This window comes from Conger conger, chromosome 16 (genome assembly GCF_963514075.1).
Source record: "Conger conger chromosome 16, fConCon1.1, whole genome shotgun sequence".
In the NCBI taxonomy this organism is placed as follows: Eukaryota; Metazoa; Chordata; class Actinopteri; order Anguilliformes; family Congridae; genus Conger; species Conger conger.
In genome coordinates this window covers 38,231,095-38,375,273 of record NC_083775.1, presented here as the reverse complement: position 1 = coordinate 38,375,273, position 144,179 = coordinate 38,231,095, and the positions used below count along the sequence as shown (strand labels likewise).

The following is a 144,179-nucleotide window of genomic DNA, read 5'->3' as shown; positions in this document are numbered from 1 at the left end:
TCTATTATAATAATTACCTAGCATATTGTGTTATTGGTCATATTCAAGTGCTGCTGGGCTGCGCACTGCATCTCGGTATGCTCCGTTTGCCTCGTGTTTTGTGCTTCGTTTAAATGTTGCTTAAATGTTGTCTAACTTGTTGCGTATGTAAGAAATGTCTTGTGTATTGTGTGAGATGAGTGTCCTGAAAACTGTGCTTCTGATTCTGTGGATTACTGGCCTTCTTCTAACACACCTGAGCAGCAAAATGGACAGGTGTGGTGAGGCGTCATGGCTCACACGCTCATACAGCCGAGAGCACCTGCTGCCGCTGCAACCAAAGCTGACTCGGGAGTTGACTTCAAGCCCCTTTCACCGTTCAGTGCTGGATAACATCCCTCAGGAGCTGATCAGAACTAACAGGAGAAAGAAACAAGGAAGGAGAGGGGCCATTCAAAATCGCATACGGAGGAGATTCAATCGGCCACCCCTTCCATCAATTTGTAATTATTTCCATGAGGCATCTTTCTGATGCTTCACAAAAAGTTAGCTACAACCTACAAAGCCTGACTCTCTCTTTGAAATCCCTGGATTCACCCTGGATGTATGAGCGGACAGGGATGGAAACCCGAGAAAAATACCCAGATGCACCGGCAATTGTGCTCGGGGACTTGAACCAGGGTCGCCTGGATTCGAACAGTATGTCAAGAACCAGACAAGAAAAGATAATATTCTGGACAAGTGTTTTGTAAATGTTAAATGAGTGTATGTATCTAAGTGTAGGCCACCCATACTAAATTCTGATCATAATGTTGTGCACATGATCCCAGTGTATAAGACCAAATGATTACATTAATTTTGTGTACAGTTGGTTGGTCCCACAAAGGAGATTATCCATCCTAATAATAAATCATATGTGACTAGGGATATTAAAAAGGTTATAAATACAAGGAAAGTGGCTTTCAAAGATAAAGATTTTGGAGCACTTTAATGCTGAAAATTAGATTTCAGCAAAATTGGCACACAGACAGCGTCTGGAAGATGCATTTAAAGCCAATAATCATAAAAAGGTATGGGATACTATGAAAACTATGACAGGAATGTCATCTCCAACTCCTATTGTGACAAACAATGAACTTTGTTTTGTCTACGACCTAAACACTTTCTTTGCCAGATTTGAATCACTAGACAAAGTGCACCAAAATGCTCAATACTGTCATACCTCATACCAGACAGAATTATCATCACTGGCGAAGATGTTAGTATTAGTACGCTGAAATATTTTCCTAAGAAAGCTGCTGGGCCGTATGAGTGTACCACTTTTCTTTTGAAGAACTTTGCAACTGAGCTGACTCCAGTGTGGCAACCAGTCTTCCAGGCTTCTGTAGATAAACATACTGTTCCTCTGTCATGGAAACTTCACCTGTAGATAAACATCCTGCTCCTCTGTCATGGAAAACGTCACACATAAAACCAGTACCCAAGATTCCATGTCCAAAAGGTCTAAAAGTATTTTAGACCTATAACTCTGATAATGAACTCTCTAGAAAAAATTCTGCTCCAACATCTTGTCAGTACAACAAAAGACAAACTCAATCCATGCCAATTTGCTTATAAGCAGGGTTGTGGTACAGAAGATGCTGTTGTCACTTTGATTCATATAATTTCTAAACATTTACACAATCCCAACACAGGTTGGGATATCAAACTGGGATTTTATCAAATTGGGATTATGTAAGAGCCTTATTTCAGGATTTGTCAGCCTTCAACACAATACAATCAGATTTTGGTGTCCAAAATGGTCCATGTCCAACTTGATTCATTGGTATATTTCTTTTCTCACTAACAGAGTGCAGATTGTAAAGGTGAACAAAACCTTTTCATCTGCCATCACAACCAATGTTGGTTCTCCCCAGGGTTGTGGGAGTTCAGCTATGCTTTAAACTCTTTATACCGATGATTGCCATACAGACAAATCCATACATTCCAAAGAATTCTGATGATACAGCTTTGATATCTCTGTTAAGTAGCTCAGACAGCCCTGGACTGCAGCAACATGGCGTGAACAAAGTGATCAAGGGGAGTGACAATAATACTCTTGTGATTAACACAAAGAGATTGTATTTGGTATTTGGTCTATAAATTTCCTATTGTTGTTCATAATGAAAAAATCAAGCAGGTATTTTAATACAAATAGTTGTACATGTAATGATAGACCATCTGTTATCCTGGAAAGACCACATTGAATTTGTCTGCAAAAGAAAATAAAAACAAAGAATCTATTTTCTCTGCCACCTCAGGTCCTTTGGGGCAAGTAGACAGATTCTTCTTTGGTTTTGTACCTCTGTGATCTTGAGTGTTTTATAGTATTGTAATACTACTTGGTACAAATGTCTGTCCACTACTTTAAACTTTTCGGGCATGCTTTTCTCCAGATATTTCTTATATAAACACGTGGTCGTATTCCAAACTATTGCTACTTAATCTCTGCCAGATTAAATGGTGCTTCTGTGAAGACAGTTAAGTCATGGACCACAATTATCGGGTCCATTCGAGAGCTGCTAGTGTAACAGTGTATTTATGTTTTGTGTGTGCAGACTACGATTTTGATTACATTTTGCCTGTGTATATTATGTATGTACATATGAATACATGTATCTTGAGCTATGTTCCCATTCCTGATGTCCTTTTAATTTTGTACTGTTTGGCAATAAAACATTGTTCACAAAAAAAAGACCTTTCTGAGCACAATAAACAAAATTGAACGTTTTGGTCATACACCCCATCAATGTGTTTGGTGGCAATGAAGAGGAACACATAGACGAGCCACATACTCAAACATGGAGGTGGGTCATTGATTTTTTGCTGCCAGCAGTGCAGGGGAACTATTTAAGTTAACTTAACTATTTATCAATGGTATAATGAATTCAACAAAGTACCAAGAAATCTTTGTAGAAAGTCTGGTTGTCTCTGATAGGAAGTTAAGACTTGGTCATAGGTAGATTGTCCAGAAGAACAATGACTCCAAACATACTGCACATTAAAAAAAACCTAATCACAAATTACAATACAAATGAATTATATTGAATAAAGCACACTACAGTACTTTACTCATGTTGGAAAATACAATTTATATTATTTTGGCTCTGTACTCCAGCACTTTCAGTGTATTGTAACAAGTCTGCGCCCTTGTTATGTGTGATTGTGCCTCAACCCCCCTGCGCTTCCTGGGGAAGCGTGGCTCCAAATTACAGATGGGTGACCCATTGTTAGAGTTAACATCAAAGGCCAGATTTTGGCCTCCCGTGCACTCTGTGCACGTAATTTCTACGTATAGGGTGTCTGTAGCCAGACTCCCGTATGTAGCTTTTATTACCAGGTATGACTTTTAAGACTCCGTAATTTGGTTTGCATTGTAATGTTTTTTATTTGGAACTAGTATGCAATTACGTCTATGTAACCTGCCTGGTAAAATAAAATTGTTAAAACTTGATCTGTTTGGTTTTCCTTACTGACACTTAATGTTACACAGGGAATGCGTGGTTTACCCCCTCGAACTGGTCTAGGGAGGATGATTATTTCCACTTACTGTATCACGGCGTATAGCACCCGTAGACCTATGTTGGTAAATCCCTCGCCTCCGCATGGTAGTTCATTCATGTCGAGCACAGCCGTAGCTATGTTGGTCTGCTTGGGTCCCTAGGCTGTAAACAGATATACCCGAGAGTAGCTATTCCTGCGACCTCTGTAATGACTACAGATAGCTAGTCAGTTTGTGAGACGTGCACATAACGCGCAATGTGACATGCGGTGGTACCAGCAGAGGATTGTTCAGCGAGTTCTTCTCAGTACAGGATTCCTATAGCGATCAAGTCAAAATTATAAATACGACATCCACTAATGTGGACAACTAATCTAAATTATTATTCTAAAATGGAGTCAGATAAACGATGGTGAATATATTGGCCCTATTGTGGAGATTCTGGGTCAGCCCGGACCAGTAAAGAGCGGAAGGCTGAGTGGTACTACTGCCTTTGTATCCGATTAATACACTTACTATCTGTCTAACTAACTAACAATCACTTTTATTGGGTAGTTTAGAAATATTCACGTAACTAATTCACTAACGCAATCTCTTAGTTTTTCTGCACTGTTCTATAACTCCGCCTCCCTATGCTATCCCTAATTACTTGCTTAGTTTCAGCGAAGTGTTCGCACCTGTCTCTGACTATCACTACGTCTTTAATGTCTACGCCCTAATCCGGAGCCGTATGTTTTACATGTTTGGTTACGTGCACCCAGTCCGCGTTTTCGTCTCCCTCCCGTTATTATGTTATTACCCTATTATGTTTCCCCACCTGTTGTCTATTTGTTTAGCCCACCTTTTTCCCAGCCCTGCCTAGATTGTCACCTTCCCTCATGCATTTAAACCTCAGTCTCTGTTTGAACCAGTGTCAGAACGTTGATCAGTCATAGTGCCAAATTCCCTGTAAGCCTATTTCTTGAGATTCCAAAAGACACCCCTTCGCCTTTGATTTCCGAGCTTGCCCTACCCTCTTGTTTTGTTTGCCCTTCTGATTTTCTGGTTTTTGATATTCTGCTTTGTTTTAGTGACTTCGGTTTTTGCCTTTGTCCTTTTGTACTTTGGCCTATTGATTTTCTGAATTTTCTACCTTTTTTGCCTGTTTTCTTGACCATTCTTTCGCCTTCTGTTTTTGTCTTTGTACTGGATCTCCTGGCTACGAAATCGGACTAATAAACTACGTCTGGGTCTTCAGTGCCGTACATAACAGTACGTTCTGACCACCATGGACCCAGCAGACCAGTCCCAGCTGCAATTCGTGTTGGGGAGCTGCATTGGGACGCCAGCAGCAGCAGTTGGACACGTTCTCCCAACAGTTGCAATCCATTACCACCTGCCTGGCTAACCTGACCATGACCCTTCAATCCGCGAACCCCAACCCCGGCACTCCACCACCCAGCGCTCCACCACCCAGCACTCCACCACCCCGGCGCTCCACCACCCAGCGCTCCACCACCCAGCGCTCCACCACCCAGCGCTCCACCACCCAGCCCTCCACCACCCAGCGCTCCACCACCCAGCCCTCCACCACCCAGCCCTCCACCACCCCGGCGCTCCACCACCCAGCGCTCCACCACCCCGGCGCTCCACCACCCAGCGCTCCACCACCCAGCGCTCCACCACCCCGGCGCTCCACCACCCAGCGCTCCACCACCCAGCCCTCCACCACCCGGCGCTCCACCACCCAGCACTCCACCACCCAGCGCTCCACCACCCAGCGCTCCACCACCCAGCCCTCCACCACCCCGGCGCTCCACCACCCAGCGCTCCACCACCCAGCACTCCACCACCCCGGCGCTCCACCACCCAGCGCTCCACCACCCAGCACTCCACCACCCCGGCGCTCCACCACCCAGCACTCCACCACCCCGGCGCTCCACCACCCAGCGCTCCACCACCCAGCGCTCCACCACCCAGCACTCCACCACCCAGCACTCCACCACCCAGCCCTCCACCACCCAGCACTCCACCACCCCGGCGCTCCACCACCCAGCGCTCCACCACCCCGGCGCTCCACCACCCAGCGCTCCACCACCCAGCGCTCCACCACCCAGCACTCCACCACCCAGCACTCCACCACCCAGCCCTCCACCACCCCGGCGCTCCACCACCCAGCGCTCCACCACCCCGGCGCTCCACCACCCAGCACTCCACCACCCCGGCGCTCCACCACCCCGGCGCTCCACCACCCAGCACTCCACCACCCAGCACTCCACCACCCAGCGCTCCACCACCCCGGCGCTCCACCACCCCGGCGCTCCACCACCCAGCACTCCACCACCCAGCGCTCCACCACCCAGCCCTCCACCACCCAGCGCTCCACCACCCCGGCGCTCCACCACCCAGCACTCCACCACCCAGCACTCCGGCTGCTCCCACGGCAGTGCTCAGTGCTGTACATAAGTTATTCACTAAAGAATAAATGGGCCAACTGATTTCAGAGGAAGTGAAACTAAGAATGGGTCCTTCCTGTTAGAGCTACAAGGGCTCTACAGTATCTACAGTCGCAGTGACCAGAATCTCTCACAGGAAATGCCTGTTTAAAAGTGACATTGACCATGATTGTTCGCGCCAGATGGGAGAAACTGCTGATCTCCTGGGATTTGTAAACAGTCTCTTTACAGAGCAGACAACTAAAATAATCCAGTGAGCAGCAGTTCTGTGGGTGAAACTGTAGACTGTACAGTCTTGTTAATGCTACAGCTCAGAGGAGAATGTTGAGAGTGGTTCTAGCTGACAGGAAGGTGACAGATACTGTCTACACCACATGATAACCACAGGTTACAACAGTGGAAGAGCATGTGAACACACAACACATCAAAACTCTAAGTGGATGGCCTGCAGTAGCAGAAGACCAATAAGTCTAAAAACAAGTGTAATGAATCCCTAATAAAGAATCAGAATCAGAATCACTTTATTCGCCAGGTAGTTTTTATGTACAAGGAATTTGCTGTGGTATGTGGGTGCATGCAGACAACATAAAGAATAATACCAAAAATAAAAACATAGATATAAAATGAGGTGGAATGTTTTGTAGAATATAAATAAAAATATTTTTAAAAATATATATATTTACAATACAACATGATGCTGAAGCGGGGTATGTGAAGTGGCCATTAAGGGTATAAATATTATAGATATATATATTGTCATTTAACAATTTCATATTTGAAAATTAAAAAGGGGGAATATTTACATAACCTCTGAATGGACATGTTTCTGTTTCCGTCTTCTTCTGTGTTATATTCTCCCATTTTGAGTCTAATATTAACGTACATTTCGTATATACAGTACAGTAAGCATGTGACTTGCCGTTATGAATGGATAATTTGTTTTAAATACATTTTGGACAATCAGGATATGTGCATTTTAATGGTTGTGTTCACTCACTTTAATTTGATTTTAACTATTAACCCAAACCATTACAATTTATCAGTTCAGGAATGTCAACACTAGAAAGACAATTGCATCATTATTCATAGCATCTTCTCTCCAGGCTTTCTCTTTAACTCAATCATAAAATATGATTTTAAATAAAACTTAATTTGTGTTTAAAATTCTTTTTTCAAAATTTCCAGTGCTTGGGGCAAACAGATCACATGATTCCAACCCAGAATACAGTTATATAGCGTTTTCCTCGGCTTTGCGATTTTCCTCTTGGAAAAATGAAACGAAGGAAAAAAGACTCCTACAGTTCGCTGGCTTGCTTATAGCGGCTCTTCTTTTCCTACCAAACGTGGGTCTCTGGTCCTTGTACCGAGATTGAGTGTTTGAGAACTCGGCAGAGATAGTCGAAGGACCCGGTGGTATCCCCCAGATACAGGGCTTGAATGTGAGGCCCAGAAAGGATGATGGCGTGAGGAGGAAAGATTGTCACGACTACGAAGCCATCAAACGAGATGCAGCACATTCAGGTAACGGGGAGCAGGAGAAGCTGTTTCCTCTGACAGACGCAGACCGCGTGGACCAGGCATACCGGGAGAACGGGTTTAACATTTACGTGAGTGTCCGGATCTCCCTCAACCGCTCGGTCGCCGACATCCGCCACCCGAACTGCCAGCAGAGGCTGTATGCAGAGAAGCTGCCCAACACCAGCATCATCATCCCCTTCCACAACGAGGGCTGGTCTTCCCTGCTGCGCACCGTGCACAGCGTGGTCAACCGCTCCCCGCCTCAGCTCATCGCCGAGGTCATCCTGGTGGACGACTTCAGCGATAAAGAGCACCTGAAGGCATCTCTAGAGTTCCTGGTGCGCATTCCCAAGGTCCGCATCCTGCGCACCAAGAAGAGGGAGGGGCTAATCAGAACGAGGGTCGCCCATCCGGGTGGAGACGTGTGTAAAGGGCCGGGGCGAGATGGGCTGGACTCGATCCCATGCACACAAAGAAGGTCTGCTTCGATGCCATGTCCTACAACAGCCCTGTTACCCTCTATGACTGCCACGGCATGAGGGGCAACCAGCTCTGGAAGTACAGACAGGATAAGACCATCTATCACCCCATCAGTAACAGCTGCATGGACAGCAGTGTCTCTGAGAAGAAAGTGTTCATGAGCACGTGTAGCCCCAGGGCCCCAAGTCAGCAGTGGACGTTCGAGAAGACCAACGCCACCATTCTGGAGCAGTTCAGCCACAACAACAACTGAAGCACAGTGGAGCTCCTCCACCCCGGGGGGCCGGGGGGGGGGGGGGGGTTAGGGTCCTGGCGAGAGTGTCACCCGGCAGACCAGTCTAAAAAAAAATATATAAAAAAAACACACTTTGGCGGATGAGATGACTTCAGAGGTGGTGTGGCTTCAGCAAGATGGGATGTGTCACACTCTCTGACCCTCTTTCTCCCTCTCCTCACCACCTGCCATACTTGCCAGCACACAGATGTCACTGCCCACGTGTCGGTCTCGATTGCACATGTGTGCGATGCAGTTCCTACCGACCCCCGAGAGACCCTGTGCCCCCCCCCCCCCCAAATCTCCTGTCTATAAAATTGTGTAAAAGTTTGAGGAATAGCTTGAATCCCTTTGGGTTGCAGCACTGTGGGTTGCAGCACTGTGCACTGCGATTGGGAATTAGTGTGAGCTTATAAAGTTTCTAGTAAAATGCATCTGATTATTGTTTTACACAACGTGTGTCGGAACATGAATGCTAACGGGATGAGCAGCCAGCTGTGGGAGTGGCAGTAATGCCGTCTACCATTAGCTGCTCCAGGTGAGGACTGATGAGTATGTAAAAAAAAAAAAATGGGCGGCATGACTAGGACCCGCAAGGTCAGTGGTTCAATCCCCGGTGTAGCCACAATAAAAGATCCGCACAGCCATTGGGCCCTTGAGCAAGGCCCTTGAGCAAGGCCCTTAACCCTGCATTGCTCCAGGGGAGGATTGTCTCCTGCTTAGTCTAATCAACTGTACGTCTGTCATGGTGAGGTAATACCTATGGTGTCCACCAGAGGGCTGATGCTCATTGGCTTCACCTGGTTGTCATTATTGGCAAAGGATTTTTCCCCCTCCTAAAGAGTATTTAAGGCCAGTGCTGGCAGTCTACCAATGCTTTTGTGTTAACTGTGCGCTCTGACACAAAGCCGGTAATGCACATGGTAGACTCGGTGAGAGTTAAGAGTCCGGTACTGTGCTGGTGTGTGTTTCGCTGTCAAGAAACAAAAAAGATTAAAAGGTAAGGAAGGCGTTCAGCTGGTGTTGTGTTCGCTGGCGCCTTCCTCAAAGGTTTTGGTTCTCTTTTTTCTTTCTTTGGACTCGTGTGAGTCAGTGGTTGGGGGACGTTGTCCCCTGGTATGTATTTTGGTTTGCGTTTTGGTCCCGAGCTGCGTCTCGAGGTTTTATTTTCGTGCCTAGCCTTTTTTCCCGGTTAGGTTGTATTTTATTTAGGTCCACAGTCATTTGGGGCACCTAAGTCAGCGATGCAGTTCGCCCTGTTTTAAAAGGGTTGATTTGTTTTCTTACAGCCGTTTTTTGGCTTTTCTCTTTTCCTTCTAATGTTCAGTTTAATGTTCGCGTGTTCGTTTTAGAGGGTTTTATCTTCGGTCGCATCTGGCTCTCCGCCCAGCCCCAACCTAACAACGTCGCTCTGGATAAGAGTGTCTGCCAAATGCCATTAATGTAATGTAATGTAATGTAATTCTAAGGGGAAGGAAGATGTATTGCTTTGCTTAATCAGAGATGTCTGTCTGTCATTTCTAGACGCCAGAAATAGACTCAATAAATCCAAATGAAACATCCTTCTATGGAAAAAACTATGCAAGCATCACAGAGAAACACCTAGATCATGTGACAAAGATACATATCCATGGGAACAATGACTGCAGTCTGAAGAAGTGAGTGGCACGGGTCTTTTGTTGTATCTTCTGGGGTGTCCTGAAAAAAAAAGAGAACCTCCATTTCGCTTTCACACTTTAATCAGAAAGCTTATGGTACAGTTGTCATGGTAATCAGCTTGAGATGGTTTTCATTCAGCTCCCTGACCAGGATAAGAGATGTCATATGATGCTCCAGTCTTTTTGAACAACCTGATCGCCCAGCTCTGGCTAGGCAGTGGTCTCAAACACAGTGACACGGAGAGCCCTGTTTGTGCTGGTTTTCCAGCCTCAGATCTTGATTATATCATTAGTTAAATTATTTGCTGAATTAGGGTAGGTTACATAGTGCGTACCAAGTGAAATGTGACAGGCTTCAGAACACAGGAACCAGTAGTGAAGTATTTCCAATAAAGGTCTTTATTAGCAAACAGACAGGTCAAACAGGCAAAGATCAGAAACAGGCAAACAGGAATGTAGAGGGTAACACAGTTCATAGTCAATAGTCCAGGCAGGGGTTTGTTAATGGGGCCAACAGGCACAGCAAAGGAAATCCAAATTGTAGTTGCGGTCACAGGCAAAAGTTTGATAATGGGAAGGCAGTCCAAGCAGGCAGAAAAACAAAAACCAGAATCACAAACCAGTAATCCAAACAAAGTCCAAGCACAGAGGGACAAACACAAACAGAAGGAGAATCCAAAAGGCGGTGGTAGAGGTATATGAAACCAGCCAGACCAGGTAAGGTAAGGTAGGTAGGTAGGTAGGTAAATCAGGTAAATCAGCCAGCGACACCGCTGGAGAGAATGGCAGGAGCACATTACAATCTGGCCCTGAACAAACACAACAGACAGGTTTAAACAGACAGATAACGAGAGGAAAAGATAATCAGGTGTGCATGATAGTCAGGAAATGAGAAACAGGTGAAATTAATTAATTAAATGAATGAACAGAGAACAGAACTATGGAAAGCAAAGTGGGAAACAAAAGGCGAAATCCAGTAGCCCCAAATCAGATCACTTTGCAATGCTCTGAGAAAAGGTGGGTGTAGCGTGACTTGTGTGTGTTCTACGCCCAGGGTTCCATTCCAGGGCCGCTCCAGTGATAGGCTGACACTGCACATTCCGGGCGGGAACCAGGGCAGAATGACGGTTTGCATGGAGCTGCCTGACAGGAGGTGTTACGGTCACCTACAGGTCTTCACCGTCACCCAGCACCAGCTGGGCCAGGTCAGACGCGTCTCCCTAAGTTCAGGCGTACAACTAACTACTCAAAAAACAACTCAAACTAGGTTTTGAAACAGCAGGGTGGCTGGTTGACCAGTTCATACCAGCTCCACAGTCATCGTGGTTTGACCAGCTCAAGCTAGGTTTTGAAACAGCTGGTAGCTGGTAATTTCAAGCTGGTCATAGCTGGATTTTACACCAGGGCTGGTTTAATTTTATTCTTCAGCTTTCTGGCCACCATGTATTGGCCAAATGATCCAGGCAGTGGTTGGATCTGTCACTGTTTCAAATCTGTTGGTCAGGAACTCCCAAGGACAAGACATAGCTCCGCAGGCTTAGTGTGCACCAGCCCATGTTTTCATGTTGTTTCATTCAGTACTGTTTGCAGAACAGTGTAAGAGCTGTCAGTGCATCTGTTTCCTCTCAACACATACTTACCTCAGTCCAAGTCAAGTGCTATAGCCACTAGGCCAGGGGAGCACAACTCCAGTACGTGTACGTGTACTGGTTTTTGTTCTAACCAATTATCTTCTGTACTAGAGCAGAGCAGGATACTGGCTGTTACTGGTGCTTATACAAATGTCAGATCAATATATGACTGAGCTAATTTAATAATTAAGAGTAGAATTTTTTGTTGGCACAAAATCCAGAAACAGATCAGCCCTTGTTGTGCACCCCTGCTCTTTAGTCTACAGGCTGCCCAAGATCCCAGTCCACCACCATAGCCTGTAGGGCGTCGCTCAACGGAATCCATTTACGTCTGCAGCCAGAAAAGACAAAGGCATGCGCAAAAGAGTAGATAACATTTCTTGATTCCCATCATGTGATTGGTTGTTTTTGTTTTTGCTCATGTTAGTGGGGACAGAGCGATCTAATATCATCGTCACCCTGAAACATTCACACCTCATCTCATACATACACCCTTCCGCTTATTACTTTCACCACTCTTTCACCACTCTTTCACACACTCCTTTCATCAGTTATTCAGAACCATTGCCCCATCAAGCTTCATTATCACCCTTCTCATTCACATAACTTATCAGATATCAATAGTTAGCATTGTTCATCATCGAGTTGCATGAATGTCAACTTTATGTATGTGCACATGTCCATAGTTTTGGATCTCGTGGTGATTCATTTCACTGCATTTACCATTTGCAGTGATAATATATTAATCTCGTCTAGCATGAGCAGAGATTTGGTTTCTATCTGTATTTCCATAACATTTTTATAGTTCTCCACATTCTGCATTTAAAAAAAAAAGAAGCTTTTCTGAGCTTGTATATTGGAACCCGTGAAATACAAGTGCACCTTGTGGTCCTCTTGTTTGGCTCAATTGATTCAGACAAGATCAGTCGAATACAGAAAAGTATTTGAATCCAAAAGAATTGTGTATTTGACCCAGGTCTGGCTATGATTACCTGTTCGTAATTCTGAGCATTGTTTGCTGGTGTGTGAAATGTCATTTCAGAATCTGAGTTTATCAGGTTCACCACATCGCCATCTGGAGACAACTTTCACATTGAGGTAAAACACCATTCACTCAGTGTGAAGTTTTAACCTTAAATGAAAACACCAACATTTTGGGAAATATACCTTTTTTCCAACTTACCCTGACTTAAGACGAGATGTTTGTTTTCATAAAAATTTTTGTGCATTCACTGGCACTCGTTTTTACCATCTTTTTCCCCGCACGTGTATTTCAAATACATGACACCTTGTGTAAATAATACATTACATTACATTACATTACATTTGGCAGACGCTCTTATCCAGACCGACGTACAACAAAGTGCATACCCATAACCAGGGATAAGTGCGCTGAAAGACCCTTTTTTTTTAAACAACAAATAAACAAACAAACAACAAAGCAAAAGTAACCAAACTTAACTATCCAAGTACTGCTTACCTAGCCAACTAAAAATACTGAAACACAAAGTAAATCACAAAGACCACAATTAAGGTTCAAAGGGAGGTAGGGAGGGATGGGGAGAGGTGGTGCTTGAAGAGGTGCATCTTCAGTTTGCGCTTGAAGGTGGGGAGAGATTCTACAGTTCTGACCTCAACGGGGAGTTCGTTCCACCACCGTGGAGCCAGAACAGACAGTAGTCGTGAGCGTGAGGTGGAGGTTCGGAGAGGGGGAGGTGCCAAGCGGCCTGTGGAGGCTGAACGAAGAGGTCTGGCAGGGGTGTAGGGTCTGATGATTTTTTGTAGGTAAGCTGGGGAAGACCCCTTAACTGCTTGGAAGGCTAGTACCAATGTTTGAAATTTGATGCGAGCCATGACAGGCAGCCAGTGGAGGGAAGTAAGCAGGGGGGTGAAGTGTGAGTATTTGGGAAGGTTGAAGACCAGACGAGCTGCTGCATTCTGGATAAGTTGGAGGGGTCTGATGGCGGATGCTGGGAGGCCAGCCAAGAGGGAATTGCAGTAGTCCAGGCGGGACAGAACCATCGCTTGGACCAGGAGCTGGGTCGATTAGGGGGTGAGAAAGGGGTGGATTCTCCGTATGTTGTATAGGAAGAACCCGCATGACCGGGTCACCGCCGCAATGTTCTCGGAAAGGGACAGTCTGCTGTCCATCACCACGCCGAGGTTCCTTGCACTGGGTGATGGCGTGAGTGTGGTATCCCCGAGGGAAATGGAGAGATCCAGATGGGGAGAGGTATTAGCAGGGATGAATATCATTTCAGTCTTACCTGGGTTGAGCTTTAGAATGTCAGGTGTGATAGTCTGGAGAAGAGAAGAGGGGATAGGGTCAAGGGCACAGGTTGTAGGGTGGTGGGAGAGCAGGAGTTGAGAAACATCAGAGTCTGTAAGGGGGGAGAAAGTGGAAAAGGAAGGGATGGGCCTAGAGGGGGGGAAGGACACAGTAAGGGGGGCGGTGGTTGTAAAGGATCTGCGGATGACTGTGACCTTCTCATCAAAAAAATCAGCAAAGTCATCAGCAGCGAAGGAGGACTGAGGTGGAGGAGGCAGTGAGTTGAGGAGAGAGGAGAAAATGGAGAACAGTTTCCGGGGGTTAGAAGCGGAGTTCTGAATTTGTGTCTGATAGTATTTTGCTTTGGCGGCAGTGACAGCGGAAGAGAATACCGCCAGGAGAGACTGGTAAATTGTGAGGTCTTAAGGGTCTCTGGATTTCCCCCACTTCCTCTCCGCTGCGCGGAGGCTGGTCCTGGAGGTACGGAGGGTGTCAGATATCCAAGGACTGGGAGGGGATATGAGAGGTGGCTTTGAGACAGGGGGACAGACGGAGTCAAAGGCGGAGGAGAGAGATGAAAGGAGGGTGGCAGATGCAGAGTCAGTGGGGAGTTTGGAGAAGGATTTGAGAGGGGGGAGTGAGGCGGTGACAGTGGTGGCAAAGGAAGAGGGTGAGAGGGAGTAGAGGTTACGGCGGGCTGAGGAAGTGTGGGTGGGAGGAGGATGGGGAGGAAGAGGGAGGGAGAATGAGATGAAGTGTTGCAGATGTATGCAGAGGGGTAACCATGAAATCGGAGCATGAGCAGTTCCTCACAAAGACAAGGTCTAGGACATTGCCCGCCTTGTGGGTTGGAGGAGAGTGTTGCAGGGAGAGGCCGAAGGAGTGGATTAGCAGTAGGAAGGCACCAGCCTGGGAGGCTTCATGGTGGATGTTGAAGTCTCCAAGGAGAATCAGTGGGGTGCCATCCTCAGGGAAGGAGCTGAGAAGGGTGTCTAGCTCTTCAAGAAAGTTTCCCAGGGGCCCTGGAGGACGATAGATAACTGCAATGAAAAGGTTAGTAGGGTAGGATACTGCAACAGAATGGAATTCAAAAGTGGATATGGACAGGTCAGAGAGGGGGAAATTAAAAGGGGCGGCACGGATGGTGCAGTGGGTAGCACTGCCGCCTCACAGCAAGGAGCTCCTGGGTTCCCCCATCGGCCGGGGCCTCTCTGTGTGGAGTTTGCATGTTCTCCCCGTGTCTGCGTGGGTTTCTTCCGGGTACTCCGGTTTCCTCCCACAGTCCAAAGACATGCACGTTAGGCTGATTGGAGAGCATAAATTGCCCGTAGGTATGAGTGTGTGAGTGAATTGTGTGTGTGCCCTGCGATAGACTGGCGACCTGTCCAGGGTGTATTCCTGCCTTTCGCCCAATGTATGCTGGGATAGGCTCCAGCCCCCCTGCGACCCTGATCAGGATAAGCGGGTTCAGATAATGGATGGATGGATGGGAAATTAAAAGACCAGTACCACCGCCACGGCCGGAAGGCCGGGGAGTGTGAGAGAAGGAGAAGGAGGATGAGAGGGCAGCAGGAGAGGCGGTGTTGTCAGGTTGTCAGGTGTGATCGAGTGTGAGACAGCTTCGGATTTACTGGAAGGTGTACATCTTCACTTTGAAGGAGATAGGCTTGAAGTATTTGTGCTACATAAAAATTGAGCCAGTGAATGCACAATGAAAATGAAATCTAACATGTCTGGGTAAGTCGAAAAAAAAGGCATATTTCCCAAATTGTTGGTGTTTTCTTTTAACAATTAAAAATGAGAATTCGTTCACAAACAAGTTTGGCAAATTCAGTGATCGCTAAAACCTCCCAGACTGTGTCTGTCCCATTCATTTTAATACAAAATTTATTTGCAAAGTGTTAAAATGCACATAAAAATGATGGCGGCAGGTTTGTGTATGATACATCTTAACCCCCAATTTTCTTTTAAGCCAGAAGCTTAAAAGCTTACTGTCTCCTAATGACGTTTTTCTTTTCATGAGTATGACTCTCTCTCCCATTCTTATTTTCGAGAAAAAAGTGGACAAACTGAGCATATCAGAGGAGGAAATTAATATATTTGCCCTGGAGGGTGATGCAGAATACAAATGTGAGAAGCAGAAAATTGAGCCCAGTCAATTGTTCGGGGTGGATACCATTGACTGTCAAATACTCCAAAAATGTAATGCCAAGATAGAGTTAGTGAAGGTGAGTAACTTTTTCTGAAAGAATTTTTAAAAACTTACATGGTTTTTAAATATATTTAACCTTGTCACTTATATTTTTTACGATTCGTTTATAATCTTTCACTTACAGTAAACTGCCACTGAGTTAGCAATGAAATGTTGGACCATTTATATCCATTGTGTCTCTTTCAGATACATATAGGAAATTATATATTTGAAGTAACCGGGCCACGTAATATGTCGTACTGGATTATATTGATCTTCATCATCATACCTGCGATTATCGTTGGTGAGTATTGTGAATATGCAGTAGTGATGTGCTTTCTATTAAATAAAACATGACTCAACCATTTTCACGGCTGATTTACATCTGGCTGTTCTGGACCGTAGTATTAAAAATCTAAATGAAACATATCTGTATGAGCCTATGAGGTTGGGTCTCATATTAACCTGTAACAATTGTTATATCTCTAACTAGCCACACCAAAAGCACAAAATACATAAATAAGGTGTATTTTTGGTTTGGATTCAAAATAATTTAATTACTTTGGCCGTGTGTATGTAAATGAAATGGTCAAACATCAGTTCTTTGTGTAATTCAATACATTGTATTTTATTTGTGGTAAATAATATTTTGTTTACAAATTATTTCCAAACTGCTGCATGTATGCAGTATCCCTGTTGTGCACAACATCCAATAAATTAAACAAAAATAATAAAGTTCAAAATGGATCCGTTGGGGCCCTTAATTAGAGTAGTCTTACTTGTTGCAACACCATTCGACTCTTGCACGGAACTAATAAGAATTTATTACGCCATCCACCAGAGGGCGACGACGTCACCTCCCAGGCCAGGGGAACTCCGGATTAGCGCTTTCCTTAGCTATCGTAAAAAAAAAGAAAAAAAAGAAAGTGGAATAAATACCTAATAAAGTGCTGTATATCAAGTTTTTACAAATAAGATCTGCACCCTCGTGTGTGGGTTGGATGCCATCACTTTTAATAAATCCAGGCCTTCGCAAAAAAGTATGCCAATTGTCTATAAAGCCCACGTTATTAGAGGGTCACCACGTAAATCTGTTATATATCCCGTCACCTCACCGCATGGGAATGGGACCGGAGAAATTTTTATTGCCGACATAGTTATTTCCGACTGTCTGATACGGACATCGTATTTGTCAGTCAGTCAGAAGGGTAGCCAAGAGGTTTTAAAGCCCCAGGCACACAGTCAGGTAGGTTCTCATATAGTAGTTTGTCTAGGTATACATTTTTCATAGAAGTATTGATTTAAATTTCAGAGAACAGAGACTAAGGTGGATGAAAACACTTGACAATTAGTATGTACCAAATGAACATTTAAAATGTAAAATTAACAATTAAAATGATCACAGACACTGGAGACTCTGGAGATGAGGGACCTTCAGCAAAACAACCAGGGAGATCTCAAGCTCCTCTTGACGCACCAGATTTACTGCTACGCAGCCAGCGGCTTATACGTATTTTGTAATAAGCTAAAGTTACAATTCACAGGGCTACATAATTCATAGGGCTAGATAAAATATTCACCCCGGGCGTTTTAACTAATTATAAAAATGAGAATATCAGAGAAGCATATACAAAATATGACAAAATAACAGATGAAAATATTGTTTTTGTCTAAGCTTATTTGGTTTTGAAATTTGCACCATTTTAATAAATAGAATAAGGGGGGGACAATCCTGTCACTAAAATGCACTGATGGTGTAAAGTGTAACTCCTTCCGTTTTCATAAAAGGTGGTACGAGTACGAGTCACAGACCCGGTCTATTTCAGCGTACAGTGGTAATAATAGTGCTCCACTGTGACATTGTAGTGGGGAAGCTGTTGTTAACGAGAGACTACGAACCTGCCCGGTTTCCTAACTCTATTCCTAGCACAGGGACGTTGTTCAGTTATTTGTCGTTTTCTCTATTATTATTGGTCAAATTCACCTCGATCAAAGTGTTTTAGTGTCTGAGAGAGTCAATAAGCAACCATGATCGTAAACCACATTCCTCAGGTGAATAACTTCCATTGAACGGACGTTAACTTCTTGTGGAATTGGCCGCTTTCTCGTGTTCTGTTCGGAACACGGTGAGTTTACGTTACCAGATACTAACCTAGTTAACTAGATGATTTTATAGCGGAGTGTAGTCTTATACGTTAGATATCTATTTTGCTGCTCTTACTAGGGAAGGCAAGTTAGCTGTCGATGTGGTGCTGATATTATAGCTAGGGAGTGAGCCGCCCAAATCAGAAGTGAATGCATAAATAATTAGAACAGAACTGACACACTTTGTCTTCAGTCTGCTATATTAAGAAATACAGGTTTTACATCAGAGCAGGGTTTTCTCTTTTCAAAGTCTAATAAGTATATAAATAATATTGGTAATTTAGTAACTAAAGGAACAATATAAATGCACAGGGACTTTAATTGCGTGTACTTTTAAGTGCTGTAGACGTTCACATCACCCTACACTTTCACAAGATGAATACGAGTAGATGCGTGCATTGAATATACACATACAAAACATAAACAATGACCTATTTTTGTTTATAAATTACTTTGACTTTAAATCATGACCTGTTACTTATCTATAAGCATTACCTTAATATTCCACCATATTCCAGCCAGCGGCAATCTGACTAAACCGTGAAACTGATCGCGCAAGTCAACCACATCCAATTTTAACCACTAGATGGCGCAATTGAATTAAGTTATGACAATAGATTGACCACAAAACGGGCACCCCCCATTGACGGTTTAAAATCTTCCCGATGACCTTTTCCAATTTTGGACACTCGAATTTATTTAATTAACCAAAATCCGTTTTGTGCATATTGTGTAATTATTTCAGTGAAAATACATAGGCAAATACAACAGAAAATTGTAATTGTACACATTCTAAAATGTTCTATGGTTTATTACATTTTACATTTACATTTTTGTCATTTGGCAGACGCTTTTAATCCAAAGCGATTTACAAGTGCATAGGTTCTACCATAAATCAAAGCATCACATCCAGAACTAGGAAAATACACATGGAATGCTGTTCTAAACAGCATAAGTGCAATTTTTTTTTTTTTTTTGGGGGGGGGGGGGGTTAGACAAGGATACGGATATCAGAAAAGAGGGGCGGGGAAATCAAGAGGGAGGACTAAGGTAGAGTTTGAAAAGGTGGTTTTTGAGTCTGCGTCGAAATAGGGGGAGGGATTCTGCTGTCCTGACAGTGGTAGGCAAGTCATTCCACCACTGAGGAACCAGAACAGAAAACAGGCGTGAGCGTGCAGCTCGACCACCAGAAAGGGAACCATGAGGCGACCGGAGCTGGCAGACCGGAGTGGTCTAGCTGGGGAGTAGGGAGTGATCAAGGATTGTATGTAAGGTGGAGCAGTCCCCTTAGCAGCCTGAAATGCCAACACTAGGGCCTTGAAACGGATGCGTGCAGCAATAGGAAGCCAGTGGAGGCCAATGAGAAGCGGGGTGACATGAGCCGACCTGGGCTGACTGGTGATCAGGCGGGCTGCAGCAGTTTATATGATTCCAACTGAATAAAGCTTGAGTCAAACAGTGTGATCATGTTGATTGATGAGGGTTTAAACAACCCTCTCTTTGTGTTATTAAAAAATTTACATCTGGTACATTAGGCTTCATGCTCAAATTAAAATATTCAAATTTCTTTCTGTATTACCCAGTTAATGTGTGCATATATTTATGTGGTTTTCAGAGTCTTATGTATGACAGCAGCTCAGAGCCCTTGCATGCCTAACTGCTCAGTGTAACATTAATTCCTGGGGCCCAAACAAAATGTCTTATGTTGCTTCACAGACAGATTCCCTCCATTTTTTAACACTTGTCTGCACCATGATTTTCTTCTGCTGACATCTGTTTTTAATTTCCTTCTGCCTGATTCAGGAGCACATCATCTATTGGCCCAGCCTCTTCATGGCTCATTCTTTTCTTTTTCGTTCTACCTCTTCCATCTGGAATATGCCTAATTGTATATCAGTGCTCGATCCTGAATCCTCTGCTCTAGTTTACGGAGAATATGCTGTCCTCCAAAACCTGTGATGTGAAGGGCTGCTTCGTGTCACACCACAGTTGGCAAGTTGGGCTGGCAGAGACGAGAGGTAGGAAGACACTTTATGTGCAGCCCTGTTACTGAAATCGCAGTGCTTGCACATAGAGAATTGGCCTGTTACTGAAATCGCAGTGCTTGCACATAGAGAATTGCCCTGTTACTGAAATCGCAGTGCTTGCACATAGAGAATTGCCCTGTTACTGAAATCGCAGTGCTTGCACATAGAGAATTGGCCTGTTACTGAAATCGCAGTGCTTGCACATAGAGAATTGCCCTTTTACTGTGTGTATGTGTGTGTGAGTTCACCTAAGGAGCTACCAGCATCGGATGCCGTGGGGCGGCCTGTAGTGTAGTGGTTAAGGTAAAGGACTGGGACACCCAAGGTTGGTGGTTCCAATCCCGGTGTAGCCACAATAAGATCTGCACAGCTGTTGGGCCCTTGTGCAAGGCCCTTAACCCTGCATTGCTCCAGGGGAGGATTGTCTCCCGCTTAGTCTAATCAACTGTACGTTGCTCTGGATAAGAGCGTCTGCCAAAATGCCAATAATGTAATGTAATGGATGCCCTGTCACCAAACAGCCCAGACACTTTATAAGTTGATCCTGCATATGTTTTTCTGCAAAGTGAAATAGTGGATTTAGGAACAACAGCAGACCATATAAATATTGAGTGCATTGCTGAGGAAAATCCCGGTCAGAAAGCAGGCCTCGGGATGTGTCACGCTGATGGAATCCTTCCTGGGCTTCAGCCAATGGGAACTCCCCAATCCCTTGCTGTCTGGAGTTAATATTTCCCCCTCCCAACACACACACACATACACTCACATACTCACACACATCCTGGTCTGGACTACTGCCTACTGAACTACTGCCCCTAACAGACCATCTGGAATATGCCTAATTGTATATCCAGTGCTCGATCCTGAATCCTCTGCTCTAGTTTACGGAGAATATGCTGTCCTCCAAAACCTGTGATGTGAAGGGCTGCTTTGTCACACCACAGTTGGCAAGTTGGGCTGGCAGAGACGAGAGGTAGGAAGACACTTTATGTGCAGCCCTGTTACTGAAATCGCAGTGCTTGCACATAGAGAATTGGCCTGTTACTGAAATCGCAGTGCTTGCACATAGAGAATTGGCCTGTTACTGAAATCGCAGTGCTTGCACATAGAGAATTGCCCTGTTACTGAAATCACAGTGCTTGCACATAGAGAATTGGCCTGTTACTGAAATCGCAGTGCTTGCACATAGAGAATTGGCCTGTTACTGAAATCACAGTGCTTGCACATAGAGAATTGCCCTTTTACTGTGTGTATGTGTGTGTGAGTTCACCTAAGGAGCTACCAGCATCGGATGCCGTGGGGCGGCCTGTAGCGTAGTGGTTAAGGTAAAGGACTGGGACACCCAAGGTTGGTGGTTCCAATCCCAATGTAGCCACAATAAGATCTGCACAGCTGTTGGGCCCTTGTGCAAGGCCCTTAACCCTGCATTGCTCCAGGGGAGGATTGTCTCCCGCTTAGTCTAATCAACTGTACGTCGCTCTGGATAAGAGCGTCTGCCAAAATGCCAATAATGTAATGTAATGGATGCCCTGTCACCAAACAGCCCAGACACTTTATAAGTTGATCCTGCATATGTTTTTCTGCAAAGTGAAATAGTGGATTTAGGAACAACAGCAGACCATATAAATATTGAGTGCATTGCTGAGGAAAATCCCGGTCAGAAAGCAGGCCTCGGGATGTGTCACGCTGATGGAATCCTTCCTGGGCTTCAGCCAATGGGAACTCCCCAATCCCTTGCTGTCTGGAGTTAATATTTCCCCCTCCCAACACACACACACATACACTCACATACTCACACACATCCTGGTCTGGACTACTGCCTACTGAACTACTGCCCCTAACAGACCATCTGGAATATGCCTAATTGTATATCCAGTGCTCGATCCTGAATCCTCTGCTCTAGTTTATGGAGAATATGCTGTCCTCCAAAACCTGTGATGTGAAGGGCTGCTTTGTCACACCACAGTTGGCAAGTTGGGCTGGCAGAGACGAGAGGTAGGAAGACACTTTATGTGCAGCCCTGTTACTGAAATCGCAGTGCTTGCACATAGAGAATTGGCCTGTTACTGAAATCGCAGTGCTTGCACATAGAGAATTGCCCTGTTACTGAAATCGCAGTGCTTGCACATAGAGAATTGGCCTGTTACTGAAATCGCAGTGCTTGCACATAGAGAATTGCCCTGTTACTGAAATCACAGTGCTTGCACATAGAGAATTGGCCTGTTACTGAAATCGCAGTGCTTGCACATAGAGAATTGGCCTGTTACTGAAATCACAGTGCTTGCACATAGAGAATTGCCCTTTTACTGTGTGTATGTGTGTGTGAGTTCACCTAAGGAGCTACCAGCATCGGATGCCGTGGGGCGGCCTGTAGCGTAGTGGTTAAGGTAAAGGACTGGGACACCCAAGGTTGGTGGTTCCAATCCCAATGTAGCCACAATAAGATCTGCACAGCTGTTGGGCCCTTGTGCAAGGCCCTTAACCCTGCATTGCTCCAGGGGAGGATTGTCTCCCGCTTAGTCTAATCAACTGTACGTCGCTCTGGATAAGAGCGTCTGCCAAAATGCCAATAATGTAATGTAATGGATGCCCTGTCACCAAACAGCCCAGACACTTTATAAGTTGATCCTGCATATGTTTTTCTGCAAAGTGAAATAGTGGATTTAGGAACAACAGCAGACCATATAAATATTGAGTGCGTTGCTGAGGAAAATCCCGGTCAGAAAGCAGGCCTCGGGATGTGTCACGCTGATGGAATCCTTCCTGGGCTTCAGCCAATGGGAACTCCCCAATCCCTTGCTGTCTGGAGTTAATATTTCCCCCTCCCAACACACACACACATACACTCACATACTCACACACATCCTGGTCTGGACTACTGCCTACTGAACTACTGCCCCTAACAGACCATCTGGAATATGCCTAATTGTATATCCAGTGCTCGATCCTGAATCCTCTGCTCTAGTTTACGGAGAATATGCTGTCCTCCAAAACCTGTGATGTGAAGGGCTGCTTTGTGTCACACCACAGTTGGCAAGTTGGGCTGGCAGAGACGAGAGGTAGGAAGACACTTTATGTGCAGCCCTGTTACTGAAATCGCAGTGCTTGCACATAGAGAATTGCCCTGTTACTGAAATCACAGTGCTTGCACATAGAGAATTGCCCTGTTACTGAAATCGCAGTGCTTGCACATAGAGAATTGCCCTTTTACTGTGTGTATGTGTGTGTGAGTTCACCTAAGGAGCTACCAGCATCGGATGCCGTGGGGCGGCCTGTAACGTAGTGGTTAAGGTAAAGGACTGGGACACCCAAGGTTGGTGGTTCCAATCCCGGTGTAGCCACAATAAGATCTGCACAGCTGTTGGGCCCTTGTGCAAGGCCCTTAACCCTGCATTGCTCCAGGGGAGGATTGTCTCCCGCTTAGTCTAATCAACTGTACGTCGCTCTGGATAAGAGCGTCTGCCAAAATGCCAATAATGTAATGTAATGGATGCGCTGTCACCAAACAGCCCAGACACTTTATAAGTTGATCCTGCATATGTTTTTCTGCAAAGTGAAATAGTGGATTTAGGAACAACAGCAGACCATATAAATATTGAGTGCATTGCTGAGGAAAATCCCGGTCAGAAAGCAGGACTCAGGGATGTGTCACGCCGATGGAATCCTTCCTGGGCTTCAGCCAATGGGAACTCCCCAATCCCTTGCTGTCTGGAGTTAAGGGGCAATCCAAAATATTTCCCCCGCCCAACACACAGACACACACACACACATACATACACTCACATACTCACACACATCCTGGTCTGGACTACTGCCTACTGAACTACTGCCCCTAACAGACCACTGCCCCTAACAGATCAGGAGAGCTGTTAGGGGCAGTAGTCCAGACCTACTTCAGTGTAAAACAAGGTGGTACAAAATTGGTAGAAAAAACCAGGGAAGCTTAGTTGTTATACCACACATAATATTACCGGGGCTTTCTTGTGGCCATGCATTGTGCATTCATATCTTTGAAGAAATATTCTAATTCCAAAATGATTGGTTCAATCTCATTTGTCATGACATACTAGAGGAACATTTGTGTAGATCACCTACACACAAGATACCTAAAGTTAAAATAAATAGCAGTGCGTAAAAAAAGGGAATAAAGTGTAAATATTTTTTAATAGCTTTTTGTTCAATATTTGAAATGTAGTGGAAACATTTATATAAAACCCCCTGTCGCTACGGTGACCAGAGACACTGACGTCATCAGCACGAGATGAGACAAGTTTAGTCAGTTCAGTTGAGACATCGTGTCAGTAACAGTTTTGTTCTGCTGGGGTTAAACTAATCATCCTAAACCAAGTCAGTTACTAGATACTTTGGTTCCCATTGTTCCTTATTTGTTGTGGATACATGTGTGCGTGCAAGAGCATGTAAGTGATGTTTTCCCTACAGTATACGAATATGTTCGACTAGGAACGTTAGCTAGCTAACTAATATGTAGCCTGGCGAATTGTTGTATGAAACTGTGCGTGCCGTTTATTCCAGTATTACGTGCGTAGCGCTATTGTATAGTCTATGCTGCCATCTAGAGGGACTAGAGAGTAGTGTTATACTGTTAACTTGGTTAAGTTGAATTTATGCTGTCGTGTAGGTTTATGCAGCCAACGATATTCCAATGTTATTACTGCGATCAGTGATTCTTTATTCCTTTCTGTTATATTTCAGAGACCACACCCATGTTTATTCATGCTGTAATGTACCATAGACAAATTACAAGTAAACATCTCATCGAAACTGTGAATCAAGTTGTGGAAGTCAATCCTTTATTGTGATGTTCGCCGCTTTCTGAGCGAAGCAAGGAATATCAGGCTGTTAGCACGCCAGTCTATGCTCTGCACACCTGTGTCACCTACAAACTGGTCCTTCGAGCCGGATAGTGCAAACAGCTCTTTCCTCATGGCGTACTCCCAACATTACAATGAATACGAACAGAGCCTCCGCCCCAGCAGGACCCGACGGATCCCAGGGCATCTGGGGGACTTTGTACTGGACCACCAACCACAGCAGCTTGATTCACCATTGTTGTCAGCTAAGACTGTTTACACTGATGCTGAACAGAGAATGACCCCCCCGTTCACCCCCTCCAGCTGAACACTACACTGGTAAGAGAGATGAACCCACAAGACTGGACAGAATAGAAGAGTGTATGCTGAACGTACAGCAGCAAGTCAGTGCACTGGCACGGAGGATGTCACTGGAGCGAGACTGACGTGGTAGCTCGCGGTACCACGCTCCAGCGGCGAGGATGGCTGTACGGCACCAACAACCGATGCAGGACCGTAGTGCCAGTATGCCTGTCCTTACCTCAAGCAGGCCCCGAGCTGTCCTGCACCAACTGCAGCACTCAGACCCCGCACTACATCTGCCGACCCCAGTCAGACAACCTCACCATCCTCTGCCTCCAGCTAACGAGGCCCCCTCTCGTCCAGCTTCAGCTCCATCCTTCAGACCGCCAACATGCCATGATACGCCACGCCCTGGGTCAGCGACAGCAGGTACGACACACCAGCTATACCAGCCACAGTTCCAGATGCCACCCGCCTATCAACAGCAGCTATCGCTGCAGCTGCACAACTCCTGCCTGTGTACCAGCACCCTTGTCCTCCTGCCGTACAGAGCCACCATGTCCTGGAACCCAGATCACAGCCTCCTCCTGCACTTTGGCAGCCTCCGCCTACGTTCCAGCACTCAGCACCACCGCAAGGACCGCTGCCTGAAAGGTACTCAGACAACTACATGCATGCCTTTCAGCCTAAGGGGCAGCCAGACATTGTTCCTCCGCCCATGACCAGCTCTGTGCCACAGTATCCCCAGTCACAGCTAACCGGTCAAATGCCCAGCATGATGGAGATGGCTATAGCGGCCTCTTACGGCATCCCAAAGCCAAAGCTGCCTGTGTTTACCTCCGGGAAGGAGAGTGACTTCGCACTGTTAAAGAACGGCCTAGACGCCATGCTAGGTCCTCATTATCACCTGACAGAGGACTATAAGTTCCAAGTTCTTCTAGACCACCTCAAATTCCCCAATGCCTTACAACTAGCCAAGAGGTACCTCCATGATCCTATGCCATACACCAGAGCCATGCAGGTACTGCAACAGCGCTTCGGCCAACCCAGGCAACTAGTACAAGGCAAAATCAGCAGCATCCTGAATGCACCGGCTGTGAAACTAGGAGACCCCCAGAGCTTTGAGGACTTTGCCCTATCTGTCAGCTCTCTTGTCGGTCTGCTCAGCACTTTGGATGGAGCATCAAGAATTGAGCTTCTGTGCGGTTCTCATGTTGATAAGCTACTCACCAAGCTGCCCCCCTCCTACAGAGATAGCTTTGCAGAGTATTGCCTGAATCGGGGCATTCTCCAGAGTGGCACAGATAGAACGTACACGCTCCCTGATTTTGCACAGTGGCTGGAGAGGAAATCTCAGGCGATCCGGGTATCAAGGAGAGCCATTGAGCATTACCAACCAGAGGGATCCCAATCAGACCGTCAACAGTACTCTGATAAGCCCAGTGAGAAGAGGAGCTCAAAGTCACAGAAGCCACAATGTACCATATATTATGGCACCGACCAGGCTGCCGGGGACTCCTCCACTGCCTCCATCTCCACTTCTCAGGAGAAGAAGGAGACCACCAAAGGTCAGAAACGGGAGAAATTCAAGCCCTACTGCCCATCCTGTAAAGGCTCAGACCACTACCTCAACTCCTGTATAGAGATTGGCAAACTGAGTACCATACAAATCGTAACATGGATAAAGGAGAACAAGAGATGTTGGAGGTGCGGGAGAGGGCACCAGCCCGATAGCTGTACCTTGAAGAAGGTCTGCAGCACTTGTGGCGAGCAATACCTTCTCATCCTTCACGGAGCAGCTACCGCAAAGAAAGTCCTCACAGTGAGTACATCACCCAGCGTTGTCTACCTAGACCAATCTACTCACTCCGGAAAGGTCATGCTCAAGGTAGTGCCTGTCAAACTCCATAATCAAGGGAGAACCCTAGATACGCATGCTATACTAGATGATAGATCTGAAAGAACCATAATCCTCCCGGCAGCAGCTCACTACCTGGGACTAAAGAGAACGGAGGAGTCACTCACCCTCAGGACAATCCGACAGGAGGTGATAGAGGTCAAAGGAGCCAACGTGTCGTTCGAAGTGTCACTGCAGGAGAGGTCCACACTTCTTTCGTCATCACCAGGTCCCGAGTAGCCCCAAAGCAGCAGTTGTCAATGCCTCACTTGGAGCTGTGCGGAGCGCTCACCGGAGCCCAGCTGGCTAAGCTGCTTATGACAGAACTCACCCTACCTATCACCAGCCTCACTCTGTGGACAGACTCGACGACAGTGCTGACTTGGATCCGCTTAGAGTCCTGTCACTACAAAGTCTTCGTGGGCACTCATATAGCCGAGATCCAGGAGCTGACAGGGACAGACAGCTGGAAATATGTGCCATCTGAGCAGAACCCTGCAGATGATATAACCCGTGGAAAGTCTCTCGTAGAGCTGTCCCAGCCAAACCGATGGACACAGGGTCCACCTTTCCTCCGAGAGGCACCAGAGAGCTGGCCAGCAGAGCCCACGCTGAGCATAGGAGACGAAAGTGAGCTACGAAAATCAACCTTCTGCGCCCATGTCGCTGTCGTCAGTCCCCGTGTGTCTGATCCTACACAACACGCTACCTGGGCTGACTTGATCCAGGACGCGCACCTGTCCATTCACGGGGCGGCTGCCCATCCCATGTCAGCCTCACAGCGTATAGACACTGAAGTTCTGCTCCTGAAACAGGCACAACAGGACAGCTTCCCAGAGGAAGTCCATTCTTTCCAAAATGGAAGGGAAGTGCGCCGTAGTAGCCGAATAAGCGCCCTGTCGTCCGAGTACGACCACAACCTGGGACTCATTCGCGTCGGTGGCCGCCTGCGCAAGGCAGAGAATATGGACGTGGATGCATTGCACCCTATAGTGCTGTCACCTGATCATCACTACACCAAATTGATCATAAAGGACTACGACGACCGGCTGCTGCACCCTGGCCCCGAGCGTGTCTTTGCTGAGCTACGCCGAACATACTGGGTGCTCAGCGGTAGACAGGCCGTCCGAAAACATCAACGCCAGTGTCTAGATTGTAGAAAATAACTCCCAAGAAGGCTGACCTCCTGCCTCTCGACTCCGTCTACAACAGCCTCCCTTCTGGTCAACCGGAGTTGACTGTTTCGGGCCGTTTAAAATCAAGATCGGCAGGAGACAGGAAAAGCGCTGGGGAATTATCTTTAAATGCCTCACTACGAGATGCGTGCACCTAGACCTGCTGCCCAGCATGGACACCGACTCGTTTCTCATGGCTCTACGGCGCTTCATCTCAAGGCGCGGGAAGCCCTACGAGCTGGTATCGGACCAAGGCACAAACTTTAGAGCGGGAAGCAGAGAGCTAAAAGAGGCCTTCGCCGCTCTGGAACCAGCTCTCCGGGAGAAACTGAGTGAGCAAAGCATCTCCTTTCGCTTTAACCCTCCGCATGCACCACACTTTGGGGGCACCCGGGAGCGGGAGATACGCTCCGTCAAAGCTTCGCTCCAGGTGGTCCTAGGGGACCAAATAGTTTCCGAGGAGGCTCTCTCCACAGTCCTCGCTGAAGTGGAGGGGATGCTTAATTCCAAACCCCTCGGCTACGTGTCATCCGATGTAGCGGACGCCGATCCAATCACTCCAAATCTGTTACTCATGGGGCAGCGGGACGCTTCTCTCCCCCAAGCCGTTTACGGTGCCCGTGAACTTCTAGGGAGACGCAGTTGGTGCCATAGTCAAGTTATTGCAGATCAGTTCTGGTCCCAGTTCATTCGTCGATACTTGCCCAACCTCCAGCTTCGCCAGAAATGGCAACAGTCCACCTCAGATCTGTCAGTGGGACAAGTGGTGATGGTGGTGGACCCCCAACTGCCGCGTGCCCTGTAGCCAGTAGGCAAGGTCACGCGGGTCATTCCCAACAGCGATGGACGGATCAGGGCAGTTGACGTCACCATCAAAGGACGTACTTACCTTCGTCCAGTCACGAAACTCATCACCCTGCCACAACTTCCAGAAGCCATAGATGTCAGCACCCTGTTGTAGCAACAGGTGTTTCTGGACCTTTTTCTAATTTGTTTCCCAAATTAGGGGGCGGCTGTATAAAACCCCCTGTCGCTACGGTGACCAGAGACACTGACGTCATCAGCACGAGATGAGACAAGTTTAGTCAGTTCAGTTGAGACATCGTGTCAGTAACAGTTTCGTTCTGCTGGGGTTAAACTAATCATCCTAAACCAAGTCAGTTACTAGATACTTTGGTTCCCATTGTTCCTTATTTGTTGTGGATACATGTGTGCGTGCAAGAGCATGTAAGTGATGTTTTCCCTACAGTATACTAATATGTTCGACTAGGAACGTTAGCTAGCTAACTAATATGTAGCCTGGCGAATTGTTGTATGAAACTGTGCGTGCCGTTTATTCCAGTATTACGTGCGTAGTGCTATTGTATAGTCTGTGCTGCCATCTAGAGGGACTAGAGAGTAGTGTTATACTGTTAACTTGGTTAAGTTGAATGTATGCTGTCGTGTAGGTTTATGCAGCCGGGTTGCAGAGACCACACAAACACCCATGTTTATTCATGCTGTAATGTACCATAGACAAATTACAAGTAAACATCTCATCGAAACTGTGAATCAAGTTGTGGAAGTCAATCCTTTATTGTGATGTTCGCCGCTTTCTGACCGAAGCAAGGAATATCAGGCTGTTAGCACACCAGTCTATGCTCTGCACACCTGTGTCACCTACAACATTACACATTTAATTAATTAATTAGCAAATTTAAGAAGTCGGCATTATTCTTTTACAGGAAGCAAAGAAAAGGAATCGTAATCTGTAAAAAAAAATGGCAGTCAACATTTTTCTCTCAAACTCTCTTCAAACTGTATAAACTGAAGACATTTTTAAAGATTTAACTTCACTTTCAACTACTGAAAATATATTTAGTTGCATAACCATTGTTTTTGATAACTGGTGCGCATCTGCGTTGCATTGAGTCAACCAACTTCTGGCACCTAGAAACAGGTATTTCAGCCCCGGATGAACAAACTACATTTCACAGTTCCTGTGAACTTTTGGGTTTTGCTTCAGAAACTGCATTTTTAATGTCACCCCACAAGTTTTCAATGGGGTTGAGGTCGGGAGATTGAGCTGGCCACTCCATTACCTCAATCCTTTTTGTCTGGAACCAAGATGTTGCTCACTTCCTTGCATGCTTGGGGTTGTTGTCTTGTTGAAACATCCATTTCAGGGGCATTTCCTCCTCAGCATATGGCAACATAATCTCTTCAAATATGTTGATGTATTCAAACTGATCCATGATCCCTGGTATACGAACCCAACACCGTAGTATGAAAAACATCCCCATACCATGATTTTTGCACCACCATGCTTCACTGTCTTCCCAGTGTTCTGTGGCTTGAATTCAGTACCCAGGGGTCGTCTGACATACTGTCGATGACCACTAGACCCGAAAAGAACTATTTTATTCTCATCAGTCGACAGAATGTTATGCCATTTCTCTTTGGGCCAATCGATGTGTCCTTTGGCAAATTTTAACCGATTCTGCACATACCCTTTTTTTTTTTTTACTTCGATTAAACGTCTTCTGACTGTAACAGCACTTACAGGTAAATGTAATTGTAATCTTTGATCTTTCTGGAGTTGATGAACGGCTGAATCTTTGCATTCTGACTATTCTTCGATCCATTTTAACAGTAGCTGCTCGTTTTCTTCCGTTTTTTTCTGGTTTTTGTTGCCATTTTAAAGCATTTGAGATCAGTTTAGCTGAGTATCCTATAATTTGCTGCACTTTTTATGTTTCCCCCTCTCTAATCAACTTTTTAATCAAAGGATGTTGTTCCTCCGAACAATGTTTGGAACAGCCCATTTTACAGCCCATACAATTCAGAAGGAAATATATTTTATGACAATATGTGAAACATTTGCTTCCCTTCTTCCTTAAGGACAATTAATGACACCAGTTTTTTCACAGAATTAATGAATTATCTAATTAAATTCCACACTGCTATTATTTTGAACACGCCCCTTTCAATGAATGAGTCAATTACTCAGAACAAGCAGTGTGCATGTCATGACAGTTGGGTCAGTTGTTTTTCTATTACAGTACTACATCTACAAGTCAAGTATTTGCCATGCAGAAATATCACTATTACTAATGACAGTGGTTCATCAGGTTACTGATGTTGTACTGCTATTTTCTTGAACTGTTGTTTTTACAATACTATGTTTAAAATGGTTTGATAGAATGAGTTTATTTTGAGACCTCTTTGCAGTGATTTTTTGCATTTTGTGCATGAAAAAAAAACCTTGATCTTTATTCTAACATGGATCATCTGCCAAAAAACCTCTCCGATAAAGGATGGTGATTAAATATTACATCCAATGATTATGTCGTAAAATCATGGAATGTTGGAACCAATGTTGTAACCGATGCTTTAGGAGTAATGTTACACTTTTAATTTTGAGTAGTTGGATTCATTGATAGTAAGGTGCATTGTAATGAATGAAAAGACAGTCGTATCATATGTAACGTGTACTTCATTTTGAAAGGCTAAAACTGATTTAGTTCAATAAACAAATGATCGTTGGTTTATGTTTATTGTATTCAAGCAAGTGTTTATAGATTTGAAAATTGTGCTTATGCTTTTTGAGTTTTGTGTCTACAGTTTTGTCTGTGGAAAGCAAACATACTGTCAGCACTGTGTATCGAAAGCTAACATGCTGTTTGCACCATGAATGGAAAACTAATGTGCTGTTAGCACCATCTATGGAAATCCATCTATGGAAATCTAACGTTATTGGCATTTCTGTTACCATTCTCTATGAAAAGCTAACTTGCCATAAGTACTGTCTCTATGTCTCTGTGGGAGCGACAATGGCTCAGGAGTTAAGAGCAGTCATCTGGCAGTATCTAATTCTCTTTCACTATTCTATTGAGCACTACCTAATTCTGTTTCAATTATCTATAGGGCATTACCTAATTCTGTTTCACTTTTACATACAGCTTGACATAATTCTGTTTCACTTTTCTATAGAGCATTACCTAATTCTATTTCATTTTTCAATTGAGCATTACCTAATTCTGTTGCAATTTTCTATTGAGCACAACCCAATTCTGTATAATTTTTCTGTTTTAAATATGGCTTCAGTTTTTACACACTTTATTGTGTTGTAGATTTAATTTTAAAAGATTGCCATTTTTGCCCATCAATCTACACTCAATAACCCATTTAGAAATCTTTGCAAACATATTAAAACCCTTTGCTGTGGCACTCCGAATTGAAAATCCTATTTTCTTTAATTATCCTTGAGATGTGTCCACCGGTGGCAAATTGAATTGATTGGACATAGTTTAGGCACACGCCTGTCCAAGATTCCACAATTCACACTGCATGTTTGGATAAAATCCAAGCTATGAAGTCCAAGGAACTTCCTGTAGACAAAATTGTGGCAAGGCATAGATCCAGACAAGGGTAGAAATGAGCCAAAAAGCATGAATAAATCATCTTATTCAACATCTTAACATCTACATATACACCTGATGAGAAATCCCACCCCCACTTTCACATTTACACAATAAAAAAGACTACATTAAGACAAACAAAATGGTTACTAAAATTAATTCAGTTTTATTATTTATTTGCTAAGCAGGTTGCCTTCTCCAAGACATTTACACATCTTCAGTTTTAAAAAAATTAAAAGTATTTAAAAATATTTAAAAATATATGTAATTTTACTTACAAAATAATACACTTTTCTTCCTTTTTTACTTTTACTAGTAAAGTAAAGGATAATTGTTTTATGTTAAGATGATTGCATGTTGCATGAATCCACAGCACTGGAATTAAAAAGATAAATTAACTCCAAACTGCACATATGCTCGGCTTTCATGCCCATGTTATCCACCAAGCAAATTTAGGTTGCCATCAATAGAGAATGTGCAAATTATCCACACATCTCCTAAATATATATTATAAATTGCATTTAAATTGAAAAGTCCTCATCTCATATATAATCTCCAACATCATTGCATAGCATGCTGTTAACATACTGTAATTGATGCATGCCATTTGACAAGGTCCAATATATTTATGGAATTAGCAGGAATGTTTTATATTTAAAAAGAAAATACATATAGTATTTCTCTTCTCTAAGCGCAGCACTGGAGGATGCCAATCTCTTGTTTCTGACCTTTGTGAATAGGTCTTGAGAGATCACTGGGCATATAAGGAAATATTTCTCTGACATGGCAACACTGATGGTGGTATTGGTGCCCCTGGGGTTCTAGGGTGCCATGCAAAAGCAATTTGACTCAGATCTATTTAGTCTAGTTCTCTGTTCTGACAAACAGCAACTCTCTCTCTCTCTCTCTCTCTCTGGGTTGGGAGGCCTTTATTGTGTGGGGGAAAGTGTTGGCCCAGCTCAGAGTGTGGTTATGCTGGATTATGAGGCCTTGGCTCTGTGGGGGAAAGTGTTGGTCCAGCTCAGAGTGTGGTTAGACTGGGTTGGGAGGCCTTTATTCTGTGGGGGAAAGTGTTGGCCCAGCTCAGAGTGTGGTTAGACTGGGTTGGGAGGCCTTTATTGTGTGGGGGAAAGTGTTGGCCCAGCTCAGAGTGTGGTTATGCTGGATTATGAGGCCTTGGCTCTGTGGGGGAAAGTGTTGGTCCAGCTCAGAGTGTGGTTAGACTGGGTTGGGAGGCCTTTATTGTGTGGGGGAAAGTGTTGGCCCAGCTCAGAGTGTGGTTATGCTGGATTATGAGGCCTTGGCTCTGAGGGGGAACGTGTTGACCCAGCTCAGAGTGCGGGATTTGGCCTCCTCCCAGCTGAAGAGTGGCCGGTATGCAAAGTGGCGCTGGGCCTTGTCGGAGCTCACGGTGAAGGACGTGGAGGCCACAGCCAGTGTGTAGCGGTTGAGCAGAGGCGTGTAGTTACACACCGGCCTCAGCAGCCAGCGCAGCAGGTCGTTCAGGGAGGCCACCCCCCACAGCAGCCAGGCTGGCACACGCACCTCCCGGAAGTGGAACTGTGACAAGAACTGCATGTTGAAGTCCTGGTAGCTCTTGTAGGGCGAGTCGTCGTAGCAGAAGTACGCTTCCCCTCCCAGCCTGTGGGGGTGCTCTCTCAGGGCCCGAGCTGCTAGCAGATGCATCCAGGCCACATTACCTGGAGGGAAGACCATTAAATTACAGGGCTAAAGGGTGGATAGTGTACAGGATACAGTAGAGACAATGCTGGATCAACCCTCGAGTCATGCTGTCTTTAAATTCCTACAGGCAGGTAGCTTATCTGGCCATTCTGCTCTGGCCTCTCTCATTAACAAGGCATTTTCACCCACAGAACTGCCACTCGCTTGATTTTTGTTTCTGCACCATTCTCTGCAAATCCCAGATGAGCAGTTTCTGACAAATTCAACCCTGGCAACAACAATCATTCCACAAACAAAGCCACTTAGATTACATTTATTCCCCATTCTGATATTTGGTGTGAACAAGCAGCACCTCTCCCCGTCCCTCCCTACCTCCCTGTGAACCTTAATTGTTGTCTTTCTGTGATTTACTTTTTGTGTATCAATATTTTTAGTTTGGCTTGTTTATTTGTTTAAAAAAAATAATAATAAAATTAAAAAAAATAGGCCTTGGTCCTTATCTTTGTTGTGCATGTGAAATTGTACTTCCATCTAGGGTCTTTCAGCGCACTTATCCCTGGTTATGGGTATGCACTTTGTTGTACGTCGCTCTGGATAAGAGCGTCTGCCAAATGCCATTAATGTAATGTAATGTAACAATCAGTGAACCTCTTGACAATGTCTGTATGCGTCTATGCATTGATTCTGGCTCTGACGTGACTGGCTGATGAGATATATTCATTAACCAGATGTACAGGAAACTAATAAAGTTGATTGAGTTTGAGTATTTCCTGGTATTTTTAGCTAGATTAGTTGAACAATTTAGAATATAATCTGGGAATATATTTGTATTGGCCCCAAAAGATTTTACCAACCGATGAGAACTAAAGTTATAACTAGCTAGTTAGCTAGCCTTAGATAACTGAATATAGCAAGCCATATTTGAGCACGTAACCTTAAAATAAAATTTTGCATTAAAGTTTGAAGCCAAAATGATCAGCTACAATGTGTGTGCACACGTGTGTGTTCACCTGCATAGACGCGGCCATGCTCCTTGTCCTGGGAGACGCCCCGGACCATCCAGCCCCTCGTGCGCACCCCTGTCTCGTAGAAGTCCCGCATCAGCTGGTGGTGCTCCCCATAAATACCAGTGGGACGTAGTGAGCAGGTGTACAGACACGCCCCCCCAATCACCTGGGAGAGAGAGAGAGAGAGAGGTGAGAGGTGAGAGGTGTGTTTAGCATTAGTTTCAGGCCGTGTTCAGAGGGTGTAGCTGCATCATAACAGTCTGGCAGATGGACTATGTGCTTTTAGCTGCATCATAACAGTCTGGCAGATGGATTATGTGCTGCCAGCTGCATTATAAAAGTCTGGGAGATGGCCTACAGTTGTAGCAGTAAATAGCAGTGCGTTAAAAAAAGTGAATAAAGTGCAAATATTTTTAATCGCTTTTCGTTCGATATTTCAAATGTAGTGGAAACATTACACATTCAATTCCAAATCAAAGCATTAGTAAAATTTATCAAGTCTCCGTTATTCTTTTACAGGAAGGATTATTAGGAAGAAAAGGAATATTAATCTGTTCAAAAAAATGGCAGCGTCGACATTTTTCTCTTCAAAGTCTCACTGTATAAATTGAAGACATTTTTCAAGATTTAACTTCACTTTAAATTACTGAACTAATAGTAAGTTGCATAACCATTGTTTTTGGTAAATGCTGCGCATCTGCGTTGCATCGAGTCAACCAACTTCAGGTATTTCAGCCCAGGATGAACAAACTACATTCCACAGTTCCTGTGAATTTTTGGGGTTTGCTTCAGAAACTGCATTTAAAAAAAGAAAAAAGACATTATTTCAGATTTTCCCTTTTTCTCCCAATTGTGCCCCATCTAATCCAGTGAGAGTTAGTGTTAGATACACCGCCCACACCCCGTCCCTCCGTGTGTCCGAAGGAGAGAGACACGTCTTCTTCAAGCCGTCTCATCTCATGCTCGTGACCGGGATTCCGAGGCGCCCGAGGGGCAGTTGTATGCGGCGATCCGCTGACTCTGCCAAGTCAATCCCTCTGGAGCAGCGAGCCAATTATGCCGCTCCACATGAGCCGGCCAAACTTTGCCTTTTTCGCAGGACCGGGAATCGAACCCCGGTCCCCGGTGTGCGACTGCAGAAAACTGCAACCGCAAGTCTGCTGCGTCTTAGCCTGTGCAAGAGACTCCCGGAAACTGCATTTTTAATGTCACTCCACAATTTTTTCAATGGGGTTGAGGTTGGGGGATTGAGCTGGCTACTCCATTACCTCAATCCTTTTTGTCTGGAACCAAGATGTTGCTTCCTTGCTCGTGTGTTCGGGGTCGTTGTCTTGTTGAAACATCCATTTCAGGGGCATTTCCTCTTCGGCGTACGGCAACATAATCTCTTCAAATATTCTGATGTATTCAAACTGATCCATGATCCCTGGTATACGAACCCAAAACCTTAATATGGTTTTTGCGCCACCATGCTTCACTGTCTTCACAGTGTACTGTAGCTTGAATTCAGTACTCGGGGGTCATCTGACGTACTGTGGATGACCACTAAACCCGAAAAGAACAATTTTATTCTCATCAGTCCACAGAATGTTACGCCATTTCTCTTTTGGCCAATCAATGTGTTCCATGGCAAATATTAACTGATGCCCTTTTTTCAACAATGGTGCTTTACGGGGGCTTCTTGCAGATAGCTTAGCTTCGATTAAACATCTTCTGACTGTAACAGCACTTACAGTAAATTGTAGATCATCTTTGATCTTTCTGGAGCTGATGAATGGCTGAATAGCCATTCTGATTATTCTTTGATCCATTTTAAAAGTTTGTTGCCGGTTTTCTTCTGCTTATTTCGGGTTTTTGTTGCCATTTTAAAATATTTGAGATCATTTTAGCTGAGCATCCTATAATTTGCTGCACTTCTTTATGCGTTTTCCCCTCTCCAATCAAGTTTTTAATCAAATAACGTTGTTCCTCCGAACAATGTTTGGAACGGCCCATTTTACTTAGCAATTCAGAAGGAAATATATTTTATAACAATATGTGAAACATTTGCTTCCCTTCTTCCTTAATAAAGGACAATTAATGAAACCTGTTTTTTCACAGTATGAATGAATTCTCTAATTAAACTCCACACTGCTATTCTTTTGAACACGCCGCTTTCAATGAATGAGTCAATTACTCAGAACCAGCAACGTGCCTGTCATGATAGTTGGCTCTGTTGTTTTTCTATTACACTACTAGATGTACAAGTAAAGTATTTGCCATGCAGAAATATCACTATTACTAATGACAGTGGTTCATCAGGTTACTGATGTTGTACTGCTATTTTCTTGAACACAACTGTATGTGCTTTTAGCGGCATCATAACAGGCTGGGAGATGGCTACTTGCTGCTAGCTGCATTGTAACATAACATAACATAACATATGCTTGCCTTTTCCTACCCTTAAGTGTACCTACTGCCTAGTTTGCCGGAATTTCTCCTTTGCCAATTTCCATTTGTGCTCTCTCGTTCTGCTAACCAAACTCACCCTTAAGAATGCCCTATAATTTGATAATCCCTTTAATGAATTTAAAAGTCTCAATCAAATCCCCCCTAAGCCTCCTTTTACTAAGCTTAAAGCGATTAAGCATCCTCGTAAGTCTATTCTCGTAATTTTAATCTTGTATACATGGAATAAATCTGGTTGCCTTTATCTGAACCTTTTCCAGTGCTTCTATATCTTTCTTATAGTGCGGTCCCCAGAACTGCACACAGCACTCCAAGTGTGGTCTAATAAGAGTATTCTATAAGGTGAGTATAACTTCCTTGGACTTATACTCAATACTCCTGGCTATGTCCTTTTTTACTGCTACCGCACATTGACTAGCAACCAATTCCGAACCCACTTTGAAATGGCCCCTATAATTCCTACCATCCTCATTTTGATAATGAGTTTGTCATGTGATACCCTCATCTTCCTCCCCAGTAAGCTTAATCCGAATATCCTCACTAGGCATGTGTTGGTCAATTTCTGGAATCTCTTGCACACTAAGATTTTCTCTCATATAAACAGCCACACCCCCACCTCTCTTACTGGATCTGTCCTTCCTAATAATTCCTTATACCCCTCTATATTATATTCATCCCCATCTTCATCCCCAAGCCATGTCTCTGTAATCCCTACATTGTCATAGCCCCCACTAATAATAACTGCCTCAAGTTCCAAATCCTAGCTTCTTGCATTTAAACAAAGACATTTCAGTTTCTTGCTTCTACACATCCTCACCTGTTCCCTCACTCCCTGCTGTTCCAAGCCACCATTACTTGATTTTTGCCCTGAAAAGATTTTGTTATTGCTCCCACCATTACATGTAGCCTTTGCCGTTTCCATCTGGGCAGTTTGTATCTCCCTGCCCATTACCCTCTCTATCCTCCCTGCCCCCCAAGTCCCTAGTTTAAATAATCCTGTGCTACCCCAAGCATACGCTGACCCAGTGCAAAGGTTCCCCTCCAGTTCAGGTGCAGCCTGTCAAGCTTGTACAGCTCACCCCTGTCCCAAAAGAAGCCCCAATGCCCCATAATCCTGTACCCCTCTCTCCTATAAAAATGTTGTAGCCACGTGTTAAACCTCCAGATAAAGTTCTGCTTCCCTCAGCTTACACGTGCTACGGGAGAATTCCGAAGAAGATCTGTTCTGCTAATTTCACAAATTTGTCCTGCAGAACCTCAAACCTGCCCTTACCTATGTCATTGGTCCCGACATGGACCATGACCATTGGATCCCTCCCTCCTCTGGCCAGGAACTGGTCTGTGCGCTGCAGGATATCTCCTACCTGGGCACCAGGCAGGCAACACAGTGTACAAGACTCCTTTTCACGGGCACAGACTATGCTGTCTATACCTCTAATAATTGAGTCCCCCCCACTAGCACTAACTCCCTTTTCCTGGAGGATGTGGCCATCGGGGTGCCCTGAGGCTCATCAGTCCTCCCACTCTCAGAGACAGGGGCCTCGTCTTTTCCCTCGTTTGCACCCTACTGTCACCCAACTCTCTCGTCTTGCCTGGTCTGAAGTCTTCCGCCCTGCCGGCTGTGGTGTGCACAGTAGTTCCTTAAAGGACGCGCTGTGCAGTCCCTGGAATGCGCTATGCAGTCAGCCCATGAGCCGGCCCTCCTTTCCAGCAGAGTGATCATTCTGCACCCCTCACATAGTTTCGGCCACATTTTATGCCCAACTATCTCCTTCTCTCTCCCTAGATCTGAAAGTTACTGCCCAAATGGAAACACAAAAACAAAAGCTTAAAAAAACCTTTTTAGCTTGATACAGTTTGATTATCTAACCGGCATACAGCCTAGTGCTAGCAAAGGAAAAAAAGGGGGGAAATTCACTCTCTGTGCCCTAACAGCAACAAATGTTTTCACCTTAAAAGCAAATCTATTTACCACGTTTATAATAGCAGTTTTTAAAAAGGGAACAAATATTAGCAAAAAAAGAACTCCACCTGCTTTGTCCCTTTGCAAACACACAACCCCATCAACACCAAGAACAGGAAGTGAGTAGGCATGTAGGTGTGTATCAAACCAGCAGCGTATCAGAAAACCAACCAGCAGAGAGCAAACCAACCCATAGCAGATTGGATGGATTATGTGCTGCTAGCTGAATAAAAACAGTCTGGGAGATGGATTATGTGCTTCAAGCTGCATTATAACAGTGGGAGATGGACTCTGTGCTGCTAGCAATGTGTGTGAGTGTGTGTGTTTGTGCATGCATACAGTTCCCTCCAAAAGTATTGGAATGTCAAGCAAGGTCAATGCTAGATATTCCCCCCCACTCCCGAACCAAACAACAACTGAAAGAGGCTGAAGTAAATGCCTTGAAAAGGATCAGAGAAGAAGAATGCAAAATGTGGTATCAAAGGGTCGCAGGCTTGATGCAGTTATTGTAAGCAAAGGATATTCCACCAAAAATTAAGTGTTTTTTACTTTCATTTACTTAAATACTCTCTGTTCCAATATCTTGCTCACCTGAAAATTGGATGGTTTGACACCATGGCTATTTTCACAAGTAGCCTATCGGTAAATACCAGAAAATGAAAGTGAAATTCTGAACACTTGTCTCAACCCCAAATATATTCAGTGTATTGCAAAAACAAAGGAATTGGCCTTGTTGTTACAATACTTTTGGAGGGGCCTGTGTGTGTATGTGTGTGTATGTGTGATACCTTCCTGCCATTAGCCTCCAGCACCAGTTTCTCTGCCTCTGCCTTGCTCTTGGGGTATGGCATCTCATGGCTCACATTATACAGGGTGTCCTCATCACCTCTGAGAGAGAGATAGAGATATACAGCATAATCAGAGTGTGAGATATACAGCATCAGAGTGAGAGAGAGATATACAGCATCATCAGAGTGAGAGAGATCTACAGCATCATCAGAGTGAGAGAGATATACAGCATCAGAGTGAGAGAGAGAGATATACAGCATCATCAGAGTGAGAGAGAGATCTACAGCATCATCAGAGTGAGAGAGAGATCTACAGCATCATCAGAGTGAGAGATATACAGCATCATCAGAGTGAGAGAGAGAGATATACAGTATCATCAGAGTGAGAGAGAGAGATATACAGCCTCATCAGAGTGAGAGAGAGATATACAGCATCATCAGAGTGAGTGAGAGAGATATACAGCATCATCAGAGTGAGAGAGATATATACAGTATCATCAGAGTGAGAGAGAGAGATATACAGCATCATCAGAGTGAGAGAGATATACAACATCATCAAAGTGAGAGAGATATACAGCATCATCAGAGTGAGTGAGAGAGATATACAGCATCATCAGAGTGAGAGAGATATATACAGTATCATCAGAGTGAGAGAGAGAGATATACAGTATCATCAGAGTGAGAGAGATCTACAGCATCGTCAGAGTGAGAGAGAGATATACAGCATCATCAGAGTGAGTGAGAGAGATATACAGCATCATCAGAGTGAGAGAGATATATACAGTATCATCAGAGTGAGAGAGAGAGATATACAGCATCATCAGAGTGAGTGAGAGAGATATACAGCATCATCAGAGTGAGAGAGATATATACAGTATCATCAGAGTGAGAGAGAGAGATATACAGTATCATCAGAGTGAGAGAGAGAGATATACAGCATCATCAGAGTGAGAGAGATATACAACATCATCAAAGTGAGAGAGATATACAGCATCATCAGAGTGAGTGAGAGAGATATACAGCATCATCAGAGTGAGAGAGATATATACAGTATCATCAGAGTGAGAGAGAGAGATATACAGCATCATCAGAGTGAGAGAGATATATACAGCATCATCAGAGTGAGAGAGAGATCTACAGCATCATCAGAGTGAGAGAGAGAGATATACAGCCTCATCAGAGTGAGAGAGAGATCTACAGCATCATCAGAGTGAGTGAGAGAGATCTACAGCATCATCAGAGTGAGAGATATACAGCATCATCAGAGTGAGAGAGAGAGATATACAGCCTCATCAGAGTGAGAGAGGGATATACAGCATCATCAGAGTGAGAGAGATATACAGCATCATCAAAGTGAGAGAGATCTACAGCATCATCAGAGTGAGAGAGAGATATACAGTGCCTAGTTTGACTGATTCATGATTTTCATGAGCCAGGGGAATATGCCAATACGAATTCATTTGCAAAGAGAATAGTTGAAAATGAGATAGACACACCAACTCCACCCATTCACAGAATATATATTTTTTGTGTTGTAGAGACACTTGAACATTTAAATTTGGTAGTCATTGTTGAACTTGCCTGTTTGAGTTTTTGGCTTAAATGAGTCCAGATCAGATTTTTATTTTTACTTGGACAGACACTGGCCTCAGAACTGGAGTTGATCTCCAGGCGCTGCACTGTGGCTGCCCAGTGCTAATAAATCATTGGGATGAGGTAAATGCAGAGGACACATTTTGTTTCCTTAGAAGGCAATGCCATTTGTTGCCTTAGAAAGCAATGACAATCGCAAATAAATAATAATAACTGACCTGATCTTTTATCTATCTACAGATATCTAGCAATTAATCAGTTTTTATTGTGACATTTACAAATTGTCATCTCACAGGGGACATTTTCTTGATAGAACTAAAGAAAATAGTTCAAAGGTCCAAGACAATCATTAACAATCTACAAACTCTCCAAACAGTTTGTTTGTGACATGTTGAGTGGATAAGGGCCTGGAATGAACCCTGTATTTACATAATTATTGCCATATGTGGAAATTGTTAACCATTCCTAGGCTACAGGACATTTCCTGAATTTATCTGCTGGAGATAAGGAATTAAATGTGTTTACGTGACCTGAGGTTCCTGAATTAGGTGTAGCCTTTTACAGACCAAAGGAACAGAGAACATGGCACAGATGTAGAATGATTATGGAGGGAAGAGGAGAAGGGTTGGATGAATTGAAAAAGATGAGTAAACGGACGATTGAGCTGTGTTCGAGAATAGGATAAAAGGGAAAAAGAAATTGTGAGTGCATTGAAGAGTGAACCAAGTGTGAAAGTAAAGAGTAAAGCTAGATGGAGTTAGTGCCCTGCTGTGAAATCCAGCTAAGCCAGCTTAACCAGATGGAAAATTGGGCTGGTCATGGTGGTCATAAGATTGTCAAACTTGTCTGGGTATGAGCTGGTCAACCAGCTAGTGCTGGTAGCTGGTCAACCAGCTGTCAAAATGTAGCTTGAGCTAGTCAAATCATGTTGGGAGCTGGGAGCTGAACTGGCCAACCAGCTGAACTATGTCAAGCTGGGAGCTGGTCAAAACAGCTATCAGATGTTTCAAAACCTAGCTTGAGTTGTTTTCTCAGCAGGGTGAGACATTGTGAAAAAGGCAATCCAGGTATAAATGGAGTGAGAGATGGTTTGAGAAATGGAATCCAGGTATAACGTACCTGATGAAGGGATCTCCTCTGATGTTCGGCCCTATGACTTCCATACTGCTGGTGTACACCAGATACTGTATTCCATTTTCCACACAAGCATTAATCACATTGGCTGTTCCTGAGAGAGAGGTGGAGATACCAACCTCATTAGTATATGATGAGACATTACATACGTTTAGCAGATGGTTAGCATAATATTAAATACTACATATGGTAGCTATTATGACTAGCATATGACTAGATACACATATGGATAGCATGTGCTTGAATAAATCAGAAGGATTCAATAAATTAATATATTTCATGAACAGTCACAAAGGATAAAGATGTTGCTTCCGTGAAAAATAGGAAGGAATTTGTGATAATTCGTCCTCCCTCCCCACCTCCTGTGGTCAGCTTTCTGCATTTCGCAAAATCATCCAATAATTGTTTTACATGGTTCAGTATGGAACACAAATGGAAAGCTCCAGGATGATATGAAAAGCTCAAAGAACACGAACAATTTGCCTCATTTATCAATATTTTCGTAAATCTGTGTGCAAATCCGGGTGAACAGAAACAAACAACTTTCGCCAGATTCAGGAAAGACGCGTAGACACAGCTTTTTTTTTTTATCCATGTGTGTATGCTGATAAATATAAATCATAAATCAAAGGTGCGTGCACAAAATTTGATTAGCATAAATTGACACCCCTAAAAATCCATATATGGAATTTTGGCTTTTTAAAAAGATAGTTGAAAAAAGCTTCTCTGAAGCGGAGATTGAAGTTCTGTTAATGGAAGCACAACAAGCCAAAAACATACACCGATCTTTTCTGTTTTGCTGCCACTGTATAAAAGCTTCCAAATGTGCGTCAAAAGCCTGCCTGTCAGAAGCGCCAATCTGATTGGCCACGTCATTGGCTGTTTTGCCGTCAATCTGTTTTTATGAAGGCACCGTTTTTCCTGTTTGCAAAGCTGGAAAATGTGTTGCAAAAATCATGACAGGACAGCTTATAATGGTGAATTTACTTCTAAGTGAAATTTGTAAGCCTTAACGCTTCATTTTGCTCATCAGGGTGACAGGTTAAACATTTAGAATGTTATGGTTGAAATATGAATGTTAACGTTTGAATGTTAAGGTTATGGTTGAAATATCATTGAAATATCATAATTAACATCAAACTAGCTAGCTAGCTGATGTTAGCTAGCGTTAGCTGACCAAATTGAAGATGTGACTAGCTAGCTAGTTAGCTAGCTAACAACCGTTAGTCTCAACAAGAAATAAATTACCTGAATGCTGTGTTTGTTTAATATAATATGGCCCCCTATATGGTACTACTAGCTAACTAACTAGTCAACTAAATGCCACTATTCTGCACTATAAGAAGGACATAGAGGCACTAGAAAAGGTGCAGAGTAGGGCAACCAGATTGATTCCAGGTATAAAAGATAAGAGGATAGACTTAATCTTAATAAAAGGAGGCTAAAGGGGGATTCACTCACTACACATTTGGGTTTACCGGGTCTGTCCGGCAGCCTCCCCAGCCACTTGATCCAACTCATCACCAGGTGGTGATCAGTTGACAGCTCTGTTCCTCTCTTCACCTGAGTGTCCAAGACATAAGGCCGCAGGTCTGATGATACGACCACAAAGTCAATCATCAATCTTTGGCCTAAGGTGCTCTGGTACCAAGTACGCTTATGAGCCACCCTGTGCTTGAACATGATGTTCGTTATGGACAATCCATGACCAGCATGGAAGTCCAATAACAAGACACCGCTCGGGTTAAGATCAGGCAGGCCGTTCCTCCCAATCACCCCCTTCCAGGTTTCTCCATCGTTGCCCACGTGAGCGTTGAAGTCACCCAGTAGAACTATGGAGTCTCCGGGTGGTACCCTTTCCAGGATGCCGCCTAGTGACTCCAAGGAGGCCGGATACTCTGAACTGCCGCTTGGTGCATAAGCACAAACAACAGTCAGAGCTTTCCCCCCAGTGGCACGTAGTTGCAAAGGGGCGACCCTCTCGTTCCCCGGGTGAAACTCCAACACAGTGGAGCACAGTGGAGCACAGCTCAGCTGGTGGCTTGTGAGTATCCCCACACCCGCCCGGGGCCTCTCACCTTGAGCAACTCCAGAAAAGAACAGACTCCAGCCCCTCTCCGGGAGTTTGGTTCCGGAACCAGTGCTGCGCACTAGTCCGCACTAGCTCCGGTTCCTTCCCCGGAGAGGTGATTTTCCACGTCCCCAGAACCAGTCTGCGATGCTGAGGTTCAGCCTGCCCGGATCCCCGTCTTTGCCCACCGCCCGTTGAGCAAAGCACCCGACTCCGATGCCAACCCCTGCAGGTGGTGAGCCCACAGGGTGGCGACCCCACATTCCCAATTCGGGCTGTGCAGGCCCCATGGGATAAGGCCCGGCCACCAGACACTTGTCAACTAGCTCCCCTCCCGTGGGGGCCCCGCTTTCCCTTTTCCGGGTGAGGTACCTGGGCCATTGTGTGGCCGTATCATGGAACATGACTCTCATTGAACATGCCTGGTCAAGACATTTGTTTTTTCTTGATCCATAAACATCTAATTATCTTACATTACATCATATATTGTTATCATATGATAAACTATGTAATTCAGTTTAGTCATAATTGGTGCAATTCTCTTCAGGCTCTTCAGTGCACTGTCCTCAGGCAGTGTGGTATTGAATAAGGAGTAGAACACTCCGAGTCCCAGAGCATTCTATCCCTTATTCCATAGCACATTTTTGCCACACTGCCTGTTTTTGCACACAGCGCACCAAAGAAAGAGCCTCAAAATTGTGCCCTTTATGTTAATTCAGAGAAAGATACCCAGGGTTTGCATTATGCATTTTTGTTTGTTTGCTGAGAGCATTTGTTTACTGAATAGCCTTAACTTTTGTTAATGAGCTCAGAGAAGGGTTATGATGACATTTGTCATTGTTAATGTGATCCTGTACATTAGCGTATCAGCAGCCTATAGCCTATTAATTTATGTCTTAGTAGACCAAGAATGCATATTGTTTTGTCATTGTTTTGTCACACGTGAAACAATAAAAAAACATAAATAACCCCCAGAAATGTTTCTTGCGTGTGAAGCCAGGAGATATGGTGGCCACCCCCCGAAACCCTTGGCCACCCCAGCAAAAAAAATCCTAGAACCACCCCTGCCTGATGAACCACTGTTATTAGTAGTAGTGATATTTCTGCATGGCAAATACTTTACTTGTACTTGTGTAGTGTAACAGAAAATCAACTGACCCAACTGTCATGACATGCACGCTGCTTGTTCTGAATAATTGACACATTCATTGAAAGGGGCGTGCTCAAAATAATAGCAGTGTGGAGTTTAATTAGAGAATTCATTAATTCTGTGGAAAAACTGGTGTCATTAATTGTCCTTTATTAAGGAAGAAGGGAAGCAAATGTTTGACATATTGTTAGAAAATATATTTCCTTCTGAATTGCTCAATAAAATGGGCCAGTCCAAACATCTGCAAACATCATTTGATTAAAAAGTTGATTGGAGAGGGGAAAACATATAAAGAAGTGCAGCAAATTATAGGATGCTCAGCTAAAATGATCTTAAATGCTTTAAAATGGCAACAAAAACCCAAAACAAGCAGAAGAAAATGAGCAACTACTGTTAAAAAGGATTGAAGAATAGTCAGAATGCAAAGATTCTGCCATTTATCAGCTCCAAAAAGATCAAAGATGATCTACAATTACCTGTAAATGCTGTTTACAGTTAGAAGACGTTTGATCGAAGCTAAGCTATCAGCAAGAAATCCCCGTAAAGCACCATTGTTGAAAAAAGGGCAAGTGCAGAATCAGTAAAAATTTCCCCAATGAGATTGTACAGCTTAGAGGGCTGTGTTTTAGTGTTCCTGGGTAGTCCAATTTTTTTAAGGTACACATTGATTAAACAGTGGTCAGAAAACGGGGTTTGTGGTCTAACAGTCAATGCACCGACGAAAGAGGGGTCTATGTCAGTGATGGCATAGTCAACTACACTAGTCCCAAGAGCTGAGCACTAAGTGAACCTTAGTCATTTTGGACACCTAACAGTCAAGAGAGGAATTACAACAACAAACACCCTCAAACCACACTTTTTATTCTTCCCACAGTCTATTATACAGTTCAGTGTTCTCATGCACTGTTTTGGAAAGCTGACAGTGACAAAGGTGACAGTTAGAAAATGTTCAAACTGGCAACTTTATTGAATGTTGACTTTGGTGTGCTACACAACACTATTTATATGTTTTGTCTTTTTGAAGTTTTCACTTTAGCTAACCAACTATATTATGAGCAAGCAACTTATGTGGCAGGCGGCACGGATGACGCCTCACAGCAAGGAGGTCCTGGGTTCGAGTCGGCCAGGGCCTCTCTGTGTGGAGTTTGCATGTTCTCCCCGTGTCTGCGTGGGTTTCCTCCAGGTACTCCGGTTTCCTCCCACAGTCCAAAGACATGCAGGTTAGGCTGATTGGAGAGTCTAAGTTGCCCATAGGTATGAGTGTGTGAGTGAATGGTGTGTGTGCCCTGCGATGGACTGGCGACCTGTCCAGGGTGTATTCCTGCCTTTCGCCAAATATATGCTGGGATAGGCTCCAGCCCCCCTGCGACCCTGTTCAGGATAAGCGGGTTAGGATAATGAATGAATGAATGAACTTATGTGGCTACGTAACTAGCTGGCTATATAACTAAGATATGATAGTCTACCACAAACGATGCAACTGTAACTTACTGTTTGAGACAAATAAAGGTTTAGCTAAACACGCATGATTGAAGACATAAAGAGATAGAAGGAATGTGCAGCTGCCCGAATTGCGCTTCAGACAAGCGATCACTGAAGCTCTGTTTACTATTGCTTATTATCAAAGTGAAGAATATATATCTAGTTATAAAACAATACCAGTTTGTTATCGGTAGCAACAAGCAAATGAGCTATTAGTTAGCTTGCCAAATTTACAAATATCCATTGATACCGATAACAAACTGGTATTGTTTTATAACGAGATATGTGATCTTCACTTGGATAATAAGCAATAGTATACAGAGATTCAGTGATAGCTTATCTGGAGTGCAATTTGGGCAGCTACAGGTGAACAATCAGAATACGCCCCCATGCCATTGGCTGTGGCAATTAGAACCAATGAGCTTGAATTATTGTACAGTTGTACAATGTTTTGATACAGAGTGATGGCCTGTCAACTGTATATTTTGAAACCCGAAGGACTATAAACACAGGCAACAGGGGGTGAGTCAACATGTCAGTGAGCCTTTTTCAATGATAATAAGGGATTTAGGATGGTCTTGTAACAATGTTTTCTCACAAAAATCTTACCTTTAACTTTAAATTTAGAGGGGTTTGTCCCAATACATGTCTATTGCCATTGCATGTTTCTAATAGAACAATGACATCAGAACTATTTGCTGAACATTCCACAAACTAGTTGAGAGAGATATCATGTTTCATTTCAACTGGTCAAAGTGAAACAAAGAATATACACTCACTAAGCACTTTATTAGGAAGACCTGTAGACCTACTTATTCAGGCAACTATCTAATCAGTCAATCGTGTGGCAGCAGTGTAATGCATAAAAACATGCAGATACGGGTCAACAGCTTCAGTTAATGTCTTGCGCATGCCACAGCCTATTTCAGTATTGTTGCAGACCATGTGCATCCCTTCATGGCCACAATGTACCCATCTTCTAATGGCTACTTCCAGCATGATAATGCACCATGTCACAAAGCAAAAGTCATCTCAAACTGGTTTCATGAACATGACAATGACTTCAATGTTCTTCTCAGTCACCAGATCTGAATCCAATAGAACACCTTTGGGATGTGGTAGAATGAGAGATTCGCAGCATGAATGTGCAGCTGACAAATCTGCAGAGATTGCATGATGCAATCACATCAACATGGAACAGAATCTCACAGGAATGTTTCCAACATCTTGTGGAATCCATGCCAAGAAGAATTGAGGCTGTTTTGAGAGCAAAGGGAGTCTCTACCCAGTATTAGTATTCCAAACGTAGTGTTCCTAATAAAGTGCTTAGTGAGTGTATGTAACAGAATTCTTCTCAAATGTTTACATTTATGTATTCATGTATTTATGTATTTATTTAGTTAGTTAGTTGGTTAGTTGGTTAGTGACAGTAGTGTCCCTCCTACCCGCTTTAGTGAGTTTTAGCCCATCAGTTTGCTGGAGAGGAGGCTGAGCAGGCTTTTTATCTCTCCCAGCTCAGTGGTGGTGAGGACGGGGGCCGGGGGTGTTGGGGGGTTGGCTGGCTCAGGACCGCAGCATAGCTGAGCTGCTGCTCCTGGGGGGCTCTGGGCCTGTGGGTGGGGAGCCTTGGGGGGCTGTGCTGGTGAGGTGGGGTTGGGAGCTGGGGGGGGCCTCCTGCTGTACTGGACTCTGCTGGGAGGAGAGTTGAGGGGGTGCTGTTGCGGCTGCAGCCCAGGGTGATGTCCTTAAGGGACTTGCCGAAGATGCTGATCTGTTCAGGTGGATAGTGTCATGCAGGTGCCAGGGGCCCAGGGCAGGGTGGTGCACCAGGTGTACACTGGGTAGGGTGGCACAGCCTCTTGTGATCTGCAGCTGCAGGGGCTGTTCGGTATTGGCATAGTGCAGTGTTCTGACCTGCAGGGCCTGTTTGGTGTTGGCACAGTGCAGTGTTCTGACCTGCAGGGCCTGTTTGGTGTTGGCACCGTGCAGTGTTCTGACCTGCAGGGCCTGTTTGGTGTTGGCACCGTGCAGTGTTCTGACCTGCAGGGCCTGTTTGGTGTTGGCACAGTGCAGTGTTCTGACCTGCAGGGCCTGTTTGGTGTTGGCACCGTGCAGTGTTCTGACCTGCAGGGCCTGTTTGGTGTTGGCACAGTGCAGTGTTCTGACCTGCAGGGCCTGTTTGGTGTTGGCACAGTGCAGTATTCTGACCTGCAGGGCCTGTTTGGTTTTAGGCCTGTAGGAGGCTGTGTGTCTGTATGAGGCTGTGTGTCAGTAGGAGGCTGTGTGTCTGTAGGAGGCTGTGTGTCTGTAGGAGGCTGTGTGTCAGTAGGAGGCTCTGTGTCAGTAGGAGGTTGTGTGTCTGTAGGAGGCTGTGTGTCTGTAGGGGGTTGTGTGTCTGTAGGAGGCTGTGTGTCAGTAGGGGGTTGTGTGTCTGTGTGGGGGAGGGTGTCAGTTGGGTCAGTAGTCTTAGGGTCAGGGCTGGTAAGCTGAGGAATCATCATTTATTCTGCCCCATCTTTCAAAACTGGAAAAAGAGTCCAAACTGGTCTCACTGCCATGAACTAGCGCAATACCATTGTGGTACAGCCCTCTAAGCTGTACATCTGTCTTCCATTTTGACATTTTTATAGTGCTGTCACAGAGCCAGGCTGTTCTTGTTTTTGAATACAGAGAGTTTGTAAGGTTTCCTGGCCTGTACATTGGTGACTTTAGCAGGGTACTGTATCCGTTGCCACGGTAACAAAAACTGTTTCAATGTATGGGGCAATCCAACTGTCACTTTCTTCCAACTGACACTTTTTCCAACTGCTTGTTGGCTAATGTTTAGCTTGCTAACTTGGTGGTTTTGAGTCTTTAGTTTTATTTATTTTGTGTAATACTAAAAATGCACTTGTTGTATTTCAATTGTACAGCGCTTTGGATAATGGCGCTACATAAATGCCAACCGTTTACCATTTACCATATTGATTTCTTTCACTTTCCATTCAAAATTTCCCGTTCTATATTTATTCAGCGCTTCTTTCTTTGTTATTTTGTTGTTAGATAATTATTTGTTTCATCAATATCTTAACAAGTTAACATTTTTAAGAGTTCATCACTGGTGTGTCTTGATGTGTTGCTTCTCTCTCACTCTCAGTACTTTATGGCTTGACACAATTTACATTTACAGTTGTGTTCAAAATAATAGCAGTGTGTGTAAAAACGTGAGTAAAGCTCAAAATCCTTATAATAGTATTTATTTCGATGCATTGGGAACACTGCACATTATATCCTAAATCAAAACATGAAGAAAAATGTGTAAATTTTAATTACTTTACAGAAAATGAAGAAAAATTTATTTTGGGCTGTTCAAAAAAATAGCAGTGTCTGCATTTTTCTTTACAAACTCAAATATTTACTGTATAAACTGAAAAATCTTCAGGATTTAGCATTCCTGTGAATCACTAAACTAATATTTAGTTGTATAACCACGGTTTCTGAGAACTGCTTCACATCTGTGTTGCATGGAATCGACCAACTTCTGGCACCTATGAACAGGTATTTCAGCCCAGGATGATTTGACAACATTCCACAATTCCTCTGCATTTCTTGGTTTTGCCTCAGAAACAGCATTCACCCCACAAGTTTTCAATCGGATTAAGGTCCGGGGATTGGGCTGGCCACTCCATAACTTTAATTTTGTTGGTCTGGAACCAAGATGCTACTCGCTTACTGGTGTGTTTGGGGTCGTTGTCTTGTTGAAACACCCATTTCAAGGGCATTTCCTCTTCGGCATAAGGCAACATGACCTCTTCAAGTATTTTGATATAGGCAAACTGATCCATGATCCCTTGTATGCGATAAATAGGCCAGACACCATAGTAAGAGAAACATCCCCATATCATGATGCTTGCACCACCATGCTTCACTGTCTTCAGAGTGTTTGAATTCATGAATGTTTGTTGGTCGTCTGACAAACTGCCTGCGTCCCTTGGACCCAAAAAGAACAATCTTACTTTCATCAGTCCACAAAATGTTTCTCCATTTCTCTTTAGGCCAGTTGATGTGTTCTTTGGCAAATTGTATCCTCTTCAGCACGTGTCTTTTTTTTTAACAGTGGGACTTTGCGGGGGCTTCTTGCCGATAGATTAGCTTCCTGGCAACAGCACAGTTGATTATGCCGTCACTAGCCTAGATCTTCTGTTTCAGAGCATTCACAGTCAAACCACAAACCACTCTGTCCAACAAACAGGCACACCAGACATACACAGCCCAGTGCATATTAGACTTCCAGTGACTATATTAGAACTAACCCTCATTTGTTATCACTATTTATTGTTTAACCAATCAATCTAACAGGACATATCTGGGCAACAAGAAACCCAATACATTTGCTCACGTAAAAAGTGGGTGGTCTGATCCAAAAGGTGATATGTTATAAGTTGTATCAAATCTAGATAAAAATACCAGGAAATAAAAGCTGAAATTCGGATCTGTCATTTTGTGTACATCTGTTGACCTCAAACTCAACTGTCTTCAGTGTGTAGCAAAAACAAAGGAATTTGACTTGCTGTTCCAATACTTTTTGAGGGGACTGTATATATATGATATCCAGATTCTGGTGATATTGATAGGTCACAGACTTCACTGTAGATACTACACGGTGAAACCAATATGTAAAAAAATACCCTTTAATAAAATACCCTTTATTACACCTAATTATTCATGCAATTATGTAATCAGCCAATTGTGTGGCAGCAGTGCAAGGCATACAATCATGTAGATGCGGGTCAGGAGCTTCAGTTAATGTTTACATCAACCATCAGAATGTGGAAAAAATGTGATCTAAGTGACTTTGACCATGAAATGATTGTTGGTGGCAGACAGGGTGGTTTGAGTATCTCAGAAACTGTTGATCTCCTGGGATTTTCATGCACACTAGTCTCTAGAGTTTGCAAAGAATGCTGCAAAAAAATAAAAAATACAGTGAGTAGCAGTTCTGCAGACAGAAATGTCTTGTTAATGAGAGACGTTAGAGGAGAATGGCCAGACTGGCGAGAAGGAGACAGTAAGGCAAATAACCAGACATTACAACAGTGGTTTGCAGAAGAGCATCTCTGAACACACAACGCATCATCACTCTAAGTGGATAGGCTACAGCAGTAAAAGTAAAAAAAAGAAGTCTAATAAAGTGGTTGGTGAATGTGTGTGTGTGTGTGTGTGTGTGTGTATGTGTGTGTATAAAAAATATATATAATGTGCACAATATGATTATTATCCTGTTATTATTCACATGTTCCTGGCCATGCTTTGGCAACATACAGTTGTGTTCAAAATAATAGCAGTCCAATATGACTTACCAGATCAATCACTGTTTTTGGGAGAAAATATATTACTTCATGGCAAATTATTTACCAGTAGGTGTAGTAGAGTCATAGAAAACCAACAGACCCAACATTCATGATACACATGCTCCTGAGTCTGTGTAATTGAATAATTAATTGAAAGAGGTGTGTTCAAAATAATAGCAGTGTGGAGTTCAATTAGTGAGGTCATTCATTCTGTGAAAAAACAGGTGTGAATCAGGTGGCCCTTATTTAAGGATGAAGCCAGCACATGTTTGCATGCATTTCTCTCTGAAAACCTGAGAAAAATGGGTTGTTCCAGACATTGGTCAAAAGAACAGCGTACTTTGATTAAAACGTTGATTGGAGAGGGAAAAACGTATAAAGAAGTGCAGAAAATAATAGGCTGCTCGGCTAAAATGATCTCCAATGCTATAAAATGGAAAGCAAAACCAGAGAGACGTGGAAGAAAACGAAAGACTACCATTCGAATGGATCGAAGAATAGCCAGAATGGCAAAGACTCAGCCAATGATTAGCTCCAGGGTGATCAAAGACAGTCTGAAGTTATCGGCGAGTACTGTGACAATTAGAAGACGCCTGTGTGGGTGTCTCGGTGGCACAGCCTGTAGAGCACTAACCGCATGCTCATTGCGAGCCGCGACGTCGGCGGTTCGAATCCGACCGTCTGACATTTGTCGTATGTCTTCCCCTCTTTCTCGCTCCCATTCTTCCTGTCTCTCTATGCTGTATACTGTCCAATAAAGCTGAAAAAGGCCAAAAATAAATCTTAAAAAAAAAAAAGAAGACCAGGCGTCTTCTTTTTTTTTTAGATTTTTTTTTGGCCTTTTTCAGTAATATATTTTCTCCCAAAAACAGTGATTGATCTGGTAAGTCATATTGGACTGCTATTATTTTGAACACAACTGTATGTTGCCAAAGCATGGCCAGGAACATGTGAATAATAACAGGATAATAATCATATTGTGCACATTATATATATTTTTTATACACACACATACACACACACACACACACACACACACATTCACCAACCACTTTATTAGACTTCTTTTTTTTACTTTTACTGCTGTAGCCTATCCACTTAGAGTGATGATGCGTTGTGTGTTCAGAGATGCTCTTCTGCAAACCACTGTTGTAATGTCTGGTTATTTGCCTTACTGTCTCCTTCTCGCCAGTCTGGCCATTCTCCTCTAACGTCTCTCATTAACAAGACATTTCTGTCTGCAGAACTGCTACTCACTGTATTTTTTATTTTTTTGCAGCATTCTTTGCAAACTCTAGAGACTAGTGTGCATGAAAATCCCAGGAGATCAACAGTTTCTGAGATACTCAAACCACCCTGTCTGCCACCAACAATCATTTCATGGTCAAAGTCACTTAGATCACATTTTTTCCACATTCTGATGGTTGATGTAAACATTAACTGAAGCTCCTGACCCGCATCTACATGATTGTATGCCTTGCACTGCTGCCACACAATTGGCTGATTACATAATTGCATGAATAATTAGGTGTAATAAAGGGTATTTTATTAAAGGGTATTTTTGTACATATTGGTTTCACCGTGTAGTATCTACAGTGAAGTCTGTGACCTATCAATATCACCAGAATCTGGATATCATATATATACAGTCCCCTCAAAAAGTATTGGAACAGCAAGTCAAATTCCTTTGTTTTTGCTACACACTGAAGACAGTTGAGTTTGAGGTCAACAGATGTACACAAAAAAAAGATCCGAATTTCAGCTTTTATTTCCTGGTATTTTTATCTAGATTTGATACAACTTATAACATATCACCTTTTGGATCAGACCACCCACTTTTTAGGTGAGCAAATGTATTGGGTTTCTTGTTGCCCAGATATGTCCTGTTAGATTGATTGGTTAAACAATAAATAGTGATAACAAATGAGGGTTAGTTCTAATATAGTCACTGGAAGTCTAATATGCACTGGGCTGTGTATGTCTGGTGTGCCTGTTTGTTGGACAGAGTGGTTTGTGGTTTGACTGTGAATGCTCTGAAACAGAAGATCTAGGCTAGTGACAGCATAATCAACTGTGCTGTTGCCAAGAGGTGCCCTATGCATAAATCACCCCCAGAAAGTCCCCTCGCGTTCTGCAATTGACAAAGTACAGGCTGAGGTCTTGACAGAGATACAGCATAACGTTGGGAGGATTATATCCGAATATCCGAATATATATGATTATTTCTTTGGGGATTAATGTAGTCAGGTTGTGTGCCTGCCCAGGCATTTAGGTCTCTGTATATCAACACTCTGTATATCCCATTTCCCTGGGCCTGGAAATGGAAATTCTTCCTCTCTTACTATCTCACCTTGACCCCTCTCCCTCCCCCCCTCTCTCTCTTTCTCCCCCTCCCTCCCTCCCCTCTCTCTTCTCCCCACCCCCCCCCCCCCCTCTCTCTCTCTCTTTCTCACCTTAGCCATCTCTCTCTCACCTTGGACATTGACCTTATGGATGACCTCTTCGGGGACTCTGTGCCAGACATCCACCAGGCTGGCCATATGGATGACCAAGTCTGCCCCATGGCCTGCCTTCAACACTGATGGGTATTCTGTGACATCGCCCTGCATCACCACCACCTTTATCCTCTCTGAGACAGACACACAGAGAGACAGAGAGACAGACAGGTTACATCCCACTTTCACAGTGAGCCAACAGTTAAGAGTCACTGAAAACATGTCTACTTTCAGTTCCTATGAAATGTTCTTATGAAGTTTCAATGTAATACATTTTTTCATGCTCTTGCTTTACGCAAATTACCTCACTGAATATTGCCCTTAGTTGAGAATAGGGAGACTAATGGCACCATAATGTGAGGTATACTGCATTTTGTACTTTGGATCAAAATGTCCAGAAAGTGTTTCAGGGCAGTTATGGGAAAGTCCCATTGGGCCACAAAAAAGAAAGAATCAGAAGTAATTTGTACCTTCAATATGATACCTAACACCCCCCCCCCCCCCCCCCCAAAAAAAAACTCCAATAAATCTTTGTTCTGCATAAATCTCTCAGTTTCCTACGTTCACTTCACATTTACAGTAAACCGGGGTGGGAAGATCAAGAGCCACAACAGAAGGATGGGACTGAACATGAACATAACATGAATTTCCCCTGCATTGGCAACAAACAAAAAGGGAAATTTCCCCCTCTTCAGGCTGCGACTACCTTTCTAAAATTCCGACAAACCTCAAACCGCTGGGGGAAAAGCAGTCACGTTTCTGCAGTACAGTTTTTACAGAAGCTTTAGGATAACTACTAGAATGATTATCGTCACACCAAACATATGGACGGAAATTATTATTATTATTACGACAGTAATTATGGCTAATGCACATGTGTTTGGATGTAGGACATGAGCAGGTTTTGGTGTCACCTCAGCCCCGGTGAAGCAGGAAATGTGTGCCAACTCCCCTGGCAGGTGGCCATAGCCTTTATCGGAGAGGCTAAACAGTGTTGTGGAGTGAAGTGGGCGGAGGGGACAGACATCCTTTCCTGAATGGTCCCCAAGCAGGTCGCCGCTGAACTGTTAATCTATTCACTACTGCTGTCCCATAATTATGGAGCTTTTGAGATGCATAGAATTACAGGTCATTGTGATTTGAGGACTGGTTTGATACTGTGGATACCCTGGATGGAAAAACATAAAAAAATCTGTGTGTCATCTGTGCCTGTGGACAGCTATCACAACCAACCGGCTGATAGTTGGTCGGTAATTAATATTACTGAACACTGGCCAGCCACTTGATTAACGGTTAGCCACCAAGGCTAATCTTTCGCACCGGTAGCCAATCATCTCTCCCCACCCCTCCTTCTATCGGATCATAGAGCGTATTACATTACATCAGTGGCATTTGGCAGACGCTCCTATCCAGAGCGACGTACAGTTGATTAGACTAAGCAGGAGACAATCCTCCCCTGTAGCAATGCAGGGTGAAGGGCCTTGTTCAAGCGCGCAAAGGCTGTGCGGATCTTATTGTGGCTACATCGGGATTAGAACCACTGACCTTGCGTGTCCCAGTCATTTACCTTAACCACTAAGCTACAGGCCGCCGTATGACTTAAGTGTGTTGGACACATACTTTTTTAACACAGAACACAGAAATAAAAAAGGCCCACAACCAGAAGAGGCCTGAGGAGTTTTTAGAATCACAAATTAAGTAGACAAGCAAGGTATTGGGCAAAGGTGAACACAGACACTGGTTGCCAGTGTATCACAGTAATGACAGAGCATGTTTGTTTTTTTATATTGTAAAAATATAATAGTTTTATTAAATAGATTTTACAAGGTAAAATCCTTTATAGTATACCTTTAATGTGGATGTTCCTGCAAAGTATAAAGACACACAACTGCGACTGTTTGCAGTATTTGTACAGTCACTTCTCAGAAGTTAAAATTGTCACACTTAAAATCATCTGGTGGTTAAAATCATTATATTGAAGGTTCCTACCACTCCGACGACAGCTACAATTGCTACTACTACTACTACTACTAATAATAAAAAATAATAAAAATAATAAATAAATAAAATAATAATAAATAAATATTATTATTATACTTATTATTATTATTATTATTATACTTATTATTATACTTTACCTGTACTGTGATCCTGCAGGCTAGGGTCGATGTGTTTGTCGAAAAGTCTAACCTCAGTCAGTCTGTCTTCTTTCTCCAGCAAGACCTGGAGCAGGTGCCGGGCAAGAAAGCCGCAACCTCCCGTCACCAAATATGTGAAACCCGTAGACATGATCACACTGGCAGAATATCCGTCCTCCCTGGTTTCCCCAGCTGCCAGGTTGCTAGTCAGCGCTGTATGAGCCGTGGCAGGAACGCTGGAAACAGAAATATAGGGCGGAGAATGTGCGCACGTAGCCATGCGCACAGGAAATAAATTAAGTCATACGAAATAGGACTACCGTATCAATATAATTTCGTAGACTACGTGAAACTGATTTACTCATCGTCACAGAGTTACTGACCGTAACTACACGCCAGCTATACCCTCTCCGGTTTGTGTAAGTTTCCGCGACTCGAATCAAAACCTTTAAACTTTAAGCCCGTTACATAACTTGCGGCACGACAAGTGAATACCAATGTGAAGTTTACTTTGCGCAATCGATCCGTTCTATCGGGTTTATTAAGTATATTATTTACAAAGTAATACAGGTAAACCTCGTTTCTTATTTCTATAATCCTTCTATAAAATGTAGTCTAGTGCAAGACTTCTGATGGAAATGTACAGTATGTAAAGTTCCATTCGGAATCTGCAAGTTTTCTTCCATTATCTGCATCGTTTTATGGTCTTCCCTGGTGTAGTTCATTCCAAATGTAATAACTTAGCCTCATTGTTTAGACAACAATCGCTCAAATTTTCGAAGCAATGAAAAGTAGACCCGTTTACTATTTAAATGGATAGTCGGCATGAGATAAACTTTCGTGTTTTTTTTGCTTTCGAAGTAAACATTCAGGCTACCTACACTACACTTATATTCTGCCTTTATAAACTGCTGACAGAGCTGAACAAGTTAGAGAGCAAACTAACAAATTACACACAAGTAAGCTACAGGTGAATCTCCAAAAACAACAAAACTTTAAATCGAAATAAACACTACACTACACTGCACTACACTACACTGCACTACACTGCACTACACTGCACTGCACTGCACTGCACTGCACCCAAAGTTCTCCGACCTCTGAGTGATGGGTGTGGGCCGCAGCACATAACAAGACATGGAGTTAACCATTTAGGACTAACGACCGGTATTGCATCCCAAAGCCCCTGACATTCCTCCAAGGGGTGCAGGAACATGTTATGACCAGGAACATGTTACAACCACGTTACAACACCTCTGGTCCAGAGAACGGACAGAGAGGGGTCGGATCTGACATCCGGGGCAGACTTGATCATACCCAACACCCAGACAAACACATCTGCTGCTTAACTGCAGATAGGGGACACAATGCAGGTGACAAAACCACAGTAGTAAACCCACAGGGACGGACAATACACGGTCCTTTACCTTTAAACTAATTACTTAATTACATTATTATTATTATCATATAATTTAATATGATTGTCATCCCTTAAAAATGAATGTGCTAGAGGAAGGAGATAAACAAGATAAATCAACATTAGACACACCAAGAGGGACAATAACAAGAGTCTGGTCATTGAGCTGAAACTGATACCGAGAATGGAAAGAATGGGATCAGATGGCTCAGTACACAGCTTCCATTACACTGTGAGCCTCCTGCAAAGTCCTTGATTACTGATGAAAAAGGATTGATTACTGTCAACACAAGGCAAAGAAGACTCATTGAAATTCAGGACTAGTACAGCGATGTTGTTATAGCGTACTCCTTATGAAATGTGAATCCACTACGAGCCGAAAGTATCATTAGTCCAGTACGAGTTTCAGATTTTTTGGCACAGCAGTTATATTGTGGGGCACAGCAGTTACATTATAGGGCACAGCGGGTATATTGTGGGGCACAGCGGGTATATTGTGGGGCACAGTGGGTATATTGTGGGGCACAGCGGGTATATTGTGGGGCACAGCGGGTATATTATGGGGCACAGCGGGTATATTGTGGGGCACAGCGGGTATATTGTGGGGCACAGCGGGTATATTATGGGGCACAGTGGGTATATTGTGGGGCACAGCGGGTATATTGTGGGGCACAGCGGGTATATTGTGGGGCACAGCAGGTACATTGCCAGCGAGGGTGCGAGCATAGTGGGCCTCGGTCAGTTTATCACAGAATTTGTGAATTGACAGAGAATGAATGAGGTGAATTTCCACCTTAAACCCTCGTCAACTGTTCTCCATTTTCTCCTCTCTCCTCAGCACACCTCCCCCACCATCTCAGTCCTCGCTCACTGCTGATGACTTTGCGGTATTTTTTGACGAGAAGGTTGCAGATATCTGCAGCACCTTCGTGACCACCACCACTTCTATGCCTGCCTCCCTTTCTGTGGCTGCCCCCTGTTTCTCCTCTTTCTGTCCCCTTACAGATGCTGTTGTGTCTCACCTCCTGCTCTCCCACCGCCCTACCACTTGTGCCCTGGACCCCATCCCCTCAAACCTTCTTCAGGCAATCACGCCTGACATCCTCCCGTTTGTCACCTCCCTTGTTAACTCCTCTCTGTCCTCTGGCTGCTTTTCCTCATCATTCAAGAGGGCCTACATCACCCCACTCCTAAAGAAACCCACTCTAGACCCCTCCTGCATTCAAAACTACCGTCCGGTATCTCTCCTTCCTTTTCTATCCAAATCCATTGAACAAGCTGCCTCTAACCAACTCTCTTCCTTCGTCTCACAGAATAACCTGCTGGACCCCCACCAGTCTGGTTTCAGATCTGGCCACTCGACGGAGACCGCACTCCTCTCCGTCAATGAGTCCCTTCAGGCTCAAGCAGCCTCCCTCTCCTCTGTCCTGATCCTTCTTGACCTCTCTGCAGCCTTCGACACAGTCAACCACTCCATCCTCCTATCCTCCCTGGCATCTACAGGGATCTGTGGCACAGCCTTAGAGTGGATTAAATCTCATCTCTCTGGCCGGTCCTCCCAGGTGACCTGGGCTGGAAGAGTATCAACCCCTTGCCCACTTGTTACAGGAGTCCCCCAGGGCTCAGTCCTCAGACCCCTCCTCTTCTCCATTTACACAAGATCCCTTGGCCCTGTTATCTCTGCTCATGGCATCTCATATCCGATGACACCCAACTCTTTCTCTCCTTCCCCCCATCGGACACACAGGTCTCTACCCGTATCTCCACCTGCCTGAGAGACATCCAGAGCTGGATGGGCAACCACCATCTAAAGCTCAACCCAGGTAAGACAGACGTAATCTTCATCCCTGCCCTAACCTCTCCCTTCTCCGATTTTCCCATCTCACTAGGGGGTACCACAGTGACCTCATCCCCTCATGCAAGAAACCTTGGAGTGGTGATGGACAACAGGCTGTCCTTTTCCGAGAACATCATTACGTTGACCCGGGCATGCAGGTTCTTCCTGTACAACATCAGGAGAATCCGACCCTTCCTCACCACCTACTCCACTCAGCTCCTTGTCCAAGCAATGGTCCTGTCCCGCCTGAACTATCGCAATTCTCTGCTGGCTGGCCTTCAAGCATCTGCCATCAGACCCCTACAACTAATCCAGAATGCTGCAGCCCGTCTTGTATTCAACCTCCGCTGGCTGCCTGTTATGGCTCTCATCAAACTTTGATTAAACTTTGGTAAACATAAGAACATAAAACTTTGGTGCTCGCGTACCAGGCAGTTAAGGGATCAGCCCCTGTATATTCAATCAGTTATCAAGACGTATACACCAGCAAGACCCCTCCGTTCTGCCACTTTGTGCCATCTGGCGCCTCCCCCTCGCCACACCTGTACTTCTCGCTCACGACTGCTGTCTGTCCTGGCCCCACGGTGGTGGAATGACCCCTCTGTAGATATCAGAACGGCAGGCTCTGACCTCTTTCAAACACAAACTGAAGACTCATCTCTTCAGGCTGCACCTTTCCCTCCCTACCTCACCTCCATGATTAGCCTTGTATATGCCATAGACTATCATGGCACTGATATAGTTATACATAGATATTGTTGTGTTTTGTATTAGCTATTGTATTCTAGCTGCTAACCGTGGTATGCTAGTTTGTAAGTTGATGTATTCTTCAAGGGTTCCGATTGTATCTGTATGGTCACGCTAGGACTCGGAACTGTACTGTCCTCTCAGGTCCTCTTCACACTTGCTCTTGTGTTTGATCTGCACTTTACTGTACGTCACTCTGGATAAGACCGTCTGCTAAATGCCTTCTAATGTAATGTAATGAAGGGACAGAAGGGTTGAGTCAAAATATACTTTAGACTTTTATGAAAAAATTCAATCCCAATCAATTAGTTGTCGAGCAAGGGCACCATATCAACAACAAATCTTTTAGAATTTCAAATATTCAAATACAAATGGCTGGCAGTGAAATAAGCCCAAACCGGTGAGGGAACTCATTTACACACACAAGCACATCATCACTTCCTCTTACAAACCTTCAGCGGCGTGACTGGTTTCCCAGTCGGTGGTTACCGAACGCATTTACACCCATTTCTTCTGCTTCTCATTTAGTTGATCCCACTTGTCTCTCAATAAGGGTGGCAGGTCAATGCTCCCAATTCCAAGATATGCTTAAATGTCTTCCTCTGCGGCGTCCAGCACCCATCTGTTCACAGGAAATTGCTGGCTCAGCGACTTCACATGACAGGAACTTACCAGCTTTCCTCCATTTCCTGGAGCTGGTGAGAGAGAAGCAGAGAGAGAATTAGTTTCTGCAAAACGGTCACATCCTTTGCGGGAAAGGAAGTTGTAAAACCCCACCTCTCCAAGTTAAATCCCAATCCTCAAGGCTACACACACAGCAGACGCCCGCACAGACTGGCACAATGTGAAAAGGGCTCCATGGCGAGAGACCAATCATTTATGCACCAGCAAGTAATTGTGTGTACATTGCACAATGTTTGTATCAATTTCCTGCTATATTACACACCATCCTGAGGGTACAAATTACAGGAGGGTTTGGGGAGCTCTGAGACTTTAGCACCTCTGACGGAAGGTAAGGGGAGTTTTTAAATCATTGCATGAAGGAAATAATTCTAATACTAAATATTCTAATGTGTTTCCCCAATTTCTCAATGACAATTTCAAAACGCCCCTACGTTGTGTCATGTCTTAACCATTGCGATTGCCTAATCAAGCTTGATTCACACAAAGGCCTTGGGAAGTCTGATGCAAATCTTGAGCAACCCATTACATTACATTATTGGCATTAGGCAGAGGCTCTTATCCAGAGCGACAGTTGATTAGACTAAGCAGGCAACAATCTGGAGCAATGCAGGGTTAATGCTGGGAGTAGAACTGCCAACCTTGCGGGTGCCAGTCATGTACCTTAACCACTACACTACAGGCCACCCCCCACACAATTGGCTGATTAGATAATCGCATGAATAATCAGGTGTAATAAAGTAAAAATGTACCTAATAAAGTGCTTGGTGAGTGTACGTCACAACTATTTGATGGTTCCAGGGTTTCCAGGCTATTCAAAGCCACTGCCAGCAAAGAAATTTAAAGCAACAACTTTAATAACTTAAGGAAATTACTTATGAAAACACCAACAATTACAACAATGAAGATATACAGTGATATATACAACTTTATTATGTAGAAATATGTATCATTTATTACAGTAATCGGTAATAGTCCTCAGGAACACGTGTGAATTTGAACAGAAAATATAGCTCTCTGTGTGATGTTGTGATGTGATGTATTGGGCAGCGGGTTGCTAAATCAGACCTCTCTCACCATGGACTTGAACTGCAAACCAAAGCCGATGTTCGAGGAATGCACCTCTAGAATCTGAAGAGAATATTTGGGTTCTGAAAAAGGAACAGTTTGAAAATAAAGAAAATGCCATTTATGGAGTTCAATGGCCATTTTCAAATCTTGCGACATGCAAATCATCTATACACACTCCCTTTTTATACCACTAGTCAAACCATCCATCCATCCATCCATTGTCTGAACCCGCTTATCCTGATCAGGGTCACAGGGGGGCTGGAGCCTATCCCAGCATACATTGGGCGAAAGGCAGGAATACACCCTGGACAGGTCGCCAGTCCATCGCAGGGCACACGCACCATTCACTCACACACTCACACCTACGGGCAATTTAGACTCTCCAATCAGCCTAACCTGCATGTCTTTGGACTGTGGGAGGAAACCGGAGTACCCGGAGGAAACCCACGCAGACACGGGGAGAACATGCAAACTCCGCACAGAGAGGCCCCGGCCGACGGGGATTCGAACCCAGGACCTCCTTGCTGTGAGGCGGCAGTGCTACCCACTGCACCATCCATGCCGCCTATTCAAACCATTGTGAACTAAAATCCATGTCTATATGAAAAAGAAAAAAATGTCTTTGTACATACAATTTTAAGACAAAGGAGGCAGACCTATACACCAACAAGACCCCTCCGTTCTGCCACTTTGTGCCATCTGGCGCCTCCCCCTCGCCACACCTGCACTTCACGCTCACAACTGCTGTCCTGGTCCCACGGTGGTGGAATGACCTCCTGGTGGATGTCAGAACGGCAGAGTCTCTGACCTCCTTCAAGCGCAGACTGAAGACCCATCTCTTCAGGCTACACCTTTCCCTCCCCAACTCACAATCATCATGATTAGCCTTAGACCGTAATGGCACTTATGTATAGATATTGTTACTTGTATAGGTATTGTTGTATTCTAGCTGCCAACTGTGGTATGCTAGTTTGAAAGTTGATTGTACTCTTCAAGGGTTCTGAATTTCTGTATGTTTACATTCAGGTCCTCTTTGCACTTGTTCTTGTGTTTGATTTGCACTTTGTTGTACATCGCTCTGGATAAGAGCGTCTGCTAAACGCCGTGTAATGTAATGCATGGAATGGTCCCAGAGAGAAAATAACAAATACATGCTGCAACTGGCACAAGATCCAAAGCAGATGTTATTGTTGGCCTACATGCAGAATTCCATTCAGCAAGGAGAGGCCGAGAGCAAAAACAAACACTCACTGACTCACTAGCCAACATCTGGGCATTACTCAGAAAAACTAAATGAGCAAAACAAAGCAAGAGCCTCTGGGTGAGGTCAAATTCCTACCAATCAACCACATTTCAGACTGAAGCCCACTGAACCCGGTATGTGTTTTAGAACACGGGGCAGCAGAACCCAGTATGTGTTTCAGAACACAGGGCAGCAGAACCCAGTATGTGTTGCAGAGCACAGAGCAACAAAACCGAGTATCTGTTTCATAACACAGGGTAGCAAAGCCCAGTATCTGTTTTAGAACACAGGGCAGTAGAGCCAAGTATGTGTTTCAGAACACAGGGCAGTAGAGCCCAGTATGTGTTTCAGAACACAGGGCAGTAGAGCCAAGTATGTGTTTCACGTAATGTAATGTAATATAATGCATGGAATGGTCCCAGAGAGAAAATAACAAATACATGCTGCAATTGGCACAAGATCCAAAGCAGATGTTATTGTTGGCCTACATGCAGAATTCCATTCAGCAAGGAGAGTCCGGGAGCATAAAAAACACTCACTGACGTGCTAGCCAACATCTGGGCATTACTCAGAAAAACTCAATGAGCAAAACAAAGCAAGAGCCTCTGGGTGAGGTCAAATTCCTACCAATCAACCACATTTCAGACTGAAGCCCACTGAACCCGGTATGTGTTTCAGAACACAGGGCAGCAGAACCCAGTATGTGTTTCAGAACACAGGGCAGCAGAACCCGGTGTGTGTTTCAGAACACAGGGCAGCAGAACCCGGTATGTGTTTCAGAACACAGGGCAGCAGAACCCAGTATGTGTTTCAGAACACAGGGCAGCAGAACCGAGTATGTGTTTCAGAACACAGGGCAGCAGAACCCGGTATCGGTTTCAGAACACAGGGCAGCAGAACCGAGTATGTGTTTCAGAACACTGGACAGTAGAGCCCAGTATGTGTTTCAGAACACAGGGCAGCAGAGCCAGGTATGTGTTTCAGAACACAGGGCAGCAGAACCCAGTCTGTTTCATAACATAGGGATGCCAAACCCAGAGTGTGTATCAGAAAAATGGGCAGCAGAACCTAATATCTTTTGCAGTGCACAAGGCAGAAGCCAGTCTCCGTTTCAGAACAAAGGGATGCAAAACCCAATCTCTGTATCAGGGCTGTGTTTCCCAAAGTCTTCTTAATGCTACGTCATTCGTACATTATACCTTAAGCTGTACCTTAACGTTTCGGCGTGTTTCCCAATACGTTTTTAGCTAGGTATACCTTCTGTAAGTGGTACTTTCATAAAGTTGGTCTTAGCTATACCTTAGCGATGTTGTCAGCTCACTCCTAGTGGCCACCACTGTTACGACCGCAAGCCTCTGAAATGAGCTGTTGCTCCTAGTTACATCTCAATCTGTTAAGCAATATGTACACTAATAATTCTACGGTTGTAGTTGGCAATTAATGTTACTAAAATACCACATTAATGGGAGTGTTTTCATGAAAAGAATAAAAGTGTATATTACAATGGATGCATGTTGAACTTTATTGAATATAAACAGATGATTTCCCACTCTCTCGGTGGGCTGGAGCAATTTTATCTTTCTATGTTTTGTTGAACACTGTAGTCCTAAAACTGGAAAATAATGTTTCTTTATTCAGTGCCACCTTCTTTACAATATCTCCATTTCGTTTGCTGTGAAGCTGTGGGACCGCTTTTTTTGTTTGTTTGTTTTTCGCCATAGCTTATGTTGTTTTCGTGTTGCTGCGTTTTGCTTGTTTAGCACTTTTATTGAAAACCAAGAAATGAGAGAAAATAGTGAACTACAACAGTTATGTTATTGTTTTTCTGGCAAATCAACCCTGATTGCAGATATAAAAATATAATAATAATGTAAATAAAACATGACATGCCAAAGAAGGTGTATTGCCAGGTGGTGTAGCGGGATGAGGAGTGATACCACAATCTGAGGTACCAGGTTCTTGTACCCATTTGGCCAAAATTATATATATACGGTTTGTTAATTCAGTTTGTAAGTTTTTTTTTTTTAAGATTTTTTTTAGGCCTTTTTCAGCTTTATTGGACAGTATATAGAGACAGGAAGAATGGGGGCAAGAGAGAGGGAAAGACATGCGACAAATTGTCAGACGGTCGGATTCGAACCGTTGACGTCGCGGCTCACGATGAGCATGCGGTCAGTGCTCTGCAGGCTGCGCCACCGAGACACCCCAGTTTGTAAGTTTTTAATTCTATTTAATAAGATCCCACCAGTCATGATAAATGCAAATATTCCTGCAGTGTTTTATTTATAAAGAACCCTACTTTCTCATAACGCAGTCAAGCAGTCGCTGCATGAAATGAATAATCGATCCTGGAACTATCGATGGGCCAAGTAACGTTGCACGTAGAAGCTGAACACAGGGCAGTCTTCATAAAACACTAAGAGACACCGTTATCGGGAAACGCGGCCCAGAAACCTGCGCTGCAGAACCCAGTCTCTTGCAGAATACACGGCAGAAACCAGTCTCCGTTTCATAACACAGGGCAGCAAAGCCCAGTATCTGTTTCAGAATACTGGGCAAGAGAACCCACACTTTTGCAGAACACAGGGCAGAACCCAGTCTCTTTTGCAAAACACATGGCACAACCCAGTCTCAGTTTCAGAACACAGGGCAGCAGAACCCAGTATATGTTGCGGAGCACAGAGCAACAAAACCTCATAGCTGCCAACTCTCACGCTTTCGGCGTGAGACACACGCATTTGCCTGTTTTCACACACACTCACGCCACACATGCCCTACCTCCCTGTGAACCTTAATTGTTGTCTCTGTGACTTGTGTATCGGTATTTTAGTTGGCTAGGTAAGCAGTGTTTGGATAGTAAACTTTGGTGACTTTTGCTCTGTTTGTTTGTTTGTTCAAAAAAAAAAAAAAAAAAAAAAAAAAATGGCCCTTGTCCTTATCTTTGTTGTACATGTAGCAGTTGAAATTGTACTTACCTCTAGGGTCTTTCAGCGAACTTATCCCTGGTTATGGGTATGCACTTTGTTGTACGTCGCTCTGGATAAGAGCGTCTGCCAAATGCCAATAATGTAATAATGTAATGTAACATGCAATTTCTCACGCAAAAAAAAAAAGAATCCGCTCTCGGGCCGAGACACGTTTGTTACTTTTCGAACTCCCCGGCAGTAGATAGCGCTGATGAGCGCCACTGAACCTTATGTGCTGCTACTGTCTATGGCTGCACCCCGAAATTAGCGACAGAAGAAGAGATACCCAGAGAGAACGGGAGAAACTTAACTACCTCCGAGAAGTGAGAAGCTGAGCTGAAGTGTAAAACCCCCCCCCCCAAGTCCAATAATTGTGTACTCACTCTCTTAAACTTTAAATCTTGAAAGAGATTGTTCGTTTGTGTTTGTTTGTGCGTGTGTGAACATGATTTAGTGTGGTGAAGAATGTAAACTCAGTGCTGCAGCCAGAGCCGGCTCGCCCATTAGGCAATATAGGCAAATGCTAAGGGCGCCGTGGCCTCAGGGGGCGCCACAAAGTCGGGAAAAAAAATCACCTTCAATATAATTATATTAAAACTAGTTATTACTATTAACTCTTAAAATGGAAAGCAACGCCCAATTAGTATTACTACAAAGGATAATATCAAAATAATTATACAATGATAATTACTACAAATGATAATATCCCCGCCCCCCTCCATTTCCTCCTCCAGCTGATCGGTACCTGCTCGCTCTCTGTGGGGGGAGGGGCGACTTTATTGACGTGACTCCAGAGAACTTTGTAGCCTAAATATGTCAAAACGACCAAAACTAACTCTCCGGAGCAGAGGGAGGGAGAGGGAGAAAGGGAGAAAGAAAGAGGTAAAGTAATGAAATGAAGCAGTTGTACTGCGTCAGTTATTTAGCACAGTGTACTGTTTGATTGATAACTTGCTTCTGAGCGATTAGCCTCAGAATCTGCCGTCTAGTCTGTCGTCAATAGCCTGTTCATAGCTCTTCATGTTTTATAAAGAGATTTTGGCATAAATACAGGACATTTGTGCAATATAAGTAGACATGTTTTTGTAACTGAGAGTAGAGAGTTATTAAACCAACAACATAGGGTAAATATTTTTTTTTGTCTTTCCTTTTGGCAGGTGTGGCCTGGCTATATAATGCCAGTATCTGCTGCTTTAAAATTGTTGCATGCAATTGTTTCATGCATGTTGCAAATTATGCATGTTTTTTTAAATCTGAACTTGTTAATGGATCAACCTACAGTATTCTTACAGTATTAATCAATCAAAAATGAAGGTATGTTTTTCCATTGTATTCTTGGTGCATTTTCCATAGGTGACAGGAGCCAAAGAATTTCAGAGGCTCGCAACGGTAGCAAAGCTGGTCCTGGCGTTGCCTCACTCAAATGCAGATGTGGAGAGAGTGTTTTCCGTTGTGGGGCTGAATAAAACAAAGACCAGGAACAGCCTTGCACTGGATGGCACCCTATCAGCAATCATGACTGTGAAGATGGCAAACCTGGGGCCCTGCTTCAAATGGGAGCCCCCCGTAGAGATCATCAAGGCCTCCAAGAAGGCCACAGGCCAGTACAACAGTTCCCACAGAGTGTGCCCATAGACTTTGATAATTTGTTTATGCCTCATTTTTAGTAGTTTTTTTATTTTTCATCTGTTTTATTGCTTAAGACAGTTCAATTATTTAAGCACTTTAAGCACTTTATGTTTTTATTTATTTGTTGCACTGTCGTGTCTAGGAAACGACAGAGTCCAAATCTTCAATTTGTCGAAAAACATCTTCGCGAGGGAAAAGACGACACCAGGCAGCAAGATCTTCAGGAAAATCAGACTTTATTAGCACACGTGCATAAAGCCGGATCAGCTCTCCAGAACTGAACCCCGACTGGCATTTGTACACCCATTTTATACACAGTTACTCCACCTACAACTCCTCCTCAAACCTCATTCTGGCAAATCACCCACACTTTTCTTATCGTAACTCCTCCCAACGCTCCTCCCACAACGTCATTGTGGCAAATTGCCAACGGTCCTTATGCTCTGCCAACTCTGTACAAAGTTCAGGGCATTCTGCCAACTACGTGTCCTCACTTCACCCCGCACCTGCTCTTGGCAAACTACCAGACCTCATAAAGTTCTGGATGCCCTCCCTCTAACACGTCATCCATACACGTCACTCTGTATCTTTCGCTTTTATAAGACGAACTAAGCAGCAGTAATCATTGAAAATATACAGACAAACTAAACATTTCATTAATATTCACTTCTAATATACTTTTCTAATCTACAGACATACTAAACATTTGATTAATTATTCTCTTCTAAGGGAGTAAATGTAAGTAGCATTCTTTGCTCTCATTTCGACAGTTGTCACTGTGGTTTCTTGCGTTTTCATAAGCTCAGCTATAATTAATGTTCTAGGTCAAATAGATACACTCCTGGCATAAAACATCGAGAGTCCTGGATAACTCAGCTGTACAGTCATATCTCACTCTGCCCGTGTCCTTGACAGTTTGGTCTACACAGTTCAAGACGGGGCCCCCCCCTGCCAGCTGGCTGGGCTCACTGTGTAATCCTAGCACAATTTAGCAGTTAATCAGTTTGAAACTATACAGGGTACATATCATACTTTAATACAGATATATTTATAAACTTTTAGCACACATCGTCGAGAGTTTTGGAGGAACCAGCCTGCTCACTAAGGCGGAGTCTGATTTTGACTCGTGATTGGTTATCATGATTTTAGGAGGGAGATCTTTCGTTCTGTGAATTTTCCCCTACATTCCCCCCTTTCGGGGTCAAAACCTATGGCCCCGAATATCTCCCTTGGCCAACGCACCATACTAAGTTGGGTTCCTGCACATCCCCTGCTGCTATAGCAGCATCCAATTGCCTCAGACTCCTCAATATAACGGCGTTCCCATGGTTCCTCCAACACTCTCTGCACAAGTGTATCCCGCGTAATTTGACTGGCCATAGCCGTATCACAGCTGTATGTATTATCCTAAGTGACTCAACTATTAAAATGATCACACACTTCTTTTAATTTTGTTAACATGTTGATTCGTAGCACAAGGAATTGCCATAGTCCATGTAACAGGTGGGCTCCTGGATCCAACCAGTGGATGTGGTCTGCACGTCCCTCCACTGGTGAGCCGGCTTGATCTTCCAACCAGTGGATGTGGTCTGCACGTCCCTCCACTGATGAGCCGGCTTGCAATTCTCGTACTGGGTCCGCTGGGGCACTGTTGGTGCTTCTGGCACTCCCAGCTGTAAGCTGGAATAAAGCGACCCTAAAAACGGGGCGAACACCCCAACCAAAATAACAACATACAACCCAGAAAAAACACTAGGCACGGAAATAAAGAACCATGAGACGCAGCTCAGGAAAAGACACAAACCAAAATACAAATACCGGGGACAACGTCCCTCACCCACAAGCTCACATGAGCAGGAAAATAAAATGAGACAAAGAACCTTTAGGAAGGCGTCTGGCTCTATGTGTTACTACTCTGTCTAAGTTCACCAAGTTTACTTTTATTTTTACTTTGATTATCTACTCCAATTAGAATCAGATAAATACCAGCTATCATAAATACTACCCCTACCAGCATCATCAAAATTGCGCTGACTCTGCTGCCCTTTCCCCTGATTGGCTTGCCCACCATTCCCTGGCCCTCCCTTGACTTGGTTCCTACCCATTTGTAGTTCCCCCTTGTATATTACCTTGCATGGCCACTGGGTGAGGGATGCCGGAGAAGTTGTAGACCACCGCTGACCGGGGCGCCATTGGGCTGCTCCATGGTTCAGGTGTGGGGGGTGCTTTTGTTCTTTGGCTTCCAGCTCCTTCAGCTGCACAGTAGTTTTCTTTGAATGTCTTTAGCTTGATCTTCCAGCTTTTTTCCTCTTCTCGCTGTCTCTACAGCGTGCGCCACATGATCCACAAACTCCCTGTGTGTCATGGTGTTCAGTCCCACCACCTCATCGAGGCGGCACCCCACTCCTGGTGACATCCCCTCCCGTAAGGCTTTATGGCATTATGGGATCTGTTTGTGCGTCCCTTTCGGTTATCAGCCTCCACCTGCGCAGCACGTACATTGTCAAATGGCCCACTGTCCACTGCTGTAGGTTTGCATCTGGGCTCTGACAACGCCAGCCTGCTCGAATATGTCCAGCATTGTTTCCATCCCCACAACCTTCCCCAGGAGAGCCTTCAGGCCCCCGACAGCCAAGATTCAGCCGCTCATCTCCTTCTCCAGCACCCTGAACCAGTGGCTCACTCCACTCTGTAACTCAGGGAGATTTGTTATTACATGTTGCATGCCCTGAGTGGACCAGGGAATGTATCGAGGTACAGCAGCCCTAATTAATAATGGCCCTACTATTTTGGGGAGTTCCTCCTTATCGCGAAACCGTAGGTTTCTGTGTTGTTCTTGTTTTATTTTAAAAAAATTATAGTTCTGTATCACCCAGCTAAGTCCCTCTGCACCTGTTTTGACCCCCCTTCTCCACACTCCTCCTTCCCAAGGCCACACGTCATATGGAGGCGGAGTCGCCTCTTCGCTTCAGTTTCTACCCGCCGCCATTACGCTCTCCTTCTCCTCCGCATATTTTTCTTATCAAACGGCCATTTTGCCACCATTTTCTTAGTTCTTTTTTTGTTTCCACTTATCGGAGATAGTTTCTATCTCCTGTATACATTTAAGATATACCCCCGCTATTATCTCAATCGCCGTTTTCTTTCCCTTTTTCATTTTCATATACTGCCCATAATACTTTTATATTATTATCTATTTATTTATATTTTTTCCGCCTATTATTATCTATATTATTATATATTTTATCTTTATTTTTCCGCCAGAGCCTGTATTTTCTCCCGTTAATACTTTTATTCACCCTTATCTTACACATACATAAATAACGATTCTTACCTCCGTTGTCTCAATACAACATTATATCCGCACACGCACAAGCATTCTAAGCCTCAGCACAGCGTTATTTTTACCTTTGTTGCCTCAATACAACATTATATTTGCACAAGCCTTCGAAGCATCAGCACAGCGTAACAGTAATTTCTCTCATCAGCAATTTTTCTCTTACATCACACCTTGAGGTAACTACCTAGATATATCTTGCAGGATCCCCTTCTTGGGTTTCTTTCCTTCCAAGTCTCTGGCACCTCTTATCACATAACAACTTAAAACCGTTAGCAGCAACAATATAACTTCAGTCCGCAGTATCAATATACTTTTTAGACTTAATACAAGTTCTGCTAAAAAAACATTTTCCAACACAATTAATACATTCCCACACCGTTTACTCACAGTTCACCTCGCGCACGTTTCCTGAAAAGTTTGCTACGTTTTTCCCCTTAATTTAGTTGCCGGGTTAGTTATACGAGAGAATGTTGCCTCCGGCGTCCGGGAGAGGAGATCAGAGTCCTTGAATACTTTCATTCCCTGATAAGCTGCAGCTGCAGCTTTTAGGAGGGAGATCTTTCATTCTGTGAATTTTCCCCTACAGCACTTAATTGAATGAAGAGTTATGTCCCTCCCTAACTAATCTTGTGTAGTTTTTGGCTGAACATAAATCATTAAGTGCGCTTAAGAATACAATTATTCATAACATAGGTTAGGTTTCAATTAAGATTTAATTTAATACCATTCTAAACACTGGTCAATGAATAAGGCTATAGTACATAGGCAGTCATTTAGGCACAACAATAGTTTTCTGGTTGAATGTTCAGCTCAAGTCTAGATGGCCCTACAAGTCAGGAGGTAGAACATGAATCAGAATAAGTTCAGGTATTTCACATCTTTAGCAGACCACCCAAAAATCCACTAGAATGCAGGAAATCACATCTACTTAATCCAAAATGTCCTGGGGGTGGACCTTCAACTATGTCTTTGCTTCACAGAATGTAACCATATTGTCCATCTCCAGTAGGCAAGGATGAATTACTGCACGGGCCTCCCGGGCCCAGGCCCAGGGGCCCAAGGGGTCAGGGGGCCCTGAAGCCCAAGCCTTTGCATGAAGTCACTGCCTCAATATCAACAAATCAGGATGTAGGCTATGAATCTGATTGAATTTAGGTATTGGCCATCCACAAAATGCACCAGAATACAGGAAATCACATCAATCAATTTAAAATCCCCCCCCACCACATATGCAACAATTAGTGGGGGGCCCTTTATACATCTGGGCCCAGGGGCCCTAAAGTTCATAATCCATTCATGCCAGTAGGCCGCACCTATCAACAGCTTTGAGCCTTCCCACAAACCGCAGGGCAGGGCACAACATGGGTACAACATCAAATTAATTGAAATTGAAATTGATGTCTGAGCCACCAACTTGTGTGGCTGCGTGTGCGGCATAATTTTGGTAACACCCAACAAAATCTCACTCCAAGGTTTTTTGAAAAGTTGGCAGCTATGAAACCTAGTATCTGTTTCTTAACACAGGGTAGCAAAGCCCAGTATCTGTTTTAGAACACAGGGCTGTAGAGCCAAGTATGTGTTTCAGAACACTGGGCAGTAGAACCAAGTATGTGTTTCAGAACACAGGGCAGTAGAGCCAAGTATGTGTTTCAGAACACTGGGCAGTAGAGCCAAGTATGTGTTTCAGAACACAGGGCAGTAGAGCCAAGTATGTGTTTCAGAACACTGGTTCTGGCTGTGTTTCCCAAAGCCTTCTTAATGCTACGTCATTCGTACGTTATACCTTAAGCTGTACCTTAACGTTTCGGCATGTTTCTCCACTCTTTTGCAGAGCACATGGCACAACCAAGTCTCGGTTTCAGAACACAGAGCAGCAGAACCCTGTATCCATTTCAGAACACAAGGCAGGAGAACACAGTATCAGTTTCATAACACTGGGCAGGAGAACCCTGTATCTATTTCAGAACACAGTGCAGTACAACCATGTATCTGTTTCAGAAGACAGGGCAGCACAACGGAGTGTAGGAATTTGGTCCTTTGTGAAGTAAAAGAAGTAGTCCGATATTCAGGTTAGCAACAATGTGTTAAGATAGCAAAAATAGTCTTTAATTACAGTATGAAGCATACCGGGTAAAAGCAAGGCAGTTCAATTACAAACTCATGTTACAAAGGAATGAGCTTTTATGCCCCAAACCTCCAGATGTCAAACACAGGTAGTTGTCCCTGATTGGGTGACAGGCAGATGAATACACATTACCTTGCAGGCATATGATGTGACCAAGGAAACTGAATGGTCATTGTCAACAAAGCAGACAGTGAACCCCCTTTGATCATTCAGTATGGGCTTCCTAACCCCCCTTGATCATTCAGTATGGGCTTCCTAACCCTCTTTGATCGTTCAGTATGATTGAGGTGTTAGGTGACCACCCAAGAACAATGAAGCAGGTATTCTGTATTCCCTACAGGAGACTGTTTCAGAACACAAGGCAGCAGAACCCAGAGACTATTTCAGAAAACAGGGATGCAAAACCCAGTGTTTGTATCAGAAAACTGGGCAACAGAACCCAATCTCTTTTGTAGAGCACATAGCAGAACCCAGTTCAGTTTCAGAACCTAGGTCAGCAGAACCCTGTATCGGTTTCAGACACAGGGCAGTAGAACCATGTATATGCTTCAGACCATAGGGCAGGAAAACCCTGTATCTGTTTCAGGCCATAGGCCAGCAGAACCATGTATCTATTTCAGAACACAGGGTAGCAGAACCCAGTCTGTTTCAGAACCCAGGGATGCAAAACCCAGTGTCTGTATCAGAAAACTGGGCAACAGTTCGCAGAGCACATGGCAGTTATGTTTCAAAACACAGGGCAGCAGAATCCAGACTCTTTTGTATAACACAAGGTCAAAGCCAGGCTCCATTTCAGAATACAAGGATATGAATCTAACTAGTCTCGGTTTCAGGACACAGGGCAGAACCAGTCTCTTCTACAGGACACATGGCACAATCCAGTCTCGGTTTCAGAAAACAAGGCATCAAACCCCAGTATGCATTTCAGAACATAGGGCAGCAGAACCCTGCATCAGTTTCAGAACACAGGGCAACAGAACCCTGTATTGGTTTCAGAACACAGGGCAACAGAACCCAGTATCTGCTTCAGATCACAGGGCAGTGCTCTGAATGCCATTCGCAGAACGAGAGGGGATAAATGGAAATTGGCAAAGGATAAATTCCACAGAAATTAGTCAGCATTTTTTCCCCTTTGAGTGGTCACTGTGTGGAATAGCTTGCCAGGATGTATAGTGGAGGCAGAAGCACTGGGGGTTTTCAAGACCAGGCCTGATACGGTACTAGATAGCAACTAGCTTTTAGGCAAACTAGGCAGTAGGTCCACTTAGGGGCAGGAACAGGAGGGCCTGCTCTCCTCATTATGTTATCTGTTATGTTATCCCATAATTACCTAATATCTTCTGTTATGTTATCCCACAATGACCTAATATCTTATGCTGTCTACCAAGAAGCAAATTTCCTGCAGCAATGCTTCCCATTGGTGGTAAGAGCAGTCGTCTGGCAGTTGGAGGGTCGGCAGTTTGATTCCGGCCTGGGCTAGCTCCTGATGAGCTAGTTGGTGCCTTGTGTTGGGGCCAACGTAAGAACTCAACAGGGTTCAAACAGGGAAACGCCTTTGTCTACGTCATTGATGTCGCACTCCACGCCGCCTCCCTCTGTAATTCTTAATTGACATTTGACCAATACAGTAAGAGCCGGAAATACGCAACTGCTGGACCTCACAAAAGCCTCAGGTGTGAATCTAACGGTCTCTTTCTAACCGACGGCCACCCCGTGCTGTTCGTTCCAAAAGAGACCCCCCCACCTAATTAACTAATAATTTTAGAACATTCCCTTTGTTTCTGAACCCTTGATCACAGTTCTATTCATTGGGCCTGGCTAGTTCTGAAACTATAGCTCACGAATACTTGCAAGCAGGGGCGGTTCTAGGATTTTTTTTACTGGGGTGGCCAAGGGTTGTCTGGGGGTGGCCACCATATCTCCTGGATTCACACGCAAAAAACATTTTGGGGGGTTATTTATGTTTTTTTATTGTTTCACGTGTGAAAAAAACAACGACAAAATGATATGCATTACTAGTCCTGGCCAGAGGACAGTGCACTGAAAAGCCTCAGAATTGCACCAATTATGACTAAACTGAATTACATAGTATATCATATAACAATTTATGATGTAATGTAGGGCGGCCTGTAGTGTAGTGGTTAAGGTACAGAACTGGGACGTAAGGGCCAGCTGTGTGTAGGTGTGGAGCCCTACGATGGTCACCACGGCTCGAATCCGCCCTTTGCCAAACCATGACATAAATAATGGAAACTATTTCCTTGTAGAATTGTCCCATAATCATGTTTGTTGTGTCATTAGATCTCCAGCTCCATTTCACTATGGATAGGAAATCCTTTCTGCCATCATTCTACTTAATAGTTATCTCAAATACAATTAAGGTATTTGGCTCTGTCCCCCACTGTTCACTCTGAACAATATGGGATATGCAATTTGTTTTAAGTACATTGTTTTTAATGGCTGTTATTGTAACTCTGTAAATGTTTTTTTTATTTTTTTATTTTATTGTTTCAAATTGTTAAAATTAGGGATATGTTACGGCCCCCTGCTCTGTGCTACTTATTCTGGCGTTACTTCACAGGTGCCTTGTTGGCGGAGCACCAGGTCATTTACGCAATTGGGAGCACCTGTGACCAGATGTTAAAATGTACCTGACTCTTGCCTGAAGGAGGGAACTCTCTTCCCACGTACCTGTTGGTTCTTTTTGGGTTTGCATCAGACAACATTGCTTCAGCATACTTTTCACACATCCACTCACTCACACTATTGATGCAACTGACTTTCACACTACACATTTTTGTTAACTGCTTATTTCAAATAAATTTGACCTTGTTTTTTTAATGCATCAGTGTGCGTCTCCCTCTTTGTCACGGCCAATGAGCCAGGTCGTGACCGATAATGAAGTACATAATAATATCAAGCAGGAAATAAAATGAAAGGTAGGCAGCTGGTTGGATGTTGGGTAAAAGTTTTTATGGCAACTGAAGGAGAACAATATTTACAACTTGTCTACTATCCATGCACACAGATACAGACAATTGCCAAAATATCCACTCACTGAGAACTTTATTAGGAACACCTGTACACCTACTTAGATGTAGAACTGACATTACATCACTACTGACATTAGATCAATTATTGCAATTTATTACATACACAAAAAAAGATTACAATGTTATATACAGTGCCATCTGTAATGTTTAGGACAAAGACATTTTTTTTTTTGGCTCTGTTCTCCACAATTTTAGATTTGTAATCAAAAATGCACGAAGGGCATGTTTAAGTTAGGCCTATGTCAATAAACAATTGGCAATGAAATAAGAGCAACAATAATGCATTTTATGTCTAAACCTTCACGAATCAAACGTGTATACGAATTGTCAATACTATTAATGACGGTGATATTTTAAAACCGTAATGTGATAGCATGTTAATGTAGCTGGCTACGACGTTGAGAAACAGACATGCAGAGACATTATCCCGTTTACCTGTAATTTTCCCACATAAAAAAACGAACAATTGGAACATTCAAAATAACAATAATACATCGGGAATACCTCAACAACATAAATATCATTCGAGGACCCGTTAATAGTAAAATAATTATCTTGATAGACTTACCAAAAGGAGCCCATGGAAATGATTCGCGCCAGGCGATTTCGAATAGTTAAGGAATCCGGGCGGTAAGGACGTCATTCGTTTATCTCGGAACAGCGCCGCGATATCAACGTGCGGCCAAGAATATATCGCATCCGAAGTGATAAGAACTTCCGTTGAAAATGAATGGGAAAAGTTAAGGAATCCGCACAGTTAGGACGTCATTGGTTTTTCTCGGAACAGCGCCGCGATATCAACGTGCGGCCAAGAATATATCGCATCCGAAGTGATAAGAACTTCCGTTGAGAATGAATGGGAAAAGTTAAGGAAAGTTAAGCTTAACTATCCGCGGCTTCGGGCGCACGCAAGGTCGGTGGTTCTAATCCCGGTGTAGCCACAATAAGATCCGCACAGCTGTTGGGTCCTTGAGCAAAGCCCTTAACCCTGCATTGCTCCAGGGGAGGATTGTCTCCTGCTTAGTCTAATCAACTGTATGTCGCTCTGGGTGAGAGCGTCTGCCAAATGCCATTAATGTAATGTAAGACAATTAGCTGTTTATAGATAAAGGAAAAAACTAATATATTGACCATATTTAAGGCCATTAAAAGTCATGGACTGTGTTCTGCAGAAAAAACTACAAGGTGTAGCAAGGCTACACCATGGTATACCAACATAATACCATTTTACAGGCTTGTTTCAATTGGAGAAGAAGTATAACATGAAGTCACTGGATAAGGAAGAATGTGATTTTGGACAAAGAAAGAATGTGTATTATATTTTAGAGATTTATTACAATAAATAATGCTCTGACCTGTAAGTAAGCCTGTTCAATAACTTGTGGTGATGGATTTATAACAAATTAACTTAATTCATCATTTTAATCATATTAATTAATGAAAATTCTGATAATACACATTGTTGCTTTGTCCAAAAGAGACCAAAGAGAATTACAGAGAACAGAGAACACAAACTGAACAACGACATAAGATAATTGAGCTTTATTTAAATTAAATATTTTCAAACAATAGAGGGGTCGGACACAGGAGTTGTTTAGCTCCACATAATTTTAATGTTCACAAACAAATGTAATAACCATAATATTAATACATCCTTTAAGACCACATTTGCTACAACATTACACATACAGTGGCATGAAAAAGTGTTTGCCCCCTTCCTGATTTTTTTTTTTTTTTAAATTTTTTTTAATTTTTATTATTTTATATATATTTTTTTTTTTTGCATGTTTGTCACACTTAAATGTTTGACATCAAACAAATTTAAATATTAGTCAAGGGCAACACAAGTAAACACAAAATGCAGTTTTTAAATGAAGGTTTTTATTATTAAGGGAGAAAAAAAAAATCCAAACCTACATGGCCTAGTGTGAAAAAGTGAAAAGTGATTGCCCCCTAAACCTAAATAACTGGTTGGGCCACCCTTAGCAGCAACAACTGCAATCAAGCGTTTGCAATAACTTGCAATGAGTCTCTTACAGCGCTGTGGAGGAATTTTGGCCCACTTATCTTTGCAGAATTGTCGTCATTCAGCCACATTGGAGGGTTTTCGAGCATGAACCGCCTTTTTAAGGTCATGCCACAGCATCTCAATAGGATTCAGGTGAGGACTTTGACTAGGCCACTCCAAAGTCTTCATTTTGTTTTTCTTCAGCCATTCAGAGGTGGACTTGCTGGTGTGTTTTGGATCATTGTCCTGCTGCAGAACCCAAGTTCGTTTGAGCTTGAGGTCACGAACAGATGGCCGAACATTCTCCTTCAGGATTTTTTGGTAGACAGCAGAATTCATGGTTCCATTTATCACAGCAAGTCTTCCAGGTCCAGGGCAGCAAAACAGCCCCAGACCATCACACTACCACCACCATATTTTACTGTCGGTATGATGTTCTTTTTCTGAAATGCGGTGTTACTTTTACGCCAGATGTAATGGAACACACACCAAAAAGTTCAACTTTTGTCTCGTTAGACCACAGAGTATTTTCCCAAGTCTTGGGGATCAAGATTTGCATCAAGATGCAAAATTGAGACGAGCCTTAATGCTCTTTTCGCTCAGCAGTGGTTTTCATCTTGGAACTCTGCCATGCAGGCCTTTTTTGCCCAGTCTCTTTCTTATGGTGGAGTCATAAACACTGACCTTAACTGAGGCAAGTGAGGCCTGCAGTTCTTTGGATGTTGTTGTGGGGTCTTTTGTGACCTCTTGGATGAGTTGTCTCTGCGCTCTTGGGGTAATTTTGGTCGGCCGGCCACTCCTGGGAAGGTTCACCACTGTTCCATGTTTTCGCCATTTGTGGATAATGGCTCTCACTGTGGTTCGCTGGAGTCCCAAAGCTTTAGAAATGGCTTTATAACCTTTTCCAGACTGATAGATCTCAATTACTTTCTTTCTCATTTGTTCCTGAATTTCTTTAGCTCTCGCCATGATGTCTAGCTTTTGAGGATCATTTGGTCTACTTCACTTTGTCAGGCAGGTCCTATTTAAGTGATTTCTTGATTGAGAACAGGTGTGGCAGTAATCAGGCCTGGGTGTGGCTAGAGAAATTGAACTCAGGTTTGATAAACCACAGTTATGTTTTAACAGGGGGGGGCAATCACTTTTTCACACAGGGCCATGTAGGTTTGGATTTTTTTTCTCCCTTAATAATAAAAACCTTCATTTAAAAACTGCATTTTGTGTTGTCTTTGACTAATATTTAAATGTGTTTGATGAGCTGAAACATTTAAGTGTGACAAACATGCAAAAAAATAAGAAATCAGGAAGGGGGCAAACACTTTTTTACACCACTGTAGAACACTGGAATTCCTTATGACAATAAGGCTTCTTGGTTTACAACCGAGCTAACTTTCCGAATGGCTGTTTTTTTTATAGGCATGTCACAGTTTTCTTTTGTGGAAAGGCAGTTGTAAATACCTTAATGTTTTGCTGTTTATCGCGCGTAGCAGGTCGATCATACGCGCTGGCATTCTAGCTAACGTAAGCTAGCGACAGTTATTATCTGAGTATCTAGGTAGCTAGGTAATTTAACACCAACGTTACGCCACCTAACTAACTAGATAATTAAATCTATATAGCCAAATCGCTAATTTGACTAGTTAGTTAGCTAGTAGTACACAAGGGGACCATATTATATTAAACAAACAAAGCAATTTATTTCTTGTTGAGACTAACGGTATGGGCGGCATGGATGGTGCTGTGGGTAGCACTGCCGGAGGTCCTGGGTTTGAATCCTGGTCAGCCGGGGCCTCTCTCTGTGGAGTTTGCATATTCTCCCCGTGTTTGCGTGGGTTTCCTCCAACAGTCCAAAGACATGCAGGTTAGGCTAATTGGAGAGTCTAAAGTGCCTGTGGGTATGAGTGTGTGAGTGAATGGTGTGCGTGCTCAGCAATGGACTGGCGACCTGTCCAGGGTGTATACCTGCCTTTCGCCCAATGTATGCTGGGATAGGCTCCAGCTCCCCTGCGACCCTGTTCAGGTTAAGCGGATTAAAGATAATGGACGGATGGATGGATGGACTAATGGTCGCTAGCTAGTCACTAGTTTTTAATTTAGTCAGCTATGTTGTTATTTAATGATGATACTTCAACCATAACCTTAACATTCAAATGTTAACATTCATATTTCAACCATAACATTCAAAATGTTTAACCTGTCACCCAGACAAGAGCAAAAGAAAGCTTAGAGGTTTCCAAATTTCACTTAGATGTAAATCCACTTAGACGCGAATGCAACACATTTTCTAGCCTTGCAAACAGGAAAAGCAGTGCCTTGACTGGGGTGGCCAATCAGATTTTAAGGGTGGCACCGGCCATTAGAACCGCCCATGCATGACCAGATATTTTATCGGAGATCACACATACCTTGTGATGTTTTAATCAACTTCGCAGCCAGAAGACGACTGGCCTCTCTTCCAATTCCACCCACGCGCGAGTCGACGACGCCTTCCCCTCATCAGACCAGAGACTGATTTCCCTGGTCCCACCAGAGACACCCTTCCCCCGGGACAACGGTACAGCGTTCATTCCCTGGAGCATCCCAGACTCCCCGGACAAGAGACTTTCCCGCCGCCTACGGTCGGACCGCGGATCAGCACCTAAACTCACAATTACATTCTACGTTCTTTTCTTTCCAACTAACCGCTAGAGAACAGCTTACGGCTCTCCGGCCTTATAGTCAGTCAAACTAGTTTAAAATTAGGTCAACTTATTTTCCTAATTAATTAAATACCACCAAGTCGCGAAAGCGCTTGCCAAAGCGTAAGTACTCTTGTTGCGGTGATTACATTAATTTGTCTCCGACTCAATTTCAACTAGGCGCACATGCCATTACGCGCTATAACCATAGTCCACCATTGTAAGGCCCAAGCTGTATTCTCAACGAATTCCTTTCCCCATCTTCTTCGCCCACCACGTGTACTCACGTACACACGCTCTTCGTCTCCTTCCTTTGTTCCCTCGAAGCGTGCATACGTGTACGTGCATTCCTTTGTCCTTTTTTCTTATTTAGCTGTGTTCATTAAATACCCTTTTATTGTAACCGGTTGTCCGTCTCAATGTTGTTCCAACACTGAACTAAGTCAACTAGCTTATTCGAGAAATATATTTTAGCCTAATTATATATAAATCGAATTCATACAAGTTGTTAGCAAACTAAAATTATTAAACTGTACGACTGTTTTGATTTAATCATTACTATTGAGTTAGTTATTAATAACGTAGCTAAATTAAAATAATTAAATGAGAATAGAATATTACCCTTCAGAACCTACATTTGCATGTGTGAATAGGTGAATGAGAAGCATCAATTGTACAGCGCTTTGGATAAAGGGGCTATATAAAAGTAACTCCCACAATCCCCCATGGGTTTTCAAAAAGCAATGAAGACACACAGACAAACTACACATCGGAATGAGGACAACAAATTCCTTCCTTTTTTTAAAAAATATTTTAATGCACCATTAATAAAGGATCCAACGCATTAATACAAGAGAAATATTGCAAATAATATTAAAATAATAAATCAATTAAAATGTGAAAACAAAAATAAGAACCAAATGGAAAGGTATGTACACTTTCTGGGAGTAGGAAAGGAAGAAGAACGTATTTACAGACTGATACCAGTGTGTTTCTACGAGAAACAAACACTACAATATTTACACTTAATTCTTGGAACTTTTTTCCTGTTATAATTCTGTGGGTTTCTTTGTACTGAAAGGCTTCTGCTGCCATTAGAAGCATCTTACAGGTCACCTCTTTTTGAACAAAATGCTTAAATTTAAAGTACAAGCTGAGAAACTATTGACACTTTGGCTGACACAGCGCACCAGACAGATCGGACTCAGCCTTCTCAATCCCAGAAATCAGGGGGGCACTAGGGACAGCTAGGACACTATCATGTTTCCAGATCAATGATGGCAGAGGCACACTTTTGTCCTTCATCGTGTCCTATGTGGAAGGTAATCCCCTTTTACAAAATAAAAAAATATATAAATATAAAAAAAAATTCTATATCTGGGATGAGCAGAGGATCAACTTGGCCTGTCAAGCTGCTTCAAAGTATTTAGTAAAAAGAAAAACTGCATTAAAAAGTAAGAGGATGTGAAAAAAGAAAAAACAGGTACCCTGCTTCCAGGCCACACATTCGTTTAGACAAGTGGGACAGAACACAGAATTGGTGGATTAAATCTATGGGACGCCTGCGGTGCTGAAAATGCAGCAGCATGTTCCAGTCTTGTCCCTTCCAGTCCCGCCATGCATGCAGAGTTAAGGGGAAAGCGCAGAGTTAGCGGGAATGCGCAGAGTTAGCGGGAATGCGCAGAGTTAGCGGGAACGTGTAGAGTTAGCGGGAACACGTAGCTAGAGGGAACGGGGAGAGTTAGCGGGAAAGTGCAGTTTGCGGGAAAGCGCAGAGTTAGCAGAACGAGCAGACTTAACAGGAACGCACAGTTAGCGTTAGCAGGAACATGCAGAGTTAACAGGAACGCGCAGAGTTAGCGTTTGTGGGGAAAGCGCAGAGTTAGCAGGATAGCGCAGAGTTAGCAGAACGAGCAGACTTAACAGGAATGAGCAGAGTTAGCGGAACGCGGAACAGGCAGATTTAGCGGGAACACGCAGAGTTAGCAGGGTTATCAGTACAACTCGCCCCTGAATTGACACTGAACATTGCTGTCAAGAGGGGGGGATAGTACAATTAGAGTGTTCCCCCACTTATGCTATTCTGTAGACTAAAATTAAAGCAATAGTAGTATTTAAATAAACTGAGGCTAGACTTTATTCAACATAACAAAAAAAAAAAAAAAAGAATGGGCAAAAGCTTCAAAGACCCTTTTCTTAGCGTGTAGGTGCCAACTGGGGAATGGGTTTAAAGTCACGCCAGAAAAAGGAACGCTTACAGACGGGAGTGGTACAGGACTGTGCACTACGAACGGTGGACACTAATCAATTTGTCTTAACTGTAAGATAACTTACAGCTTGATTTACACTTATTTAAAACTTTTACTCAACTGTGAATAAAACCATGAGCAATCTTGATTTGTGAAGCTTGCATATTCGGTCCGGATACGGGTTGGGTGTGTGTGTGTGTTCTGGTGCCCATTAGTTAGCCTGTGTGTCTGCTGACGAAGGGGGTTTCTGTTTTTCAGGGGGAGGGGTGCTATAGATGTAGGGTTGCTACACCACCAGATTTAAGAGCTTTGTTGAATTCCCTGGAGGGTTTGAGCAGGACCCATAAGCAACTATTTTGAGACAAACGTGTTATTAGCATTACCTCCCCTCCTCCCCTGCACTGAAATACCACATCCAGCACAACCGGAATGCTCCATCCTGCATAACCGGAATGCTCCATCCTGCACAACCGGAATGCTCCATCCTGCACAACCGGAATGCTCCATCCTGCACAACCGGAATGCTCCATAACTGCAGGGCCGGAATACTCCATACTGCAGGGCCGGACTACCCAAGCACGGCGCAAATCAAGCAGAGACAACACAAAAACTGGGCTAAATTGGCTGGCCTGCCCAAGGGCAGGGCTCGGGTAGAGGGGAAAAAGGGTGGAAAAGGGGAAGTCTTGTGTGCATTTTTGAGGGGTGCTGGGTCAGCAGAAAGAAGAGGGAGGACCAATTGGGGACACTGTAAACCCTTCAGCCCCGTCCTGATCTAGTTGAGAGTGCCACGGCAGTTCTCCGTCCCGCACAGGCAGGGGATCTTGTTCTCCTCGATGGGGAACTTGTAGTCGTAGGTGATCTCCTCGTTGACGCCGATGGGCTGTTTGGAGTAGATGACGATCTTCTTCTGAGACTCAATGGTGATGACCTTCGCATAACAGTTGGGCTGTGTATGTGTGGGGGGGGAGAGAGAGGGAAAAGATCCATTTTGTTATATTTCAGGAAATTTAATTTATAGAATTCAAGGCATTGACCAAAAACTATTGACATGTGCATTGACTGGCTCAGTGGGAAAGTGCGCACTGGCTAAGAGGAAGTGTGCACTGGCTCATAGGGAGAGTGCACTGGCTCAGTGGGAGAGTGTGCACTGGCTCATAGGGAGAGTGTACACTGGCTCATAGGGAGAGTGTAAGTGTGCTGATAGGGGGAGTGTGCACTGGCTCAGTGGGAGAGTGTAAGTGTGCTGATAGGGAGAGTGTACACTGGCTCATAGGGAGAGTGTACACTGGCTCATAGGGAGAGTGTAAGTGTGCTGATAGGGGGAGTGTGCACTGGCTCAGTGGGAGAGTGTAAGTGTGCTGATAGGGAGAGTGTACACTGGCTCATAGGGAGAGTGCGCACTGGCTCATAGGGAGAGTGTAAGTGTGCTGATAGGGGGAGTGTGCACTGGCTCAGTGGGAGAGTGTAAGTGTGCTGATAGGGGGAGTGTGCACTGGCTCAGTGGGAGAGTGTAAGTGTGCTGATAGGGAGAGTGTACACTGGCTCATAGGGAGAGTGTGCACTGGCTCATAGGGAGAGTGTGCACTGGCTCATAGGGAGAGTGTGCACTGGCTCATAGGGAGAGTGTGCACTGGCTCATAGGGAGAGTGTGCACTGGCTCAGTGGGAGAGTGTAAGTGTGCTGATAGGGAGAGTGTACACTGGCTCATAGGGAGAGTGTGCACTGGCTCATAGGGAGAGTGTGCACTGGCTCATAGGGAGAGTGTAGAGTGTGCACTGGCTCATAGGGAGAGTGTACACTGGCTCATAGGGAGAGTGTACACTGGCTCATAGGGAGAGTGTAATTGTGCTGATAGGGGGAGTGTACACTGGCTCAGTGGGAGAGTGCGCACTGGCTCATAGGGAGAGTGCGCACTGGCTCATAGGGAGAGTGTGCACTGGCTCATAGGGAGAGTGTACACTGGCTCATAGGGAGAGTGTAATTGTGCTGATAGGGGGAGTGTGCACTGACTCAGTGGGAGAGTGTAAGTGTGCTGATAGGGAGAGTGTACACTGGCTCATAGGGAGAGTGTGCACTGGCTCATAGGGAGAGTGCGCACTGGCTCATAGGGAGAGTGTGCACTGACTCAGTGGGAGAGTGTAATTGTGCTGATAGGGGGAGTGTGCACTGGCTCAGTGGGAGAGTGTAAGTGTGCTGATAGGGAGAGTGTACACTGGCTCAGTGGGAGAGTGTAAGTGTGCTGATAGGGAGAGTGTACACTGGCTCAGTGGGAGAGTGTAAGTGTGCTGATAGGGAGAGTGTGCACTGGCTCATAGGCAGAGTGTACACTGGCTCATAGGGGGAGTGTACACTGGCTCATAGGGGGAGTGTACACTGGCTCAGTGGGAGAGTGTAATTGTGCTGATAGGGGGAGTGTGTACTGGCTCAGTGGGAGAGTGTACACTGGCTCATAGGGAGAGTGTGCACTGGCTCAGTGGGAGAGTGTAAGTGTGCTGATAGGGGGAGTGTGCACTGGCTCAGTGGGAGAGTGTAAGTGTGCTGATAGGGAGAGTGTACACTGGCTCAGTGGGAGAGTGTAAGTGTGCTGATAGGGAGAGTGTGCACTGGCTCATAGGGAGAGTGTACACTGGCTCATAGGGGGAGTGAACACTGGCTCAGTGGGAGAGTGTGCACTGGCTCAGTGGGAGAGTGTAAGTGTGCTGATAGGGGGAGTGTGCACTGGCTCAGTGGGAGAGTGTAAGTGTGCTGATAGGGGGAGTGTGCACTGGCTCAGTGGGAGAGTGTAAGTGTGCTGATAGGGAGAGTGTGCACTGGCTCAGTGGGAGAGTGTAATTGTGCTGATAGGGGGAGTGTGCACTGGCTCAGTGGGAGAGTGTAAGTGTGCTGATAGGGAGAGTGTGCACTGGCTCATAGGGAGAGTGTGCACTGGCTCAGTGGGAGAGTGCGCACTGGCTCATAGGGAGAGTGTGCACTGGCTCATAGGGAGAGTGTGCACTGGCTCAGTGGGAGAGTGTACACTGGCTCATAGGGAGAGTGTGCACTGGCTCATAGGGAGAGTGCGCACTGGCTCATAGGGAGAGTGCACACTGGCTCATAGGGAGAGTGCGCACTGGCTCATAGGGAGAGTGCGCACTGGCTCATAGGGAGAGTGCACACTGGCTCATAGGGAGAGTGTGCACTGGCTCATAGGGAGAGTGTGCACTGGCTCAGTGGGAGAGTGTGCACTGGCTCAGTGGGAGAGTGTAAGTGTGCTGATAGGGAGAGTGTACACTGGCTCATAGGGAGAGTGCGCACTGGCTCATAGGGAGAGTGTGCACTGGCTCATAGGGAGAGTGCGCACTGGCTCATAGGGAGAGTGTGCACTGGCTCATAGGGAGAGTGTAATTGTGCTGATAGGGGGAGTGTGCACTGGCTCAGTGGGAGAGTGTAAGTGTGCTGATAGGGAGAGTGCGCACTGGCTCATAGGGAGAGTGCGCACTGGCTCATAGGGAGAGTGTGCACTGGCTCAGTGGGAGAGTGTAATTGTGCTGATAGGGGGAGTGTGCACTGGCTCAGTGGGAGAGCGTAAGTGTGCTGATAGGGAGAGTGTACACTGGCTCATAGGGAGAGTGCGCACTGGCTCATAGGGAGAGTGTGCACTGGCTCATAGGGAGAGTGCACACTGGCTCATAGGGAGAGTGTGCACTGGCTCATAGGGAGAGTGCGCACTGGCTCATAGGGAGAGTGCACACTGGCTCATAGGGAGAGTGCACACTGGCTCATAGGGAGAGTGCACACTGGCTCAGTGGGAGAGTGTAAGTGTGCTGATAGGGGGAGTGCGCACTGGCTCATAGGGAGAGTGCACACTGGCTCATAGGGAGAGTGCACACTGGCTCATAGGGAGAGTGCACACTGGCTCAGTGGGAGAGTGTAAGTGTGCTGATAGGGAGAGTGTACACTGGCTCATAGGGAGAGTGTACACTGGCTCATAGGGAGAGTGTGCACTGGCTCATAGGGAGAGTGTGCACTGGCTCATAGGGAGAGTGCGCACTGGCTCATAGGGAGAGTGTGCACTGGCTCATAGGGAGAGTGTGCACTGGCTCATTGGGAGAGTGTGCACTGGCTCATAGGGAGAGTGTGCACTGGCTCATAGGGAGAGTGTGCACTGGCTCATAGGGAGAGTGCGCACTGGCTCATAGGGAGAGTGCGCACTGGCTCAGTGGGAGAGTGTACACTGGCTCAGTGGGAGAGTGTACACTGGCTCAGTGGGAGAGTGTAATTGTGCTGATAGGGGGAGTGTGCACTGGCTCAGTGGGAGAGTGTACACTGGCTCATAGGGAGAGTGTGCACTGGCTCAGTGGGAGAGTGTAAGTGTGCTGATAGGGGGAGTGTGCACTGGCTCAGTGGGAGAGTGTAAGTGTGCTGATAGGGGGAGTGTGCACTGGCTCAGTGGGAGAGTGTACACTGGCTCATAGGGAGAGTGTGCACTGGCTCAGTGGGAGAGTGTACACTGGCTCATAGGGAGAGTGTACACTGGCTCAAAGGGAGAGTGTACACTGGCTCATAGGGGGAGTGTGCACTGGCTCAGTGGGAGAGTGTACACTGGCTCATAGGGAGAGTGTGCACTGGCTCATAGGGAGTGCGCACACTGGCTCAGTGGGAGAGTGTAAGTGTGCTGATAGGGGGAGTGTGCACTGGCTCAGTGGGAGAGTGTAAGTGTGCTGATAGGGGGAGTGTGCACTGGCTCAGTGGGAGAGTGTACACTGGCTCATAGGGAGAGTGTGCACTGGCTCAGTGGGAGAGTGTACACTGGCTCAGTGGGAGAGTGTACACTGGCTCAGTGGGAGAGTGTAAGTGTGCTGATAGGGGGAGTGTGCACTGGCTCAGTGGGAGAGTGTAAGTGTGCTGATAGGGGGAGTGCGCACTGGCTCAGTGGGAGAGTGTAAGTGTGCTGATAGGGGGAGTGTGCGTTGCGGTGCAGGGCTCACAGTGCAGCAGTGGTTGATGAAGCGAGCCAGGTTGCCACACTTTGTGGCGTCGATGATGGTGTCGTGGTCCACCCGGAAGAGGTAGCTGCTGCCAATGCCCTCCTGGGCATAACGCTTCTCTCGATTATCAGCCACCATCTGTTGCACAAACAAGAGTCATTACACACACGCACATACATGCATACATACATACATACACACGCATGCACCCACACATGCATTATTTTAATATCTGAAACACATTTATGATATAAAAATATTTATTTTTCATAAAAACTACATGAAAAAACAATACTATGCTTCATGAATTAAACTATATGACAAACTAGTGAGAGAATTAAGAACTATTACACTTCCAATGGTAAAATGTCATACAGGATAACTGTCCATACCAACATGCTCAATGCAAAAATGCTACAAAAATAAAATAAAACCTTATATGTTTGCCTTGGGCAATACATATAGATGGGTGTTTCTATGAACATATTAAAATATTACATAAATATAATCAAGTTCAATTGATTATTAGACTTCAAAGCCCTGGGATTCCATTTAATTAAATCCTGGATAACAGACAATATGGTGCAAATTTTCAAGTTGTGAAACCGGAAGTAGCATCATACAGAAGCATCTGAAGGACCCCCAAACAGTGGTAAGAGATTAGTAAGTTACTTGGTTAAAACCTTTTATTCACCCTTTTGACTCACTGATACATGAATCACCCTGCGTAACACCTAAAAAGTGCTTTAAATTGTCTTTTCATGCAAATTTGTTGATTTTATAGATGTTCCTTCCCAATACCGATTCCGATACCTGAACTTGCGTATCGCCTGATAGGAGCAATCTGATACCTTTACCGCTAGGGCTCCTATCTTTTTTCTTTCTTTTTTTTTTACTGGATGACTGACAAATTTAATTGCATTTTCAAACTTTTTGCCCGATATAATATGGTAACAGCGGATCTACTTTACTAATATTTACTTTGGGAACACTGCACATTATATCCTAAATCAAAACATGAAGTCAATTGTGTCAATGTGTCAATTTTTTAATTACTTTACAGAAAATGAAGAAATATTTATATTGGGCTGTTCAAAAAAATAGCAGTGTCTGCATTTTTCTTTACAAACTCAAATATTTACTGTATAAACAGAAAAATCTTCAGGATTTAGCATTCCTGTGAATCACTAAACTAATATTTAGTTGTATAACCACGGTTTCTGAGAACTGCTTCACATCTGTGTTGCATGGAATCAACCAACTTCTGGCACCTATGAACAGGTATTTCAGCCCAGGATGATTTGACAACATTCCACAATTCCTCTGCATTTCTTGGTTTTGCCTCAGAAACAGCATTTTTGATGTCACCCCACAAGTTTTCAATCGGATTAAGGTCTGGGGATTGGGCTGGCCACTCCATAACTTTAATTTTGTTGGTCTGGAACCAAGATGCTGCTCGCTATCAATGATGTATTACAGCATAGTGTATTACATTACATTATTGGCATTTGGCAGACGGTCTTATCCAGAGTGACGTACAGTTAATTGAACTAAGCAGGATACAGTCCTCCCCTGGAGCAATGCAGGGTAAGGGGCCTTGCTCAAGGGCCCAACGGCTGTGCAAATCTTATAGTGGCTACACTGGGATTCGAACCACAAACCTTGCCTGTCCCAGTCATTTACCTCAACCACCCTGTAATTACACTAGTGCCACCCCTTGAAACTAAAGCCTTGCACATCGCAGCTTTACCGGGGGGATTTTCCAGTGTCAAATATTGCCAAAGCGTTGACATTTCTCTAGCTCTCACTACACTCTCCGCTAGCACCGCACATGTTGTTTGTCTGAGTAGCGTAAATGAGCAATCATCACGATAAATTATGTGGTATCGGATCAGTGCGTCGACACATGTACTCGCCGATACCCGATCCAGCTTTTTGGGTCCAGTTTATCAAATAAACAGTGTCCTATATAATGTCGACGTTATTCAGTGGTAATAAAAGCAAACAAAAAGATATATACACTAACAAAAATCATCTGTTAACCTGTATGATATTTGTGACATGTCATCATGATTCTAAAGTATGATTAAGATATATAAATTACATTTGCTTCATTATTTTATTTTTCTTAACATGAATCCCTTATTTGTCACGGACCCACATCCTCAGTCTCGAACACACACAGTTGTGGGTTAAGTTTATTCGCACTGCTGAGGGACGAGCTCAGAGCTCAGAAGCCTGCGTGAACACAACGGAGACGCAAAGCAAGGGAGAGCACGGCACCTGTCGGATGTTCTGCCCAACGTACTCGATGACCATCTCGTCCGCGGCGATGGGCTCCATGGCGAACAGGCCCCACTCGTGGATCCGGCTGCGGCCGAAACGCAGCTTCTTCTTCCGGAACTGTGGGGACCAAGCGCGGACCGGAAGCCGTTAAAAGCACGTGAGGATTTAATGCGCATTCAAAACACAGGAAATGTACTGTAGGGTTCAAACTCCTTCCAGCATATGCTCATGGGAAAGGCGAATCACAGCGAAGATGGAGCTCCGTTCGGCTCGTTGGGTTTGCGAGCGGCAGGTGGTTGGGCCCTTGCGGAGGTACGAGTTCAGGCTGAGGGCCACACTGCTGCGGCTTTGAGGCCTGTTATTCGCAGTCTATATAGTGCCTTACTCTGGGCCCATGCCTTGAGCAGGGACGTCTCTCTGCTTTAAAAAAAACCCTTCAACTAATGCGGTTTCTGTTTGCTGAGCTCCACCAGCTTCACTTCAATTCTGAAACCGCAATTATGAGACTGCGTTCCCTACCTTCAGCTGGTTGAGCTTGAGCAGGTCCGAGTCCAAGACGGCCGTGGTCCCGATGGCGCTGAGGAGCCGGCGCTGTTCTGAGCGCCTCTCGGACAGGATGCGGTTTGTGCCCTGAAAGAGGAGGGGAGAAAGGGAGCGAGGGGGGGTTACAGCCAATCACCTGTTCCTTCGTGTGTGATTCATATTTTCTGCAAGGTTGAGGCATCTCATTGTCCCACAGGTACTACTACTTTTAGATTAGTCCAGGAATAAATTGAGCTTTGTATGGAAAATCTCCATTAAAATTAGAATTTAGTATTAAGGACTAGTCTATGAAGCTGGCTTAAACCCAAACCCAAACTTCTTTTTTTGTTGAAAATGTGCTTGTTAAGTTACCGTTTACTCGACAAGTGGAATTTTCTTCGCCCATTGCCAAATCTTAAAATGAACTCTCAACATTTTAATCTTTAGCAAAAAAAAAAGACTCATTATTAGATTTTTGCAGTGGAGCGAGCAGTCTCTTTAACCGTCTGTCACTCGACTGCACTAGGCCATCGCTGTTGGCTAAACGTTGTTTTGAATTGATGAAAACATTATGGTTGCTGCTGATTGGCTGTTTGCAGTGAGCAGTGCCCTGGGAATCCCTGTTCCTTGGCTGTGATTGGTTATCGGCTCGTTTCGTGCAGGTTTTTCTGGAGAAATCCGCCGGAGGGGTTCCAGCTGTACGATCGTGTTCGTTATTTATTTCAAGATCATCCTTCAGGGCGGCTGATACCGGATCTGCCGGTTTTCCTTGTTACCTTAAGCCGAGCATTACACAGTTTGACATTACATTACATTAAATTAATGGCATTTGGCAGATGTACAGTCGATTAGACTAAGCAGGTCACAATCCTCCCCTGGAGCAATGCAGGGTTAAAGGCCTTGTTCAAGGGCCCAACGGCTGTGTGTGTCCCATTCATGTACCTTAACCACTATGCTACAGACTGCCCCGTATCTGTGATGTTTCTTTTCCACCTTTGCCCTGTGCAATTTCGGTTCCTTAAGATACCGAGTTTACCTTTTAATTTAATACTGACAGCGCATTTTAACTGACTTTTAAACAATCACGTTTGTGTTTGTGGTCAGCAGTCAATAAAGTTGTTTCACTCGGCCGTATGATAAAGATGTTTTTGCTTAAGAGTTCATTCATCAGGAACAAGAAGAATATGTACATGGCTGGAACATAGAATGTGCCAGGTGTATAGAGATACAGAGACCCTGTATCAGAGAGCTGGCTGCTTTGCTTCAGGGAAAGCACTGTGCTGATGTGTTGTGAATTCTCTCTATGCTGCATGTAATGAAGAGAGCCTTATCTCAGTGGTGCTCAACATTTTGGATAATTTAACTGGTACTGGGAAATTACAGTGTTATAGACGTGACATTTAAGAGTCAATTTTTTATCTGCTAAAATTCAGACAAATGCCACCAAATTGATTGGACGATGCTTCGACAATGATCCTAAACAGACTGCTAAAGCAAGGAAAGAGTATTTCAAAGCCAAAACTGGACAATTCTGACTGGCTAAGCATTCATACAATCTGAATCGAATTGTACATGCATTTCACATGCTGAACAGGACTTTAGGGAACTACCACTGAAAAAGGCAGAAGCTGAAGATGCAATAAAGACCTGGAAAAGCATCACCATAGAAGATATGAGACAAAATAGTAAACATGACTACTTTATTTTACATAACCTTAATATGTCCCAAAAATTATGGTGTCCTGAAATGGGGGGCAACGGTGCAGTCTAATATTTGGACAGTGGTTCTTTTGGTTCTGTTCTACATTTTGATTTGAAATTAAACAATGAATATAAAGTTATAGAGCAGACTGTCATCTTCATTATTTTGTATTTACAGCAAGCCATATCGGGTGATCCATATAGGAATGACATTACTATTTATACATACAGTGCCCTCCATAATGTTTGGGACAAACATCATTTATTTATTTAGCTTTGCTTTATTTCATGTCTTTTTATACATTTTAGACATTATAGCAGTGTTTATACATACGTCCCTGCATTTTAGGGTACCATAATGTTGGGGACACAACAATGTGTCATGTTTTGTATGAAGTTATGTTCAGCATATGAAAGGCATACTCCAGTGGGTTCAGATTGGGTGATTGATTTGGCTACTCCTTTGTTGCCTTAGCAGTATGTTTGGGATCATTATCTTGCAGTTGACTGAACTCCCGGCCAATGAGTTTTGAGTTCCTTCTCTCCTCCATACTTTGGTTTGCCATCACTCTGATATAAGTTCACCTTTGTCTCATCTGTGAAATGATGACTTTTCCAGAACTGTGGTTGCTAAGTATGAAGTAATTCTTGGCAAACTGTAACTTGGCCATCCTGTTTTTGCGTCTAACCAGCAGTTTGCATCATGCAGTGTATCCTCTGTATTTCTTCAGCCGACAGTGGTCATTGAGATCCACACCTGATTTCTGAAGAGTGTTTCTGATCTGTTGGACAGGTTTGCGGAGGTCTTCCTTGGCCTGGTGTAGCCTACAGTATTCCCACATTTGGACTGGAATTATGTGTTTATTTTTTTTACCTTTATTTGTATTTTGCTTGCGTAAAGGCCCGCATATTAAAAAAGTTACTCTGGAAATAAATTCCAGCTTGTGGATGAAACATACTATCAGGGCGAGCAGTGATATTGAGTGTTGGATTTTGACATTTTCATGTGATTATTTGTCTTTGACTTCAGTGTAAAAGGGAAGAAATTTTTTGCGAGAATGTATCCTGTACTGTAATGGTAATAACATGCAGTTTCATGAACACAAAGGTCAAATTAAGTCTGTACTCCTAAAGGGTACAAGTGAAAGAAGGTTGACATAAGTGTGGAATTGCCCTCCTACTTTAGGAAACAAAAACGCCAAATGGTACTACTATAGAAAAGAGAAACTCCAAATGGTGCTACTACAGAAAACAGAAACTCCAAATGGTGCTGATGGGCCTACCGTGTTATCGTAGTCAGGCTCCAGGGAGGTGACGGGGTCGAGGTCGAGGTAGATGTCCTTCTCCTTGCGGCTGATGGCGTAGTATCCCTCACTGCGCGCACAGCCCGTCTGGTGCTCCCGCAGCTGCTCGTCCTGGTTCTTCTTCTTGCGCCGCGGGTTCGGGATGTTGGTGAGTGCAGACTGGGGTCAAGGGTCATAACCTCTGGACACCTCTACACCTGGACACCTCTACACCCTCTTCAAGGGTTCTGAATTTCTGTATGTTTACACTAGGACTCGGGACTGTACTGTCCTCTCAGGTCTACTTTTGCACTTGTTCTTGTGATTGATTTGCACTTTGTTGTACGTCGCTCTGGATAAGAGCGTCTGCTAAATGCCACGTAATGTAATGTAATGTTTCAGGCACGCCACACAGCACCTAAAACAAATCTGACCCGCTACATTCGAGTTCAGGACTGAAGCTCCCCGCTAGACCCCCAGGGCTGAGCTGGTAAGCAGAAAGGATATTGGTGTGGTGGACCCAGTGGGTGTCGTTGAGCCAGTCGGTGCTGTGGTCGTCCTGAAGCAGCTTCTCGTAGGTCATCTTCAGCAGCCGCATGTCCTCGGTGTCAAGGCCCACGTTCCAGATGTCGTAGAGGATGGTCATCTGCTCAAACTCGCTGCGCTGCTCGTACGGCAGGGGGAGGTGCCGGGGGCTGAGGGGGGCGGCCTTGGCCCGCGCCGGCTGCAGGAAGAGCCGCTCGCTCTTACGCAGGTCCTCCCGCCGCTCCTGCAGCTGCTCCTCCTCCTCCTCCGAGTTGCTCAGCTCCCCGGGCTCCAGCTGCTCCACGTCCACCTCCTCGTCCGGGTCCAGCTCCTGCAGAGGGAGGGCCCAGAGAGGGGCTCGCTGTGTCAGTGGGTCAGGATTAATGTGCTCAGCACGGTTAGTCAGGCAATAGACTAATGGCCAAATTAAAGATTTACATTTACACTGACATTGTGCAGTGTAACCTGCATTGGTTAAAATGATCATTCTTCTTGTTTTCTGCCTGATAGACTTGACGGGCATAAAATCGAACAATAAACTCAAAATTTTGTCTTCAAAATGAATTTTGACTCACATACGCGCCAATACCCGATATCGGAGGCATTTCCATTACTGGTATCGGTATCGGAGCAGATTCTGCTACACATTTGTGGGTTAATACAAAGGGGTATTTGTTTGACTTATAAAAACAATTGATGTGGTGTGCTACACAGAACAGCAACATTGTTAGGAATTTGTGCTCATAATCACTCATAATTCTTACATTTTGGGGAAAACACCGATATAGACCTCTAAAGCAATACAAGAAACCGTTTCTCTACACCGGACAGGAATGGAGATAGGGCGAGTCACAGTCATGGAGTTGTGTGAATTAGTGCAAACTTTGTCAGCCCTGATCTCCCAGATTAACAATCTGAGACAAGTGTCATTTTGGTTCCATGGGCTTCTTCTCAGGCCAAATCAACATTAAGTCTGTACGTGAAACGGTTTCCCATGATTACTCTATGAAAATCCCTTCATGATATAATATGGACTATTTATAAGGGCACAGGAGACGGTTATTGCTTTACAGACTGAGGGCTAAGCTGAGCAGCAGATAACAATACAAATTCTTGATTAGCAATTATTGGAGAAACATGTCAACGTCCATGGAATACCCCAGAGTCCAGTGTCTTAGAGGTTTCACAGTTAAGACAACCCTCTGACGCCACACAGTGCATGACCACACTGAGCCATACTGAACAGGGTGTGGTGCAAGTGTTTCATCAAATATGCGGTCAGAACGCAGACATACAGGCCAGTGATTAACATAAGCTCACGCAGACAGTATACACATTAGTAAGCTCACGCAGACAGTATACACATTAGTAAGCTCACGCAGACAGTATACACATTAGTAAGCTCACGCAGACAGTATACACATTAGTAAGCTCACGCAGACAGTATACACATTAGTAAGCTCACGCAGACAGTATACACATTAGTAAGCTCACGCAGACTGTACCTCCAGCTGCTTCTTCCTCCGTTTCCGGCTCTGTCGTTCCTTCTGCTTCTTCATCTGCTGTTGCTCCTTCTCCCTCCTCTTCTTCTTCCTCCCTTTGACCTTCCCCATGGCTTCCTGCTCAGCCTCCACCTCCACTGGCCCCGCTCCCCGCTTCCTCAGGGGCGTGGTGGCAGTGGGGGCCTGGGCCTCAGCAGCCCCGGTCTCAGCGAGCGCGGGGACCCCGGAGAGAGCCTCCAGCGGCGGGCAGAGCTCGGCCGGCTCGCCCTTAGCCAGGGGTTCCCCAACCACCTCCTCGGGCGCCTCCAGGATGCCAGACGCGGCGTGGAGGTCAATGTGGGCGGGGAGCGGGTCGGCTCGGGCCTTCCTGTGACCAGGGAGCACCGGGACGAAGGGCAGCCGCGAGTAGTTGTGCTCCTGCAGGACCTGGAGGCCCTGGAGGCCGAGCGGCTCGGCCTGCTCCCGCTCCATCTCCTGCTGCATCTCCTCGGCCTCGTCGGACGTCTCCGTCTCCTCCGAGTCCTGCGTCTCGGGCTCCAGCTTCAGCGCCACGGAGGCCAACTGCAGCAGGCTGGAGGCGCCCCCGAGCTCCTCCTCCTCCTCCCGCTCGCTGGGGGCGGTCGCCGGAGCGGCCGACAGGCCGGCCGTCCGGGGCCGTCCCCGGGGCCGCCCCCTTTGCGCCGGGGCGGGCTCGTCGTAGGCCAGGCGGACCATGGAGGCGTGGTCGAGCGGGAGGTTGTGCACGGTGCGGCAGGCGGCCGGAGGGGACGGGCTGGCCGGGGCGGGGCTCTTGGCGGGCGAGGCCGGCGGGCCGGGGCTCTTCGGGGGGGGCTCATCCGGGCGCAGGGAGCGGACGGCGGGCGGGAAGGTGAGGGCCCGAGGGGGGCAGGACGGGGACAGCGAGGCAGCCTCGCCTGGCTTGGACGCGAAGGGGAGGAGCACAGGGAGGGGCTTGGCCAGGGCGGAAGGGGTGAGGATGGACTCCGGCAGCTGGGCGCGGACGGGGGAGAGGAGGAGGGCGTGTGCGGGGTAGGAGGAGGGCGGGGAGCGGGCTGGCGGGGGCGGAGTCTCCACCTCCTCGGTGGAGAAGGACACGGTCTTGCGCCGCTTCTTCAGGGGAGGGAGGAGCAAGATCGGGGAGGAGGGCCGAGGGACCGGAGGGGGGCAGTCCGGAGGGGGGCAGTCTGGAGGGGCGGCCGTTTCTTTTGCCTCTGCTTCCGCCTCTGTTTTCACTTGAGAGAAACGAAAGAGAGTAAATCAGGGTCAGAGCAAATTGAGGTCAGTGCAAAGAATCAGGGAGGGAATCGTGGTCAGAGTGAATTGGGGCGAATGGGAATCTTAGCCTACAGACAACTACACAGCCTACATTTCCCACAGTCCTCAATGTGACCTCATGACCACTGACCTGATTGGACCACAGCACTCTGGGAGGGTCCCAAGCCCACGACCTTGGAAGCAGCAGCTGCTCCCGATTGGCTGAGACGCTCCCTTTCCCTGGAACAACAATGCACACCATGTCACATTTCCCCAAACAGTACCATATTGAGCCACAGGTTCCCTTAACTGATTCCCAATGGTATTTCCCCATAGAGATTTAGATTCCCGTCAAATATAAGGTCGGTGGTTAACGAACAGTGGCGTCATCTTTCATTTTCACTTCTACTGTAAGAACTTACAGTAAATCCTCAAATTGTGTCCGGGATTCTATTTGAAGCAGGGCCTCGGATAATAGCCAGGGGCGTGACCGATTTGGACAAATAAAGGCCGGCCCCCAAATACAAGCCGGGGTAATATTGCCTACCAGTAGGGCTATCAGTCCATGAGCACTAGAAGACATTGTTTAGACTTAACTCAATGAAATAAAAGAGCTCTTCTTAATATTTTATATTGTTGGTTGGTTTAATACTGTTGCCAATGAAAAGTCGTTGTCCTACACCATGGGTCTCCAACACGTTGCTCTCAAGCTACCAGTCGCTTGCCGCCCCCTTCTAAGTAGCTTGCCAAAGGCAGAAGCAGTATACATTTAAACACAATTGTTGCCGCGAGGCATTCCAGCCTACGAATTTAATAAAAAGTAAATCAGGCAATTGTTAAAAATTAACTCAATTTAGGCTACGCAATAAGGTTTCCATGTATTTACGTTCAATGAATGAATGAAAACGGCTGCCTTGGCTCGCAATAAACAGACGGGTGGAAATCCCGACACTCTTTCAACTACATAAAACTTAACAGTGAACCATCAAATACCCCACAGATTTCAGTGCCCATCAGTCCCAACATTTAGCAATAAAATCAAACAGCCCAAAAGTAAATTAAATCCCAAACCAAAGCGAAAATCTTTTGATAGCGGTATGCTGCTCCAAACGAAACGCATGTCTCACAATAAAACGCACTTTAGGAAATAAAGATCCTTAACTTGCTGTTATCTACGCTAATTTGTTATTGTTCATGAAGGCGTGTCTGCCAAGTTGTTATTTTATGGATTCTGGACTTGCATGTGACTTATTGTGTTTGAGAATATTTGCAATAAACTAAGTCTGTTAAGACTGACACTATGACTTACCAAACGGTGTTTCCTGATTAGCCTATACTAATTGATTTCTGAACGGTTACAGGAAGTGTTGAACAGTGTTGGCCCACTTTAAGTGTAGCCTTTTACTTTATTTCTAAGAATAAAATTCTACAACAGAGGCCCGCCTCGAATACAAGCATGCCCCAAATAAAGGCCTGTGCAGCCTAAGTAAATAAAAGACCCCGGACACAATTTGAGGATTTACGGAAATATAGAAACTTAATATAAAAAATAAAATAAAAAAAAAAGGACAGATCGCGTTGCATTTCAGTCTAGAACAGGCGGGGGAAGTAATTTGTTGTAAGACTGCCCGTAATCCATAGTGGTTTAGGTGGTAAATGTGAGGGTATAGGGCATATCTTCCACCGCAGCAGTTAACCTCGTTAGCACTGGCATCTCTTATATAACTTTTACAGATCTAAATCAATTATATGGTGGACCTTTTGCTGTTTATGGATGGTGCGACAGAAATTTTTGGTGCCATTCACCGTAATCGAATGCTTCTCGTTTTAATCGTTATAATCGTTAATCGTTATAATCGTTGATTATTTGTTTATTCAACCTAAAGTTAATGTTTGTACTGATCAGCTAATGTTAACAACAGCCACAATTCTATAACACTACTAGTTCTGAATATATTATATTAAGGACTTTAAATTGCAGTCTGGCCCAGCTCCACCCTGCACCAAACGTTTACAACTGAATACGACTTTTGGAAAGAGGGCCAGTACCTGCTCTCTTGAAGTGGCACGTAGCGAAGTTGTAAACAGAGAAACGGAGTTATTAGCTGATAGAGAATTTTTATATGTGAAGCTGCTTGGCTGCATAGAGATGGCAAAAAACGTCTTTGAATTACCTTATCTGCATAATGCATAATGCTGGGTAGATTGTTATGGTTGAAAGGAATTGTGAATGCATTCGGTGAACTTATGAAATATGAAAATACTGTACATGGGCAAGAATGTTTCGCGTTATGGTTCATATTCACAGAAATACAGATGAAGTTAATAGATATTCTACCTCAAGAGTTTTTCTTGTATTACAAATCAGTGGTGACACCGCTCCTTCCGCTGTTAGGGTAAGCTCACTGACTTAAAACACTGACATCAAAGACTTAAACCTTGCAATGTAGGCCTACCAATACAAACTTTTGATGCTTGTGATGAGGTGAAACTAAAGTTGACGCATGTCCATTGTTAAAGAAGAAAACCACACCCTAACTACTTGTAAGTAAAAAAAAAAAAAAAAAAAAAGACTATTTATCCACATTGCAGATTCAAGTTAGCAAGCAACACGCTGGTTAGCCTAGGGATGCGTCACAAAGCCAGCTTGCTAGCGGTTTACACCAATCCAAGGTAAATTTTATTAATTTAATTTAATTCAATCTTACTCTATTGCATAAACGTGAACAACGATTCGATTAGTGAGTCTAGCATTAAATCATCTCGGATAACGGAGCGTCTTTTTAAAGTTTTTTTTTTTTCGTTTTTTTTTTACAAAGCAATGTATTGCGAACTCTGAGTAACTCAACATGGTTTTTTTTATTCGCAAATCAAACATAGCAATGAAACATTAAATTATATACTTTTCACGACTTCCCATGTGTTGCGAAGATAAAAATATATATATATATATTTCAATGTTTCACTGTGGTGGCATTATTGAAAAAGTAAATCAAAGTATACGTATGAATAAAAACGTAAATTCATGTTCAATAACTTGTACACCATAATGGGCAAGTGGTTTTAACCTCATTTGGGAACGCTATGGAAATACTTATTTGTTAGTGATTATGCACTGTAGCCTAAGTTGCATTTATGTATGAAATGAGAGTAAAAATAATATTTATTATATTTTCAGCTGAGCAAAGACTACTTAAAAATGTGCCTGTCCGAGAGCGCAATACAGTTTTTGCAGGGTTCGTTCCACATTGCAAGCTGCACTTCTATTAATGGCTGATTAAGGTAAATGATTCCCTCACAAATAAATTGGAGGCACCCAATTTCCCAAATTGCTTTGATAACCTTAAAGTCATGTCGTTCTGAAAAAACATGTTCCCTTCTAAATGCTCTTCTTACAAAGATGGCTAGTTTGTCGACAAGAATATCGCTTACAACAGCTGAGCTCATTCCTGCTGTCCGAGTGAGATTTTACAAGGCAGTTCATATCAGCAGCGTATACGTTATCCTCCTAACTTAAACCTGGGGACACAATTTGAGGATTTACGGTAATTTAACCTTAAACCTGGGTTTGCAGGTTTGTGCTGAAGACACTGTTGTCCCAGCAACAAGTGTGTCTACATTGTGAAATCCCCTTATGAACCCGAACGTCCTGACTTTATCCCAAAACATCAACAGTCTAATCAGGCTAACCCAGTTAGCGAAGTATATGAAATAGGGAGCAGAAACCCCAGGGTTACCACTTGGTCAGCTCCCCAACCGTGCAATCTCGCTTCACAGCTCCATACTCAACAAGGTGTGACAAGCTCAAGCTATATTTTGAAACAGATGGTTGTTCGTAATTTCAAACTGGTCGTAACTGGATTTTCCACCAGGGTTGTCCACAATCGAAGAAAAAGATGAATTGCACCCCTTGCAAAGAAATCCATGTTTAAAACTTTTTATCTGAGTAGTGTAGAAATACAAACAAAGCATATCCATCTGGCGAGTATTTTGGTACTGTATTTACATCAGAAAACAGGCTTTTCAGCTCATAACGATAGGGGGCACTGCTGCCCAACTACTGTCGCAACCTGGAAGTATTTCAGACCGCGAAGTATTAGAGTGCTGAAATATGCCACCTGGTGGTGGTTGTGCGAACATGTTATTACTGCAGAAAAAACCCAAAATATTTTGCCACCCATCAGATCTCTGGAGGCAGAAGTGCCAAATGAAACACGAAACCGCTGCATGCTGAAGACAGCTCCACATTAAAACGCAGTACAGTTCTATAACAACTTTGAACACCTTCTGCAGGAAATGCCTTTGCGATGAACAGAATGTGAGAGGACGAAAGGAAGAGAAGCCAGCGCGCCGTACCTCTCGTCTTTCTCTCGGTCCTGTAACGTGCTGTCCATCGTCGACTCATCCATCGTGTCCAGGCCCTCGCTCTCCCCGGCTCTCTCACCCTCCTCCTCCTCGTCCTCTTCATCCTCCGACGAGGAGGGCGATGAAGACGAGGAGGAGGAAGAGCTCTCTGAGGAAGAGGAGGAGGAGCTCTCGTCCTCGCTGTCCCCGCTCACGACCTCGTCTGGGGGGACAAACCAGACGTTGTTTTTTAGAAGCAACATAATATCAACATGCTTTTGTGTTATCCCACCCGGTCCAGTTACGAGCGCATGTAACAAAAAAACAGTGATGTATATAGTGGTAGGTGGGGTGAAGGAACTCAATGTAGATGTAGACGAAGGACGCTCGATATTGAAAAGCACAGTGTGGAGAATACCTTCAGAATCGTCCTCTTTATCGCTGTCTTCATCATCATCATCCTCCTGCGAAGGCAAGCAGAGTGGAGCCATTAGCTACATTGCCACGTGCTACTGCAGGCCAAGCGTATGTTTCACAGAGCTGTGGTCTGTCGTCCTAAACCCGTCAGAGAGTTAGCGTTTTTCAGTCATGGGTTCCCTCGGCAGATTCCCCATGCTTTTTTGCCCCCATATGGATTCCGATATGCCGATATGCACTTACAAAGTAAGTTGCTATATTGAAACGTCAAAGAATGTCACCTGCAGACGGGTGGGAATGTCACCTGCAGACGGGCGGGTATGTAACTTCAGTGGTGGCCGGAAAAATAGGACCATTGTTGCAGTATGGAAACACTGAGCTTTAAGATGTTTAGCAGCCTACTCATAAAACTTGTTGGTTATCAGTGCCCTTTTTCCCAATTTCGTCTTTAAAAATGTATTTGAAACAGTTATTTTCTTTATCACAATCGGTAGGCTAATAAGATTATATGACCATCAGTAACTACATTTAGAGGGATTTTCTACCCTCTTACGTCAAAAATAGTTGCGCATCATATAAAAACCACACAGCCACTACACAAGTTTGCCTGAGGAAACAAACATTTTCACACGTGGTGTGTGTGTAAAATCAAATAATCGTATCTTGTGGAATAATTGGCCTTCAGCGTGATTACACTCGAGAGGTAAGGGGGAAGTATCATGATAAGGGCCTTATAATATATAACACAACGCAGTGCCACTCTCTTCTTTGTGTTAAGGAGGGCCATCCAACTTTATCATAAAGTACACAATGGTGAGTGCGGTATCCATCCCCAGTAATGGAGCACAAGGCGCTGTGACAGACAGCACATATATGGGCCAGGCTAGGGCCAAGATGATCGCTCTCTCCCACTGACGTCCTTGTGCCAATGCTAGCCAAAGCTTTATAAACTTCACTATAGCCTACTGGTCTAAAAGAGAAATTATTTCCAGGATGGTATGGTGGATAAGATGGGGTTTCACTTTCAGGGCTAGGGGGTGAAACCATCAGGGGCGGTGTCAGCAGACAATCTATCAAATAAATGACCTGAGGAGATGAAATGACAATTAAAAGTCTCACCCATGTCAATCTTGTTTGTAATAAAATCTGCATTATAGCTAATCTTAGAAGGGAGATGGGAGTTGGAGACGTATTATTTAAACATTTCACCATTTTCCAAAAACAAGAGGCATTATTATTACAGTTAGAAAGAGAGGTCAGGTAATGATCAGACTTCGCTCTTCTCATCTAACTAACGCATCTATTTCAGAGTTGCCTATAGCCCAGCCAGTCAGCTGGAGTCAGTTTTCCGAGCATTTGACCAAGCTTTATCTCTGAGATGAATGGCTGTAGAATGATCTGCAGAGAACCAGGAATTAGATTGTTGTTTTATTCTGAATCAAATTTTTTTTAGGTTTGTCAGCAAGGGAATTAAAAACTTTGAGTGGTGGCTTTTGCAAACGTCAGGCAGACAGCAGGCACAGGCCATAAGTAAGAAGTGGAACAGGGTAGGTGTAGGTGTGTGACAGGGATCGGGGAGGACCTGCCTTGTCCGAGGAGGACCCGTCTGACGTCTCTTCGCCCCCGCTGTCCAGTCCCAGACTTTTCTGCCTCTTCATCCTCTTTGCCCTCCTCCTCCTCCTCCCGGCCATCTCAGCCCCAGGGCCTTCAAGCCCCCCGGCGGCCCCAGAGCCTTTCTCCGGGTACAGATCTAAAGGGACAGAGTCTAGAGTCAGCTTGTGCGTGTTTGTGTGTGTGAGTGTGAGTGTGAGTGAGTGTGAGTGAGTGTGCGTGTGCGTGTGCGTGTGAGTGTGTGAGTGTGTGTGCGCGTGTGTGAGTGTGTGTGCGCGTGCATGCGTGTGAGCGCGCGAGTGTGTGTGTGTGTGTCTGAGCGTGTGTGTGTGTGTGTGTGTGTGTGTGTGTTTGTGTGTGAGCGTGTGTGTGAGCGTGTGTGTGTGTGCGTGAGTGTGAGTGTGTGTGTGTGTGAGTGAGTGAATGTGTGTGTGTGTGTGTGTGTGTGTGTGTGCGCGTAGTGTGTGTGTGTATGTGTGTGTGTGGGTGCGTGTGTGTGTGTGAGAGTGTAGACCTCACCTTCTTCTTCTTCGTCGGGCAGGGTGGAAGGACGGGGCCTCTTCAGTTCCCCTCCATCTGTGATCTCTTTCCTCTTCACCTGGAGGTGCGCACACACATCATCATCATCATCATCACTACCATCATCATCATCCACACCACCACATCATCATCATCATCACTACCATCATCATCATCATCATCATCACTACCATCATCATCATCATCATCACCCACAGTTCATCTTCCACACAGTATTCATTATCATCAGTGCTAGTGCAATGCAATGCGAGATTAACGCAGCGCTACCATAGTGCAGAGCTATTATAACAGTGCCCATGTAACTAGCGCAGCGCAAGAGTAATATGGGGCTAGCGTAGGAAAGTGCTAGCACAATATGCAAATGTGATGCAGTGCTAGCATAATGCAGTGCTTGCGTAGCACCGTGGTAACAATGCAGTGCTAGCATAGCACAGTGCTTGCGTAATATGGTGCTAGCTCAGCAGTGCTAGCATAGCGCAGTGCTAAGATAATGCAGTCCTTGCATAATATCGTGCTAATGTAATGCAGTGCTAGCGCAGCGCTAATGTAATGTAGTGCTAGCGCAGCACTAATGTAATGCAAAGCTAGCGCAGTGCTAATGTAATGCAGAGCTAGCGCAGTGCTAATGTAATGCAGTGCTAGCACAGTGCTAATGTAATGCAGAGCTAGCGCAGTGCTAATGTAATGCAGTGCTAGCGCAGTGCTAATGTAATGCAGAGCTAGCGCAGTGCTAATGTAATGCAGAGCCAGCGCAGTGCTAATGTAATGCAGAGCCAGCGTAGCGAGCCCCAGGGTGGTACCTTGAAGGAAGGCAGTCGGAGCGCCCCTCTGAGGGAGAAGCCCTCCAGGCCGCCACTCTTGGCCCAGTCCACCAGGGAAAGCAGGGGCTCCCGCGGCCGGCCGCTTGGCTTCTCCTCCTTCTTCTCCTCCTCTCGCAGCGCTGCTGGGCCCCGCACTGCCGTCTGGAAGGGCTGGGAGGGACACAACAGTGAGGGTCATTAGGAAAGGCCCGACAACACACAACCACATCAGCGCTCACCCTTGATAAAAAAAACATTCAGTCACCATTTTATTAGGTAGACGTGTACACCAGTTGAGTAATGCATATACAGTATCTAATCAGGCAATCAATAAAGCATGCAGACCTGGTCAAGAGGTTGTTCTGTGCTGTTGTTCAGACCAAACATCAGAAAGAGGAAGAAATGTGATCTAATTGAATTTTACCAAGGATTATCAGCAACAATAACCTGCCACCAAATCATCCCGATTCAATTGGCAAAATCATTGTTCTCTCCCTCTCCACCTCAGCTGGTGTGTGGTGAGCGTTCTCTCTCTCTCTCCACCTCAGTTTCCCCCTCATCACTGTAAAGTGCTTTGGGTGTCTAGAAAAGCGCTATATGAATACAATAATCTATCTATCTATCTAACAATCTCAAGAATTTACAGAATATGGTTAGAAAAAATAAAAACATTCGTAGCAGTTCAGCGGGCAGAAACGCCTTGTTAATGAGAGGTCAAAAGAGAAGGGCCAGACTGGTCGAAGGCGACAGTAACGCAAATAACCGCACATTACAACAGTGGAATGCAGAAGAGCATCTCTGAACATAACACATCAAACCTCCAAATGGATAGCCTACAGCAGCAGAAGACTTAATGAGTCTAAAACATAAGTCTAATAAATACCTAATAAAGTGCACAGTGTATATAGCCTAACACTTTGTCCAACACACAGCCATTTAAAATGTAATTTATAGACAATCAATGCATCTGCCCGGAAGTCGAGCCTTAAGCCCCTTTCATTGAAGTTACACAAATCATTGCAATTTCATATCAAATCAACCAATATTTCAGGGGGTTAAAATGATGTGAACAAATGTCAAACTGAAAGTGCAAGATTAAAGTAGAAGCGGTGTCAGGAATTAAGGAGAACATTTCAGCTGTCCTTTGCAGTGAAAGTCTTATACACAGCTCTTGCGCCCCCTGGTGTGGGCTGTGGTCTATAGCACAATATTCCTCCACGAGTGCTAAAGTGTGTTAAAAAAATGGTTTCCATGAGAGAGGGAAATACCCCACTGCATCTTCACTTTTGTTACTGATAATCATAAAACCTGATATGCATTATTTGAAGTCAGGGCTGCCCTCGATCGATCAACCTGCAGGTTTTCACCCCAACCTTTTTCCTGTAGGTTTTCATTTGAACCCTAATTTGGCATGCCTGATTCTATTCATCAGCAGCTCAATGAGATCTCTAGCTATTAAATGACGCGTCTTTGTGAAGGTTGGCAACAAACTAGGGTCCACAGTTTCATAAATCAGAGAAATGTCAGAAACGGCAAGTTCACCATTGAAGAGGCATCGCTCATCATGTGGAAAATTCATTTAAAAAAATAGTTCTCACAGAAATATATCTCACAAACAAACTGAAATTCTGAAATATGGCACCAAGGACACCCATGGACCCATGAAGTGAAGTGCTAAGGACACACATCTCATAAACGTGTGTCCCATAAGCTCTTGCGCAACTCATTGGAGGGCCTACCTTGGCCTTGCGTTCCTTCCTCTCCCACCACTCGTCGAAGGTGCCGAAGGCGATGTTCTCCACCATCTTGCGGTTCAGGTCCCTCTGCATGATGCTCTTCATCTCCTGGATGAGTGTGGCGAGGGCCATCTGCACCGTGGCCTCGTGGGGGTGCTGGGCCTGGCCCTCAGTGAACTGCGGCACGTACGAGGGGCCGAACGGGGGCGGGGGCGGGGGGAAGGAGGGGAAGTGAGGGGGCGCGAGGTGGGCGGGCCAGGAGGAGGGGGGGGGCGGGGGCAGGCCATGGTGGCGCGGGGGCGGGGGCGGCGGGGGCAGCTGGGGGTTGTGGGGGTCGGGCGGATAGGCGTAGGGCAGGGGCGGGGGCATGTAGCGGTGGTCCTGATCGTAGCGCGCGGCGGCACCCTCTTGGTCCATGTAGGGGGGTGGGGGGAAGGGGCCAGGGGGGTAGGAGGGCGGGTACTCATTGGGCGGGGCCTCCGGGGCAGGGGTGGGGCTGGAGGCCAGGCGGAGCTGGTGCAGCCGGCTCAGCATCTGCGTCTGCATCTGGAAGGACATGGGCGCCCCGCCGCAGTACTGGCCAATCAGCTCCATGGAGCTCGCGTAATCGAACATGGGGGGCGGCAGCGGGGGCGGGTACTCCGGGTGCAGCTCCATGTGGGGCGGGGGGAAGCCGGGGGGCGGGGGGGGCAGGTGGGCCGGGAACGGGGGCAGGACTACCCCGAAGTCAGCGAGAGGAGGGGGCGGGGCCGGGGAGGAGGTCGGGTCGGACGGCTGAGGGGGCGGGGCCACCTGAGACGGGGCGGCGGGGGAAGACGAGGGGGGCGCGGTCGTGCCGCCGGTCGCCATGGCGTTCCCGTCGTCCTCGTCCGAGATCTCCATGTCCTCCCCAGAGGACCGCGGGGACTGCTGAGGGACAGAGGGGCGGAGCTTATAGCACCGTGACGGTCGCAATGCAATTATCGGAATCGTTATTTTGTCTGTTATGATTGCCGATAAACTTAAACTTAATAACAACTTAATATAAAGTCAGTAGGTAGAATTTCAAGCATAAAGTGCTGTTTTCAAGTCCTGCCACAGCAATAATGATAAAATAAAAAAATAAAAAATTGTTTACCCAGGTTCCCTTTGTCAAATATTCCTATATGCATAAATACAGAAATTCTGTTTTGTGATAAATCTTTTTTCATTTTTTTTTTTTCAACAAAAATTCTCACAGAACAATCAAGTTTTTCCATGAAAACATTCACCCCCATACAAAGTTTTTTTTTATTTTTTATATCAAACCCTTGTTAGGTTTGAAAACAAACTTAAAAGGCACAATAGGTCATTTCGGACTCCTAACGGTCAAGAGAAGAATTGCAACAACAAACAACCTCAGACCACTGTTTGTGCTTCCCACAGTCTATGAATATAAGGCGTCATATAAATCGGTATTACACAGTTCAGTGTTCTCGGGCACTGTTTTGGAAAGCTGACAGTGACAAATGCAACAGAGCCTGTAGTCTTTTCGTAGTGTTCGAATCGGTGAATTTATGTGATCTTCCGACTTTGGCATGCTAATTGATCCATCGGCTGATCCATCGGACCATCCAAAATACACACACGCACACACACAAACACAATCCTGCGTGTATCAGCCGCCGATACCTATTGATGTTCATGTTAAAGTGAGGGCTTGGTGATCCAAACTGGGTTCAAAGAAACCAAAGTAATCGCCTGTTGTGTTCAAGTCTGAGTCACACATACACTTAAGCGGTTGAGGGAAATGACAACAAAATATGACCACATGAACACACAACACAGAATCAGCTCCTTGCCTCCCCTCCGTTCCGTGTACCTCTCCCCCACCCGCTCTTACCTGGCCCTGCCCGTTGTAGGTCGGGGGCGTGTTAGCCGCAGGTCTCCTGCGGGGGTCGGTCGGTCCGGAGTGCGTGGACTCGATGTGGCTGGGCAGCGTGGGGGCGGAGTCAGGGGGCGGGGATTGGGCCGAGGAGGCAGAGGAAGGGGTGGCAGCCGCCTGTGCAGGGCTCCTCTTGCTCTCCGCCCCCTCCTTCCTCCCTCTCCTGCGCCGCGCGTCGCGTTCTCTCTCCCTCTCTCCCTTCCGACGTGGCCTGCCTCCGTCCTGCTGGGCCAGACCCTCTCTCCGCCTGTTTCTGTCCCCGTCGGCATCGCCCTCCTTCTGCTTCCACTTCCTGCCCTCGGGGCCCGCCGCCGGGGCCCCGGCTCCTCTGGCCGCGGCCCTGCCCGCTCCCGCTCCCGCACACGGCCCGGCCTCCTCCTCGCCCTTGCGCTCGTCTTCCTCGTCGTCGGAGGCCAGGAAGGAGAACTTGGCCTTCTGTTCCTTCAGCAGCATCTCGATGCGCGAGTCCAGGCTGCTGCTGTGGTACACGAACGGCAGGCTCTCATTGGTGGAGTCGGGCTCGGGGGAGGACGAGCTCCGCTGCAGGGGCGGCAGGGAGGGGGAAAGGGGGCGGGAGGTGGAGGAGGGGGACGAGGAGGAGGTGATGCAGGGGTGCGGCGGGGAGGGGGCGGACGCCGCAGCCTGCGGGGGTGGGGGGGAGGGCGGCGTGGTGGGCCTCCTCTTGGGCCGTACCCATTGCTCCTTCTCGGGGCTCTCCTGGCCGAAGTCCATGGAGCCGTACGACTCGGCCACAGCGGCGGCGATGACGGAGGCAGGGGGCAGGGGGGGCGGGGGCGGGAGGGAGGTGTGGTGAGGGAGGAGCCGGTAGTCCTTGTCGCTCGCAGCGCCCGCCGGCGGACGGAAGACCGCCGGAGGCTCCAGGCGTGAGGGCGGGGCCGGCTCGTGGGGCGGCAGTGCGGGCTGCTCTTTGGAGGAGGGGTAGGGGTGTGTGGAAGGGGGCGGGGAGAGGCTGTTGGAGGAGGAGGAGGGGTGTCCCGAGCCAGAGTTGGGGTGGCTGTTGGGGTGCTCAGTCTCGCGGGCGCGGTCCCGGTCCCTGTCGCGGTCGCGGTCGTGGCTGGCCCTGCGGCGGCCGCCGGCGCTGTGGTGGTTGTGGGAGTGGTGGTGGTTGCGGTGCCTCTGGTGGGCGTGGTCCCCAGAGCGGGAGGCGGAGCCGCTGCGGTGGCCCCGCTCCTCACGCCGCTCTGAGTGGTGGTGGTGCGAGTGGTACGCCTTGGAGGAGGAGGAGGAGGAGGAAGAGGAGGAGTTTGTGTCCTGCGGGTAGTGATGGTAGGAAGACCGCCGGGAGCCAATCCCTGAGCCGTATCTCCCCACCGGGTCTCTCTCTCGCTCCCTCTCTCTCTCCCGCTCTCTGTCCCGTTCCCTCTCCCTCTCTCTCTCCCTCTCTCTTTCCCTCTCCCTCTCTCTCTCCCGCTCCCGCTCACGCTCCCGCTCTGAGTGGGGGGGCGGGTCGTACTGTGAGCTGGGAGGCGGGGGGGGAAATGGAGGGTGAAGCTGCATGTGCGGGCCGCCCCCTCCGGGGTTGGAGAAGGGGGGGTAAGCCGGCGGCTCGTTGGGGCGGTAGGGGGCGACAGGGGGGTAGGAAGGGCGTCCCCTGTGGTAGGGGAGATGTTCCTGGGGCAGGGCGTGAGGGTCATCATGGTAACGGGAAGTCTTGTACCCTCCGATGGAGGAAGAGGAGGACACAGCAGAAGAAGAGCAGGAGGAAGAGGGAAGCAGGTCCGGAGGGGGGTAGCTGTTGCCACCAAAACCCACACTTCCATGTCTGTAAAAGACAAAATAGAACAAAACCACAGGAAGAGCATCAGCACAGTCCAAAGCCCTTTCTTTACACCCATTTCATTTCTACAAATGCATATATTGCCCACTAAAGTAGCTGGATATTGTAATTCAGGCAATTTTCATTTTACAAATCAGCAGAGCAAGCGTTTAGTGAACAGAAGTGAACTTGTGGCATGGTTGTAATGGAGTGACCACACAGAGCACAAGATGAGTCCCAACGTACCACAGCTCAAAAAGTGCAAAAAAATTAAAAAACGCATCTGAAACCCAAATAGAATGCTTTTTGTTTTATCCTAATAAAACCACGGCTTCTCAGATGAGATTCCAGGAGGAACCTCTGTACTCTCAGGCCTCCCACATCCTTCTACTGTCTCTACACTTCCTCCTCCTCTTTCTCTAAACAGCGTGTCGATGTTGCAACCTCTACCTTCATCTCATGTCTCTCCCAGGGCCAGATTTACTAAAGGACTCTAACATAAAAACAGTAACAATAAGGTTGCAATATCTACATGGGATTTACTAAACGGCTCTATTAGGGTTAGAGTTACACAAAATAGCTATTAAAATCAAATTTGCAAGGATTAGGTCACTCTGAAACTTTCCTGTTGAGGTAAATCTGTTCATGCATATGTATACCTGGAGTGAAGATGCTAGAACAGAGGAGAGATTATGGAAATGAAGTCAATTAAGTATTAATTGTCAATGAGACACATTTTTCCTTAGTTTGCCCACCACCTGTCTTTTGTCCTTGTGAAGGCTTTTGTAGGCCACCTAACATCATGCCATTTTTTCTATGTATCATATAGGCATACTGTTCCTTCACTTAGAACTTATTTTTCGGCTATGTCATGTCACTCCTTTGCATCCATTTCTTTGTGCCTTGTAAACTGGGCGTGTACGCATCCCATATTGTTTCTGACTACTGCTAAATTGCAAATCAGGGCGTTTCATTAATATGACTGCATAAGTAGAAACAGTCTTCGTAAAACCACTAAACAGTGAGCATTTTTCAGCCGCAATGGTTTCCTTAAGCGGCCCCCAGTCTCTTAACTCTAGTCCCCAAACCAGCACAAACATCACCCGCCTGGCCGAGGCTGAAAAAAACTCTGCTCCAGCAGAAACGTGCTGCAGGAGGCCGAGAGGAAGTGGAGGAAAACCAGATCCTCTGACAACCTGGGCTCATAATCACCTCACTGGCAGCCTCTCCGTTACCACATTAGCAAAAACATTTCTTCAGTCCAAGACCAGGGCATAATGTGCGTCTAATCCACCTTTTCTTCCCTCCTCATTCCTCCCCGTTCTCCCCTCTCGCCGGACGATTTCCAGGCCCACTTCGAGAGGAAGGGGGCTAGTATCCAGACTCCATCACTCATTCGGTGATGCCCAAAGCACACCCACTGCTGTGCTGACATCCGTCAAGATACTGGAACCAACAGACATACTTCAACTCATCACAAACAATCACACAACCACCTGTCCACTTGACCCTCCCTCATCAGCTGTCCTCCAGTCTATACCCAGTGAACTTATCGGTCTTCCATTAATAACAGCTCCCTTGCCTGTGGTAATTTTCCCATAAGATGGCTTATGTTACCGCACTCCTTAAGAAACCTACCTACCTTAGCCCCCCTCTGATATGAGGAACTATTGACCAGTATCATTTTCCCAAAACAAATGAGCCGCACTTAAGCATCGTTTCTCCAACAGCCCAATCTGCTTGATCCTCATCAGTCCAGCTTCGGATCCTGGCACTCAATGGAGACTGCTCTCCGGGATGTGATAGAGGCACTTACCACAGCACTGACACTTATCCCACTCCTCCGTCCTGATCCTCCTTGTAGCATTCCACATGGTCAACCACCAACTCAGTATTTTCTGCCCTGGCCGGGATGGGCAATTCTGAGACTGCCCTCTCTTGGTTTGCTTCCTATCTAGCAGATCGCTCCTACCAGAAAACCTGGATGGGGTCGCTCTCTGCACCTCATCCCCTTCTTTCAGGAGTCCCACAGGGATATATATATATATATATATACACACTGGGGACACTTTTATAATGGCTGTTTTCCCTTTCCCTCACAGGTTAATTAAGAGTGATTCTGCTTACAGGGCCAACATATCATTGTGGATGGCTAGGGATCAATGGCTAGGCTCAACCTTGACAAGACAGAGCTGTACTTCATCCCCCACAGAGCTTCCTTACGATGCTGGAAGACCAGCTGGACTTCAAGGAGCAAGTTTCAGCAAAATCTCACTTATCCCAGTCACGGAGCTTCTCCACCCTAGCTCTCCACCCTAGCGGCCGATAAACTCCTCGTTACTACAATAACTGCTCAGTCTCTGGCCATTTCTCCCCGAAGACTGAAGACTCATCCCTTCACAGTGTACCTTGACTAGCTATAACCTAACTCCTGGGTGAGCCCTTATCGATTATGACATGAGTATCACCTGTCTTAATCTTCACGCCCTCTTGCTGTACTCTGAATTTTAATCTAGGACTATCACATATGCATTTGTATTAATCATGGTGCCATATTTCCTTACCTTATCATAGATTGATATGTCAAACTTAGACAATATATGTGTACTAGACTTGATGTTCTTGGCTGTAGACAACCAATACTTTGTGCAAAATGTACCTTATTGAACCTTTCATGAACCTGTAGACAATTAGGTTAACAACCATGGTTCATCTATAAACATGCAACTGATACGGAATGGGTGCTACCACATTTTTCCACATTTTGTCCATTTGTCCATCTCTACAGCCATGAATTGTTGCACGTCAGAAAATGGGTGGAGTGGGAGGGGGTGTGCTGAAGAGGAGGGCCTTCAGGCTAAAGATTACCAAAGATGCTGCTTCCCTGAGAGCCACAGGAAGTTAATTCTACCAATAGGAGGCAGTACAAACAGGCATTGTGGCACGAGAGGAGGCACTACTAATGCACCGTCTCTAATCAAGCTGAAAACATGGCTCATCAACACAACTTTACACTATATCAGCCTCCCAGACAGTGTTCTGACTAGTGGCTGACTGATAAATCAGCCGGCCAATGAATCTGGCTGATGACCGTGCCCACGTGGCTGATTTTTAAAAAAACAAGGTGAGCACTCCCCCTTGTATCATTTCGCAAACTGAATGTTTTGAAATTTACTGCCAATGCTGGATGTGCCCGAGAGAAAATGGTAAGATTGTATTCTTAGATTCCAAAACTTTATGTATTCAGTTGGCCATTCTTAATATCTTCACTAAGCTATAGCCTACAATGCTTATTATACAGTTGTGTTCAAATAAATAGCAGTGCGTTAAAAAGTGAATAGCTTAATAGTTTAATAGCTTTGAGTTCAATACTTCAAATATAGTGGAAACATTACACATTCAAATCCAAATCAAAGCATTAGCACATTTTATCAAGCCTGCTTTATTCTTTTAGAGGAAGCAAAGAAAAGGAATATTAATCTGATTTTTAAAAATGGTAGTGTCGACATTTTTCTCTTAAACTGAAGACATTTTTCCATGATTTAATTTCATTTTTGCAACAACCAACTTCTGGCACCTAGAAACAGGTATTTCAGCCCAGGATGAACAAACTACATTCCACAGTTCCTGTGAATTTTTGGGTTTGGCTTCAGAAACTGCATTTTTAATGTCACCCCACAAGTTTTCAATGGGGTTGAGGTCGGGGGATTGAGCTGGCCACTCCATAACCTCAATCCTTTTTGTCTGGAACCAAGATGTTGCTCACTTCCTTGCATGCTTGGGGTTGTTGTCTTGTTGAAACATCCATTTCAGGGGCATTTCCTCCTCAGCATATGGCAACATAATCTCTTCAAATATGTTGATGTATTCAACCTGATCCATGATCCCTGGTATACGAACCCAACACCGTAGTATGAGAAACATCCCCATACCATGAATTTTGCACCACCATGCTTTACGGTCTTCACAGTGTACTGTGGTTTGAATTCAGTACCCGGGGGTCGTCTGACGCGAAGACCACTAGACCCGAAAAGAACAATTTTACTCTCATCAGTCCACAGAATGTTACGCCATTTCTCTTTCGGCCAATCGATGTGTTCCTTGGCAAATTTTTACTGATTTGCCCTTTTTTCAATAATGGTGCTTTACGGGGTGCTTCTTGCTGATAGCCTAGCTTCGATCAAACGTCTTCTGACTGTAACAGTACAGTAATTGTAGATCATCTTTGATCTTTCTGGAGCTGATGAATGGCTGAATCTTTGCCATTCTGACTATTCTTCGATCCTTTTAACAGTAGTTGCTCGTTTTCTTCTGCTTGTTTCGGGTTTTTGTTGCCATTTTAAAGCATTTGAGATCTGAGCTGAGCATCCTATAATTTGCTGCACTTCTTTATACGTTTTCCCCTCTCCAATCAACTTTTTTATCAAATGACATTGTTCCTCCGAACAATGTTTGGAACTGCCCATTTTACTTAGCAATTCAGAAGGAAACATATTTTATGACAATGTGTGAAACATTCGTTTCCCTTGTTCCTTAATAAAAAAACAATTAATGACACCTGTTTTTTCACAGAATGAATGAATTATGTAATTAAATTCCACAATGCTATTATTTTCAACACGCCCCTTTCAATGAATGAGTCAATTACTCAGAACAAGCAGCGTGCATGTCATGACAGTTGGGTCAGTTGTTTTTTTATTACACTACTACATCTCCAAGTAAAGTATTTGCCATCACTACTACTAAAAACAGTGGTTCAGTGGTTACTGATGTTATACTGCTATTTTCTTGAACACAACTGTATATATAATTCAAGTGAAAATGCCATTCCTGGTTGAAATTACACAGTGCAAGCTAATATAACAACTTTAGTGAGCTTGCTAATCAGCTAAATATAATCTTTTGATTTTATAGTTGCTTTTATATATACATATATATACACATGTATACATATATATACACACACACACACACACACACACACACACACACACACACACACACACACACACACACACACACACACTAGGGGTGTAACAATTCACCGATATGGATCGGAGACCGATTTTAACGTTAAAGATGCGAAAATTGGACAAAAGTCTGGCCATTTGTAAAGAGTGCAAAACAGTGATTAAGTACAGCGGTGGCACGACAAATCGCAGCACTCACCAGGTGAAACCTATGTGGGTGAAGAGGAATCTAGTACAGCTAGCACAAGCTAGCACTTTTTCCAGCCACAACACGGTAAGGTTTAAAGGTAACCACGGCATCCATAGCCCGTTTTATTGCTAAGGACTTACGACCTTACAGTGTAGTGGAGAGTGATGGCTTTCGTGACATGGTAAATACGTTGGAGCCGAGGTACAAGATACCAAGTAGACAGCATATCGGTTGTTATAACCACTCGCTCTGCATTTGACAATTCTGTTTTAACTTCATTCTTTACTTTGATATGCAACTCTGGCACACATTTGTCTGATTTAACTACTTTTATGAAATACATCTTCATTTTATTTATTTAACCTTTATTTAACCAAGCAGGTCAATTAAGAACAATTTCCTATTTACAATGACGGCCAATCTGTTTGAAGGTAAGCATTTACCATAGAAAACTCAGATTGCATCGTATCGTACCGCACCGAATTGTATCGCACCGAATCAGTCCGGATTGAAATGGATCACCCCTGAATCATATAGTAGTCCATGTATCTAGATGTGTATCGGATCATCTTATAAGGGAGAGATGCACACCCCTAATATACGCACACACGCACTTAGCACTTAATTAGGAAAACCTGTTCAGCTACTTATTCATGTGATTATCTAATCAGCCAATTGCGGGTCAGCAGTGCAATGCATAGAATTATGCAGATACAGGTCAGGTGCTTCAGTTGATGCGCAAGGAGCACCAGTTTCGGATATTAATTCCAACATCTCCTCCATCATCCGGGAACACCAATCTGCCACGATATTAGTTATGCACGTGGGTTCAAAATATGGATAAATAAATAAATGTTCATGAAAGTTCAGCAATTGTGTCATTTGTTATGATTCAAATTTTCTATTATTAGGTGCAAATTATATAATGACATTATATCAGCCATCGGCCACCCTGCCCTCTGAATATCGGCATCGGCCCCTACTTTTCCAACCAGTCTCAATGCAAACCCCAAACTGCAAACACACCCAAAAAAAGGACCGAACAGTCTCAAAACACACCCCAAAGCACACCCTAAACCAGCAACCAAATGTCTCACACCCCGAACCCTGACCCAAACGTGTCCCGACAGGTCTCAATACAAACCCCAAACCGGGACCCAAATGCCCTCAAAACACACCTGAAACCGGGAAGCGCACTGACCTGCTGGAGAAGCCCGAATCCTGGGAGAAAGGGGTCCCGGAACGGGGGGTGTAGGGTGTGCCCCCCTGGGAAGAAGCAGAAGACCCCGGAGTGTAGGGCCCCCCCAGAGAAGACGGGGGCGTGTCCAGGCGCTGCTCGCTGAAGCCGGTGTCCGAGGAGCAGGGGGTGGTGCTGCCAGGGGTGGGGGGGGGCACGCCCAGGCTGGCGGGCACCACATCTGCAGACAGCCTGCGGCGCACGTCTGAGGACTGCAGCGGGCCGCCAGAGCACGTGGGCAGGGGGCAGAGAAAGCACCGCAGGAAGAGAAGGCATACGTTTAAATGCTGAAAACCGTTTACCATGCCTGTTGTTATCATACACCACGGTCATATCACCATGGCTGCATCACTGCTTCCGGGTACACAATTGGTTACAGCGGAAAACAGCTGGACATGCTCACCAAATGGAAGCCACTGTCAGGTCAATGTCAGAGACAGTACCGCACGACCAAAACTGCAGAACCCGCATGAAAGTTCTACTGTTGCCCAACGTGGACTGTGGAAGTTGCAGGTCTTAATTAACATATAAGATTGCAGTGTGCTTTGCACCGTCCATTGCTATATGTGCGCATGACAGGAGAGCAGGCTTTCCACTGACAGTAGTCTAGATAGTTTCAGTTTACTTATCTATTCGGTCTCAATCTACTTATCTATTCGGTCTCAATCATCTCGAATGTGGTTACAATGGTTTATGCATTATTTCCAGCGTCAAGTTAGTACAGCGGTCTGTATCACAAATTAAAAGCCTGCCGTTATGTTGATTACATGAGGGAGGGACTCTGTGGTTATTGGAACCGCCTTATTAATTATTAGTGGCTGGACAAGTTTGATACACTAGCCTATTTCCTGAGGTAATCCTACATCTAAACGCAACATTTATGTTGATATGAACTAACTTGACACAATGGTCTGCCGGGTTAAAACAACTAGCTTTACTGACACACTTCTGTGCTCTAATTGGCAATATTATTTCCAGTGTCCAGTTATCTCCAGTTGGCAAAGCTACAGTGCCCTCCATAATGTTTGGGACAAAGACCCATCATGTCTTGAAAATTGGATAACACGGTAGTGGGGGTGTTATGGCCAGGGCATGTATGGCTGCCAAAGGTACTGGCTCACTTATCTTCATTGACGATAGAACTGCTGATGTAGCTAAATTAATTCTGAAGTGTATAGACACAGTTCAAGCGAATGCCTCAAAAGGAATTGCCCGGTGGTTCATTCAACAGCAAGACAATGATCCCAAACATACTGCTAAAGCAACAAAGGAGTTTTTCCAAAGCTAAAGTCAATCCCCTGATCTGAACCCAATTAAGCATGCCGTTCATATGCTGAAGAGCAAACGTAAGGGGACTATCCCCCCCCCTAAACAAGCATGAGCTAAAGATGGCTGCAATACAGGCCTGGCAGAGCATCACCAGAGAAGACACCCAACAACTGGTGATGTCCATGAACCTCAGATGTCAAGCACTCACTGCATGCAAAATATATGCAGCCAAATACTAAACATGACAACTTTCATTTATATAAGAATGCTGTCTGTCAAACATCATGGTGCCCTGAAATAAGTATAGGACTATGTATAAACACTGCTGTAATTTCTACATGGTGAAACCAAAAAAAAAAAACAGTGTTCTCCAAGCGCCGGCTGAATGGCCGACTACTCTATAAAACATTGTTTTATCTTAAATATATATATACATAATGGTAGTTGTTGTTAAAAAAATCAGTACCCTAATAATATTGTCCCCTGCCAAGTGCATTGTCACACTCGCTAGCACAATTTCCCTGAGGCATGTTGCATACAGTGCATATAAAGATGAAGTTAAGGCAATTCTAAAATGTAGTATGAGTAGTTAACATTAATATAAACCTTATCTAACTTTGCCAAGTTAAAAATTTAAATTCGGTTCAATTAATTTGCCGTCACAACCTGAACGGCTTGACGAAAGTAAAAGCAAAGGCGATCGAGGTTGTAAAGCCACTTTGCTTTTTATGCTTAGGGGGCGGCCTGTAGCGTAGCGGTTAAGGTAAATGACTGGGACAGGCAAGGTTGGCGGTTCGAATCCCAGTGTAGCCACAATAAGATCCGCACAGCCGTTGGGCCCTTGAGCATGGCCCTTAACCCTGCATTGCTCCAGGGGAGGATTGTCTCCTGCTTAGTCTAATCAACTGTATGTCGCTCTGGATAAGAGCGTCTGCCAAATGCCAATAATGTAATGTATAAGCGAACATGAGAAACCACTGTATCCACTGTTTGTCTCCGTCAGATTCAGCGTTGAACAAAGTAACGTTCTTGCATCCATATCATATTTCTGGTAATTTAGCAAACACATGCCTCATTCGGTGTTGCAGCAGAAAATACAATTTATGTAGCCTATCAAATATGTTTTACAGTATGTAATGTGACGTGTGCAAATTATTTAGGCTACTTAACAGAAACATTAATGAAGAGTTGGCATTGGTAAACATGCTCTAAATTTGATTGGTGCTTAATTGTGATTTTACTAATAGGATATTTTATTATTAAGAAAGACCTGAGTGGTTCCAATTAATGTGAAGAATATGAATGATGAAATATCATATTGGAATGGTTTTTGGTCACAGAGAACCCCAATGCCAGGCTCACAGAGAGCCTCCATGCAGAGCAAAGATAGAGGAGGAAGAAGCCCATGACCTAACAAACAAAAGTTAAACTTGACCCAACAACAGTTCCCAGTCTTTGAGAGGAGCTTAGTAGAGCATTGGTGTCTCTTGACATGGACAAGTGTCAGAGTCTGACATGGATGACTGACTATATAAACCTAATAGTTTAATTTGTCATTTCTATAATGCCATTAAGAGTTATTGTTCAATATCATTAAAGTGAAACATTTATCTTTTAGGTAACACTTTGCAAAATACTTTGTTTACTCAAGTAAAGAGTTATAATTACCATATTTTCTTCTTTCTTTCTGACCAAATTTCTGGTTAATGGTACTACAACAAAATGCTTAAGAATAAAACCATATATTAGGGATTAATTTAACATAGTCAGAAAAAAAAAGGCCAGGGGACATCACCTTTGGCCGGCTACTTTTTCTCTTTGGCCTACTACTTACATTTTTGGGGAACACTCTGTAAAAATGCCCTTTATTAAAATCTTTAACCACAACCACCATTTTTTATTACAAATCTCAAATTATAGAGTACAGAGGCAAATAAATTAATGATGGGTCTTTGTCTCAAACATTAAGGAGGGCACTGTATATCCCAACGGCAATATGTAACAAGATGTCAATAATTCTTCACGGATTAGCCTTCATTTTATGCAAAAATGAAATAATTTTACATTCTGAAGTTTGCATGGCCTTCAGCACTGAAATGGCTAATTTATTATCCACCAAATAGTGTATGGAAAAAGGGGGTGTGTCAGGGAGAGGACTCACCGTGTCAGGGTGAGTGGGGAAGGGGGTGAGTGGGGAAGGGGGTGAGTGGGGAAGGAGACTCACCGTGTCAGGGTGATTGGGGAAGGGGGTGAGTGGGGAAGGGGACTCACCGTGTCAGGGTGATTGGGGAAGGGGGTGAGTGGGGAAGGGGACTCACCGTGTCAGGGTGATTGGGGAACGGGGTGAGTGGGGAAGGGGACTCACCGTGTCAGGGTGATTGGGGAAGGGGGTGAGTGGGGAAGGGGACTCACCGTGTCAGGGTGATTGGGGAAGGGGGTGAGTGGGGAAGGGGACTCACCGTGTCAGGGTGAGTGGGGAAGGGGGTGAGTGGGGAAGGGGACTCACCGTGTCAGGGTGATCGGGGAAGGGGGTGAGTGGGGAAGGGGACTCACCGTGTCAGGGTGATTGGGGAAGGGGGTGAGTGGGGAAGGGGACTCACCGTGTCAGGGTGAGTGGGGAAGGGGGTGAGTGGGGAAGGGGACTCACCGTGTCAGGGTGATCGGGGAAGGGGGTGAGTGGGGAAGGGGACTCACCGTGTCAGGGTGAGTGGGGACCGGGGGCTGGAACCTGTCTGTCAGGGCCTTTCCCCCAGTTGGGACAGTCTGGGGGGTGTACGAGCCACTCACAATCAGGTCATAATACTTCATCCTCTGCTGGCCTGCAGAGAGAAAGACAAAAAGAGAAAGAGTGAGAGGCTTGTACAATTACCATAATTCAGCCGCTTCGCCATACTTTGGGATTAACAGATCTCACGAAAAAACTTTACCTATCCATTCGGCTACTCAACGTCACCATGGCATTTGGCTACTCAAGGTTACCTTTGATGTCCAGCTGGGCATGGACGATGTTGCCCATGACAGAGGTGTTGTGCAGGTGCTTGACGGTGTCCTTGGCGCCCCTGGTGCTGGTGAAGAGGACCCGTGCCAAGCCCAGGTGCTTCCGCGTCTTCGGGTGAAAGAGGATCTCCATCTCCTCCACCTCGCCGAACTTGGCACACATCTCTGCCAGGAAGGGCTCGCGGATGTTGTCATTCAGGCGGGCAAAGGTCACCTCTTTCAGAGGGATGGGGCCCACGTAGAACTCGTCCAGCTACGGAGGAAGGGGAGGGGCTTTGTTACTGCTCGGCTCAGCAGGACCCAAACTCACACATCAAGTGCAACGTTCAACACCAAGTAAGGCGTTGACTGCAAATGAGAAGAATTGAGTGCAGCCATAAGTTGAATCTTGTCATCGTCCATCCAGGAAGCTGTTAGTTTGTTAAACAGTAAGGTTGTCTATGGTTATAAAAGGCTAAATTGCCTTAGAGAAGAATGCTGATCCAGGAACAGCTCTGCCTTAGAGAAGAATGCTGATCCAGGAACAGATCTGCCTTAGAGAAGAATGCTGATCAAGGAACAGCTCTGCCTATCCAAGATAGTGCTGCTCCAAGATAGTGGAGAAGGTCACGATTAAAGACAAGCTGAAATCAAAATTCACTTTTTCCTAAATTTGATCAATTCTTCATAACCATACAAACACATTTTAAAGTGGGCACACTGGGCTCAGAGAAATGCACTCTGTTTAATGTACAGGTAAGACTGACGGTTTGACGTAAGACTGACGGTTTGACGTAAGACGACGTCTTCCTCGGTTAAAAACAGACTGAGCTGCACCCGGCCCGCTCTCATATAATCCACCTGTCCTGGTCGTAGAGCGCCGATTTCTACTGGGTGTTGATAAGACAGCCAATCATCAGCAAGGTCATACAGCTTCGATGTGATCATGGGATTTGTTTTTTTCAGTGCTAATTGGCGGTCTCATCAGCAAGTTCTTTCCGGAAGCATTTCACATGGTCTCTGTCGTTTGGCCATTCAGGTACCATGTCAGGTATAATTAAATAAAATAATTCAAAGACCCATCCACCTATTTTTTGAGCTTTTCATGTCATCCAACTTTCGATTTGGGTTCCCTACTGATTGAAATAAAACAAATCGCAATTTTGGTTAGAGTACCCATATTTTACAGTCTAACTGCTATTTTTCTAAGATGTAAGTATGTAAAACAATTTCCCCGGGACACGTCTGTCTTTGCATAATTATTGGATGGAGTTGCTAAGTGTTAACTGACTATAGGAGACAGAGGGGGCAGGGTGAGGGACTTATTTATTTCTTTTTTCTTTTTTAAACCTATATCATGGCTCTTTTCAAATGTTCTGGGGGCATTTTAGATACTAAAACCAGATGTGCATGGGCCTTTAAAAGAAAAAAGAGGCAATTCTTATTACATTTAAACACATTTTTTTTTAACAGAACTGGACACATGACACAGCCCTAGTGAGGATAAGACCAGGGGAAGGTGGGCCAGGGTCTGTGCAGCTGCTCACAGACGCTTTATGAACGTGCGTGTAATGCATCCCACTGGGGTGGAGAGAAAGAGACTCACCTTAAATTTGGGCACTGGAAGGGCCAGCTCTGTGCGCTTGGACCAGATCCTGCGAGGTCGTGGGTCCCGCAAATCTCCCACCGGCGCAAACCCCGAGTCCTGAGGGAGTCACAACGTTCAGAAGCACTGCGTCCAAAAACGCTCTGCCGTTTCAGCTCCCAACCACACAGTGCCACATGTACCTCCGAATGACAGGTACTATATAATGTTTTGAGGCCTTTGGGTCAGTTTAACAAAATGCACTGTTATAAACAACACCACTGTCCAGTACAAATCTGATTCACATCTATGCTTTTGCATGTAGGCTACCCGGTTGGCTTTTCCTGTGACTTTACAAACACACAACACTGCACACAATCACGGCATTCTCTCTACCATGATACAGAAGGTAAGAAAATTTTAACTATTTCAATGAACTATATTTCAATTGAACTATTAAATGCATTTAGTGACAGCTACATGTAATGAGCACACAAACGAGCTCCATATACGCATTCATTCGACTGACATCATGACTGACCGGCACGCTGAAGTGGACTCCATCGTATCGGTAGACTTTCTGGGCGACCCTGCGAATGGCAGGATCCTGGATGAGCTTGTAGCTCTTCCACTGCAGGCTGAGCGCTCGCTGACTATCTGCCCCACTGTCCGGATCCATACTCTCACTGTGGGAGAGAGCACAACATACGACGTCATATTACAATCAAACATTACGCCACGCAAGATAACGTTGACAACTACACATCTATAACGTTACTCTGAATACAAAAAAAGGGCCATTGCATTTTGCTCCGCTTGCCTTAGAGTGTGGTTTGTCCTGCTTTGGGGATAGAAAAGCAGTTGCTCTAACGTAAGTGCAAACAGCTTTATGATGTGTGCATACGATATATTCGTAAAATGTTCCAATCCATGTGGACATGGCTGCTAGAGATAGCTGACTACATGTCACGGTGATATAATTTATATTCTGCGAAGCTATGATTCTTTTTGTATTCGCAATTAATCACTTGCGATAATGGCCTAGGTATCCAACGATGTTTATCTCATCGACTAACTTCAGACGAGTCGTTCGCGGCAGTAATTTGGCCACCAAGCCTCACGCATAACAAAAAGCGCCGTTACCGTGCGCTGGCTAACCGGCACTCGATAACCACGACGCGAGCATTTAATTATATAGCTAACGCCGGACAAAGTTTCCCTAAGCTTACCCGAATACGGCTTGGCAGCTAGCTAGCTAGCTAGCTAGCTAACTGAACTAACGTTACCTAGCCGAAGGACGTAACATACCGCTAATATTAGACCTTAATCGTCATTATGTTTGCTAGAACCGCATTGTTTGTTAGCTCCATCTCGGCGAAAAAAACGTTATGTTACTCGTTATCTACCAAACGCAGAACTCAAGATCGAGGCAAATGAGGGCGATTTTTAATTCCAACAATACATCTGACGTTACATTCGGTCGCTGCTAGCTAGTTAGTTGGCTCATTTATTTACAGCTGAACTATCGGCCTAATGTTATTGTAGCTAGGAAATTGTCTGATTGTGTTTCACATTAGCTATAAACAAAGTCGCGTTAGCTAGCTAGTCAGCCTGAGGTCCGCAAAACTCCCAACGCTCACTCCCCATTTCACACAAACCTACGAGAGGGGCGAGGCGGGCAACCGAAACTACCACCCCGCTGCTTAGAGACAGGCCTAGGTCGGACGGGAAAAACACAGTGCGTCTCGGACATAAAAACGAGTCCGCTTGCGGCTTTACGATCATCAGACCCGCTTCTAAGGGTATCGGCAATATTCCGTTACTGTAATTTCGTATCACAGACGGCAACGTGTAAAATAAATTCGGTGTCTACTTTGAAAAATTGAGTAAAACTGAATGAGCAGCCATCGCGCACTAACCTGAGAGCCTCGCCTGTTCTCCATCAGTCACTGCGAATTACCTGCAGGTTTCGGCAGCAGCACATTCACACAGTTCAACCAGCCCGCCTGGAGCAGAACACATACTATAAATATATTATTTCATTATACAAATGCAACTGGCCTCCGTTATATGTGCGATTCGTTGCTAGAATATTGATGTATTTTTTATTATACCAAGTAAATTGTATTAAGACGAAAGCGCTAGTGACACTTTCGCATCTATGGATATAGCGAATCTGCATGTCCTATTGTTCAGATAACTAGCTACGGTTATAGTTAGCTAAGCGGTCTCTGGTTGAACAAAAGAAGGTTTCGTGCCATTTGGCAGATTAGTTGACATTTCTGCGATAATTATTTCCCAAATTATTTCTAATTATCTATGAAGATCATGGCCGTTTCGTGATTTTTCGAACTATCAGGCTGTAACGCTACCCAGCAACTAGTTTGCAATAATAGCTCATTTCTACATAGCCGGCTGGATTTAGCTCACTCTAGCCAACGTTAGCTATGTAGCATATACGAATGTAGCCAATTAATGTCTCAGACTGATCAATCTTTGATGTAAATGGTGCTCAGCAAACGTTAGTTATTTGCTGTTCATGACCAGCAGGCTAGCTTGGCTAGTGTCACATAAAACTAACGTTAGTTAGTTAGTTAGTAATACCAAGCTGTTGCTAACAGCGTAGCAAGCTGCAAAAATAAATAACGTTACGGTCATATGTAGGTCGTATTTTTATTTTTTATTTTTTAAATAACATTAAAAGTAAGATAGCTAGCCATTTTAAGTAAAATAGTTTACATGCTAGGAACAATTTAGCTTAGATCTATTAATATTTGAGGAAGTGTAGCCACTGATAACTGGTTGAGTTGCAGTAATAGCTATAACTAATAGACTGTTTACTCTGCCTCTGTGGTCTGTTTGCTAGAGGCGTTTCATTTTGCGCTAATTTACATGTAACGATGAGTTTTCGTAAAATAACGCTTACATAACCCATGTTATTAGCAATCCGTTATGGAAATTATCCATCGCTATAAGTGATTTGACGATGTAGCTTGACTAACATAAACTTGGACAACTATACTAGCGATGTCTGTTCGGTTACCTGGGGAAGATAACGAGGAAAATGAAAATTTTACTGGAGCCTCTTTCAGTTGTTGTTTCAAGGGGGTTTTCCTTTAAGTCTCCTCTTCAGGAGGTGAAATGCATGCTCAAATTGGTTAAGGTCTTGTGCTTGACTTGGCTAGTCTAAAACCTACTTTTTCTCCATAATGAAGTTTTTTGTTGTGTTGGCAGTGTGTTTTGGGTCATTGTCTTACTGCATGATGAAGTTCTTCCCAATTAGTTTGTCCATAAGTTGGCAGACAATCTTTTTGTATACCTGCTGCTTCTGAATTCGTTCTGTTGCTACCATCACAAGTTACATCATCAATAAAGATTAGTGAGCCCAGCGGCCATGCAAGCCCAAGCCATGACACTTCCTCCACCGTGCATCAGAGCTGGTGAGAATGTGATTTTGGACAAAGCAAATATGTGTATTATCATCATGACGTACCTGAGATTTATTACAATAAATAATGCTTCAATCTGTAACTAAGCCTGTTCAAGGATTTGTGGTCATGGATCTAACAAATTCACTTCATTAATATAATTAAAATTAATAATTAAATTAATTTAAATGATGATCATACACATTGTTGCTTTGTCCAAAATCACATTCTCACCAGCTCTGATGCATGTTACTTATCCAGTCTCTTCATGTTAGTCTTCTTCTGAATTAATACAGAGAACACAAACTCAACAACGACATAAGAAAAATTATCTTTATTTAAATTGAGTCTTTGAAAACAATAGCGGGGTCAGACACCGGAATGTCACAATGTGACGAGAAGAATATTTACATGTAACATTTTAAAGAGCTTTTGGAAACTATGAATTCATTATTGTCTTGAGTACTTACATTAATCAACATGTCACACAAAATGTCTAAAAACTATAAGAATTATGTACCAGCACCTACACAGTGGGTACAATATTATTATGTGGATACACATTCTTTCAAACCATCTGTTACAACGTTACGTTAGCAAACTAACCAGATAAGTTAGCGATTTGGCTATATAAATTTAGCTGATTTAGTAGTACACAAGGGGGCCATATGATATTAAATAAACATTACATTACAAAGCATTTAACAGATGCTCTTATCCAAGAGCGACGTACAACAAAGTAGAGTGCACACACAGGAACAAGTGTGAAGAGGACCCGAGAGGACAGTACGGTTTCCAAGCGTGACCATACAGATACAATTGGAACCCTTGAAGAATACATCAACTTACAAAACAGCATACCACAGTTGGCAGCTAGAATACCCTGAGTACAACAATACAGTATCTAAAACAATACAACACAACAATATCTATATATAACTATTTGTCTGCTTGTGATTTTTGGTTTTTGATCCTTGCTTTGTTTACGACTCTCCCTGTGCCAACTTCTCTGTACCTCTGCCATTCTGATCTCCTGGATTCTGACCTGCGGATTTTTTTTTTGTCATTTCCCTTTTGCTTCTCGATTTGGCACTGTGTCTCTGATTACCTGGCTTGTACCTTTGGACTGAATAAAGTTTTTTTTTTTTTTTTATACTGTGGTCTGTGATTGGGATATCTCCTCATCAATATTAATATAACATTGATTGTATAAATATACAAGGCTAATCGTGGTGGTGAGGTAGGGGGGAAAGGTGCAGCCTGAAGAGATGAGTCTTCAGTCTGCGTTTGAAAGAGGTCAGAGACACTGCCGTTCTGACGTCCACAGGAAGGTAATCCCACCACCGTGGGGCCAGAACAGCAGTTGTGACCAAGAAGTGCAGGTGCGGCGAGCGGGAGGTGCCAGGCATCCCGAGGTAGCTGAACGGAGGGGTCTTGTTGGTGTATATGTCTTGATAAGTGATTGAATATATACAGGAACGGATCCCTTAACTGCCTGGTATGCGAGCACCAAAGTTTTAAATTTGATGCGAGCCATAACAGGCAGTCAGGTTGCTGAGCAGGGGGGTGACGTGAATGTCTCAGAACATTGAATACCAGACGGGCTGTAGCATTCTGGATGAGTTGTAGGGGTTGGATGCTGGAGGGCCAGCTTGCAGAGAATTGCAATAGTCCAAACGGGCCTTACTTGTACAAGGAGCTGAGTGGAGTAGGTGGTGAGGAAGGGTGGATTCTCCGGATGTTGTACAGGAAGAACCTGCTTGCACCGGTCACCAGAGCAATATTCTCAGGACAGCCTGTTGTCCATCACCACTCCGAGGTTTCTAGCACTGGGGGATGAGGTCGCTGTGGTATGCCCTAGTGAGATGGAGAAATCAGAGAAGGGAGAAGTTAGAGCAGGGATGAAGATTACCTCCGTCTTACCTGGGCTGAGCTTTAAATGGTGGTTGCCCATCCAGCTCTGGATGTCTCTCAGGCAGGCAACGATACGGGTAGAGACCTGTGTGCCGGATGGGGGAGAAAAGGTGAGAAAGAGTTGGGTGTCATTGGCATAACAATGACAATGGCAACAATGACATGCCATGAGCAGAGATAACAGGGCCAAGGGATCTGGTGCAAATGGAGAAGAGGGGACCGAGGACTGAGCCCCGGGGGACTCCTGTAACAAGGGGGCGAGGGGTTGACACTCTTCCAGCCCAGGTCACCTGGGAGGACCAGCCAGAGAGATAGGATTTAATCCAGAGAGATAGGATTTAATCCAGTCTAAGGCTGTGCCACAGATCCCTGTAGATGCCAGGGAGGATAGGAGAATGGAGTGGTTGACCGTGTCAAAGGCTGCAGAGAGGTCAAGGAGGATCAGATTTGGATAGAAAAGAGATACTGGATACTGGTAGTTCTGTAGGCAGAAGGGGACCAGAGTGGGGTGATGTAGGCCCTCTTGAAGGATGAGGGAAAGCATCCAGAAGACAGGGAGAAGTTCACAAGGAAGGTGACAAACGGGAGGATGTCAGGCGTGATTGCCTGAAGGAGGTTTGAGGGGATGGGGTCGAGGGCACATCAGCATCTGTAAGGGGAGAGAAAGAGGAGAAACATGGGGCATGCACAGGGGTGGTCGTAGAGGTGATGACTGAGATGGTGGGGAAGGTGTTCTGAGGAGAGAGGAGAAAATGGAGAACAGTTAAGGGTTAGAGGTGGAATTATGTATTTTTGTTTAGTAGTAGTTTTTTTTGGCAGTAGTGATAGCGGAGGAGAATTCCGCCAGGAGAGACTGGTAGAAGGACAGGTCCGATGGGTCCTTTGATTTCCTCCACTTCTTCTCAGCTGCACGTAGGCTGGGCCTGGAGGAACGTAGAAGATAAAAAACCCATGGGCTGGAGGATCGAGCAGGCCTGGAGACAAGAGGACAGAGAGAGTCAAGTGCTGAGGAGAGAGAGGAAAGAGAATAGGCAAATTACTTACAAATGAAAAAATTTATGATGATGGGAGCTTCAGTGTCATATAAACACACATTACCCATAAACACTTTTAGGAGCTCGAGATATTTACATTACATTACATTATTGGCATTTGGCAGGCGCTCTTATCCAGAGCGACGTACAACAAAGTCCATACCCATAATCTGTGCGCTGAAAGACCCTAGAGGGAAGTACAATTTCAATTGCTACCCGCACAACAAAGATAAGGACCAGGGCCTATTATTATTATTATTATTATTATTATTATGATTATGATTATTATTATTATTATTTTATTTTTTAAAACAACAAATAAACAAACAAACAACAAAGCAAAAGTGACCAAACTTAGCTATCCAAATACTGCTTACATAGCCAACTAAAAATACCGAAAAACAACGTAAATCACAAAGACAACAATTACAGGGAGTTCACAGTTCAGTTCACAGGGAGGTAGGGAGGGATGGGGAGAGGTGCTGCTTGAAGAGGTGCGTATTCAGTTTGCGCATGAAGGTGGGGAGAGATTCTACAGTTCTGACCTCAACGGGGAGTTCGTTCCACCACCGTGGAGCCAGAACAGACAGTAGTCGGTTATCGGTATGCACTTTGTTGTACGTCGCTCTGGATAAGAGCGTCTGCCAAATGCCAATAATGTAATGTAATGTAGTCGTGAGCGTGAGGTGGCGGTTCGGAGAGGGGGAGGGAGGTGCCAAGCGGCCTGTGGAGGCGGAACGAAGAGGTCTGGCAGGGGTGTAGGGTCTGATGATTTTTTGTAGGTAAGCTGGGGAAGACCCCTTAACTGCTTGGAAGGCTAGCACCAATGTTTTGAATTTGATGCGAGCCATGATAGGCAACCAGTGGAGGGAAGTAAGCAGGGGGGTGACGTGTGAGTATTTGGGTATCTGCTGCATTCTGGATAAGTTGGAGGGGTCTGATGGCGGACGCTGGGAGGCCAGCCAAGAGGGAATTGCAGTAGTCCAGGCGGGACAGAACCATCGCTTGGACCAGGAGCTGGGTCGAGTAGGGGGTGAGAAAGGGGCGGATTCTCCATATGTTGTATAGGAAGAACCTGCATGACCGGGTCACCGCCGCAATGTTCTCGGAAAAGGGATAGTCTGCTGTCCATCACCACACCGAGGTTCCTTGCACTGGGTGATGGCGTGAGTCTGGTATCACTGAGGGAAATGGAGAGATCCAGATGGGGAGAGGTTTTAGCAGGGATGGATATCATTTCGGTCTTACCTGGGTTGAGCTTTAGATGGTGGTTCCATCCAGCTCTGGATGTCACTCAGGCAAGCAGAGATATGGGCAGAAACCTGTGTATCAGATGGTGGGAATGAGATGAAGAGTTGGGTATCGTTCGCATAGCAGTGGTAGGATAGCCCATGTGCAGTGATCACAGGGCCAGATATGATCATAATGAACATTTCAAGCTTTCCCACTTGCAGGATCCAAGTTTTTCTAAATATGCATATCTTGAAGAGAGAACACCCTAGTTCCTTCAAAATGACATACGTATAATGCTAGAAGCTTTCTTGTTTTATATATATATATATATATATATATATATATATATATATATATATATATATATACAGTGGTGTGAAAAAGTGTTTTTCCCCCTTCCTGATTTCTTATTTTTTTGCATGTTTGTCACACTTAAATGTTTCAGATCATCAAACAAATTTAAATGTTAGTCAAAGACAACACAGTAAACACAACATGCAGTTTTTAAATGAAGGTCCCTCCCACACTTCCTCAGCCCGCCGTAACCTCCGCTCCCTCTCACCCTCTTCCTTTGCCAGCACCGTCACCGCCTCACTCCCCCCTCTCGAATCCTTCTCCAAACTCCCCGCTGACTCTGCATCTGCCACCCTCCTTTCATCTCTCTCCTCCGCCTTTGACTCTCTCTGTCCCCCTGTCTCAAAGCCACCTCGCACATCCCCTCCCAGTCCTTGGATATCTGACACCCTCCGTACCTCCAGGGCCAGCCTCCGCGCAGCGGAGAGGAAGTGGGGGAAATCCAGAGACGCTTCCGACCTCATGACTTACCAGTCTCTCCTGGCGGCATTCTCTTCCGATGTCACTGCCGCCAAAGCAAAATACTATCAAACGCAAATTCAGAACTCTGCTTCTAACCCCCGGAAACTTTTCTCCATTTTCTCCTCTCTCCTCAACGCACCGCCTCCTCCTCCTCAGTCCTCCTTCGCTGCTGATGACTTTGCTGATTTCTTCGATGAGAAGGTCGCAGTCATCCGCAGATCCTTTACAACCGCCGCCCCCCTCACTGTGCCCTTCCCCCCCTCTAGGCCCATCCCTTCCTTTTCCACTTTCTCCCCCCTTACAGACTCTGATGTTTCTCAACTCCTGCTCTGCCACCGCCCTACAACCTGTGCCCTTGACCCTATCCCCTCTTCTCTTCTCCAAACTATCACACCTGACATTCTCCCATTTGTCACCTCCCTTGTCAACTCCTCCCTGTCTTCCGGCTGTTTTCCGGCATCCTCCAAGAGGGCCCACATCACTCCGCTGCTAAAAAAGCCTACCCTGGATCCCTCCATCATCCAGAACTACCGCCCGGTATCTCTTCTTCCTTTCCTTTCTAAAACTATAGAACGAGCCGCTTCTACTCAACTTTCTTCCTTCTTTTCTAACAACAACCTGCTAGACCCCCATCAGTCTGGCTTCAGATCGGGCCACTCGACAGAGACTGCGCTCCTCTCCGTCAGTGAGTCACTTCATGCCGCACGAGCAGCCTCCCTCTCCTCTGTCCTCTTCTTCTAGATCTCTCTGCTGCCTTCGACACTGTGGATCACTCCATCCTCCTGTCTGTCCTGTCAGCAACGGGCATCTGTGGCACAGCCCTGGACTGGATTGAGTCCTACCTCTCTGGTCGCTCCTTCCAGGTTGCCTGGGCTGGTTCGGTATCGACACCTCGGCCCCTCGCCACAGGAGTTCCCCAGGGCTCAGTCCTTGGCCCGCTTCTTTTTTCTCTCTACACTCGCTCCCTTGGCCCTGTGATCACTGCACATGGGCTATCCTACCACTGCTATGCGGACGATACCCAACTCTTCGTCTCGTTCCCGCCGTCTGATACGCAGGTTTCAGCCCGTATCTCTGCTTGCCTGAGGGACATCCAGAGCTGGATGGACAACCACCATCTAAAGCTCAACCCAGGTAAAACTGAAATGATATTCATCCCTGCTAATACCTCTCCCCATCTGGATCTCTCCATTTCCCTCGGGGATACCACACTCACGCCGTCACCCAGTGCAAGGAACCTCGGCGTGGTGATGGACAGCAGACTGTCCCTTTCCGAGAACATTGCGGCGGTGACCCGGTCTTGCAGGTTCTTCCTATACAACATACGGAGAATCCGCCCCTTTCTCACCCCCTACTCGACCCAGCTCCTGGTCCAAGCGATGGTTCTGTCCCGCCTGGACTACTGCAATTCCCTCTTGGCTGGCCTCCCAGCGTCTGCCATCAGACCCCTCCAACTCATCCAGAATGCAGCAGCTCGTCTGGTCTTCAACCTTCCCAAATACTCACACGTCACCCCCCTGCTTACTTCCCTCCACTGGCTGCCTGTCATGGCTCGCATCAAATTCAAAACATTGGTGCTAGCCTTCCAAGCAGTTAAAGGGTCTTCCCCAGCTTATCTGCAAAAAATCATCAGACCCTACACCCCTGCCAGACCTCTTCGTTCAGCCTCCACAGGCCGCTTGGCACCTCCCCCTCTCAGAACCTCCACCTCACGCTCACGACTACTGTCTGTTCTGGCTCCACGGTGGTGGAACGAACTCCCCGTTGAGGTCAGAACTATAGAATCCCTCCCCACCTTCAAGCGCAAGCTGAAGACACACCTCTTCAAACAGCACCTCTCCCCATCCCTCCCTACCTCCCTGTGAACCTTAATTGTTGTCTCTGTGACTTGTGTATCAGTATTTTAGTTGGCTAGGTAAGCAGTGTTTGGATAGTTAACTTTGGTGACTTTTGCTCTGTTTGTTTGTTTGTTCAAAAAAAAAAAAAAAAAAAAAAAAAAAAATGGCCCTTGTCCTTATCTTTGTTGTACAGGTAGCAGTTGAAATTGTACTTACCTCTAGGGTCTTTCAGCGAACTTATCCCTGGTTATGGGTATGCACTTTGTTGTACGTCGCTCTGGATAAGAGCGTCTGCCAAATGCCAATAATGTAATGTAATGTAATGTAAAAGGTTTTTATTATTAAGGGAGAAAAGAAATCCAAACCTACATGGCCCTGTGTGAAAAAGTGATTGCCCCCCCTGTTAAAACATAACTGTGGTTTATCAAACCTGAGTTCAATTTCTCTAGCCACACCCAGGCCTGATTACTGCCACACCTGTTCTCAATCAAGAAATCACTTAAATAGGACCTGCCTGACAAAGTCAAGTAGACCAAATGATCCTCAAAAGCTAGACATCATGGCGAGATCTAAAGAAATTCAGGAACAAATGAGAAAGAAAGTAATTGAGATCTATCAGTCTCGAAAAGGTTATAAAGCCATTTCTAAAGCTTTGGGACTCCAGCGAACCACAGTGAGAGCCATTATCCACAAATGGCGAAAACATGGAACAGTGATGAACCTTCCCAGGAGTGGCCGGCCGACCAAAATTACCCCAAGAGCGCAGCGACGACTCATCCAAGAGGTCACAAAAGACCCCACAACAACATCCAAAGAACTGCAGGCCTCACTTGCCTCAGTTAAGGTCAGTGTTCATGACTCCACCATAAGAAAGAGACTGGGCAAAAATGGCCTGAATGGCAGAGTTCCAAGACGAAAACCACTGCTGAGCAAAAAGAACATTAAGGCTCGTCTCAATTTTGCCAGAAAACATCTTGATGATCCCCAAGACTTTTGGGAAAATACTCTGTGGTCTGACAAGACAAAAGTTGAACTTTTTGGAAGGTGTGTGTCCCATTACATCTGGCGTAAAAGTAACACCGCATTTCAGAAAAAGAACATCATACCAACAGTAAAATATGGTGGTGGTAGTGTGATGATCTGGGGCTGTTTTGCTGCTTCAGGACCTGGAAGACTTGCTGTGATAAATGGAACCATGAATTCTGCTGTCTACCAAAGAATCCTGAAGGAGAATGTCCGGCCATCTGTTCGTGACCTCAAGCTCAGGACAATAATCCAAAACACACCAGCAAGTCCACCTCTGAATGGCTGAAGAAAAACAAAATGAAGACTTTGGAGTGACCTAGGCAAAGTCCTGACCTGAATCCTATTGAGATGCTGTGGCATGACCTTAAAAAGGCGGTTCATGCTCGAAAACCCTCCAATGTGGCTGAATTACAACAATTCTGCAAAGATGAGTGGGCCAAAATTCCTCCACAGCGCTGTAAGCGCTGCAAGTTATCGCAAACGCTTGATTGCAGTTGTTGCTGCTAAGGGTGGCCAAACCAGTTATTAGGTTTAGGGGGCAATCACTTTTACGCACAGGGCCATTTTTGGATTTTTTTTCTCCCTTAATAATAAAAACCTTCATTTAAAAACTGCATTTTGTGTTTACTTGTGTTGTCTTTGACTAATATTTAAATTTGTTTGATGATCTAAAACATTTGTGTGACAAACATGCAAAAAAATAAGAAATCAGGAAGGGGGCAAACACTTTTTCACACCACTGGATATATATATATATATATATATATATATATATATACGTAAATATACATAAGTTGAAGCAAACATTGAAGTATTCATTCTAGTCATATCTCAAGCTCCAAAGAGTGTACATCACTCAATTAAGTATGTATAAATATATATACTTAATTGAGCGCTGTGCTTGAGATATGACTAGAATGAATACTTCAACTTCTGCCGCCATCAGGAACAAAGTTCTTATATTTTGCATATCTTGAAACAAGAAAACTCTAATCACTTCAAAATCAATGAATGTATGATGGTAATAATAATAATAATACATTTTATTTGAAGTGGCGCCTTTCTGGACACTCAAGGTGACCTTACATTGTGCAAAACAAAATGTAATGAACAAAAAAGAAAATATGATACAATATAGTAAATGGTTGGCATTTATATAGCGCCTTTATCCAAAGCGCTGTACAATTGATGCTTCTCATTCACCCATTCATACACACACTCACACACCGACAGCGATTGGCTGCCATGCAAGGTGCCGACCAGCTCGTCAGGAGCATTTGGGGGTTAGGTGTCTTGCTCAGGGACACTTCAACACAGCCCGGGCAGGGGATCGAACCGGCAACCCTCTTACTGCCTGAGCCATGTTGCCCCACATGGTGATGATGATGTCATATTACCCATAAACGCCTTTAAGAGCTTGAGATATTACCATAATGAGCATTTTAAGTTTTCCGACGTTCAGGATCCTAGTTTGTCAAAATGTGCATTTCTTAAAGAGTGAATACATTAGTTGCTTCCAAATGACATATAAAAATGGTGGAGGTTCCCTTTCATATATACTTCATTTATCAATGTACACTCTTTGGAGCTTGAGATATGACTAGAATGAAAACTTGAACCTTTCCCGCCTTCAGGAACAGTTTTTGAAACTGTGCCTATCTTGAAAAGAGAATAGTCAATTTACTTTAAAATGATAAAATGTATGATGATGGAAACTTCACTGTAATATAAACACACATTACCCACAAACACCTTTAGAGCTTGAGATATGACCATAATGAGCATTTCAAGCTATCCCGCTTTCAGGATCCTTGTTTGTGAAAATGTGCATAACTTGAAGAGAAAATACGCTTGTCCTTTCAAAATGACATATGTATGATGGTGGAAGATTCTCTGTCATATATAATTGAGCGATGTAATTGAAATATAATTCAAATGAATACTTCAACTTTTACCGCATTCAGGAACAAAGTTTTCAAGATGTGCAGATCATGAAACAAGAATACTCTAATTACTTCCAAATTAAAAAATGTATGATGATGGAGCTTCATTGCCATATACAGACATATTGCACATATATACTTTTAGGAGCTTGAGATTTGACCGTAATGAGCATTTCAAGCCTTCCCGCTTCAAGTTTGTTAAAATGTTTATATCTTGATGAGAGAATCATTTACGTTATTACATTTGCATAATGGTGGATGGTTCCCTGTCATATATACTCAATTTAGCAATGTACACTCTTTGGAATAAGAGATATGGCTAGAATGAATACTTTTTTCCCGCATTCAGGAACAAAGTTTTCAAATTGTGCAGATCTTATAACGAGAATACTCAAATTACTTCCAAATTAAAAAATGTATGATGATGGAAGCTTCAATGCCATATACAGATTTATTGCTTGCAATCAAGGAATGAAAGGAATTACTAGTGAATGATTGAGCCAAACAAACAAATCTTTTGATCGTATGGAGCCAAAAGATCTGGCTCACCACAATGAGCAAATGTTCCCATCACTAGAGCGAATTGAGAAGTTTTCCCGCTCATTCACATATGCAAACGTTGTTGTGGAATGACATCACAGTCAGAAGGCACAGCACATAACTGGGAGTTCTATAGTTAATTATGTAATCCAAATAAATATTTGCGGAAAACTTCCATGGCAAGAACCATAAGTCAAATTGTGAGTATTACGAGTTTTACTTCAGCCGTCATTCGAAGCTGCCACTCGGGCAAAGACGTATTATGGCAGCTGTTAGTTAGCATAAACATCCAAAAGGCCCTAAATGAAGTGGTGCCTGTGTGAGGTGGTGACTGTGGTGGTGGTGGTGGTGGTGACTGTGGAGGACTTTGTAGTTTCCTCCTCCCGTACGGCAAAGAATCTTGGGGTGACTCTTGATAACTGCCTCTCCCTGGCTCCACAAGTATCCTCCACTGCCAGAACCTGCAGGTTCTTTCTGTTTAATATACGCCGCATCCGTCATCTCCTGACGGAGAAAGCCACCCAGCTCCTAGTCCAGGCGCTCGTCATTTCCCGCCTGGATTACTGCAACTCCCTCCTAGCCGGTCTCCCAGCGTGCGCCATCAAGCCCCTCCAGCTGGTCCAGAATGCTGCAGCCCGCTTGATCACCAGTCAGCCCAGGTCGGCTCATGTCACCCCGCTTCTCATTGGCCTCCACTGGCTTCCTATTGCCGCACGCATCCGATTCAAGGCCCTAGTGTTGGCATTTCAGGCTGCTAAGGGGACTGCCCCACATTACATACAATCCCTGATCACTCCCTACTCCCCAGCTAGACCACTCCGGTCTGCCAGCTCTGGTCGCCTTACGATTCCCTCTCTACGGGCACCTGGCGGTCGAGCTGCACGTTCACGCCTGTTTTCCGTTCTGGTTCCTCAGTGGTCGAATTACTTGCCTACCACTGTCAGGACAGCAGAATCCCTCCCCCTATTTCGACGCAGACTCAAAACACACCTCTTCAAACTCTACCTTAGTCCCCCCTCCTGATTTACCCCGCCCCCCCCTTCTGATACCCCTATCCCTGTCTAACCCCCCCCCAAAAAAAAAAAAAAAAAATATATATATATATATATTGCACTTATATGACGACTATATGTTTAGAACAGCAGTCCAGGTGTATTTTTCTAGTTCTGGATGTGATGCTTTGACTTGTGGTAGAACCTATGCACTTGTAAGTCGCTTTGGATTAAAAGCGTCTGCCAAATGAATAAAATGTAAATGTAAATGTGACAAGCATTGCATCGCTGTTAGATTGGTTTATCTAGGTAGTCAGCTAGATGGCTAGCCTACTGACTGGAGACCTAGATTAAGAAAAGTTAGAAAGGTTAATTTAGAGGTTGCTGATTGCGCCAGTATGTAATTCAGTCATTGCAGTGTTATCCTAGTTTGTGACTTGGTTTAAAAGTTTAGCTCTACCTATGATCTCGTTCTCTGACCTGTTACTTACATCCTGGTCAAAAGGGATATCTTTTTTGGATACAACTTGCAGTTTGATATTTAACCGTTACTTCGTAATACAGCTAGCTACTTGTTTGAAAGCAATAACTAGCTACATTAAAAAGTTGATTCAAATACTCAGGAAACTGCTCCCAATTTACGCTAACATTAAGTCACTTGACTAAAGCTAAGTTGCATAGACTAAGCTAGCTAGATTTCTAGGTTGCTAGACAAATTAACCCGGCTGACCCTGGACAGCCCAGGTAAGACATACATTAACTCATGTTAACTAATTGAAAACCTAGTTGAACTGAAAGAGTAAAATAGCTGAGACCATAGCTAGGCTATGCAATGTAAAATATGATTAACACTGTTGGCTAGCTGGCTAACACCATTGGCTAATGTTAAGATATGTTAGATGACTAGTCTTGTCCACAGTTTGTAAAATTTTTAGCTACCGGAGGAGCTAAATTGCAAGTTCACAGTAATGTTGGCTAGCTAGTACTAATCATGCATGATAGTTGGTCAGCGACCTGGGTAATAATAATAGCATTACCTTGGTCCTTATTGAGCTGAAATGACATTACATTATTTGCATTTAGCAGATGCTCTCTAGCAGAGCAACATACAATTGATTAGACTAAGCAGGAGACAATCCTCCCCCGGAGCAATGCAGGTTAAGGGCCTTGCTCAAGGGCCCAACAGCTGTGCGGATCTTATTGTGGTTACACCGGGAATCGAACCACCGATCTTGCATGTCCCGGTCATTTACCTTAACCACTACGCTACAGGCTGCCCTGTGACAAGTGCCGAATCAAACGTTACATTTATTCGTTCCGTCCTGTCTTTGAGTTGTCACTGTCTGTGTAAGTAAAGTCTTCTCCGTAATGTTGTAGTTTGGCTGTCTGTCAGATGAACCACTTGTCTGTTCTTTATACATAGAAGGCTGGGTCCTGTTTTTGTCTGTGTCAGTGCCGCTCCCTCAGTCGGATGCATTGAGGGCACATCCAACAGGTGCGTGATATTCCTCCCATAACTTAGGTTTGGTTATTAGCTAATGCATTTCATAAATGTGAATGTTGAAAAGCAGAGGCTTTAAAAGGGTCTGTTACTGTTTGTGCTGAGTTATGAGTGAGATGCTGTTAAATGCATCTCAGATGCTGCTATAGGCTACAGCCCTATCTAATTAGAAACAAACACTTTTACAGTTTTAGTGTTTCCCAGAAATGAAAAGATGGCTTTGTTGACCGAGTCAGTAAGAAAAGTATTTATACTTTGCTTAGGTAGTACTGGCGGCAGGGATGGTGTAGTGGGTAGCACTTCTGTCTCACAGCAAGGAGGTCCTGGGTTCAAATCCCAGTCGGCCGGGGCCTCTGTGTGGAGTTTGCATGTTCTCCTTGTGTTCATGTGGGTTTCCTCCAGGTACTCCAGTTTCCTCCCACAATCCAAAGACGTGTGAGTGAATGGTGTGTGTGCCCTGCGATGGACTGGTGACCTGTCCAGGGTATATTCCTGCCTTTCGCCCAATGTATGCTGGGATAGGCTCCAGCCCCCCTGTGACCCTAATCAGGATAAGCAGGTTTGGGTAATGAATGAAGTAGTACTTCTATAATACAGCACTCATGCATCCTTTGTTGATGGCCTAGCAGCACTGCAGCTGTTAGCACAGCTGTATGACCCAGCAGTTAGTGGTGCTGTTTGACCCAGCAGGTCTGGAGCAGTTAGTGGTGCTGTATGACCCAGCAGGTCTGGAACAGTTAGTGGTGCTGTATGACCCAGCAGCACTGGAGCAGTTAGTGGTGCTGTATGACCCAGCAGGTCTGGAGCAGTTAGTGGTGCTGTATGACCCAGCAGGTCTGGAGCAGTTAGTGGTGCTGTTTGACCCAGCAGCACTGGAGCAGTTAGTGGTGCTGTATGACCCAGCAGGTCTGGAGCAGTTAGTGGTGCTGTATGACCCAGCAGGTCTGGAGCAGTTAGTGGTGCTGTATGACCCAGCAGGCAATGCAGCAGTCAACACAACAGTTTAACCCAGCAGCACTAGGCAGTCAGCACAGCGGTATGACCCAGCAGAACCGGAGCAGTCAGCACATCTACACTCACTGAGCAGGCATTTATTAGACTTATTTTACTTATAGGTCTTATGCTGCTGTAGTCTATCCATTGGATGTTTTTTGTTTTTTGCACCATTCTCTGCAAACTCTGTTGTGCTTGAAAATCCCGGGAGGCCAGCAGTTTCTGAGACACTCAAACCACCCAGTCTGGCACCAATAATCATTCCACGGTTAAGGTCACTTAAATCACATTTACACCCCATTCTGTCATTTGGTCTGAAAAACAGCTAAACCTATTGACCATGCCTGCATGCTTTTATGCATTTACTTGCTGTCACATGATTGGCTAATTGAATACTTGCATTAACAAGCGGGTGTACAGGCCTACCGAATAAAGTGCTCACTGAGTACGAGTTGAAAACATAAAACTGATGTGTCAGAATGTGTCTTTTTGGGAAGCACATTTCATGCTGCATTGTGCTGATTACAATAGCATTGAGTTATGCTGGCATTGCAACGATAGAAATTCACCACATGCAATATTTGCAATATTCCTGCAATTCCTGCAATTTATAATGCAGGAAAAACCCTGAGTTTTCTCCAGCTGTTTTGTAAATACCCACTTTCTTGTCTGTTCCCCTTGTGAACTGATCCCGCTGGCTGATTTGTGGTGTTGAAAGTTTTCATTTTTATTCCCCTGCGAGGGATTTTAAAAGTGAACTGAAGGACGCCAAAGCAATCCTCCTCACAGCAGAGAATTCTGTCTCTTGTCATGGATCGGCTCCCTTTATCGGCCTTTATAAAGAGAAAAATGAGACGTATGGGCATGTTCAGGGCAGTTTGAGGGGAAATAAAATAAAAAGAAATGTTCAACAAAAACCTAAAAACGTCAAATTTTTGCTTGTGAAATTGAATGTTTGAGTCAAGTTCTTGGTTGTTGATTGTTTTCAAATGTCTCCTTTTCACCCGAAATAATAATACCTAATATTCCCAGAAGATTTTTTCCCCCATTATTATGTGCAGATAAACATTAGCCTCTGTGCTAACTTTTGTGCAGTTTAACCATAGACTGTCCCTGGCAAAACAAAACAAGAAAACATTTTCAGTGTTTGCTGTGCTTGTGTGGGGCAGGAGATGGCTGGGAGTTTCTGACTCTTTGTGCAAGTCTGACTAAAGGGTTGTAAACGGATACCATCCCATTTAAACAGTTACCGTATACCAATCCTGCTAGTGACCGGGTCGTAATTTTCTTTTTTTTTTACTGTACTGGCAAATTTAATCGCATTTTCAAACTTTATTTTAGGCCATCGTAATAGTTCAATGTCAACTAGTCAAATGATAGCCCAATTGCCAAATTACAATTGGGATAACATTTACATTACAGCTCACAGTTACAGCAGTCTGTAGGCTAGTTAAATCCCTGTAGTTTACATCCAGGCATGCTGGTTGATCGCGCTTCATCTTTTTAAATGCATCGGTTTCATCCCTCTTCCCTGTGCCTTCTGCCTGACAGACTTGGCATGAAATCTGTAAATATGCTGCTGTTAAGAACTTTGTTAGACAGGGTTATGTACTCCGTTGGGAATGCAATATTTGCCTAATATCACCTGGTCTATTTTACCAAAGGCGACTGGTCTAATGATTTACATTTATACAAGTCTCTATACAATTTGATATATTTCTATGTAACGGGAAACTTTACCAATGCATTTTATATGGCGTGGGACAATCGTGGTGGTGAGATTAACATGGTCAATTTTTTCTTTCAATATCCAATGGATAAATTATGATATGATATGATAATGTATTGCTTTATTTTTATGTAGATATACACAGAAATTATTTGATAACACTAGTACAATTCCCTACAATGTTTGCATTCTTAACCCCCTGAAATGGCCACAGATTGATTGCTCGTGTCGGGAGCGGGAAAAGCACCAGCTGACTCCCGCCCCCTCCACGGGTTCCTATTATTCTCTGCAGAACCCACCCACCACAAGGAGCTCAGTACGAAGCAGGTAAAGGGCAAAACGTTTTATTTAATTTATTATGGACCTACAAACAGAGCACGCCACAAACTCGCACCAACCCCACCCCCCTTCGACTTCCCCCCTCCAGTTACCCAGAGCCCAGGCACAGGTAGAGCGCAAACCCGTCACACCACACGCCAAGAAAAGCACTGCTGAACTCCCCCGTGACTATATCACTTCAGTGCATTACACTCAGGGCCCCCCTGCTACCAGACCCCAGCCCAGGAGGGGGGGAAACCCCACTCAAAGGGGAAGTCAACCAACACGGGCAGGGTCTCACGCACACAAAAGAAACAAAATAATTAAGGAAGGGAGGTCGTTGGCCCCCACCGCTGTGCTGGGCCTCTATCTCCCAAAACAAAAAAAGAAAACCCAACCCCCCCCAGTCTGCTGTCTCT

The 144,179-nt window shown here is 44.8% G+C and overlaps 2 protein-coding genes across 5 annotated transcripts; both read right to left on the bottom strand.

Annotated features, from left to right (window-relative positions):
- Positions 1-32,877: 32,877 nt before the first annotated feature.
- LOC133114425 (3 beta-hydroxysteroid dehydrogenase type 7-like) lies at positions 32,878-62,908 on the bottom strand. Of its 3 annotated transcripts, XM_061223793.1 has the most exons (8): positions 62,795-62,908; positions 62,470-62,712; positions 58,017-58,252; positions 55,857-56,012; positions 43,336-43,444; positions 40,624-40,723; positions 35,428-35,590; positions 32,878-34,434 (listed from the first exon to the last, which is right to left on the bottom strand). In XM_061223793.1, exons 3-8 carry the CDS (start codon positions 58,165-58,167, stop codon positions 34,025-34,027), a joined length of 1,089 nt encoding a protein of 362 aa, XP_061079777.1. In that variant the 5' UTR covers positions 58,168-58,252; positions 62,470-62,712; positions 62,795-62,908; the 3' UTR covers positions 32,878-34,024. The 3 variants fall into 3 exon arrangements, with proteins under 3 accessions (XP_061079777.1, XP_061079778.1, XP_061079779.1); XM_061223794.1 differs by lacking the exon at positions 62,795-62,908 and having other exon boundaries at positions 62,470-62,744; XM_061223795.1 differs by lacking the exons at positions 58,017-58,252; positions 62,470-62,712; positions 62,795-62,908 and adding an exon at positions 56,793-57,551.
- Positions 62,909-83,603: 20,695 nt separating this feature from the next.
- On the bottom strand, positions 83,604-126,406 carry setd1a (SET domain containing 1A, histone lysine methyltransferase). 2 transcript variants are annotated; one of them, XM_061224207.1, is made up of 21 exons: positions 126,375-126,406; positions 124,997-125,141; positions 124,477-124,575; positions 122,874-123,144; positions 122,589-122,713; positions 118,590-118,837; positions 110,410-112,234; positions 108,552-109,457; positions 106,813-106,983; positions 105,992-106,070; positions 105,448-105,611; positions 103,863-103,908; positions 103,457-103,667; positions 99,252-99,340; positions 97,850-99,078; positions 96,327-96,675; positions 95,820-95,992; positions 92,833-92,943; positions 92,311-92,430; positions 90,028-90,165; positions 83,604-86,006 (listed from the first exon to the last, which is right to left on the bottom strand). In XM_061224207.1, exons 2-21 carry the CDS (start codon positions 125,132-125,134, stop codon positions 85,833-85,835), a joined length of 6,666 nt encoding a protein of 2,221 aa, XP_061080191.1. In that variant the 5' UTR covers positions 125,135-125,141; positions 126,375-126,406; the 3' UTR covers positions 83,604-85,832. The 2 variants fall into 2 exon arrangements, with proteins under 2 accessions (XP_061080191.1, XP_061080192.1); XM_061224208.1 differs by having other exon boundaries at positions 108,552-109,454.
- Between the last annotated feature and the right edge of the window lie 17,773 nt (positions 126,407-144,179).

Coding starts and splice junctions, on each gene's coding strand:
- setd1a (XM_061224207.1), bottom strand. CDS start 125,134: ATGGATCCGGACAGTGGGGCAGATAGTCAGCGAGCGCTCAGCCTGCAG. Junction 124,576..124,996: donor GAGTCCACTTCAGCGTGCCG/GTCAGTCATGAT, acceptor TGACTCCCTCAG/GACTCGGGGTTTGCGCCGGT. Junction 103,668..103,862: donor TAAAGAGGACGATTCTGAAG/GTATTCTCCACA, acceptor TTGTCCCCCCAG/ACGAGGTCGTGAGCGGGGAC.
- LOC133114425 (XM_061223793.1), bottom strand. CDS start 58,167: ATGTCTACGGGTTTCACATATTTGGTGACGGGAGGTTGCGGCTTTCTT. Junction 40,724..43,335: donor AGAGGAGATCCCTTCATCAG/GTACGTTATACC, acceptor TCTCTCTCTCAG/AGGTGATGAGGACACCCTGT. Junction 34,435..35,427: donor GCATGGCCGCGTCTATGCAG/GTGAACACACAC, acceptor TCTTCCCTCCAG/GTAATGTGGCCTGGATGCAT.